Raw genomic sequence first — 120,132 nt, forward strand, 5'->3', positions numbered from 1 at the left:
GGAGAAAAAAGGAAAGAGAGGAAGAGGGAAGAAAAAAGAGGAAAAAAGAGAGAGAAGGGGAAAAAAGGGGGAAAAGGGGGGAAGAGAAGAAAAGGGGAAAGAAAGAGAAGAAAAGGGAGGGGGAGAGGGGGAAGAAAAAAGAGGAAGAGGGGAAAGAAAAGGAGAAAGGGGAAGAGGGAGGAAAGAAAAAAAGAGAGGGGAAAGAAAAGAAGAAAAAATGGAAAAAGAAGAGGGGAAAGAAAGAGGAAGAGGGGAAGGAAGAGAAGAAAAGGGAGGGGAGGGGGAGAAAAAAAGAGGAAGAGGGGGGGGGGGGGGGGGGAAGAGAGAGGAAGAGGGGAAAAGGAGAAAAATGAAGAAAGAGGAAGAGGGAAGAAAAGAGGGATGAAAAAAGAAAGAGAGAAAGGGGGGGAAGAAGAGAAGAAAAGGGGAGAGGAAGACGGGGAAAGAAAATGATGTTCGAACCAAAAGGGCACTGAAATAATGTTCGAAGAAATGTCAAAATGCTGTTCGAACTGGGGGCAGAATTGATGTTTGAACGGGGGGGGGGGGGGGGCGAATTGATGTTCGACGTAGGGGCGCCAAATTGATGTTGGAACTAGGGGCGCCAGATTGATACTCGAGCTAGGGGGGGGGTGGCGAAATGGTATTCGAACTAGGGGCGCCAAATTGATGTTGGACCTACATGTAGGGGCGCCGAATCGATATTCGAACTAGAAGGGCGTCAAAATGATGTTCGAATGGATGCCAAAATGATGTTCGAACTGGGGGCCAAATTGATGTTCGAACGGGGGGGGGCGAAGTGATGACCGACCTCTATTTAGGGGCGCCGAATCGATATTCGAACTAGGAGGGCGCCGAAATGATGTTCGAAGTGGGGACGCCAAATTGATACTCGAACTAGGAAGGGGGCGAATTGATGTTCGACGTAGGGGCGCCAAGTTGATGTAGGGGCGCCAAATTGATACTCGAGCTAGGGGGGGGGGGGTGGCGAAATGGTATTCCAACTAAGGGCGCCAAATTGATGTTGGACCTACATGTATAGGGGCGCCGAATTGATATTCGAACTAGGGGCGCCAAATTGATATTAGACCTACATGTAGGGGCGCCGACTTGATATTCGAACTAGGATGGCGCCGAAATAAAGTTCGAAGGGATGTTAAAATAATGTTCGAACTGGGGGCGCAAAATTAATACTCGAACTGGGGAGGGGGGCCGAATCGATGTTCGAGCTATACTCAAACTAGGGGGTCGCCAAATTGATGTTCGAACTAGGGGGGCGCAAAATTGATACTCCAGCTAGGGGGGGAATGATATTCGAACTAGGGAAGGCAAATTGAGTTCGAAGGGATGCCAAAATGATGTTCGAACTGGGGGCCTAATTTATGTTCGAACGGGGGGGGGGGCCGAATTGATGATCGACCTATATTTAGGGGCGCCGAATTGATATTCGAACTAGGAGGGCGCCGAAATGATGTTCGAAGTGGGGACGCCAAATTGATACTCGAACTAGGGAGGGGGCCGAATTGATGTTCGACGTAGGGGCACCAAGTTGATGTAGGGGGCGCCAAATTGATACTCGAGCTAGGGGGGGGGGGTGGCGAAATGGTATTCGAACTAAGGGCGCCAAATTGATGTTGGACCTACATGTAGGGGCGCCGAATCGATATTCGAACTAGGAGGGCGCCGAAATGATGTTCGAAGGGATGCGGCCAAAATGATGTTCGAACTGGGGGCCAAATTGATGTTCGAACGGGGGGGGGGGGGGGCGAAGTGATGATCGACCTACATGTAGGGGCGCCGAATTGATATTCGAACTAGGAGGAAGCCGAAATAAAGTTCGAAGGGATGTTAAAATAATGTTCGAACTGGGGGCGCAAAAATAATACTCGAACTGGGGAGGGGGGCCGAATCGATGTTCGAGCTAGGGGGGCGCCAATTGATACTCAAACTAGGGGGGCACCGAATTGATGTTCGAACTAGGGGGACGCCGAAATGATGTTCGAAGTGGGGGCGCCAAATTGATACTCAAACTAGGGGACGCCGAATTGATGTTCGAACTAGGGGGGGGGGGCGCAAAATTGATACTCGAGCTAGGGGGGCGAAATGATATTCGAACTAGGGAAGGTAAATTGAGTTCGAAGGGATGTCAAAATGATGTTCGAACTGGGCGCCGAATTAATGTTCGAACGGGGGGGGGGGGCACATTGATGATCGACCTACATGTAGGGGCGCCGCGCCGTACTGATATTTGAACTGCCGCCTTGTTGTTGGCTCATTGTTCCATATATTGAAAGTTTTTAAATGCCTTGGCCTTGAGGTTTTTAGGCCTTGGGGTTCCATGCCTTGGCCTTGGCCTTGGGGATTGAAGCCTTGGTCTTGGGTATTAAAGCCTTGGCCTTGGAGGTTTGAGCCTTGTCTACAACACTGATGGATATATTGATAGATATTATTTACAGAAATTTTGAAGTTTACTTGCACACACTAAGAAATAAAGGTTTAGAATTGAACCCCAAAAGGCTGATGCAAAATCAGCACCCTATGGGTTCAAAAATTGAACCCCTGATTTGGGGTTCAAAAATTGAACCCTGCGGTTGGGGTTCATTTTTGCACCCTGCGGGTTCAAAACTGCACCCCTAGGGTTTCAATTTGAAATTTAGGGGTGCAGTTTTGAACCCGCAGGGTGCAAAAATGAACCCCAACCGCAGGGTTCAATTTTTGAACCCCAAATCAGGGGTTCAAATTTTTAACCCATAGGGTGCTGATTTTGCATCAACCTTTCGGGGTTCAATTTTGAACCTTTATTTCTTGGTGTGCAATATGTAAAAGAATAAATGAAACATTCATTGTAAAGGTGAAAGTTTCGGATGCGTGTTTTATTTTTTGACGAATCGTCAAATACTCAAATAACTGAAATAACTGTATGGTTTATATCGTTCCTATATTGTTGTTTCATGTAGAAATGCGTAAAAGACAGCTATATACAGTTCATGATACGACACCTTTTCGTTTCCAACCTACAGTGGGAAATCACGTTTTATTATTTTTTAACGAATTCCACTGAAACTATACACAACAAAAAAGTAAGTCCCCCCTTAAACAAACATCAATAATTTCCGAACCAATGCGAGTTTTTAATATATTTTTACATGAGCGTGTAAGTAATTTTATAAGCTTTCCTCTGAGTAAATGTTATGGACGTATTTTACGTCATGCTTTAGTGAGCACCGTCAGAAGGCAAAAATGTCACTTTTCAAAAGTCACAAGCCAAATATCATTACTTTGATTCCATTTTATTGGAGCTAATTCCACATTCTCATCATGAAAAATGGTCAGAAGGCTTGTAAAAGGTACTTTCTAAAAGATGATACAACTTTTTGACTAAATTTTACGGTTGAATAAACACAAGTCCAAAATTACTATAATTGAATTTTGTACACATTTCTATCAATAAAATGATAGAATATGATGACAGTTATTTTGGGGAGAGCATCTTCAACAATAACCATCGTTTCACGGTTCAATGAATATTTATTGAAAACAAAAATACGATTTTATAAATATCATAGGCATGTATTGTTTCATTTTGGTAACTGAAAATTATCTTTTCTCAACTTTTTCGTTATGTTCATGACCAATTAACATGCTTCAATGATTCAAAGGCGTTTAATTACACATTCACGCTTGAATGAACATGTGGAATGTGATCAGCTCGTTTTTACGTTATTAGAAAAATGCAATTTGTAACTCTGTATATCTTTCACAAACCTCCTTGCATAGTTCATTTGATTTGACTCTTATGAAAATCCCGATGTTTAATGCATCAGTGAGCACACAATATTCGAAAATTATGCAAATGAGAAGAAAGTTCTAGGCCTTAGCCCCACTCTGTGCCGTATCGAATGATTCTTTTGGTGTGCGCGGCTTTTAGATAGTGTTACCTTGAAGCCATGTGCGAAGTTTCATGAAATATTTGTTGGCAGAAGTAACAAAAACCGTCCATGACACAAACCCTCATTTCATATTTGTTAAAATTTTGACTTCCTCTCTCATAGACTTGTGTACATTAAAGGTGCATATATTTAAGAATAAGTAAGCCCTTATTCAATATGGTGGAACTTTTTTCACGGCTGTCTTTAGCAATGTCACTTGGCAGTAATGTTTATCAACCTATGGGCAGTCTTTCTGTGCAAAAATGAAATCGATTTGTATATTCATGGATGAGCGAGCACGCATCAAAGTGGGAAAATTTGTATTTTCAATGTCAAAGACTCATTTTAAAGGGTAATAAAGTGAATATTGGGGCAAATTCGGTTTCAAATGTGACTTTAATTGCTGTTGTCTTATCATCCATCATTTCTATCACTACACACGTTCCGAACTTTAAATATTTTCATGGTTGAGCGAGCACATTCGAAAACTTAGGTATGAATACTCTTTATACTGCATAAATGCATACTTCCCTAACAATTTCTCATGATCAGTTTAATTTATGGACAAATCAGTCTGTCAGTGGTGGATCCAGAATTTCGAAATGGGGGAGGGGCCTATAATCGGGGAAGACATCAACATTTCCAAATTTTAACATGATCTAACAAGTTTTAGAGGATACTACCATAAACCCCTATGATGATACGTCACAATACAGGGGCCGCGGAACGGTTTTGAAAGTGGGAAGGGGGCTGACCATTCAGAAAATCACAATCGTATGATCATTTTTACATTTGTGTACATGCTTTTGGAAAAAAAGTGAGGCGGGGGCTGAAGCCCCCAGCAACCCCCCCCCGCGGCCCCTGCAATACACTGTGCTCACTCAACCATGAACATACAATATCAAAATTGTGTGTGGAGTGGCTAAATGGATAGTAAAACAGCATAACACCATGAAATTCACCTAAAAACAATTTTTGCCCAACTTTGCATATGCACAATCTGAAAATCGATTCTTGTGACTTTCAAAAATAGTCATTTTCAATTCAATCTTTAATCACTCATGCATGACACAACCGATCAATCTCATTTTTCACCAGGAGTTGTTTAATGAGTGTAGAAAACCACCTACGAAATATCATATCTCAAAATAATTCTGTTCAAAAGTTACAGCAATTTGATTTAGGGGGGACTTACTTTTTTTGTTGTGTATTTACTCAGGCCTAAACTGCATTGCTATCATTTACATTTATTGTTACATCTTGAACTAGTTGATGGGACCTTGGAATTCATGTTTCGCTAGTATCGTATGAAAGAGAGAGATTAGAACTTATCGTCCAAAATGATGCGAACTTAAGAGCATTGTTTTCATATTTATAAAGACACTGATAATAAAGAATATTTTTACAGTATATTTATCTTTAGTGTCTTATTTTCTATTTATATACACCGTTTACACGCATTCTGTTTCTTTTGAAAATCTATTTGGAGTATATAAAATTTGAGCAAGATTATAAGATACATAACCTTTTGATACTTTATATGATTTTTGCAAGAGCGGAAGAGCCAATGTTTGTTGATTAGGATTGACAAGACAACTCACTGTTTTGAATGGATTTCAAGCGAATAACAAACGATTATATAATAAATCCAAACACAGATCTAAGTAGGCAGTGCACTCCCAATTAGTAAATGCTGAGTGCTGACTACGGAGTCTACCTCAACTATATAATAAAAAGCATGTTAATTTATATCTTTGAAGAATATCTTACCCAAAATAAAATATTAATTTTCTTTCATGCAGAATATGCAATTTAGTTATTGCACAACCAGTTTTCATACGTGGCGATACAGGGGTGTCATCCCCCTAAGATTTTTCAACCCTGAAACAAAAAGTAGAAAAAAAAATGGGAGTACCCACAGGAACGAAGAATGCCTACAATGCAAGAGAGGTTTCTGTTAGAATTAACTGAACTAGACATTACCCATTCGGCAATGGGAGTCAATATTTCGGCACGATTATTACTTGACTTGAAATTAGGGCCCCCTAAGAAATCCTGGATCCGCGCCTGGCTCCCGCTCACATAATTCTAGCAGGGCCTACTCTGATGAGAAATTAAACGAAATTGAAAGCATCAAATGATTAAAATACAAATCGCTCGAGTTTCCCGCTCGCATTGATTATTTTTATAAGTGAGATTACATTTATTCATGAACACATCATTATAAATCCATTATTCATTTGCCTCTTCTTCATGCATAGGCGGATCCATTAACATTTTCAAATTGCGCTGTGCGTTCGCGAATTTGATTTATCAGGTACCTATTATTTTCATGTATTCCATAAAGTTTTCAAAATATCCCTTTTCAGGTCTGATTATCAAAACGCATCAGCTAGCGCCGCTATGCTTGCATTTTTGATTGGCGGGTTATGTATGTCTCAATATTGATTGTATAACAAACTACCTAAAATCCCCTTTTCATGACAGTTTATCAAAAATTTCGGCTCGCGATTTGCGCTCGCATTTATGGTTAAAAATATATCAACTAATTAATGATGCATCCTATTCATAATAAAAAGGTGCTTGAATGTACAGTGTTCAGGCCATAATATCATCAGATTCCGCGCCCTCATTATGCATGTATACTAAGATATCAATTTAATAATTAAATTGTCCCTTTTTTTAATCTCGCGCTTAGCAAGATGAATAGGAAGATATATAGTCATCATATTCATATGATAACATGTCCTAAGGATGGCAAGGTCCTATGTCTCAAAATTAAGGTAATAATGAAACATATCCGCTCTTTATCAAGTGCGATTTATATCCACCTTACAAGTTTCCTATAAAGTGTTTGAAATATCAGATCGGAATATCAAATATTTTAAGCTCGCTTCGCGCTCGCTTTTATTTTCATGATAAAAGATTATGTAGAATGCCTAGATTATAGGTCTAAATCTGAAACACGCGCGCGCATTTTCATTCACTTATCCAGTTTTAGATCACAATATAAAAAAATTCCGCTCGCCCTTTGTGCTCGAATTATTATAATGTAGGAAGATCCCCTTTCTCATCCCTTTCATGATTTAAACATGAATAGAGTATCCCGTTCAAGGTCGAAATCACGATTTTTTTTACGCTCGCACTTTGCGCTCGCATTATTAATATAGGAAGATTCCATTTTATTCATCTTTTTCATGATTTAGGAAACAAATCTAGAATTTTTCCGCTCGCACTTCGCGCTCGCATCAATTGATTTGATTTGATTTATTGTTTTCTTCTGCATCCATAACATTCGTGTAATACATTTTTCATAACATAATAAACATAATATTAGCATTTTTGGCATGAATCATAAATAAAGAGTACTAAAAAATAATTCCAGACAAAATTATTAACTATATGATATTCACAATTTGCAGGAGAAGGATTGTCATCATAAGCAGATTGCTTGAAAAAATGACAATCCCAAACTTATACTAATTGAATTAATACATTTATAAAGCAGAATGGGCATATATTTTCAAATACGAAACATGAATTCATGCAATATCATAGTGTGAAGATGAAGATGATAAAGCTGAGGGTGACGGTGATATGATGTTGTTGATGATGATGATGATAATGAAGGCCATGGAGATGATGGTGGTCATGATGAAGATATTGGTGATGACTAAATCGAAGGAGGAATAAATTCACGATAAAAAGGATACGACACAGAAATTTTACTTAAAATATTCTGATAATAACATAGATTTAACGTTAGCCTTAAATGAGTGAAGAGACGAAGATTGTTTTACAGACTCTGCTGGTAGAGAGTTCCACATATCTGGACCATGGTGTCTGGATCTCTGCGCAATAAGCAGTTTGGGGTTGATTAAATGGAAATTTGAAGTGTAACGGGTAGGGTATGAATGAATAGATGTATTAAGAGTATAAAAATTGTGAAATGAAGGTGGGAGCATGTTATTTACGTACTTAAACATAAGTAGTAAACTTTGAAGTGTATTATGTCAAATACTGTTAGAGTCTTTAGTTTATGGGATAATGGATTTGTGTGTGATAAATATTGGGAATCAGTACAGATTCGAATTGCTTTTTTCTGTAATAAGTATATTGTATTAAAGTTTTCCATTCTTTATGTAGAAATGTCAAAAATTTTCAGCTCGCGCTTCGCGCTCGCATTATTTGATTGTTGAAATATGTAATGTCTTCAGGGCTAAATGCAAGCAGTCCTTAAAAGGCACCTTTCGATCAGTTCAAAACGTATACAAACATTTTCTGCTCGCGCTTTGCGCTCGCATTCTAGAATTCGAGATCGCAAATCTAGAATTTTTCCGCCCGGACTTCGCTCTCGCATCAATTGTTAAGTAATACTGTATAGCTATCCTGTTCATGATTACAAAAAAATAATTAAAATTTTTTATGTAGAAATGTCAAAAATTTTCAGCTCGCGTTTCGCGCTCGCATTATTTGATTGTTGAAATATATCACGTTTTCGTGGCTAACTGTATGCAGTCTTTAACAGGACTGGTAGGCCTACCTTTCCGATCAGTTCAAAACGTTTATCACAAATTTCTACTCGCGCTTCGCGTTCGCAGTAATTATTGCAGGCACATCTTTTTTTCAAAAAGTTCAAATTTTAGGAAAAAATTCATGCAATTTAAAAAAAAATTGCTCGCGCTTCGCACAGGCATTATAAAATAAGGATTATGATATTATACATTTATGTTGATTTAAAGAATAAAGCTAAGATGTGACTTGTAAGACTACCCCCTTCAAAGAAACAAACCCAAAAAAAATCTTCGAGCGGCTGATCGGGGAAAATATGGCTGAAAAAAAAAATTTGGGCCCCTTTATTGGCGAAAGCTGGATCCGCCCCTGATTCATGTGCCTATGAAATAAGATAATTTAACATGCATTTAAGGCACTTATGATTGCCTGGGGAGGGAGGGGCCGCCATTTTTCCGAAAAGTACACAGGGGCGCCAAAATCAGGTCGAATTTGGGCCCCCCTCCCTACGAAATCCTGGATCCGCGCCTGCCCACAAATATAGTGATTTTTGATCGCTCATATGTAATATTGACTTTACCCACAAATACAATAAATTTGAAGGGATTTTGGGCGAATCCGTTGTAAACTAAAATCCTATAATTAATGCGTTCATATAGCGCAAAGTGCAAAGTCTTTCCAGACCCGGTTGTTTAAAAAAAATAAAGTATCAGGCCAGTCTTTTTTTCAGACCCGGTTGTTTAAAAAAGTAACCTTTTTCACAGCAAACTTTAAAAACATTTTTTCCACACATACTCACACAGACACCCCCAGCCCCAATGAAAGATCAATTTGCCCCCGGCCGGCCCCCCTAGCTCTCTCTCGTTTTAGATCGATCATCCGCTGTTCGGAGATCGGCATGTATCAAAGTTGAGTCAATGAGTCTGATGCCTGGTAAATGTCAAGTCCAGGGGGATTGAAAGACAGGCCGGCCGCAGGTTACAGCGGGTTGAGAGGTTAGGGACAAGTAAGGGCATGTAGCTTTACCTCAGAAAAATGTTGATTTGAATCAATAGAGAGAAAAATCAGACAAGCACAGTGCTGAAGATTTCATCAAAATCGGATGTAAAATAAGAAAGTTATGACATTTCAAAGTTTCGCTTATTTTTAACAAAATAGTTATATGAACGAGCCAGTTACATCCAAATGAGAGAGTTGATGTTGTCACTCACTCACTAATTCTTTTGTTTTTTATTGTTTGAATTATCCAATATTTCAATTTTTACGAATTTGACGATTGGGACCTCCTTGCCCGGCCTGAAGCACAAAATGTTAAAATAATGGAACTCCACGTGTTCAGGGAGGAATGAACTTCATTTCACATGACAATGACGAGAAAATCAAAATATTTCATATTTCAAACAATAAAAACAAAAGAAATAGTGGGTGAATGACATCATTGACTCTCTCAGTTGGATGTTGCTGGCTCGTTCATATTACTGTTTTTGTGAAATGAAGTGAAACTTTGAAATGTCATAACTTTCTTATTTTACATCGGATCCGATTTTGATGAAATTTTCAGTGTTATGCTTGTTGAATTTTTCTCTTTTTATTCAAATCAAGTATTTGTTGGGGTCACTGGACTTGTCCTTTAAGATGAAGTGCAGGGTAGCAGGATCCCCAGGATCAAGGCATTTAGCGGGTGAGGGATCGACGGGGAAGCATCATACTGGGTAGGATATGGCTGAGTGTGAGTTGGCAGGGATTGCTGGTATTGAAGGAGGTTGCATCCTTTAGGAGATTCCTTATCTTGTCCAAGAGAGCGTCGATTACGTATAGGTGAGGGCCAGTTGGTACGTAGGCATTTGGCAAGTACATGCTTTGCAGTGTCCTCTTCAAGTTGGGTCAGTTGTTTTAATTCTTCCCGATCTTGCAGAGCCTATAGCAGGACTGGCCTGCATTGATGTAATTAAGGAGTTATGCTCTCACAGTCAAGGCTTGTCCGATGATGGAAGAGGGAGGGTCCTTTGGGTAAAGCTCCAAAGGATCAGTGAAAGGACGGTGAAGGACCCGGCGGCCCCTCGGGCCCCGCGGTCAATTAAATTGGCGTCTCCGCTGGGCCCCCCTTTCTTTTTTCACTATTCCCCCTTGTCTCTCGCTCTCTACCTGAAAAGTTCAAGTTTAAGTTTTTTCAACCCCACCCCCTTTTCTCTCTTTTCCCCGGTCTTTTTCATCTTTTTCATTAATCCTCTTGCGTATACCGAGTACCTTTCTCATTCGAGGCAAAGTGAAAGGAAAATGTCCAAGTTTCCATTAAGGCTATCATACAAAGTACAGAGAAATTTGCTTGATAATTTCAGCTCATATACTCTACCTTCCCGATATGGCCTTTCACGAGAACATGTAGGCCTAGGCCTACATGTAAGTTAGGTAATGATTATAATCCAAAATTCATTATTTTTAACAAAATTAGAATCCAACGAAGATTGAATTTTTTCAGAAAGCGGCGAAATGCGATGCTGGGTTCAATTTGACCTTGAAATGGGATTGAGAGAGATTTTTTTATAACATTTGCAAAGTATTGGTGGTGGTGAAATTAAGCATGTTAAGTGTGATAAGTGTGACTGTGAATGTGTGATACGGTACGGCCAAGCTGTAGTCCGATAGTCGGCCGGTGCGAAACGTGCGAAACTGCATTAGCCAAGTCAGTGCCGACACCAATCAAGTGCGCTAGTCAGTGTAAACATTATTTACATATCGTTATGAGTGGGCTATATGGGTCAAAATTAATTCTTGTGTCATTTTAATATGGCAACAGTTTTTATCTACTCAAATGTATCTCGACATGAAATGACAATATTTTTTCAATTTTTGTCTCGGGAGTCGGGGTTTGACTTTGAGCAAAAAAAAAGTGTGGCCTCATTCCCACTCATGGTTTCAAATCGTCTCGTGTGTGAAGGATTCATATGCACCTGGTGCACGCGAATCTTTCACACCATCTTACTTACTTTACTAAAATAACTATGACTACATCATAGCTATGAAATATGATTTTTCTATAATACTTACCGAACCATATGGACCGTTTGTTGAATTCTTTTGTTGTTTGTTTTAATAAAATAAAAGCATTTTTCGTGATCTTCACGTAGATGCCTCCTGGTCAGCGTTGATATCAACTTTTGCCTAAAGAGGGCGCGCGATATTATTCACCAAGCCGGTAGGCACTTAAGAACCAAGTTTGAAAGGATACTCGTAAAATTATGTCACTCTGGCCGATGAATATTCATTAGATCGTGGTCGTGCGTGTTCAATACACACCGAGTGCATGCATGCAGAGAGTTTGTATTGAACACGCACAACCGGATCTAATGAATATTCATCGCGAGAGTGACATAATTTTACGAGTGTCCTTTCAAACTTGGTTCTTAAGTACCTACCGTACCTTTGTTTACGGTGTTGCAAGCTAGCTGCATTCTAGGCGATCAGCATTATTTTCTTGCTCGTTCAATCCACTTTCATCATCATCTTGCCAAAAGATGGCGTACTTTACCAATAAGTATATAGGCTACATGAGATGCAACCTGTTGATTTTTGGTACAATTTCCTATTACGCGCTGACGACTTGAATTGAGAATGTTCGATACGAAAAATTGCTTTTCGATTGTTGTTTGCGTACTTTCCACCGCAGTATTAAGGACGGATCGAACGGAGTATCCTGGTTGAGACTTGGAGGTAAGCGATAAAAACAGTTTTATAAATAATTTCCACTTCATTTTGTTTTTTTAAACTAAATTTATTAAAAAGAAATCATTAGTGGAGAAATACTGAAACGTTTGGCGTTTCTAATTCCCTCACATTCGTGTGATGAATGAAAACGTCAAAGTCCACTATGAAACCACATGCGTTGTGCGAGGTTAGTATTACTAACCTCGCATGTTGTGTGAGTGGGTCATTCCATGCCAATTCACCCAATGAATGTGCAATTTTGCACCCGACCGTCTCAGAATTTTAAAAGATTAAACCTTTATGCTCATGAATAGGTATCTGTTTAGGCATTTTATGATTCAGCAATGTATATATTTTGATGATGAAAGTGGAGACTTTACTACCATGAATATATATAGGCAGTGTATACAGCCACACGCGTGTGTCTTTACCATCCAGCCACACGCGTGTGGTTATATCCAGAACACCTATCTGTGGATACCGCCACACGCCGCCAGTTATAACAGTAAAACACGTATGTAGGTCTGACCGTCTATATCACGATCAAAATAACTTCATTTCTTCATTAAATTCTTACATTCTAAACCCCTTTGATTTCTTTAAATCGTTTCAATTCATTCTCACCGTCTTCTTTCCTTGCTTTTCTTGTCTTGTTACAAAAGGCCGCCTGTTAAATAGCAAATTTCCACACTTTTTCTACTTGTGTCGATTCTCTACTGACTCTAGGCTATGTGCGCGTACGTGCGTACGTACGAAACCCAAACTGTGTATGTCGCTGCGCTAACGCTGTATGGGTCTGCCACCGCGAAGGAAGCCAGAATTGACACAAGTAGAAAAAGAGAATTTGCTGTTAAACAGACGACCGTTTGTAAGACAAGAAAAGCAAGGAGAGAAGACGGTGAGAATGAAATTGAAACGATCTAAGGATATCAAAGGGGTTTAAAATGTAAGAATTTAATGAAGAAATGAGGTTATGTTTATCGTGATATAGACGGTCAGACCTACATACCGTACGTGTTTTACTGTTATTACTGGCGGCGTGTGGCGGTATCCACAGATAGGTGTTCTGGATATAACCACACGCGTGTGGCTGGATGGTAAAGACACACGCGTGTGGCTGTATACACTGCCATATATATATGATATATATTGCCGAACATCAAAATGAATATATATTGATGAACATCAAAATGCCTAAACAGATACCTATTCATGAGCATAAAGGTTTAATCGTTTATTTGTGAACTGATTCTAAATTCCCTAAAAGCTTAATTTCTTTTCATGTGCTTGCATACTGTAACTTAAGATTGGAAGAAATCATGTAACTGGTAAACACTTTACTAACATGAATATTAGTGTGTGGGACTAGAGTGAAATTTCATGGTATCTTTGGAAGAGTTTTTAAAGGTGAAGAAATAAAATATCATTGATTTTAACATATTTTGTCAATATCATACCAATAATTAACATACACGAAAATCAAGTTAAAAAATTATTTGTCCGGGGGTCAAACTCAAGGTCAAAGATAAGGTCAAAGGTCATGACCTTATAAATTGCTCCAATAGATTATTCGATGCATGTTTTGGATTCCTCTCTGAATTTCCTATTAAATGGTACCAGTTTCATGAAAATTGGTCAACACGTAACGACGCAGTGGCCATTGAAAGTTGAAGGTCATGCCCATTTTTGTCAAAACAAGGAGAAAATGGCGGGCCGTAGCGCGAGAACCGACGGACCAATTGGACTAATTATTTTGTGCTTGGGCCATGGTGAATTTTATGTATACCAAATTACAACGAATTCTGAGACGGTCGGGTGCAACCACTGGGTGAATCCAGATGGAATGACCCGTGTGCTGGGCCAAAAATTGGCAAAATCCAAAATAAAATGGCCGCCAATTTGGCCACAACTTGTTTTTTGATGGTCTTTTTCTCTGGTTTTGGTGTCTATGAAAATATTTTTTGGGGCAGGCAATCTGTTTTACCGTAAATTAGTACTTAAAAACCATTGTAGCAGAGATGCCAAGTTCAAAGACCAGCTATGCGTGAGATTTTCTGTGAATCTGAGTGAGACTGAGATCACAGACATTGTGTACAATGTATATGGGGATAGGCTGTGATAGTTGCGTGAGACAGAGATTTGAGGGGATGAACAAGAGTCCAAAATGCTCGAGTCTCACGCATAATGCGTGAGACTTGGTCGCTCTGTTATATAGTTAAATGGCGATTTTACTTAAATTTGCAAATTTTTCTAAGACCATGAAGACTAACTACTAAGTCTAAAGTTAACTGTCAAAATTGTTGTTAATAAAAGACCCATTTTGATTTTCACTGCGAAATTTCAGCCAAAAATTAGGTTTCTTCGTCTTGTGGTTCTTGGATATTGGACGATATGAGTTCCACAATAGCAAGTAGATCTGTTATTGTTGTTAGCTTGGGTTTTGAGGCGCGTGTCATTCAGATATGAATTTTATTTATTTATATCTAGTTTCATTAATCTTATTCTCTACTTTGGATTCAATCATCGTTGGTTACCTTGGCAAGTAGACGTGGTCTATCGTGAAGTTTGTTGGTGACTTATCTTTCTCGCTAGACTTTACTCAGCCGCCGAATTTAATTTATTCTCCGCGCACGTGCAACTTGTGCACTTATCATCACTGCTGGTGTTTGCCGCATTGAGGACAGATGAAACAATTCAGATAGAGTTTCGCGCGGTACAATGAGTGAAACAGCACGATTGTTTCATGATTGAATGAAACAGTGTGCCTGTTGAGATAAAATTCATCTGCCATGTTATTTTCTATCATGTTTTAGGCAACTGCAATTGATTTGTTATATTATTTTCTTTGATATTTTCCTGTATGTGTATGTATGAATTTTATATGAAGTGAATGAATTATGCTGGTGTCCTTGCCATTGAGGACAGATGAAGATGAAACAATACTGATAGAGTTGTGCGTGTACAAGGAGTGAAACAGCGGGATTGTTTTATGATCGAATGAACAGTGTGCCTGTCGAGATAAATTTATCTGTCATGTTATTTTCTATGATGTTTCATACAACTGCAATTATATTTTTTGTATTATTTTCTGTGATATTTTCCTGTTTATGTATGAATTTTATTTAAAGTGAATTATATAAAGATTAATCCAAAACAAAGCAAATAATTGTCGGCTTCATTGTATTCTTGATGTACAAGTTAAGGTATCAAAAATGATGCTTACCGTATTGTATTATGAGAAATAACTAAAAACAATCCTCAAAATGTTACGTTTCGGACATTCTATCTTTGGACAAGACCTAATTTGCATAATTAATTAGATGACACCACTTTTTCCCCCAAAAGTAATAAGATGTTAGGGGTTCCATGTCCCACCTATGACTAAATCTCAGAAGCTTTGATTTCATTTTCTATGAGTTTTTATAATTGTGAATGTCCCATACGTAATGCCCATTTTACCAATTATGCAAATTAGGTGACCCAAATTAGCATAAATATGCATATTATCAAATTGTTCCAAATGAAATTTTAAAATTCAACATTTGGGCTTTCTTACCCTACCAAAGATAACTTCTTAAATTAAAGATGAAATTTTACCTTCTAGGTTGACCTTTTCTTGGACTTGCCCAGTCAATGAACTTGGGGTATCTGTTGAATTACCATCATAACTTTGAAAGTTTATGGATCTGAGTCATGAAACTCGGACATAATAATAATCAAGTATCACTGAACATCCTGCTTTAGTTTCACATCACATGATTAAGGTCAAAGGTCATTTAGGGTCAATGAACTTTGGCCGAATTGTTAAATTACCATCATAACTTGAAGTAAAAGAATGGCTCGCATCTAGGGGGAGGTGTACCATTTTGAGCACTTGTATTTCTCAATCCACATTTACCTTTGTAATCCGTATTAGTATGCTTTTATTTTACCTCGGGGATCAAATTCTGTGAGTTGTTTAATCTTCTTTCAATAATTTGAAATTTTTCCTGTGAATATTTTTTTGTTATTTAACAGGCCAATTTTGAGTGGTGGTTGGGCACTGTTGAGCTGCATTTTGTACTGTAGTCCGGGGGGGGGACCACTTACATTGACGAGTGGATACCATGCGCGACCAAAAAAAACACGTAAAAAGGATGTCCTTTTCACGATAGGGCACGTAAGGGTGTCAAAACACAAATATAATGAAAAAAGGGTATCTATTTTGCTAGGAAAATTACGTGTTTAGGGTCGAATTTGCGGGGATGATAAAACAAAATTAAAATGTTTTATAAAGGATGTCCTTTTCGCCCCAACACTTCGTGTTTAGAGTCCGATTTGCGCGAGGTGTAGAAGGTGAGGTTGTACTAAACCAAATAAGGTAAAGCCGACGACCGAAGGACCCGTAACAATAAAACATCCCTGTACTCGTTTAGGGGTGCATTTCAGGGAATATTTGCCAAGAGTATCGTTTTTTTCCAATACTTGTTAAGGGCAGGGTTTCACACGCCAATACTTGTTAAGGGGTGCATTTTCAGAATATGGAAATTACGTGTTTAGGGTGCTTTTCGAGACCCCATGGTCGCGCATGGTATCCACTCGTGAATGGAAGTGGCCCCCCCCCCCCCCCCCCGGGACTGTAGTCCCAAGTATTGAATTTTGTGAGTAGATTGTCTAGCAAAATAGATACAGCTGATCTTGATCCAGAGCTTTTTGTTTTGGACTTTGTGTGATTGCTGTGTGTCTCTATTGTTTTTTTAATGCTATTCTTCCATAGTTCCTCACAGGCCCCCCTTGAGATCTCAGCCATTGGCTGCACGATCACGCCGAAAATTTGCGTGCAGGTTGTCTTGGACATAATCTACAATACTATACAGTAATTTATTTCATGCAAATTGGTATTAAGCGATTATGCTAATTTATGCATAATTTGTAAGCAAAATCATACTTTTCCCTCCTACTCCCTAATAGTAATAAAGCTCCAATTGTTCCAACTTTTGGTATAAAATCTCTTTATGATGTTCCTAGCAATGAATTTTACACACATTATTGAATTTTTAATGACATGTGTGTTGTTAACCATACATGGACCCGAAAATGTAACGTGAGTAACCGTAACGTGAGTAAATACATTATCTGCACCCCAAGTAAAAACCATGTATTCTTTATTTTTATACAAAGTTTGTCTCCCTAATATACTTCTTTGAAATGGATATACCCGGTAATCAACTTTCATAAAAGCCTTGTATGAGGAGACTTCACTTATGTTGACTTTTCATTTTATGCATATCCAAATCATGTAACGTGAGTAACCGACACATTCCAAAGATTTGCCAGGAGCATAATAAAATTTCCCAAGTTTTGTTTTTAATACAAAGAATAGTCAGACTGTGTACTTAGTTGTGATAAGGAGATGTTTAGTTCCTATCAATAATAATGGAGTTAAAGCTCCAAGTATGAGTCAAGGTGTCTCCAAATGTAACGTGAGTAACCGTGGAATAGCCCATATGAGGTTCATAATTCCGAAGGTTCGTTAGTCCAAAAACAAAGTGAGGTTCGTAATTCCGAAGGTTCGTTAATCCGAAAACGAAATGAGGTTCGTAATTCCGAAGGTTCGTTAGTCTGAAAACATAATGATTTCTCTTGAATTTCCACACCTCACCAGTTTTGTTAACACTCAAGGTAGACTTAGATCTAACAGTGGCTTGATCTACTAGTACTAGTACTTCTTTTTACTTAGCAATAAGTATAACATATTACATTTTACATATTACACTGTACATCTTGATCCAGAGCTAGTTACATTTTACACATTACATCTTTCATCCAGAGCTTTTTGTTATAATGGATTTTGAGTGATTGTCTTGTATGTCAATATGAGGTCTTCCAAGAATAAGCGTGACCAGTACGATCCATCTCCTCAATCCCAAGCTCAGGGTAGCTATTCTGCTGCACTAACTGGTGGTATTCTAGGGAAAAAAACCTGCTAAGCAAAACCAAAGGAAGGGGAATTCTTCCCCCGATATAAGTGGAGCTTCTAATTCCAAGGAGAAGGGTATGGAGTCAGGTCCTAGTATTAATGATGTGTCTGGTGTAGAAGCTTTAAATTCTTGTGGAATGTGCCTGTCTGTTGTTGAGTCTGGGCGAGGGATGATTCAATGCGATCGTTGCAATCTCTGGCTTCGTCTCTTTTGTGCTGATCTGTCCCCTGACTTGTATGGGACCTTGACCAATAATCCTGATTTAATTTGGTGTTGTGCTTCGTCATTTCGTGCAAGCCTAAAGCTGTACCGCCAAGAAAATTGACCATGATATTGAAAGTCGCTGCAATGTATATCTTGAAGAGGTAACTGGTCGCATTGAAACTCTCGAGAAAAGCTGAGAAAAGCATATCAGGTAAGGTCGACCGGTGTGACATAACTCCTTTGGTCAAGTTGTCAATGCAAAGTGTTCTGTCTGAGGAGAAAAGAAGGCGTAGTCTTGTGGTCTTTAATCCCAAGGAGCCACAATCTAGTCGAATCGTGAGGATGATAGGAGTGGTTTTCTTCAGGTTTGTAATTCTATTGTCATTGAATCCGAGTGTTAGTTTACTCCTACTGATGTTAAGTCTTTCACTCGTTTGGGTAAAAAGACTGATCGTCTACGTCCTCTTCTTTGCTGATGGTTCGTTGAAGGGCGCCCTCTTCAAAGGCCTCCCTAAACTGGCTAATCATCCTAATGAAGAATTCCGTATAATTCGGATGAACCATGACATGACTAAAGATGAGAGAGAGAAGGCTTAACAATTGAATGAGCAGGCTAAGGCTCAGGAGGCAGTGACCAGGGGAATATCAAGTACCTTGTCCGCGGTCTCCCCTGGGACATGAAGTTAGTCCGGATGACAGTCCCTCACTAGAGAGTAGCCCTAGCTACCCTCAATCCGTAAATGCGTTACATTATAATTAATCTCAAGCTGTAAATACGTTAAATTTTAATTCATCTATTTTTAGTGCTAACAATAATAAAAATACTTTGAATTCTAATAGTAGTTTTTAAACTTCCTTAACATGTTTGTACACGAATCCTGACTCGTTGGATAATAAGTTCAGCGAATTTCAGTCGCTTGTTAATGTTCATAAGCTGTTAATTATAGGTGTAGTTGAAGCCAAGCACAAACATGTCCGCAACCAGACATGTGTTGCTTCTTACTCTTTGCAAGGTTATAAAATTTTTCACTCAAATATCGAATCTAGAACTGGCAGGGGTGTCTTACTGTATTTTTCAAATTCGCTTGCCTTTAGTGAGGTCAGTATATTTGGTAGCACCGTAGCTACAAGGAAAGTATTTGGGCTGAAGTCCACCGTCTGAAAAATGACAAACTTCTGGTAGGAGTTGTTTATAGAAGTAATAGTGGTGGACTGGATAATATTAATAATCAGAAATTATTTAATATTTTTAGATCACTACCTACCTTGTCATATTCGCATACTTTATTGATGGGCGATTTCAATATGCCTGGTATTGACTGGAAACAATTTTCAGGACAAACCACCTTGAAGATTCCCTCTTGGATGCCATTGTGGAGAGCTATTTTCATCAACATATTTGCTTTATGACTAGAGGTAGGTTAGGTCAAAATCTTCATGTATTAGAACTTTTTACTAATGAGGAAAGCATGGTGTCATACATGTAAGTTTGGACTGGGTTAATTGAAGCCAAATCAACATGGGGCAAGTTGAGCCATGATAATTCTTATGGTGATGTATAGTAAAAAAATTAAAAAAACGTAAAAAGCCATTGATATGCAGGCAGAAAGGAGCAAATTCACATGACAGTTTTACTTTTAGAAGATGTTAGTATTTATAGAGAATTAGCAAGTGAAAAGACTTTAAATGAAAAATTGACATCCTGGTTCTTCCCGCATACATTTTGTACATAGTTTTTGGCTCAACTTACCCCAGACGGTGGCACAACTTACCCCACAGATGGGGCAAGTTGAGCCATTTGACATTGTTTTTTTCAAAGGTCACAATGACATTCAGAGTGGGGGTAGAAAGTTATATACATGTAGGTGAAAAATATTTCACAAGAATCAAATTTAAAGGTAAGGTACTTCTACAATATTACTAGTCATATCAATTCTAACGTGCAAAATGCAAAAAGTGTCATAACTTACACCGCCTTCCCCTACTTATTTATAGTCTGTGTTATTCTCAGCCTGCATTTTCATGCAAAATGAGGAAGAATTTTGCTAGGGCCGATATCAAGTCTAGGATGAAAAAATTAGATGTTGATTGGAATGCAGAGTTTTCCCATGATCAGGACAATGTTTGTGCTCAGTGGAGAAAGTTAAGAAATTTTAAATCTAGCAATTGATGAGTGTATCCCCACAAGTTCTGGGACTTGTGTGGCTAGTAGAAGAATTCCTTGTGAGAATCTTCATGCTTTTTCTAAACAAAAACGGAAAAAATCTAGATGTTGGCAGAGATTCATTGAATCAAGGTATTCTGATGATCGTGATATAAAATGGTGTGCATATTGTAAACAAAGGAATAAAGTTAGGGCTTTGGCAAGGTTTATCCAGAAACAAAAAATGAAAATCCATAATTTATTGTTCGAAATAGACATGAAATGAAATATTCAGAAAATTTGCTTTGCCCAATTGATCGTGGGCCCGGCAGCCACCGTGCAGCGCCAGATCGACGAGGCTCTATCCCTTTAATTGTTGAACGCCAAACAGGGTAGCAGCAACTCCCACCTTTTAACGTCTTTTGGCCGGGGTTTGAACCCCCAACCTCCCGGTTGTGAGACGGACGCTCTACCAACTGAGCCAACACACCGGTATGTGGCTTGTGAAGCTCGGGTTAATCCCAAGAAATTCTGGAATTATGTTGGTTCCAAGATGAAAGTTAAGCCCAGGATCCCCCAGCTTCTCAATGATTCTGAACATGGGCCAACTATCATGGTGAATGATCATGAGAAGGCTGAAGCATTGTTAAATCACTTCTCAGGTGTTTTCACGAATGAACCGGTGGGAGATGCTCCTATTCTGTCTGACCGTGTGGTCACTTCGATGCTTGATACTGGAGATAAGTGAGAATATGGTTCTAAAAAAGTTGCTTCGGTTAGATATTTCGAAGTCTCCTGGCCCAGATGATTTCCATGCATGTGTTCTTAAATCTCTAGCTTCTTCCTTAGCTAAACCTTTTAGCATTATTTACAACACATCAATTAGAACAGGTGTTCTCCCCCCAGTGTAAAAGAAGGCCCATATTTCAGCTGTTTTTAAGAGAGGTGACAAAGCTTTGCCTAATAACTACCGTCCTATTAGTCTAACTTGTATTCTTTGTAAAGTACTTGAGTCCTTACTCCGAGATGAAATTATTGACCACGTGAAGTGCAATGATTTATTTAGTCCTAAACAGTATGGCTTCGTTTCTGGGAGGTCCACTTCTCTTCAGTTGCTTACTATGTTGGACAAGATTACTGAGGTGTCTGACTCAAATGGTCAGGTAGATGTAATTTATAATTATATGGACTTTATGAAAGCTTTTGACCAGGTTCCACACATGGGGTTGATGAACAAGGTTAAGAGTCATGGCATCGGTGGTTGTGTCCTTAGCTGGGTCCAAAGTTTTTTGGCAGGACGTTCACAGCAGGTAATTGTTAACTAGTGTTTCATCTTGGGCACCAGGGGGGGGGCACTCAGTATATAATGCATAGTGGGTATGTGCCGCGGAGGGGACCCCAATTTTTACACCCAAATTTCCGTTCCAAGGCATTGCATTTTTGTCTTATCAAGAAAAAAGAAGAAAGAAATCCGCTCCAAAGCTTCGCATATTTTTCGTTACGCCGTTCCGGTCGCATTGATCTGCTGCCACTTTGGTGAAAAGCGGCCGCTGAGCGCTGTCCGCCATCGTCTCTGCCCGAGCTCACGCGGCGGAGGCCGCGCTAGCTGCATCATGCAGACATGCACGCATACGCACGTACTCACACGCTGGCGATCCGTTCCAAGGACCCCCGTTTTCACAAAATTGTAGTTCAGAAGCCCGTTCCGAGGACCCTCCTTTTTACAATATGCCCGCTCCAAGGCCCCCGTTTTTTTTTCTCTTCTCCTTTTTTTTCTTCTGCTTCTCCTTCATACTCACCTTTTTCTTCTGCTTTTTCTTCCTTTTTATCTCCTTCCTATTTTTTCTTCTCATATTCCTCATTAGTTTTCCCTCCATTTCTTCCTCATTCCCATCTGAATTACCAACTAACTATTTATTCTGAATGATCTTGTTTGACCATTTATTAAGAATTGCGGTTCAGGTTGTTTGCCCCCCCCCCCCTGTTTCATGTGAGTATTTTGTCAACTTCTTCATATTCTGTTTTCCTTCTTATACTAATTATTTCCTGTTTGTTTTGGTATTAATGTACAGTGTATATTGTTACAAATTTCTCACTAGTTTTTAAATATTTATATCATATGTAATTGTGTATTTAATTGTACTTCTTTGAATTGTCAATAATCCAACTGTCAGGTTGCAATGAATTAATAAATAAATAATTATATGTTAACGATTTACCTGACTGTTACGAGTGATGTGTACCTTTTTGCTGATGACACTAAGATTCTTAGTGAGATTACTTGCGATCATGATTCTTCTCAGTTACAAGACGACTTTCATGTATTAGTGTTGGTCTGGTAAGTGGCTCTTAAACTTCCATCCTGAGAAGTGCAAAGTTTTAACTTTCAGTCCTGTTAAGGTGTCAAATTGCCCTCCAAGGTCGTATCATCTAAAGAAGGGTAATGTTGTACATGTATATAATCTAGAGCGTGTTGACACGATGAAAGACCTTGGCATAGATCTAGATGGTGGACTTTCTTTTGATACTCATATACAAAAAGTTGTGTCAAAAGCAAACAGGCTAGCAGACATCACTGTTTATCACCAGGAGCTAGACATAGAGGAACAGAAGATCCTGCGTCCAGAACTGTACCTTATGTAACCTTCAGAGCTACCAAGTCTCACGCATTATGCGTGAGACTCAAGCATTTTGGACCCTTGTTCATCCCCTCAAATCTCTGTCTCACGCAACTTTCACAGCCTATCCCCATATACATTGTACACAATGTCTGTGATCTTACTCAGATTCACAGAAAATCTCACGCATAGCTGGTCTTTGAACTTGGCATCTCTGAACCTTATGTATGTAACTTTGAAATTCTGTTGGTCTAGGTCATAAAACTTGGACATAAAGAGTAATCAAGTATCACTGAACATCCTGTGCACATTTCAGGTCACATGACCAAGGTCAAAGGTCAATGAATTTCGGCCACAATGGGGTGTCTGTTGAATTACCATCATAAGATTTTGTGGACATAAGAGTAATCTTTGAATATCCCGTCCGAGTTTCAGGTCACATGACCAAGGTCAATGGACTTTGGCCATGTTGGGGGTATTTGTTGAATTACCATCATATCTCTATAATTGGTCTAGTTCATAAAACTTGGACATAAGAGTCATCAAGTATCACTGAATATCTCATGCGAGTTTCAGGTCACATGACCAAAGTCAAAGGTCAATAAGTTAATTGAACTTCCATTAATTGACTGGTGGTACTACATTTTTATACTGAAAATACATGTAATGCACTGCAACAACTTAGAAAACATGCAAAACTGGCAATCGGTTTAAATAGATTATCAGGAAATTTCTAAACTTCATCAGGGAAAAAAATCCGGGATTTTTTTTCTTGAAAAGCTGGGAACCCTGTTAACATAGCGTCCTAGCATGTTTTTCAGAATATTTTTTTTCTATTTCAGGGATTAGTGAACATTTAAAGAGATGGAGAATATCAATGCAACGCAACAAATGTTTGGGGCCAGCAGTTCTTCAGAGAAAAGCATTCCAGTGGAACTGTTGGAATATGACTACATTGCAAAGTGTACTGATGGAAAGGAATTGGAGAAGATCTACAAAATATTGAGGTCTGTTAATAATACTGTAACAAGTACATGTAGATTAAGAAGTATTCCCTCAGCGACATCAATTTTTACATGAGTATAACACCAAACAAAAAATATAAATGGTCCTGAAAAGTCACTCACTGGTTGCTGAGATGTCAATAATGTGATCTGGATCAGTTTTACAAATTCAGAATAGGTTTTGGAGCTAGGGGAAGCAATCAAAAGTCCAACACTAACACCAACGCCAACACCGGACTCGAAATCACCCATTGTTTATCCAGAATCAAGGACTAAACTGCTGTTAGATTCACCAATTTTTGACACACCATATTAAAGACTTCTTTGTTGTTCTTTGTCATGACAGGGATTTGACAACTCTCTTCCTGGATCCTCCATACAATGTTGAGTGAAAACTCCCTATTGGTGTACATGTACACGCCATGTTCTGGCTTACCCAATACCCAGTACTTTGTAGCTCCACTCTTCACATGATCAGAATTTGAATCACATGGTCATTTGATATATGCACTAACTTTTATGTCTGGATTATTTCTTTTGAACTGTGCTTTTCATTAGATCTGCCAAAACAACAATGTGTCCATTAGTGACTGACTTGTAATAGCTGTGCAAGTACTTTAAAAACATGCTGATGTATTCAAAGTAGAAATGCTACAAATAACTTCATAAAGAGCTCATTGACATGTTATTCTAGTCACATGGTCTATGCAATTTGTGCACCCTGCTATGCGAGACATTCTTACATATTCCTAAGAATATTCTATAATCTGATTGGTCCAAATCGGATCACATGATATTCCGCAAATACACTATGGCATTTAAAATGCACTATCCTGCACTCTGTCTAGTCATGTTGGCAGTCATGACGAAAATCTTGCTTTGAAGAGCAGTATACCCCAGTTTCCCTTATCAAATCTCTTCTCCCAGTACGCAAATCCTATTGCCCTCAAGCATGAAATTTAAGTATAGAAACACCCGTTTCTTGACCTCGGTCCGAAGATAATACACCCCAGCATCAACGGGTCACAGCAGGGGGCCACACACGATGGATTGCAATGTGTGTAGTTCTGGTGAGTGCATGGAGTTCCATGTATACACGCATTGATAGAAACTTTTTCTTCCTTTCTTTCTTTCTTTCTTTCTCTCTCTCTCTCTCTCCCTCTCTCTCTCTCTCTCCCTTCCTTCCTTCCTTTCTTTCATTAAGACTGTATCATTGCGTGAGTGAACGGCATGCATCCCATATTTTCTTGCTGGAGGGACAGAAACTATATGGGATGCATCGCGGTCCTTGCATGCTAAGCATACCGTAATTTTTATTCCACTTACTTTCCTTATTTCGAGGTCGATTTTCTTCGTTCGAAATTGAAAATGGACTAGTATCGGATGTCTGAATGTAATATGCCTTTGAAAACGTGATTAATATCGAATACAATAATTTCATTCCGAAGATCCTTCTACAGGCAGACAAGTCTTACGTAATAGCACAGCTGTTGTTTATCATTTCGTCCTTGGCTCAACGCTCGTTTAGCTTGCCCTGACTCTCAGGATGCGTAAAAACAATCCTTGGAGGAATCTTGCCTTCCAACTGTTTTTTACTCAGATGAAAAAAAAATGTTGCAGGCATCAGTCTATATTCCCCTAAAAAAGACTGGGCTATTTTCATGTTTAAGAAGACCCAGGGGGGGGGGGGTGATTCAGGATGCATTCTGGATGTGTTTTGCATGTTGCTCTGCATCTATTAAGTATAAGAGGCGAATCACAAGTGGCAACATTTAACCCTAAATAGACTGGGCTATTTCGACGCCTAACAAGACTGGGGGGAGGGCTGGATCTCGGCCGTCGATCGCGCGAACGCGATGAAAATTGGCAAGCGCATTACCCATGGCATTATCTACAAATCTGTATTATCAAATTCTGCAAAAAATCTCATTGCTCATTAATTATGCTAATTTATGCTTGAAATCACTTTGCATTGGATTTGTACACAAATTAACTTTTTTTTGTAATTTTGGGTCTGCATGCACTTACGAAATGTTGTGTAATTTCGGAACCACCTAGCCGGCGGTCACAATTTTGGTCTCAATAGTTGCGCGAGATATGTCGAGGGGGCGCTGCCCCCCCCCCAGTATTTTTAGGGTTGAGATAGGCCTATTGCCTTAATTTTTCTTCAGTGGACAACTTTACTCAAAATAAGAGCTCTGCGATGTTGTCAGAATTTTAAATGGTGCATTAATGAATGATACTGATAGTAATGTTATTTGTTTTGTTCCTGACCTTTGTTTAACCAAACAGGGCTGGTACAGAGGGTTACTACCCTGATCTTGTACAGTTCTGTGAGAGAAGACTAGCAGACATTGCTCCAAATAGGTGATTATTCAAATCTTTTAATGGTGATTTTTGTCTCACCTGCGAAGCAAAGTGAGACTATAGGCGCCGCTTTTCCGACGGCGGCGGCGGCGTCAACATCAAATCTTAACCTGAGGTTAAGTTTTTGAAATGACATCATAACTTAGAAAGTATATGGACCTAGTTAATAAAACTTGGCCATAAGGTTAATCAAGTATTACTAAACATCCTATTAGAGTTTCATGTCACATGACCAAGGTCAAAGGTCATTTAGGGTCAATGAACTTAGACCATGTTGGAGGAATCAACATCGAAATCTTAACCTGAGGTTAAGTTTTTGAAATGTCATCATAACTTAGAAAATATATGGACCTAGTTCATGAAACTTGGACATAAGGTTAATCAAGTATCAATGAACATCCTGCATGAGTTTCACGTCACATGACCAAGGTCAAAGGTCATTTAGGGTCAATGAACTTTGGACGAATTGGGGATATCTGTTGAATTCCCATCATAACTTTGAAAGTTTATGGATCTGATTCATGAAACTTGGACATAATAGTAATCAAGCATCACTGAACATTTTGTGCAAGTTTCAGGTCACATGATCAAGGTCAAAGGTCATTTAGGGTCAATGAACTTTGGCCGAATTGGGGATATCTGTTGAATTCCCATCATAACTTTGAAAGTTTATGGATCTGATTCATGAAACTTGGACATAATAGTAATCAAGCATCACTGAACATTTTGTGCAAGTTTCAGGTCTCATGATTAAGGTCAAAGGTCATTTAGGGTCAATGAACTTTGGCCGAATCGGGGGTATCTGTTGAATTACCATCATAACTTTGAAAGTTTATTGGTCTAGTTCGTTAAACTTGGACATTAGAGTAACCAAGTATCACTGAACATCCTGTGCGTGTTTCAGGTCACATGTCCAAGGTCAAAGGTCAATGAACTTTAGCCGAATTGGGTGTATCTGTTGAATTACCATCATAACTTTGAAAGTTTATGGATCTGATTCATGAAACTTGTACATAAGAGTAATCAAGTATCACTGAACATCCTGTTCCAGTTTCAGGTCACATGATCAAGGTCAAAGGTCATGTAAGGTCAATGAACTTTGGCCATGTTGGGTTTTTTGTTGAATAGCCATCATATCTCTGTAAGTTTATTGGTCTAGTTCATAAAAAGAGGACATAAGAGTAACCATGTATCACTGAACATCTTGTGCGAGTTAGAGTAGTATGCAAAGTCAGCACTGCTGCTATATTGAACCGCGTGATGCAGGTGAGACGGCCAGAGGCATTGCACTTGTTACTTCTTTCCATTTGTTGACATTACAAAATATGAAAGAAAATTTGTATTGCCTGTAAACTATAGATATATATATAGAAGGGGTAGGATTACTTAGCTCCTCAGACATTTTCATGATAAATGTATAATATAAATTCTAAATGCTTAATATAGATTCTAGCGCCACATGACTTTTTTGTGAACTTTTTTCCTTTAAATTCTTGCGTAACCATTTAGACAAAAATTTCTGTATGATATCATTTTACTGTGAATGACAATTGCTTGGAAATTTTGATACAGCCTCACCAATTCTTATATTTTATTCCTTATTGCAGCAAGTTACTAAGGAAGGAAGTTAGACCGGCTACAGAGTATGACCTAGGCAAAGAGGAGTGGTCAAAGGTCAACAATGATGTCAAGGTAATGCTATATGTTGGTTGCACACTGCTGAATCAACTCAATCAAGCCTGATCAAGTCTCGCTTGATAAAATTGTCTTAAACACAACATTTTTCTTAAATAAAAAAAAAATGATCTTAGTTGCACAAATGCTTCTTAACACAGTTTGTAGATTTGCCCAAATTTACATTGTAGCTTTAATCCTGTGTTGCCTGGGCTATTTGAAAATGAGCTCCTTCTTAAAGAGCATGTTCTAGTAGTTCGTAAAGTTGTGTGTAACTTTATGAACAGCTTTTGAAACACCCACTTCGTTCATTTATTCTGAAACCATTATGTTGTGTTTATTTTATTGTAGGACTGGGTCAATGATATTTCTAAGGATGGAAGCGAAGATGGGGATGTTGTTACAGAAGAAAAGCTACCTCCTGTTCGCAATAGAGGTGTGATAAATACAGATGGCAAGAAGGTATACGTCTTCCATTTGCAAATATATACATGTAGCTTCGTATTTTGTGAATTGCTAGTGGCACAATTAGTTCATTCATGCTCGTATGACCCAAATATTGCTGAAATACCCAAGCAAAATCATTTCTATTCTTAATTACATTAATCTGTTTTAGTAAGATGGCTATGTTGATATTGACCTCATAGTGAATAAAAATGGTTTCACTTAATTTTACTGTCTTTTGAAACCTTTTCTGACACATATTTTGTGAGAGCAAAATTTCTATCTATGCTAGACGGCAATCAGCAAAGCATTTTTGTCTCACCTGCATAGAGTGAGACTAGGCGCTGCTTTTCAGACTGCGGCGGTGGCGTCAACACCAAATCTTAACCGAAGGTTAAGTTTTTGAAATGACAGCATAACTTAGAAAATATATGGACATAGTTCATGAAACTTGGACATAAGGTTAACCAAGTATCACTGATCATCCTGCATGAGTTTCACATCACATGACCAAGGTCAAAGGTCATTTAGGGTCAATGAACTTTGGCCGGATTGGGGGTATCTGTTACCATCATAACTTTGAAAGTTTATGGATCTGATTCATGAAACCTGGACATACTAGTAATCAAGTATCACTGAACATCCTGTGCAAGTTTCAGGTCACATGATCAAGGTCAAAGGTCATTTAGGGCCAATGAACTTTGGCCTAATTGGGGGTATTTGTTGAATTACCATCATAACTTTGAAAGTATGTTGGTCTAGTTCGTAAAACTTGGACATAAGAGTAATCAAGTATCACTGAACATCCTGTGCGCATTTTAGGTCACATGACCAAGGTCAAAGGTCAATGAAATTTGGGGTATCTGTTGAATTACCATCATAACTTTGAATATTTATGGATCTCGGGCGGTATTCTGAAAGCTCAATTAGCGCTCAATGAGCATTTTTGTATTCTGAAAAGTCACCTAAGTGCCCCCTTTCCTTATTTGGCAGGGTTGCGTTGCGCGCACTTGCAATAGTACGCGTTATGACCGAGCGAAGACTTCATTGAGTAGTTACAAGACTTGGTATTCTGAAAAGTCTCATAGCGCTCAATTAGCGGACTTTCCAATGGGTAAAGATAATGGTGATAACAGGTCCTTTAAGTCTCATCATATCTTGCTATATGTGGCTTTCATTTCTTATAAATTATCAAATCGGTTTAATACTGCGACCAAAATTAGGAGGAAGGAAGAGAAAGGAGAAAGGTATAAAAAGGGAATGGAACAAAGGGAAAGAAGGTGGTATATATAGAAACAAGTAAAATAAGGAATAGGGAGTATATTAAGGTAAAAGAGATTAAGAGGGAAAATGGAAGCAGAAATTGTGTACTTTTAGGGGAAATATTATTATTTTTCTATATTTTCTTTTATTATTAGCAAAAAAAATTTTTTTTTCACATTATTTTGACAATAGTGAGATTGCGAAATCAGGGTAGGTGCAGCAATTTTCAGGGGTGAATCATACCTTGTTTCAGACAGTAAAAAAATAAGCATAGACCCCTTTAGTATTTAAGTGAATATTCTCTCATAGAATAAAATACAAAAGAAAAAAAATAGTGAGTGATGCCATCGTTTTCCCCACCTATGAAATCTTAAATATCATAACATTTGTACATCCAATTTTAATAACATTTCGGGCTTTTTTAAACTGTGCTTGTTTGATTTTTATAATTTAAAAAAAATTCAAATCAGCATTTTGTTGGAGAAGATATTTCATATTAATGAAAAGTACATTATCTTTAAAATAAGTAGGAATTAAGTTAAAGAAGAACCCCCCCCCCCCCCCCGATCAGGGCCCCAAGACAGAGGCAAATAAAATATTGTAAAAAAAAGAGAAGAAGAAAAAATACAAATGTATTGAAATAGGTGGATGTGAAAATCAAAACACTTTCGAAAAAAAAGAGAAAAACACAAAGATACAATAAATGAGAGAAAGGGACAAGACAACAGTTAACTTCAACATAACAAACCTCTTATCTCTGATGCCAATACTTCAAGCATTATTTTTCAGCAAAAATTTTTTGTATTAAAATCGTGGTGCAGTGCACCTGCAGCAGCTGGGCGCTGCGCTGTAAGCCAGCAAAGTGAAGAAACACTGCGCACTAGTAGAAAAATTTACGTTGTAAGAGTGCATTTGATTGGCTAATTCGGCTCAGTAGTGGAGTGGCCTATAAAAGGGAGTTAATTGAGTGCTAATAGTTTTCAGAATACGAATTTGGAGGTACATTAGCGCTCCATTAAATGGGTAACTTAAGTGGAAAGTTAAGTAGAAACTTACAAGACTTTTCAGAATACCCCCTGTTTCATGAAACTTGGAGAAAATAGTAATCAAGTATCACTGAACATACTGTACGAGTTTCAGGTCACATGATTAATGTCATGTGAGGTCAATGAACTTTGGCCACGTTGGGGGGTATTTTGTTGAATTACCATCATATCTGTAAGTGTATTGGTATATTTCATAAAACGTGGAAATAAGATTAACCAAGTATCACGGAACATCTTGTGCGAGTTACAGTAGTTTTCAAAGTCAGCACTGCTGCTACATGTATATTGAATCGCGTAATGCAGGTGAGACCACCAGAGGCATTCCACTTGTTTAACTCTAAATAGACGCCTAAGAAAACTGGGGGGGCTGATCCAGCCCCCCCCCCCTTATGATCTCGGCCATCGATCGCGCGATCGCGACGAAAATTGGCTTGCGCGTTAACAATGGCAATATCTACAAAACTATAATATCAATTTATGCCAAAAAATCTCATTGCTCATTAATTATGCTAATTTATGCGTAAAATCATACATGTAAGTTTGCTCTAATTAATAGAATAATGCCCCTAAAATGCTAATTTTTGTACCACATACTCTAGATAGGCATCTCATCAAATCTATTTTTCAAAAATTAAAAAAAACATTTTTTTTCTTATTTATTTTATTGTTTTCTAAATTTCTTATGTATTTCCTTGTTTTTTTTACTCTTTGTTTCTTATTGTTTTTTCAATGGAAATTTTCGGGGACTTTATTTTGACCATAAACAATATAAGATCAATTGATTTTAAGCAATGAAAGGAAAAATAATGATACATTTATGAATTTTGGCTAAAAACACTATTTGCATTGGATTTGTACACAAATTTACGTTTTTGAGTAATTTTGAGTCTGCATGCACTTACGAAATGTTGCGTAATTTCGGAACCGCGTACCCGGGGGTCCCAATTTTGGTCTCAAAAGTTGCGCGAGACTTGAAAGTAAAAATTCAGCAAGCGACACGGTCAAAAAATTTCGAGCCGCGGATTTATCGCAAAAAATTTCTTTTTAAGGTTTAGAGTCATTCTTTTCAACCATGTGTTACAGCCGGTTTGTGTAAAAACAGGGATACGCAAGCTTGCAAAGTCTAAGGCCTTTAGAGCATGATCGGTTAAGGGTTCGCATTGAGGTGAAAATTTTTTTTTAAGGTACTTTTATCAAGTTTGCTTTTAAAATAATCTTTGATATCTCAGGTTTCAAAAAACTAAGTTTCATGAAGATTGATGATTCCGAAAGCACCGGAATAGTCCATTTTATTCATGGGGGTGCTGCTACCTCTCATCACGGACGGACATTTTTACTCAAATTAAATTCACTCTAGTTTTATTGTTTTTAAAGTTACTCTAATTTGGTTTGGATGTTCTTACACTCTGAACATTTCTCTATTATCAGACATAATATAGTAGAAAAAAAATATTGAGAACTAATTTTTTTTGGTAGGTTTTAACATTTCCATTTTGAAATTTCCGTCCGTGATGGAAAAAAAGATGAAAAGTTTTTTTATTCTTTATCAGAGTAGAAATAAAAAATAAAAAGGTTTAGAGGTATCTCTCTAAACACTGTACATTATTTTATTTGAACATGGCTAAAATCCATACATTTTATCCATATCATAAAGTCAGTCAAAAATGATCACGGACGGACATTAATTTGATCACGGACGGACAAAGTTAATTCACTCAAATTCATTTCACTCTAGTTTTATTGTTTTCAAAGTTACTCCAATTTTTTTTAATGGTCTTGCACTCTGAACATTAATCTATCATCAAACATAAATTAGTAGGAAAAAAATATGGGAAGTAAACTTTCCTTGTAGATGTTAACATTTCCGTCCGTCCGTGATGAAATTAATGTCCGTCCGTGATCATTTTTATTAGGATAATGTCTATGGACTCAGCTTTTTATTCTTTATCAGAATAGAAACAGAAATAAAAGTGTGTAGAAGTATTTCACTGGACACTGTTCATCATTTTATTTGAACATAGCTAAAATCCATACATTTTATGCATTTAATAAATCAATGAAAAATGATCACGGACGGACATTAATTTCATCACGGACGGACGAGTGAAATACTTGTGGAAAGATTCATATATGCAAATGAGAAACTTTGCTGAGCAGATTATGAGTTTAATTTTAGCTTCTAATTGCAGTGAAAAATGGCTCTGAGAATTATTCAAAACTCAAATGGAATAAGCCTACAACTCTTCACAATTTTTTGTGATATATTTGTTTGGCCGTTATTGGGGCTATATTGTTGTAAGGAAAATTGTTAAGCATTATTGGAATGCAGATAGAGTTGAAAAGCTGCATGTACATGTATATGCCAAAAAAGCGGGAAACAAAGTATGGCAAGAACAAGTCCAAAGCTGTAGATTTCATCAATTCAAGCTTGCAGAAAGTGATGGAGAAGAAGTAGAATGCAATGCATAATCTGATAAGCAGAAAAATCAATTTTTCCATGTACAAACTTATGGATTCACAATGCTTCTAACAGAACATAGGTTTGTGAAAATTACATGAATACCTTTTTTCGAAGTCCATTTTGGAGCTAATTTTAAGCAAATCGCTTATCTGGTAAACTGTGAAAATGCATAAAGCTTGCAATGTAGTGTTTAGAAGTTAAGCTTTGGATTGGAATATCAATTTCAATTTTGGATTCGGTCAGGGCCTAAATACATGAGGGCTGTTGATGTTATGGGGTGTCTCCGCTTTGATATATGCAAAAGATGGATTTAAAGAGAGCCCCTGACAAGTGTTGATCCAACAAACAAGCATAAGGATCAGTGACCTGTTAATCTTTTAGATTTAGTTTTTGGACCTTAAAAAAAACATCTTTGCTCTTGGAAAATTAATGCCTAAAATCATCATGATCATAAAAATACTTGTATCAACATGATCAATAATCAACTAGCTGTTGATTTTGAACCTACTTGTATTCTACACTTTAAAAAGACAATAGGGGAAGGCGGGGTAAGTTGTGACACTTTTTGCATTTTGCACGTTAGAATTGATATGACTAGTAATATTGTAGAAATAAGTACCTTACCTTTAAATTTGATTCTTGGGAAATATTTTTCACCTATATATAACTTTCTACCCCCACGCTGAATGTCATTGTGACCTTTGAAAAAAAGGATGTCAAATTGCTCAACTTGCCCCATCTGTGGGGTAAGTTGTGCCATCGTCTGGGGTAAGTTGAGCCACAAAAACTATGTAAAAAATGTATGCGGGAAGAACCAGGATGTCAATTTTTCATTTAAAGTCTTTTCACTTGCTAATTCTCTATGAATACTAACATCTTCTGAAAGTAAAAGGACTGTCATGTGAATTTGCTCCTTTCTGCCTGCATATCAATGGCTTTTTACGTTTTTTATTTTTTTTTATTATACAGTTGTACATCACCTATTCTTTACGTTCGATTTTGACAAGAAATGTGTTAAGAGCAATCGTATGTCTAGATTATACTGTGCGTCTAGCATAGAAATCAAGTTGCTACATCTTAAATCAAGTTGCAGCAACTTGATTGTGCAACTAATACTGTTTAATATTATTAAAATATGTACAAATCATCAAAACAATTGCATTTGTTTACCAAAAAAGTACTAAGAACTTTTTACAGAGTACTTCCATTGTATTTTAATTGTGTCCGTCCGTGATGTCCGTCCATGATGTCCGTCCGTGATGGAAAATATTTGCAATTCTCTCGGAAGTTTGATATTGGTTAAGAATTCAATATGCTGAACATAGAAGCTAACATACCCGAGTGTTAGGTGCATTAACAATAATTGGTCCATGTAAAGCTGTTTAGATAGAAACAATAAAAATGTACAAAAATTCTAAAAACCACATTTCTATCTTGTCCGTCCGTGATATGGCACATTTAGTGGATACCTGTGTTTGTAGGTAACCATGGCAACAAACTTTTTTAATCATTCAGCACACTATGTCCTACCCTTCACTATAAAACACAAAGGAACCTTGTTCATCTTATTCCTAATTTGTTACAAGCCTTCAAAACTTTCAAAATCTATCAAATGTCCGTCCGTGATGAACCGATCATGCTCTTTACCGCTTTCTTGTTTTTCTTTCATTACACAGGAATTTTGACTGGCAAAAGAAAATTACACTTGGAAATTCCCCAAGGGTCATGGAAAACTAAGAAAAGAGCCTCTGAAATTTCTATATAGCCCGATGTAAATTGTAATACCATGAAGTAAATTTTGGTTGGTTCAAAAGTTACCCCCCCCAAAAAAAAAAAAAATTAATTTAGAAGTATATTTTTCCTTCTTAGAATGAATCTTCCAAGGAGTGGGGGAAGCCTTCGGCGGAGCGTATCAAGGGCTCTGATTTCAGGCAATGGGACAAGTACAATGCTGATGAAGAAGAAGCCAGAGTAGATGATAAGGATGGAGGCATGAAAGCTGCCTACGAGAAACTCTCTAACGCACGATCAGCTGCTGAAGCCCGAACTAACATTGATACAAGCGGTATGACACAACAAACTTTTAATTCACAGTATTAACCTATTCCTTACTAGGAGCAAATAATCCCTGCTCAGAGCTCAGGCCTGAAATGAAAATTGTCAGAAGCCCTATTAAATGGAAAGTTGGGTTGGTCTTTTTTTTTCTTTTTATACCTTTGCTGCTGCACTGCACAAAGGAAATCATGCATGGGATGTTATATCCCTTTTTGTCAAAACCCCCTTTTTTTCGACACAAATTTGAGCAAATCCTTTGCCCAAATAGACATTGCAGTCATATATTTTTGACTGGTGAAAAAAGCTTAGATTTCAGCAGACATCTAAATATTCCTTTTTAAAGGAGTTTCACAATGAATGCTTTAAAGCAGTATTGGGGCATATCAACTCAAACTATGTGGTGTAGATGACATGTGGTGGTTACTGAAATAGGTATTCATTATGAGATATGAAAGTAAAACAGTGAATAAGTCAATTTATCAATGTATGAATTAAATGATGAATCAGTGTATGAATATAGAATAGACAAGCAATAAATAAACTATAAAAGATGTGAATAAAGAAGTAACTTGAGTAAACAAGCTCAAAGAATTTACATTTATAGATGATGAAGCATTTTATTTTAGTAGGAGAGAAAGAGAGATAGAGAGAGAGAGAGAATAACATGAAGACAATCAGTTGTGGACAGGGCTAATGAACTGAAAATAGAGAATAGTTGATGCCATTATTCTTATCAGGTATGACAGACAGAGAAAGAGAATCAGTAGCAAACAGAGAGAAAGACAAAGGAAATGAGGTGAGTATAGGATTACAACTTTGTATAATTTTCATTTACCGCCATGCTATAGGTAGGGCTAAAGGTCAAGTTTTTCTGCGGTTTGACTTAGCCAAGTTTCTATTCTTACAAACATGCAAAGTTAAAGGGATGGTCCGGGCTGAAAATATGTATATCTTAATACATAGAGTAGAATTTACTGAGCAAAATGCTGAAAATTTCATCAAAATTGGATAACAAATAATAAAGTTATTGAAGTTTAAAGCTTAGTAATATTTTTTGAAAACAGTTGTCATGAATATTCATTAGGTGGCATGATGATGTCACATCTCCACTTTCCGTTTTCTTATGTTATTACATAAAATCATATTTTGTTCATTATTTCATACATGTATGAATAATATATTTCCTTTATAATGAAATAAGTTGCAGCAATAAATATCTACTGCACTAAATCAGTTGTCAATCCATTTTTTTCAAGTTCTTGGAGGAAAAATTTGAATAAACCTAATTTCATATAATAAAATACAAAAGAACAAGTGGAGATGTGACATTATCAGCCCACCTAATGAATATTCATGACGAATGTTTTTACAAAACATTGCTTACTTTAAAATTCAATAACTTTGTTATTTGTTATCCGATTTTGATGAAATTTTTGGCATTTTGCTCGGTGAATTCTACTCTATTCATTAACCCTATCTAGGCCGGGGTATTTTGGGACTTCAAATGGCCGGGGGGGGGGGGGCCTCCCAGGGCCCCCCCCTTGAGATCTCAGCCGTCGACCGTGCGATCGCGCCGAAAATTGGCACGCAAGATGGTTGGGATATAATCTACAAAACTGTTCAGTAATTTATTTCATGCGAATCGTTATTACGTAATTATGCTAATTTATGCGTAATTAGTATGCAAAATCCTATTTTTTCCTCTAACTCCATAAATAAAGCTCCAAATGTTCTAATTTTTGGCATAGAAACTCTTTGTGATGTTCTTAGCAAGTGTACATGAAAAAATTGTGATATCAGATCAATTTCTTATGTATTATATTGTTTTTGTCTCACCTGCGAAGCAGAGTGAGACTATAGGCGCCGCTTTTCCGACGGCGGCGGCGGCGTCAACATCAAATCTTAACCTGAGGTTAAGTTTTTGAAATGACGTCATAACTTAGAAAGTATATGGACCTAGTTAATAAAACTTGGCCATAAGGTTAATCAAGTATTACTGAACATCCTATTAGAGTTTCATGTCACATGACCAAGGTCAAAGGTCATTTAGGGTCAATGAACTTAGACCATGTTGGAGGGATCAACATAGAAATCTTAACCTGAGGTTAAGTTTTTGAAATGTCATCATAACTTAGAAAAATATATGGACCTAGTTCATGAAACTTGGACATAAGGTTAATCAAGTATCACTGAACATCCTGCACGAGTTTCACGTCACATGACCAAGGTCAAAGGTCATTTAGGGCCAATGAACTTTGGCCGAATTGCGGATATCTGTTGAATTCCCATCATAACTTTAAAAGTTTATGGATCTGATTCATGAAACTTGGACATAATAGTAATCAAGCATCACTGAAAATTTTGGGCAAGTTTCAGGTCTCATAATTAAGGTCAAAGGTCATTTAGGGTCAATGAACTTTGGCCGAATTGGGGGTATCTGTTGAATTACCATCATAACTTTGAAAGTTTATGGATCTGATTCATGAAACTTGGACATAATAGTAATCAAGTATCTCTGAACATCCTGTGCGCATTTCAGGTCACATGACCAAGGTCAAAGGTCAATGAACTTTGGCCGAACTGGGTGTATCTGTTGAATTACCATCATAACTTTGAAAGTTTATGGATCTGATTCATGAAACTTGTACATAAGAGTAATCAAGTATCACTGAACATCCTGTGCGAGTTTCAGGTCACATGATCAAGGTCACAGGTCATGTAAGGTCAATGAACTTTGGCCATGTTGGGGTTTTTTGTTGAATAACCATCATATCTCTGTAAGTTTATTGGTCTAGTTCATAAAAAGTGGACATAAGAGTAACCATATATCACTGAACATCTTGTGCGAGTTAGAGTAGTATTCAAAGTCAGCACTGCTGCTATATTGAACCTCGTGGTGCAGGTGAGACGGCCAGAGGCATTCCACTTGTTTGCAATTTCTGATGTATTTTTTTGTTTTTTGTACCTTTTGTTTTTCATTGTTTTTTCAATGAAATTCATTGGGGACTCTTCTAAGATCATAAACAGCATAAAATACATGTACATACATTTAGGCTAGCAAAACTAAAAATAATCATACATTTATGATTTTTGGTTGAAAACACAATTTACATTGAGTTTGTACACGAAACACGTTTTTGAGCAATTTTTGGTATGACATGCACTTACATAACGTTGCATATCTTCGGAACCGCACACCCGGGTGACGCAAAATTGGTCTTAAAAGTTGCGCAAGACTTGAAAGTAAAAAGTCAGCGAGCAGCACGGTAAAAAAAACTTTGAGCCCGGACCATCCCTTTAATCCCATCAAAAGTATATACTCAAGTGTTCCTTACATGTGGGTAGGCAGAAAACACATAGTATTAGGTAGAACTGGTAGAATAGAAAGAAAGTGCCATGAGAAAAGGGAATTAGTCTTTATAAACTAGGTCCAAGCTACTGTTATTTGATAAGTTTGGTTGTTAGTTGATAAATCATGCCTAAGTAGATACATTACATGTATGTGTAATCTCTATAAGAGATGTAAAGTAATATATGCAGTATGATAAATCGTGCCCAAGAAGTAATACAATATGAATTGTTTAATTTTTTTTATTATAGATGTGTAATAATGTCATGCTGAATATTTACACTTTGTAGATCAAGATTTACTTGGGCTTTACCAGTTCTCTGGAAATTACTTTATAGGAACTGAAATGTGTTTGCCCTCCAGTTCATTTTTTAGTGACCCCAAAAAATGACACTTTATCCCAATGCAGATTCTAGGAAAACCTTAGTGTTCACGTAACTTTTTAAAGATATCTATTATTTTTAGGCATTTTATATATTTCCATTGTTGGAGTACATGTGTAGTCTTAGTAAAAGATTAGATTTTAGATATCATTTTGTTATCGATATCTAATCTTGTTGTTTGCTGCTGTATCCTCAGGCATTCCGTGCCAGTGATTACCAAGAAGCTATTCTTTACTATACCAGGAGCTTATCTGTAGTACCTTCTGCTCCAGCCTACAACAACAGGTCCCTTGCAAGTAAGTATACAGGCATGATTGTGTTTTTCTACTGAGCTACAGATTTCTGCATACATGTATTTCACATGGAGGAAAAAATTTTATTGAATTTTCAATTTTTCCATAGATTTCGTTTTCGTGACCTCTTTTTTTTGGAGCATGGCTACTGCATTCCCAAGGATTTTGATGGCCTGATTTAGAAAACATTTTAAAATTTTGTTTTGTTTCATTCGACCATCTCAGTTGTGCCTGCACTGGTGAACTTCCTTCTGTGATGGGTTTTTTGTCTCACCTGCATAGCAGAGTGAGACTATAGCCATGGCGCTGCTTTTCCGACGGCGTCGGCGTCAACATCAAATCTTAACCTGAGGTTAAGTTTTTGAAATGACATCATAACTTAGAAAGTATATGGACCTAGTTCATGAAACTTGGCCATAAGGTTAATCAAGTATTATTGAACATCCTATCAGAGTTTCATGTCACATGACCAAGGTCAAAGGTCATTTAGGGTCAATGAACTTAGACCATGTTGGAGGAATCAACATCAAAATCTTAACCTGAGGTTAAGTTTTTGAAATGACGTCATAACTTAGAAAGTATATGGACCTAGTTCATGAAACTTGGACATAAGGTTAATCAAGTATTGCTGAACATCCTGCATGAGTTTTATGTCACATGACCAAGGTTAAAGGTCATTTAGGGTCAATGAACTTTGGCCGAATTGGGGGTATCAGTTGAATTCCCATCATAACGTTGAAAGTTTATGGATCTGATTCATGAAACTTGGACATGATAGTAATCATGCATCACTGAACATTTTGTGCAAGTTGCAGGTCTCATGATTAAGGTCAAATGTCATTTAGGGTCAATGAACTTTGGCCGAATTGGGGGTATCTGTTGAATTACCATCATAACTTTGAAAGTTTATGGATCTGATTCATGAAACTTGGACATTAGAGTAATCAAGTATCACTGAACATCCTGTGCGCATCTCAGGTCACATGACCAAGGTCAAAGGTCAATGAACTTTGGCCGAAGTGGATGTATCTGTTGCATTACCATCATAACTTTGAAAGTTAATGGATCTGATTCATGAAACTTGGACATAAGAGTAATCAAGTATCACTGAACATCCTGTGCGAGTTTCAGATCACATGATCAAGGTCAAAGGTCAATGAACTTTGAGCCATGTTGGTTTTTTTTTGTTAAATAACCATCATATCTCTGTAAGTTTATTGGTCTAGTTCATAAAAAGTGGACATAATAGTAACCATGTATCACTGAACATCTTGTGCGAGTTAGAGTAGTTTTCAAAGTCAGCACTGCTGCTATATTTAACTGCGTGATGCAGGTGAGACGGCCAGAGGCATTCCACTTGTTTAGACAAAATATCAAAATATAGATTAACCACCCCCCCCCAAAAAAAAAAAAATAATGATAATGAAATTTGAAAAATTAATGAAAAAAATAATAATTAAGGTTGTCAAATTGCTGGTCTGGAATGCACAAAAATTGGAGAATTTTCTGAAAAAGCCCATAATCACATACCCATTTTTGGAAGTTTCAGCACCTGTCACTTTACAAGCAGCAATTTTTCTCTCATTTTTGTCTCACCTGCATAGCAGAGCGAAACTATAGACATTGCCTTTCCGATGGCAGCGGCATCGTCAACATTGAAATCTTGACCAAGGTTAAGTTTTTAAAATGTTCTCATAACATCGAAAGTATATGGACCTAGTTCATGAATAAGGACATAAGGGTGATAGTGCATTACTGAAGATCCTGCCTGAGATCAAGGTCAAAGGTCATTTAGGGTCAATGAAGTTTGATAATGTTGAGGGTATTTGTGGAATTGTCATCATAACTTTAAAAGTTTACAGATCTTGTTCATGGAAACTTGGGACATAAGAGTAAACCATGTATCCCTTAATATATTGTGCATGTTTCAGGTAAATTAACCAAAATCAAAGGTCAGTGTAGGGGGTATTTTTTGAATTTGCATCATAACTTAGAAAGTTTATGGATCTACACATGTACCTGTAGTTCATGAAACATAGACATAAGGGTAATGATTGTTTTGCACTTTTCTTAGCCTCACTGAGGTCACATGATCATGTTCAAAGGTCATGTTGGGTAAATAGACAAAGTATTTTATTAATATGAGTGTTTTCTTTTGTGAATAATTATTCAATAGCTGTTTTTAAAGTCAGCACTGCTGGTGTATTAACTGGCGTAATGCAGAAAAGACAGCCAGAGGTGCTCCACCTGCTAATTGTATCCCCTGAACAGACTTCGGAGGAAACTATATATTTGGCCTTGTCGCGCCGCATTCGCCGCCGCTACCGCAGAGATTTCCTTGTGAGCGCTCTATCAGCTGCATTTCTTCTCCGATCATCTTCAAACTTGGCATGAAGGTCGAGTATGGTATAGCAAAGCCACCTATCTATTTTGGTGGGGGCGGAGACTTCGTTGCCATGGCAACAAGAGTTTTTGTTGAAACTGAGGGATCCAAATATCTTTCGTCCGTCCGTCACAAACCTTATGACACATAACTCCTCAACCGTAAGTCATTATTCAACCACACTTGGATGGTAGATGGACTTGAGGGACCTTCATGTTAGGCTGCGCTCAGAGGATACATGGTAAGGTCAAAGGTCATTTTCAGGTCAATATTAAAGTTTTTGTGCAGGACTCTTATGACAAGTGTTATTTTATCCCAATAATTTCACAATGAACTTTTGTCACAATTCTGTTGCGTGCCCTCGCAAATCATGATATTTCTGGTTATTTTCACAAGTGGGCGAGACACAAAATTGCTTATGCCTTGTTCCTATCCCGATTACATTGGAATACTCCTAGATATTCATGAGCCCTGACCCACGATCGCTGCGCATGCGCGATTTGCGCTTGCTATGTTTTCGTTCAGCAGGGAATAATATGTGCGAGGAAATAGCTACTGGCTGTAAATCATAAATTTTGAGACTGATAGAAGTGTGGAAAAGGAGTGAAACGTGAGATGAGTTAAAATGTAAGATCATTTTGTTGCATGAATTTTATATTTTTCTCACATAAAGTGACATCTTAGTTACTCAGAGTATCAGAGCGAGTTATGTACCCTGATGGTTCGGGCTGGTGTAGCGCAGTGTAGCGGTAATGAAGTGTAGTAGAGCCTATATGAACCATCACCCCCGAGGTATATCAAAGCATGATTTCTTATCCCAAGCCAGGCAAGTTTTGATATATGTCTACTTTTCCCCAATGACTTATCACTTACTGCCACTTTAACTCTGTTCATGACTATGGTATTTCCTATGTTCAAAGGAATCAAGGTTGGGGAGTTTGATGGAGCAATAGAGGACTGTACCAAGGTGCTTCAGCTGGAGCCTACCAACATCAAAGGTAACAAAGCCATTCTTCATAAGTTAGTTGTTACTTACAAGGTAGGTGATTCATAAAGTTATGCAAGACTTTACGCATGACTGAAACAATAAATCACGTAAGGATGCATCAGTTGTGTGTAAAGTAGGCCCGTTTTAGGTACACGTGTAGTACACGCACTGTCAAGTCAGTGCAGGTGTACTGAATTCCATGACCGGGTACACGAGGGTTCGACCACAACACCTGTGATATTACATACATGTAAGAGCAGCTCTGCCTGTAGTAGGCCTTTCACAATTAATCATAGTATTTGATATTTAATCAAGTTTTCAAAGGCATATTTCATTTTGAAATTCAATGTTAATTTGTTTTCAATTTCGAACGAAGAAAATTGGCCCCGAAAAAGGGAAACTGTTAAAAGAGAATAAAAATGATTGCATGTGCTGGTAGGCCCCAGAGTTTGATTGAATCATCACGCTGCTTATGCAAAGTGCTATTAACCCTGTATCGCCGATAATCCTTATCAGGCAAGCCGACAGTAGACCGTAAACAACAGCTGATATTACCTAAGAGTAGCTCTGCCTGTAGTAGGCCTTTTGAAATTAAGTTATTTTATTTGATATTAATCCATTTTTCAAAGGCATATTACAATTTTTTTACATTTTAACCCTATCTAGGCCGGGGGGGCCTCGGAGGCCCCCCCCTCAACGAATCGCGCGATATTTTCGCCGTGCGAAATTTTTTGACCGTGCCGCTCGCTGAGTTTTTACTTTCAAGTCTTGCGCAACTTTTGAGACCAATTTTGCGTCACCCGGGTATGTGGTTCCGAAATTACGCAACATTATGTAAGTGTATGTCAGACCGAAAATTGCTCAAAAACGTGATTCATGTACAAAGTCAATGCAAATTGTGTTTTCAACCAAATTTCATAAATGTATGATTATTTTTAGTTTTGCTAGTCTAAATGTATTCATTTTATGCTTTTTATGATCACAGAAGAGTCCCCAACAAATTTCATTGAAAAAAAACAATGAAAAACAAAAGGTCAAAAAACAATGAAATACATAAGAAATTGCAAAAAAACAATATAATACATAAGAAAATGATTTGATATCACATTTTTTTTCATGTACTCTTGCTTAGGACACCACAAAGAGTTTCTATACCAAAAATTAGTACATTTGGAGCTTTATTTAGGGAGTTAGAGGAAAAAGTATGATTTCTCATACTAATTACGCATAAATTAGCATAATCACTTAATAGCAATTCGCATGAAATAAATTACTATACAATCTTGTAGCTTATGTCCCAGGCAATCCGTGTGCCAATTTTCGGTGCGATCGCGCGGACGACGGCCGAGATCTTAGGGGGGGCCTGGGAGCCCCCCCCCCCCCCCCGGCCATAGGAACTCCCAAAATACCCCGGCCTAGATTGGGTTAAAATCCAATGTTATTCTGTTTTCGGTTTGGAACGAAGAAAATTGGCCCCGAAATAAGGGAACTATTAAAGAAAAACAAAAATAACTGCCTGCAATAGCGAGTGAGTTTGCTTGAATCAGCGCACTGTGTATGTAATTGTGGTTTAGTTTTTTCGGACCCATCGAGGTCAAGAAACACATGCTTAGATACTGGCCCGGGGTGAAGAGATTTTCCATGGTTCGTAATCAGGGTTTGTTTTCTACAATGACATTGAATTGCGTAATGCAGGCAAGACTGCAAGATGGGCTCTACTTGTTTTGGTCTTGGCCATCTTTTTTTTCAAATGCTCTTAACTAATTATATTCACCTCACCACTGCTACATGCATGCAGATTTTTGTTGCAAAGACATGGTCAATAGCTGAGATCTTTTGTGGTCTTTCAGTCTGTGCGGTTATTAAAGCATGCCACTTCTTTCACTTTTATTCCTTACAGATATATGGAACAATATTCTTTCTCAAATGAGCCTTCTGTTTGAATTCAAACTCTTAATACATTCCACCAAAATCAACCTTTCCTTTCCTTGGAATGATAGATTGAATGATACCAATGAAATTTATTGACAGCTTTTTGGAACTCCTAAGATTGTAAACTACTTTTGATTACTGGTAATAGTTGTCATCTTCATTGTTTGGGCATTCCACTCCCATACACACTCATACATACATGTACACGTACACACCTAGGTCTACGGTAAACTTATTCATGCTAAAAGACACATTCAGACTTGAATTGTAGTTGGAAAATATTCTCTTATTTTGTATTGTCTCATGGTATTGATTCATTGCCTCATAGAAATCATACACACTTCCCACATGAAAGGCATAATGTTTACATTTTATGTGTATTTTAATAAAGATGCATTGTTAAGCTGTTAAGTTTGAACACACAATTGTATTGCCCATTTTCACTTGGGAATTCCCCTTGTCATGGGGAATCCCAGGCATATTGATTGTGCAATTGCATTCAACAACACTAGTTGACAGACACAGATTACACAGTTTGTAAACGATGCATGTGAGGATTTTTGCAAACAGCCTTCTCTGGGGCTTCACTGATTTCCATAACAAATATTTTGTGGTATGATGGTCTGTTGATCGTGTTGCACATGCATGTATAAGTGTTGGTGAGTTTACCATGTTTTTAATTGTCAAATTCGATTTTTTTTTTGTTGGAATTGCCACAATTTGCACTAAAATTATTGATTGCATTGTCATTTTTCTTTCTTTGAAGTTTTCTTTTGTCACATCATTTTGTTGTTTATCATGCATGGTTGGTGATATTATCATTATTTTATAAATTTTGTTAGAGATATTATAATGATTCATTTCTGCCTCTTTCCCAAGCAACAGCATTAACACATTGGTCTGAACCAATAGTTACTTTTTAAAACATGCTGTACATTAGCATATAATCTAGGCGCAAGCTGCAGTTATTGTCTTTGTTGTTATGCTGAACGCCAGATCAGACGTATCTCTTGCGTTCAGCATAACAGCAAAGACATATGTAATCATATCTTTTGATGGAATGAGGTCCTGTTTCATGAAGCTAGGATGATCAAGTAAAACTGATCATTTGAACTGGATTTCAGACCCAGGGGGGCCACTTCCATTCATGAGTGGATACCATGCGCAACCACGGGGTCTCGAAAAGCACCCTAAACACGTAATTTCCATATTCTGAAAATACACCCCTTAAGTATTGGCGTGTGAAACCCTACCCTTAACAAGTATTGGAAACAAAACGATACTCTTGGCAAATATTCCCTGAAATGAACCCCTAAACAAGTACAGGAATGTTTTATTGTTACGGGTCCTTCGGTCGTCTGCTTTACCTTATTTGGTTTAGTACGACCCACCTTCTACACCTCGCGCAAATCGGACTCTAAACACGTAGTGTTAGGGCAAAAAGGACATGAAGGTCACATGATCAAGGTCAAAGGTCATGTAAGGTAAATGAACTTTGGCCATTTAGGGGTTTTTTGTTGAATAACCATCATATCTCTAAGTTTATTGGTCTAGTTCATAAAAAGTGGACATAATAGTAACCATGTATCACTGAACATCTTGTGGGAGTTAGAGTAGTATTCAAAGTCAGCACTGCTGCTATATTGAACTGCGTGATGCAGGTGAGAAGGCCAGAGGCATTCCACTTGTTATCAGAAGTTGGTTCTCTAGTTAATCAAATTCTACTGTATGCACATGCAATAATTTTTATATTATAAAGTATGTATTTGATTCCTGCATTTTTCCATTATTTTGCAGCTTTATTGCGGAGGGGAACAGCTAGGAAATCTCTGAAGAATTACAAACTTGCTCTTCAAGATCTTCAGGCTGTCCTTCAAGTAGAACCAAACAACAAACAGGCTCTGGTTAGTAGCCAATTATCTTATCATTGGGAGAGTAACAAGATCTGGGCTTGTTTCATATAACGTGTTATAAATGACAAATTTGAAATAATAGACAAATCTACTAAATTCCTTCAATCTGATTGGCTGATAAAAAAATTTGTTATGAAAATTTTGAATTTGTTATTGTGTCTTTATGAAATGGGACCTACATGTATGGTGGGGTGTCCAGTCTTCGCGGACTATTCAAAAAATATTCATCAGGCTTAAATTTGTTCACAAAATATTCCCAATTTATACAAAACCAATTCAAGAAATAGTTACCACATTGACGGCAAGATCGTAAACTATAAAACCATTGACGAAAATGTGAAGTAGGTCAAGTGGTTTTGCCGGTATTGCGATCTCAAAATTCTGTTCAGATCTACGAATGCGCGCTGTGCTGAAAAAGTGTGACCTAACTTTGCAGACCAGAGTTGTGTAGATTTAAACAAAAACCCAAGTTCAAAAGGAGAGATATTTATATCAGATTGATGACAAAATGCTATAGAATCATTCAGTACCACATTGAACTCACAGATTTGATGATATCTGCTTGCAAAATGATATTGTGATGCTTATTAAAAATATCAGATTTCTTCGGAATGGGCGCTAACGGTGACAAAATTGCTGATCTTTTATCAATATTTTCATGATTACTGAACTCATCCCAAAGAAATTTACGTCGTAGGGTAATTTTGGGTTGCTTTTCATGTTAATGATGTCACATTTTAAGGATATTGGCTAGTTTTTGTCTCACCCACCAGAGGTGAAGGCGAGACTTAGGGATCCAAATGCCGTCCGTCGTCCATCCGTCACAAACCTAATGGCACATGACTCCACAACCGTAAGTTGCTTTTCAACCAAACTTAGATGGTAGATGTACTTGGGGGACCTGCATCTAATGCTGCAGTCAGAGGTCACATGGTAAGGTCAAAGGTCATCTTCTGGTCAACGTTAAAGTTTACATGCAAGACTCTTTGATGACACCTTACTCCGCAACCATAAATCAATTTTCAACCAAACTGATGGTGGATGGACTTAGGGGACCTGCATGCCTTTTTGCAGTCAGCAGTCACATGGTAAGGTCAAAGGTCATTTTCTGGTCAACGTTAAAGTTTACATGGAAGACTCTCTTATGATACCTAACTCCGCAACCATATGTAACTTTTCAACCAAACTTGGATGGTAGATGGACTTGGAGGACCTGCATGTGATGCTGCAGTCGGAGGTCACACGGTTAGGTCAAAGGTCATTATCAGGTCATTGTTAAATTTTACACGCAAGACTCTCTTATGACACCCAACTCTGCAATTGTATGTCACTTTTCAACAAAACTTGGGTGGTAGATGTACTTCGGCGACCTGCACGTCATGCTGCTGTCGGAGGTCACATGGTAAGGTCGAACTTCATTTACAGGTCAACATTAAAGTTTACCTGCAAGGCTCTTACATGTATATGACAATTGTTATTCCATCCCAGTCATTTCACAATGAAGTTTCGATACAATTCTGTTGTGTGCCCTCGCAAATCACAGTATTTCCGGGTATTTTCATAAATGGGCGAGACACAAAATCGCTTTTGCCTTGTTTAGTATGGACCTACATGAAGTTTGGACTCACTGCCATACAACTATGGTAACTGTGTCATTATGGCACCTTGGAAGCGGGCTCATCCAATCGCAGTAAATTTTTCATGGTAGTTACAATAATGGCAAAGTTACTAAAGTTCCAACTCTTTAATTTAATTAGGCCCCTTGTCTCTCATTTTTTTACTTTCTTTTTAATATCTAGTTGATTTATCCATTGAAGATTTGTCACAAATTATGTTTCAAACACCACTACTCTTAGGCCTATTTATTTCAATATTACTAGTGTTGGATCACTTTTGTACATGGATACATTATTGTACTACAGTACATATGGGGTAAAATTAAAACGGGCCCAAAAGTTATCCAAGGCCAAGAAGAAGGGCATTGAGGCTTTCATTTATTTGGATGCAGCTTTATGTTAGTTATGTTTTTCAATCCTGAATTTCCCATTTTTTTAGGCATTGGGTTTTGTGGGAAAATGTGACTCAATGACCTGTGTACCTGCCTGAACAGAAAACATGTTACCATATTTAGCATAATCTTTGCCTCTTCAATGAGAGTTTTTAAAATGAAGAATAAAATTTGGTGACGATAAGAAGTTCCCGAACAGGAATAATGAAAATAATATGCTGCATGTTTTTCAATTGAAAATCTTTCTGTAGGATATGGTAAATGATGTGGTAGCCAAGATGGAGAAGGAGAAGACACAGATTGAGGACGAGCTGAAGAAAAAAGGATCTACGAGCAGTACATGTATATCCGGACAGCAGCAACTCTCATCTGGTGAAACCAAGGCCAAGTCTGGAGGCAGGAGACTAGTCATTCAGGAGGTAGAGGAAGAACAATGCAGTGAGGACGAGGATGCTGGAGAGAAAGAAGTGAACGTTTCCAAGAAGACTTTGGAGAAGAAGGATTCGAATAACAGCATGCAGAGTCCAGTGGAAAGTGGCAGCAGTGAGATAGATGGGGGCAGTTCAAGCAAGACCAAGCCACCGGTATCGTCTAGTTCTCCAGTGCTGAACAATACATCCCAAGTTCCAATTGCAGCGAATCAAAGTGAAAAACCTACGCCCACTCCACCCAAGCCTGCCCCGCCCCTTCCAAAGATGGTGGTTTCCCTCAAGGATGCTGGCAATGACTTCTTCAAGCAGGGGCAGTATACAGAAGCTAATGACCGCTACAGCAAAGCAATCAAGACACTCTGTAAAGGTTAGCATTAGATCAACAGGGTCATTCCATGCCAATTCACCCAATGAATGTGCAATTTTGCACCCAACCCTGTCAGAATTCGTTGTAAATTGGTACACATAAACTTCACCATGGCCCACACACAAAAAAAAAGTCCAATTGGTCCGTCGGTTCTCGCGCTACGGCCCGCCCTTTTCTCCTTGTTTTGAAAAAATGGGCGTGACCTTCAACTTTCAATGGCCACTGCGTCGTAACGTGTTGACCAATTTTCATGAAACTGGAACCATTTATTAGGAAATTTAGAGAGGAATCCAAAACATGCATCAAATAATGTATTGGAGCGATTTATAAGGTCGTGACCTTTGACATTTACTTTTACCTTGAGTTTGACCCCCGGACAAATAATTTTTTAACTTGATTTTCTTATATGTTAATTATTAGTATGATATTGACAAAATATGTTAAAATCAATGATGATATTTTATTTCTTCACCTTTTAAAACTTTCAAAAATACCATGAAATTTCACTCTAGTCCCACATACTGATATTCATTTTAGTAAAGTGTTTACCAGTTACATGATTTCTTACAATTTTAAGTTACAGTATGCATGCACATGAAAAGAAATTAAGCTCATCAGTTCACAAATGAAACATTAAACATTTATGTTCATGAATAGGTATCTGTTTAGGCATTTTGATGTTCAGCAATATATATCATATATATATATATTCTTGATAGTAAAGTGTTTACTTTTATGGGAGCCTTAGGCATATACTCAACAATCTGATGAGAAAAGTGTATGATATATATTGCTGAACATCAAAATGCCTCCACGACTCCATGTTTTTGATTTAGTGCTGCAGCCGAACCGCCAAACCGAACGGAAGTTCGCCGAACTTGGCATTTCCGGACCGAACCGAACGCAAAAGCCTGGTTCGGAAGTTCGGTAAAAAAAAAATGTTAATATGCAATGCGTAAGTGCGATGACTACATAGATTTAAGTATAAAATTAAACAAAAAAATATTGGTTAGTGATTGTGCACAAAGAGAATTCGACTCAATATATTTTTAAAATCCACTATGATAGCTCCCATCACGTCTTTGATTGAACTGTTATAAACTTAAGAATATGTTATTAACATAAATATATTTTTTTCTTGATAAAATGAGGGGACATTTTGAAACTAAACTCGGTATAAAATAGGCCCGTTTCGGGTACACGTGTACAAGCATGGTCAAGTTAGTGCATGTGTACTAAATTTCATCACCGTGTACACGGTATCATCTGCATCAAGCTCACAGCCTCACATTAATTCTTAGTTCTCAGACATTGCACATGTTTTAATCACTAATATGTCAATATATTTCAATTAACTAGAGTGAGTTTACTTCCAAAATGGCCGATTTAATCCACATTTATTCTTTGGAGACTCAAGTTTTTGTACCACACGAAATGGGTATGCTCTGGTCAGTGCAGGGCCCTAGTTAGCACCGACGTTCGTTGGATGCGCATTTTGCATACTGTACCGTACATGCATGCACAGATCGCTGCAGAATTGAGTGTAACTGAAGTTATCGATTGATTTTCATTATTTTATTGTCAATTTGAGGAGCGTGTGTTTGTAGGCTTGTAGCACATGTGTATGAGCATATAACACGTAAATGGAGACTCTCGAAAGCGTTCTTCAATCACTTCTAGAGCCAATTTTAGAATCACCAATTGCGACAACGATCTTTGCTCCAGTTATTAATAATTATTAATTCTGCAGCGATCTGTGCATGTACGGTACAGTATGCAAAATGCGCATCCAACGAACGTCGGCGCTAACTAGGGCCCTGCACTGATTTACTTTTGCATTCATTATTAATTTAATGCGCTGCTAAGCTGAGTAAACTTTTTAATTGCACCAATTTTTGTGGATTGATACTTCTAACTTCTCAGGTAAGCTTTATAACCGTGAAATAGGCTACATGTAGGAAACACTGAAAAAATACCGTAACTCACTCTCAGTGTTTACAACGTGTACACGACCGAAAAACACGCCGTGTACACGTGCATCAAAAATGGACTTTCAAACCGGGCCTAGTATAAAAGTGTGGTGTAATTACGTATTGCCATAATCGATCGTGATCGTAATCGGACCTAATCATTTTGTATTTAATAAAGAAAAAGAACCAGACATAAATTCATTCCTCATAAATGACAAAGTATGACAGTTTCGGTCTCATGTTTGATTAAATTTTTATCATTTTCATTTTTTTTTATAAACATGAATATATTTTTTTCCTTATAAAATGTGGGGACATTTTAAGCTTAACTCAGTTAAAAAGTGTAGTTGAATCAATTGCTGTAATCGGACGTACATTTAATTGTTTTGTATTTAAAAAAAAGAAAAAGACAAGACAAATCAATTCCTTGTGACTGACAAAGTAATGGTGAAGTATATTGATTCCACCTTCTGAAATGTCCATATTAATATAAAAGATAAATAAGAGATGAAGGAATGAGGGTGAAAAAACAGAAAATATAAAAATTCAAACCAAATCAACGCATGTTCCCTGATCGATGTTCCGGAAATGGTTGATAAGGAAAGTTGAAACAGGAAGTCCAAACAACCTGCTCTCGGTTGCTATCATACAGGTAAAATTCGTATTCCGAACTTGAAACGTTTTTCCATTGTCAATATTTTCTTAAAAGTGGTTTAATCTGGTCAATTACTGAAAATGAAATAATTATGATTATCAGTTCTGTCTTAGTTCTGACGATCAATGCCGAGTAATTTCACACTAAAATACAGTGTACAGTCCCATGTACTCATTTTCGTGTTGGAAATATGTTTGAAGTCACGTAGCACGTAGCGTCGATCTTTCTGGACCAAGAATGGACTGATATTTTATCTTTTTAAAGTAATTCATTGACCAGATTACACCACTTTTCAGAAAATAGGGACTCTCTTAAACACTCATATTCTTTGGAATGTGAATTTTACCGGTATAATAACAGTTGAGTGGAGGTTGTTTGTCTACTGTTTCGACATTCCCGATCAACACTTTCCAATTTGAGAAGCTGCGTTGGCAATGACATCGTAATTAGGCCTGGGACGATTGTCATTTTCACCATTCGATTATTTCCTGAAAAAATAATCGAATGATTCGATTGTTCGTTGGGAATCACGTCTTTTAAGTCACAATAGGTGACCTAATTTATGGAGACCCCCCCCCCATGAAGAAATCTCCATCAAAGTCACATGTTTAGCATAAATGAAAGTAGGCCCTTTTCCCCCTTTTCCATGATTTTTATATCAAAAGAAACTGCATGAAATGAGATTAAATCTTTCAGTATATTGTTCCAATGAAAATCTTTCCTAAATCAATGCTGTTACTCTGGTATCATGCATGCATCCCTCCAAGTGCCACACCCCTGCATATGAATGAATCAGCCCAGATCAGCTGAGTCCAAAGTCCAAAGCCCAAAGACATAAACAACTCATTCATGAAGTATTCTTTGAGATTGACCCCAGGTGGAGCATTTCACTTGAAAAATTTCATCCCTTGCCCACACCATGTCTCCGCCCCCACTTGTGGCACTGCCCACGATGCTACACATGTATTTCAAAAAAAATATTTTGCAAAATATTTCATTTGAAATACCTTTCAAAATTACGATTTTTTTTATCATTTGAGCCTACGTGTATAACTGGGCCTATTTTTGGAGACTAGTCGAGAAAATACTGGTGAAGACGGGCGCATGTTGGAGTGTCGTTTTCATTGTGTGAGGGGGATATAAAAAAGGTTGCATTGTTTTGAAACATGAAAGGAATTCTCCGGCTCCCACCCTATCTTTCTCTCTCTCTCTCCCTCACACACACACACACAGACGGGGGAAGGGTCAATTCATTTCTGAAGTCATGACCTTTCCTGATAAGGGAACCACGTGCCTTCTTCTTTGTTTCCCAAAGTTTCTTTGGCTATTCGAAGGTCCAATCAGCTCAAGTGAGCTGGTTGTGTGTTTACTTCTTGTTTTGTGCACGCAGACAATGACTTATTTTGTGTAGCGACAGCAAGGTCGGGTGGGATTAAAATTTTCGGAGCGCTTTCATGTTGGTGTGTAACTGTGAATGTGATACAATCATTGATAATTTTTGAAAAATTACCTCGGTAACAAAATTTTGAAACCTGTATGAAGTATTTAAAAAATGTCATCGTTGTTTTCTTGTTTTTGTTATTATTACTTGGGTATTCGAGTTATCCCAATTGATGTCATAATCAGGATCTAATCGATTGGTGATTGGCGGCATGCCAATCGAACCATTCGATCAATCGATGTTTACTCCCAGGCCTAATCGTAATCGATCATGATCATAGCTACATGAAATAATCATAAAAGAAATATTCTGATCTTTGTAATTCTGTTTCTGTCCTGATTCTCTCATTATCAATATTTTTTTTTTTTTTTTTTGATTTTCATTTAAAAAAAGAAAGTAGAAATGACTTATTTTTTGTTTAAAGATTAAAACAAAAGAAAGTTCAACAATTTTCATGACTATTCTTTTAAGAAACAAAATTTATTATAAATATATGACAGATTATCCTGGAGATCACTTGTTTGTGGGTCGGCGATCTTTATTTTTTATATGTTTAAATTTAATTTTGGCATTTACTGCCGAACCCCGAACCATAGTTCGGAAAAAAATTGCCGAACCCTGCCGAACCGAACCCGAACATGCCGCCTGACTTGCAGCACTATTTTGATTGTATCAAAAACATTCACAAGAGCAAGCTCAATAACGTAGAGGCCATAAGGCAGAACACGGCCGTGTGTTGCTGCGCTCTACGTACGAAGATATACAGCACAATATCAAACTAGCAGATAGGCGTAAGTTGTTGACTGCTCAAAACGTCCAAAAAGCACCATAATCCATCCAACCCTAAAATAATGCTAATATGAAAAGTTAGGATGTATTTATGCTAAATATGTTTGTTAAAATATGAAGTGTAATTTTTACATCCAAAGAACGCAGATTTTAAAGCGTTCTTCGTACAGTGGCAGATGCAAATTTTGACCAAAGTGAGTATTGTGACATCACTATAATGCATAAAAATGCATTATCTCCATTAGCCCCGACCCCTCCCCCACTGACACAATCAAAATAGCATTCCAATTTTAGATTCCTAATTTTAGATGTCGAATAATCTCCCAAAATAGACCCAGTTATAGGTTTAAATGATAAAAAATTGCAATTTTGAGAGGTACTTCAAATGAAAAATATTTTGCAAAATATTTTTTAACATCGTGGGCAGCGCCACAGTTGGGGGTTGGAGCATGGTGTGGGCAATGGATGAAATTTTTCAATTAGTAAAAGGCACCACATGCGTGTCCGTCTCAAAGAATACTTCGTGAAAGAGTTGTGTACAGAGACGTAAAATGGACCCAAGACAGGGTTGTTGCACTTGTAGGGATGCATAATACAAGCATTGATTTCGGAAAGGTTTTTCATTGGAACAACAAAGTGAAAGTTTTAATCTCATTTCATATAGTTTCTTTTGAAATAGAAATTAAAAGAAGGAAGAATAAAAGGCGTACTATCATTTATGAGGAACAGACAATACTTTTGGAGGTCATCATGAGTAGGTTAACTTTTAGCTTACAAGACCTGATTCATGACGATGACCAATCAAATGATTCAATTGTTTTTTCAGGAAATAATCGAATGGTAAAATTGACATTCGTTCCAGGCCTACTCTGCTTGTTATTTGTCATATGCTGTTTCTTAAGTGCCGTACCATATCAAGATTACCTATACGGTACATGAATAGAAAGCAGAATCCCAGAGAGTTTGCCTAGTGCTGTACTCTCAAGGACCCTTGATTCACTTTGCCCTGTAGTTTTTTTGTATAATATAATGTGTCATAATTTTAAAATGAGTGCGCTAAAAGTTTGAACGTTTAAAGCCCGCAGGCCCGACATTGGCAGCCTATGAGAACGATGCATATCTGGTTTCAGTACATTCTCACATAATACTCTAATTATTATACCATTTATACTTTATATTTGAATTGTTGAACAGATAAGCATGTTCACTCCATGGGATTGTCTACATTGTACAGCAACAGGGCATCATGTCATCATAGATCTGGCAATCCCAAAGCCTGTATTGAGGACTGCACTTCAGCTCTGGATCTTAACCCAAACAATGTGAAGGTATACTTGAAGAGGGCCCAGGCATATGAAACAATTGAAAAGTGAGTTGTAGGCTTTCATTACTTTCATTAGACTACATTGATGTAGGCTTTGTGTTTGGGCATTAGAGGTTATTATTTTAATTTTAAGTAAAATTGGCCTTGTATAGGACAGCACATAAATGTAGCTTGGAAAGCCACCTCATTGCTCGGTGTTCAATACTCTTCTCCAATGCTATACATAAACATCTACATATTGAAAGTTACAATGTAGTGAAAATAAACATTTAAACATAAATGCTCAAGGAATTCTTGTTTATTTACTTTTTGATTGTTTCCATTTTTCAGGATATATCTCTAAAATGCTGTTTATATAACTTGTCTTTATCATTGTCATTAAAGGGCTAATGGAATTGCAGAATATTAAAAGTATGGATTTAATGTAGATGTATGACATCTGCCTTCAAACTCAAATTAACTTGGTAATTAATTATTTTTCTGTAGTGTAATGTTATATTTAAAAAAATTACCTCGTTAAAATTTCAAGAATACAGAATACATGTACCAATATCCAAGTTACTTTCGTCCATGAACAGATATGACTATGCCTATGTGGATTTCAAGACTGCGATGAACTTTGACATGTATAATACCAATGCTCAAAATGGAGCTAGCAGGTATGAAATTTTTTCAGAGTTATAATTCTATTTAGATGTAGAAAACTATATTTTTCTTGGAGTTGAAATTCAATTTGGATGTAGAAAACTATATTTTTATGTCATGCTTACATAGCAGATGCAAGACATAGGTGCCACTTTTTCTACATCAGCGATATCGTCAACAGTGATATCTTTATAACCAAAGTTAACCTTATGAAACGATGTTTCATCTATGGATCTATTGCATGAATCTTTGACATTAGGCTAATCAAGTATCAGGTCTCATGACCAAATGCAAAGGTCATTTAGGGACAGTGAACCTCGACCACGATGTGGTATCAACATAAATGAAGTTATGACTGAATTTTCAAGGTAATATTGAAAGTATAAGTGTCTATTGCATGAAGTTTATATTATCATGATAACAGCAAAGAGATCATTAAATCTTAAGTCACTGATAAAGGTCAAAGGTCTATCATTATCATGAGGAGGGAGGAGTATCATGCTTTTAGCTAGTCAGTAATCAAAGACATCCAAATAATTCTCTGAAATTCCACCAAATGTTTTTACTTTTTAATGAATGGGTTTTGATTTAATATTGACAGGTTGAAAAATTGCTAAAATGTAAATGCTGGTATTCTTTCAGTCAATGTGTCATTGTCTTGACAAATCATTTTGCTTTGCTTTTTTGAAATGGACATATTGTACATTTCCTATACAAAGAATGATGGCATTGATGGATTCTATAGTTGAATTGACCATAGCTCTGTAAGGTGGGGCCCAAACCAATGCTCAACATTTTCCTTTTGTTATTTCCTCGCAATTATGTTAATTCCCCTCTAAATAATGTTTGACACACATTTTTATCATTCATTTCCCTTCATGCCACAACTTTATTCTGACTTGAATGAAGTTAAAGGACAAGTCCACCCCAACAAAAAGTTGATTTGAATTAAAAGAGAAAAAGCCAACAAGTATAACACATCAAAATTTGATGTAAAATAAGAAAGTTATGACATTTTGAAATTTCACAAAACAGTTATATGCAATGTCCCGGTTGGTATGCAAATGATGGAACTGATGACATCACTCACTCACTATTTCTTTTGTATTTTATCATATGAAATATTCTAATTTTCTCCTTGGTATTCTGTGAAACAAAGTTTTATTTCTTCCTGAACATGTGGAATGACCATTGATTAACATTTTATGTTTCAGTCAAGTTGGTCCTAATTGTCAAATCTGTAAAATATGAAATATTGTTTAATTCAAACAATTAAAAAAAAAGTAAGTAGTGAGTGAGGGACATCATAGATTCTCTCATTTGCATGTGACTAAATTGTGCACATATAACCTTTTTTTGAAAAATAAGCATAAGTTTAAAATGTAATAACTTTCTCATTTTACATCCAATTTTGATGAAATTTTCTGCATTATGCTTGTCTGTTCTTTCTCTGTTGATTCATATCAACATTTGTCTGAGGTGGACTTGACCTTTAACTTCCATATTTATTTTCAACTCACAGGATGTTACAAATTTTGAAGGATAAACATGGGAAGCAGTGGAGGGAAAAGTTACCTTCAGAGCCCAAGTCTCCCAGCTTTCCCTGGCCAGCCTATGTGCATTCCAGTCTTGGTTCTACCACTACATCCTCCACCTCTTCTGATACCACCATGTCAACCAATTCAAAGAATCAAACAGCCCCAGGTTCTACCCCAGTGCACACCACAGACCCAGGTTATCATTCAGTAAAGTTGCTCAGTTTTGGCATGGGAAAGATTGATAATTGAGACCCATTTTCATCTAACGAATGTGGATATTTACATGGGAAATTCCAAGGAAAATGTTCACTCTAGTGAAAAAATCAAGTTTCAGATTTCAGTTAGGCAGTCAAATTTTCTGAACTCGTTTTTTTTTTTTTACAAGAGTCATATACAGGGGGGGGGCTACCATCTTCACATCATTCACAATGCACACAGAGTGTATTGGTAAAGTATTGGTTATGTACACATACACAGTAGTGACCTATGTGTTGCATTGTACAGTATACTCACAAAGCTTCTTTACAATAAACCAATCAAAAGCTAGTGTGAACTGAATTAGCATAGTCTATACAAATCCCCTCTTAAGATTGCATCTTGAAATTAATGTGGCGCAGGAGTGATTCTGTCTGTGGCGGGCAAAGAGTTAAAAATTAATCTATAAAGTTTGATTTTCCAGTAGGTAAATCGCAATATTGATAAAATTTTGCATTTTTCCATCACTTAAAAAATACAAATAATGAATTGCAAAAAAGAAAAAATGTGGCTGTTTTTCTAACAGTTCATCATTCTTGTCTCTTCAAAAAGCAAATAAGGTCCCAGAGGTCTCTTAATTTTGAAATAGTTGATTAATGTTTACATTAATAAACCTGCCTATAAGATCTACATGTTTTTCTTAGTACTTTGCTTTTATATTCATCAATCATATTTCATTTTGAAACTAAGAAGTGCCGATTTTGTTCACTTCATAAGGGTGTCATGTCTGTTACGCTTGTGTGTCAAATACTAAGCTATGAATTAAAAAAAACCCTTAATTATCAACTTATTTTTGATTATTTAGATGTGGTGAATGGTATTAACCCGAAAATAATCATTAATTGTTACAATCTCGTGTAGAAGTTTTCTTAATATTTTTTTCCATTTTATAAATATTGTAAGAAAAGTCTCACTCTAAAATTAAAGTATGATATATTACAGAATATTTTTCTGATGTGTGTCTCTAACTTCTACCCTTAAAGGGGTGGTCCAGGCTGAAAGTATGTATAGCTTAACGAATAGAGTAGAATTCACTGAGCAAAATGCCAAAAATTTCATCAAAATCGGATAACAAATAACAAAATTATTGAATTTCAAAGTTTAGCAATATTTTGTGAAATCAGTTGTCATGAATATTCATTAGGTGGACTGATGATGTCACATCTCCACTTGTTCTTTTGTATTTTATTATATGAAATGAGGTTTATTCAAATTTTTTCCTCCAAGAACTAGAAAAATGGATTGACAACTGCATAGTGCATTAGATATTTATTGCTGCAACTTATCTCATTATAAGGGAGACATATTCACACAAGTATAAAATAATGAAAAAAAATTGATTTTATGTCATAACATAAGAAAACAGAAAGTGGAGATGTGACATCATCAGCCCACCTAATGAATATTCATGACGACTGCTTTTACAAAATATTGCTAAACTTTAAACTTCAATAACTTTATTATTTGTAATCTGATTTTGATGAAATTTTCGGCATATTGCTAAGTGAATTCTACTCTATGTATTAAGATGTACATATTTTCAGCCTGGACCACCCCTTTAATATGTAAACAATTAGACTTTTACCATATCTTGTAATGAATTAATTATATTAACTTACAAAAGTGGATGTAACTGTCATGTCCGTTATGCTACTACGTGTGACATGTCTGTTACGATACATTTTAAGCTATGAATACAGAATACACTGAACAACTGTTGTTGAAGATCATTTTGGATGGAGCTTGATCTTAAGGTGTAATGCTCTAATTTAAATTATTTGAATCCAAAACTTAGCTGCTGAAACAAATGCTGCACAGACAATATCACCTGTGGCAGAAGTTGCTTCAGCATCGCCGTCCTCATCTACCACTCCTGCTGCAAAGGCTCCATTCAGTGCTTCAACAGGGGGCGCTGCACCACCCGAAGGAGCCATGCCGTCGTCTACGAAGACTGCTCATAAACCCAAGACGTCCCCGTCGCAACCTCCACTAAGAGAAGCAGGGAAGAAGAAGACCGCTCTTGATAAACCGAAAACCAAAGAGGAAAGGTTCCAGGAATTCAAGGCTCAGGGCAATGACCTTGTGAAGAAGGTATCTTCAAGTTTTTTTTCCTCCTGTCATATACTTGAAGGAAAAGATTAATTTAACTTTCTCATATAAGTGGTTTTTAGATCAAGTTCATGCTTACATGTCTGGATGAGGGCATTTTCTCTTTTTTTTACATGACTCAGATTGGGAATGGTTGAATGGCATAATTTTTTTTTACTGGAAAGAGAACAACAAAATGAGATAGCATTGTTCACTGAAAAATCCAAATACTGCATTATACAGAGATCAAGTTCTAACAAAATCCAGCCTCTTGTTATCCATCTGTTTTGTTCAATGAAATATGATAATAGTAATGTAAAGATATAATTATAGTCCTTCATCTACTCACCTTGTCACTATATCAGAAACATACCATCTCTTACATGTATGTCATAGTATCTTTTTTTAATGTATTGACAGGGTGCATACAGTCAAGCTATCGGCTGCTATACAAGAAGTATTGAAGTAGACTCAAGCCAAGCTGTCAGCTATTCCAACAGAGCACTCTGCTATCTCAAACTGAACCTGGTAAACAAACAATCTACTATTAGTATACGCTATTACAGAAGAAAATTAGGGGGAAAACGTGTGAATATGAAGACAGCACTCAAACATTCATGACTTCGAGAAATTCATCGTAATTAGATGTAAAATAAAGGGGAAAACATTTCCGCAAATACGGGAACTGATGAGATCAATTAAAATCTACTTTGTATCATATTCTAAATGAAATATGAATATAATAACTTTTCTTCCTTGAATATGTAGAATTGCCATTAATAATAATAATTATAGTCAGTTTCTTTGCATTTCAGAAAATAAAGGAAAGGAAAGTATTTGTTACTGATTTCACTTTGTTGAAATGTTGAGTCATCCTCATTCTATACTGCCTTGTCCAACTCAGTCTACTCTGTACATAATTTGTTGTCATACATGCATACCTTTTGTTTAATCTTCATCTTTCTGGCCCAATCCTCTCTCTGTACTTTCTATCTATATCTCCTTTTAATTACCCTTTCCCCTTACTCACTTTTCTGTCTGTCTCCCTATGCCGTCTTTATCCTTCCCCATCTTCTCTTTTCTGATACTTTTCATTCTTGCATGTACAATGTGCCTCATTATAGTGGTTATAATTTGCATACTTAATATTTATTATGTTCAATACAATATATGATTTTATTTAATTTCAACAAGTTATTTCCTTGTATTATATTAAGAAGTACTAGTAATTTTATATCATTTCATGTTTGTATTTGAGTATTTTTCTATCATTGTATATGTAAATTGTACACATGTTTTTTATTCAGCCTTTGGCTGTGAGGCATGTTTTTAATAAACCATTATTGAATTGAATTGAACATTTTGAATTAGTAATAGCTGTTTTAAATTGTCAGCTGTAACTATATCAAATGTTATCAGGAAATTTGGAGGGTTGATTTTACTAAACCAGAGCAGCATGAGCAAGAGAATGCCAAACATCTGTTTTTGTTAATATTGGGTGAACGATTGATAAATTCTTGTGTTAATGAAGGTGACCCGTTATCTGTGCATTTTCCTTCCACTCAGCCTGAAGATGCAATCGAGGATTGTAATGAAGCCCTCAAGAGAGATCCTAAAGGAGTCAAAGCTCTCTATCGTAGAGCACTGGCTAGGAAGGTAAGATCAAGTTGGTGCAGTGGTTTCCAAGTATGAATAGAAATCGTGAGCGCATTGTTGTGTGTTCTATACTGGTAATCCTCCACAAGATTTACAACAATTGCCACCAGGTTATCCTTACACTTACCAAAGTCTTGACATAACATTTAAGACTCAACATAGTTATTCTGGACAGTCTAGACAATCACTTTAAATAACTATACCTTATTCATAAGTCTGAACCTCTATTCTCATTTTAACTTCACTTTCTAAACAACTCAAGACATGAATTATTTGATGATATGGTTGCATTTTTTTAATGAAGTTCAAAGTGGATGCGCACCACTTAATAGGGTCACTTTTCATGGAATTGCCCTTCTCTTATTTATAAAAAGTATAAAGTAAAGTCTGAATTTGTCCACAAAAGCTATATTCTTTAGGCCAGTTTAACCCTAAAAAGACTGGGGGGGGGGCTGATTCAGCCCCCCCCCGACATTTTTCGCGATAAATCTGCCGTGCGAAATTTTTTTATCGCGTCGCTCGCTGACTTTTTACTTTTAAGTCTCGCGCAACTTTTGAGACCAAAAGTGTGACCCCCGGGTACGCGGTTACGAAATTATGTAACATTTTGTTAGTGCATGCAGACCCAAAATTACTCAAATACGTGAATTTGTGTACAAATCCTATGCAAATAGTGTTTTTAGCCAAAATTCGTAAATGTATCATTATTTTTCCTTTTACTGCTTAAAATGGATTAATTTTATCTTTTTTATGGTCAAAATAAAGTCTTTGACAATTTCCATTGAAAAAACAATAAAAAACAAAAAGTCGAAAAACAAAAAATACATAAGAAATTTAGAAAACAATAGAATGCATAAGAAAATAAGTGTGATGTTGAAATTTTTGTTAAATAAATTTGATCAGATGCCTATCTAGAGTATGTGAAACAAAAATTAGCATTTCAGGGGAATTATTTTATTAATTAGAGCACACTTATGATTTTACGCATAAATTAGCATAATTAATGAGGCATGAGATTTTTTTGCAGAATTTGATGTCATAGTTTTGTAGATAATGCCGTGGGTAACGCGTGTGCCAATTTTCGTCGCAATCGCGCGATCGACGGCCGAGATCATAAGGGGGGGCTGAATCAGCCCCCCCCCCCCCAGTCTTCTTAGGCATCAAAATAGCCCAGTCTATTTAGGGTTAACTTAGACCATTTAGGCCAAGAGCACTAGGCCAAAATAGGCTTAAGAAAGGAAATTTCTGGTAACAAGCTGATTTTTTCATGATAGGTCCAGAAAAATGTCTAGAATAACATACTAAAAGTCCCCATAAATCCTCCATGGGGGTTTTCCGTAATCCAAGATGGCGTCCAAAATGGCCGTCATTCACAGAAAATGGACATAACTAAATTATTATTTACACTGAACACCACATTTCGGTGCATATTTAATGGTTTATAGAGGTAAAAGATCTAGTAAAAACAGGCTAGAGTGAAAATAAGCAGACTAGGGTACCTAAAAATCCAAGATGGCATCCAAAATGGCTGCCAAAGCCTAAAAATCCACTATTCATCTATTACTCCCTTTAATATCTATTTTGTTTCTATTTAATGGTTTCAATGGTCAAGTAATACATTGGGACAAGTTACAAGGACATTCAGTGGTCAGGTTTGTCCAAAAATCAAAGATGACTTCCAAAAATAGAGTCTAAAATTGCTGTTTTTAGTTACGAATGGACATAGCTTATCAATATCTGCCTATGATATATGATTTTGGTGTCTAAACAATGGTTTTAAAGGTCAAATAATACATTTGTACAAGTTCAGAGAAGCTTCAGTGGTCAGGTATGTCCAAAAATCCAAGATCGCTTCCAAAAACGAGTCTTAAAAAAAAGTCTGAAAAATTGACATACTTCGTTAAAAAATCCACCTGGGAGATATGATTTTGGTGTCTAAACCATGGTTTGAAAGGTCAAATAATGCATTTGAACAAGTTAAAATGATATTCATTGGTCAGATATGTCCAAAAATCCAAGGTGGCTTCCTAAAAATGTAGAATGAATTGACCGCTGTTACTGAAAAATTGACATACTTCATTAAAAAATCCACATGAGAGATATAATTGTGGTGTCTAAACAATTGTTTTAACCCTATATAGCCCCTCAACATTTTTCGCAATAACTTCTAAATGCAAAAAAATAATACGCTGAAATTTCATGACTTTTTTCTTTCACATCTCTGCATATTTTGAGACCCTGTTCGCGAAAATTGGTGATACACCAGGCCTCGAAATAGGATTTTTTGGGGACAAGGCCACTTTTTTGAGGGGCACTTTTTCACTGAGGCCAGGCAGCAGAGGGCACCAAGGCCATACAGAGGGGCACCAAGGCCACTTTTTATGGGGCATGTAATAAATTATTTGTAGGTGTTACAGTTTCGCGGCGTGGGGGGGGGGGCTTTCCATAGTCGATGTTATACATCAGATTCATTACCAAACCACATTATTTACTTAAGAAAAAATGAACTTTACGCACGACTGGTGATACCTTCTTGAGCTACATGTAATTAAATGTGAATCTGATTAGCACCCAAGAAAGTATCACCGGTCGTTCGTAAGTTGTTCATAACTGACGAACAGCTTTATGAAACACTCCCATTCAAAGTACTGTACTTACGCATCGCGCGCGCTCGCCAGGACAGTACAGCGCGCGCGACATTTGTGTAGTACACATACGGAGCTCGCGCTCGTCCATTCTTATGCTGCAGCTTACATAGCATATGTAAAGCGCGCTAGCAGCCGGCCGGCCGGCCAGCTGTGTATAGCTAGCTCATTGTTCGGCACGTCTTCGGACTAGACTGCATACACGCACTGGACGTCGCTGGTAAAGCTAAGGTATTGAATACTTTTTGAGATCGGAGAAAAGTTTTCCTCGCTCAGAAAAAAAGGTGCAGACTTTCAAAAGGGGTACATTATATATCAGAAAAAGGGCACATTTATGAGAAAAAAAGGGCACCACGGCCATATAAAAAGGGCACATTTTTAGTGGCCGTAACTTTTAGCTAAAAGAAGAAGGGCATGACGGCCAGTAATGGGGGCATCGACGGCCGTCGGGGGCATCGGCGGCCATGGCCGTCAATTATTTCGAGGCCTGATACACTTGTGGAGATATAGCACATATTCGTGACCAATGTCACCGAAAATGGCAATTTCCATCAACTTTTGTGTGTACAATGTATGGGTTTTACAAGAAGTGTTGTCAGATGAATGTTTTTTTTTCTGTTTTTCTTCACATAACTTTCTTTTGGGCTATCACCAACTATTTTAGATTAAAAAAAAAAAAATACAAAATAGAGATTTTGAAATAAAGAAATACATAATAAATTAAAAACAAAGAAATACATAAGAATTTGGAAGCACGGAAGGAAGCAAGAATATTATCCAACATCTAATAAATTACTTTGAAACATTCAACTTTCTGGCTGCTAATGAATATTTATTTATCTCTAATTTGCATAAGTATTTTCACTATTTGATGATATAATGTCAAAATATAAAGTAAATATCACCTTTCTTCAGTACACAATTAGAAAAAAAAAATTATGCCCAGACGTGGTAATCAATATGTTTGTGAAATTCAGAATTTCGAGAAAAATTAGCATATGCGCATATATTTAATTACTATTATAATCTAATAATTATACAATTTCAATACAGTTGAGTGAGCTGTCTTTTAGATTACATGACTGGTTACTAACATGCTTGATTCCATTGCATTTTCTCATAAAATGGGGGGAAACTACAAAAAAATGAAAATTCCTTGAAAAAATTTGAATATATTTGCATAATTAATTAGATAAATCAAAAATGATAATAAATATCACAAATTTGACAACGCATTTTTGTAAAATACATAATGAGACACCCACACACCAAATTTGGTCGCAATCGGTCTATAAACGGCCGAGATCTGCGGGGGGGGGGGCCTTATAGGCCCCCCCCCAGGCTATGCAATTTCAAAATAGCTAGGGCTATATAGGGTTAAGTGTTGAATGATAATAAGCACAAGTAAAAAGGACAGTCAGAGAGGTTCAGTATGTCTAAAAAATCGAAGACAGCTTCTAAAAATTGAGTCTAAAATGGCTGCTGTTAACGTACAAATTGACAAAGTTCATTTAATATCTGCATACCCGTGGTCTCATTCAAAGGACAGACAGTGGTCAATTGTGCTCAACACTGCAAGATGGCTTGCAAAAATTGGGTATAAATGATTGGTTACTGTTATTCGACAGTTTGTTTAATATTCACCTAGGAGATATGTTTTTGGTGTCTAGACCGTAGGCCAGTGGTCCATTATGTTCAGAAATCCAAGATAACTTCCAAAAATGGAGTATAAATCAGTTATATCTCGAGGAGAGACTTGTGGATCACAGTGATTCAGTTTGCTTTTCACCTCCCAGGCAAAGGTGATGCCAAAAGAAATAAAAATGATAAAAAATGACTTTTGAGAATTTAATATTTGCCTGATATATATGATTTTGGTGTCTAATCCCTGGTTTGAAGGGTCAAATAATATTTTGGGATTGCAAACAATGATATGGGTGCGTTGTGGTCTAGTGGTTCTGACGCTCACCTTTCAAAAAGAGGGTCGTTGGTTCGAATCCTACCCATGGCGTGTTTTCCTTCAGCAAGAAATTTATCCACACTGTGCTGCACACAACCCAGGTGACGTAAATGGGTACCGGCAGGAAGTAATTCCTCAAAAAGCAGTGTGCACCATAAATGGTAGACTAGCTTTGCCGGGGTGATAAAGGAGCGCCTTGAGCACCTAGCAAGGTGGATACGTGCGCTATACAAATCCTATATTTATTATAATGCAGTTGTCCTGTTTTCCTAAAAATCCAAAATGGCTTACAAAATGGCATGTAAATGACTTTAAAAATTATCATAACTCATAAAATATCCTCATGTGAGGAATAACTGTGGTGGCTACGCTTAAATACATTTGGGAAGAGTAATCTTAACAATTTAGGAGTGGGTAATAGCAGGCATTATTGCTCAATTTAGGAACCAAATAGCACATGTAGTGGAAAACTGAACATTCTTGCGATCGACTTGTACTTAATATATATTTGACATTTCAAACCATAGTGCAGAAACAAAATTTATTTCTCACATGTGAATATTGCGTATGACTATTTTTAAGCGATGGGAGTTAAATGCCATACTGGAAGCCATATTAGAATATGAAGCAAATTGATAATTGCATATCATCATAAGCTGTCCCAAAGTATTATTTGACACTTGAAACTATAGTATAGAGACCCAAATATTATCTCTCAGGCGGAAATCAAATTAACTATGTTATTTTAGAAGAAATATCAGCCATTTTAGACTCCATTTTTTGGAAGCCATCTTGTAAGTTGTCCCAATGTTTTTATTTGACCCTTCAAACCATGGTTTAGACACCAAAATCTTATCTCCCATGCAGATATTAAATGACCTATGTCAATTTGTATGAAACAGCAGCCATTTAAGACTCCATTTTAGAAGCCGTCTTCGCTTTTTAGACATATTGGACGTCAGATTGTCCTTTCTGCATGTGCTTATTTATTATTTCAACACTTAAAGTCATAGTAAAGACACCACAATTATATATCTCTGGTGGATTCTTAATGAGGTGTGACAATTGTTCAGTAACAGCAGTGTCAATTTAGACTCCTATTTTGGAAGCCATCTTGGATTTTTGCCCGTACTTGACCATTGAATGTCCTTTTAACGTGTCCAAAATTTAGAATTTGACCCTTAAAACCATTGTTTAGACACCAAAAATCATATCTCAGTCAGATATCAAAGGAACTATGTCCATTCGTAAGTAAAAACAGCCATTTTAGCCTCCATTTTTGGAAGCCATCTTGGATTTTTGGACATACTTGACCATTTAATGTCCTTGTCACTTGTCCCAATCTATTACTTGACCATTAAATCCATTAAATAGAATTAAATAGAAACAAAATTAAAGACATTAAAGGAAGTAACAGATGAATGGTGGATTTTTAGGCTTTGGCAGCCATTTTGGACACCATCTTGGATTTTTAGGTACCCTAGTCTGCTTATTTTTTACTCTTCCCTGTATCACTAGATCTTTTACCTCGTTAAACCAATAAATATGCACCGAAGTGTGGTGTTTAGTGTGAATAAAGAGTGAGTTATGTCCATTATCTGTGAATGGCGGCCATTTTGGACGCCATCTTGGATTACGGAAAACCCCCATGGAGGATTTATGGGGACTTTTGGTATGTTATTCTAGACATTTTTCTGGACCTATCCTGAGAAAATCAGCTTGTTACCAGAAATTTCCATTTCAAACCTAATGGTCTAACTCTTATTGGATGCCAAAAATGTGTTTAAAAAAAATTATGTTTCTTGTGCTATTTCATCATGCTACAGTGGCAAAAAGTTAATATTCCAATACAGTTATGAATTACCTGACTAGAAGTAGGAGTGGACTAGAAGTAGGAGTGGGCTATAAATGGGTGATTTTTGGTTTTACTGTGGGAACAGTTTTTTGTGTTCCTTTTACCTTATCTCAATATGAAATGACAATATTTTTTGTCTCGGGTCCGAGAAAAAAATCACAGTTTTGGCCACAACTTCTTTATTTGGTGGTCTTTTTCTCTGGTTTTGGTGTTTATTAATATGTTTTAGGGGGCAGGCAATTTGTTTTCCCTATAATTAGCCCTTTTAAACCATTATTTGTAGAGTTAAAAGGTAATTATACCTAAAGTTCCAATTTTTATAGCTTTTTTTTCAGCCAAATGTAGGTTTTATCATCCTGGAGTTCTTGGATATTAGATGGTACGAGGTCAACAATAGCAAGCAGCTTCATAGTGCTATATTGCTTTTATTCCTCTACTATGGGTTTTACGGGTATTTCTGAAATATATTTTATTAAATAAAAAAATGTTAATTATCCATAGGGGCAATACAGTATACAATGTACTGTTACTGTACATACTACATTGCCATTGACCACCATGACATATGACAAGGCCTGTATATAAACTATAGTGTCATAGAAATACATTGTTTTACAAGCTCTTAAGGTTTAAAATTAGATTGGGAATTGTGAATTTGATTGCTTGTCAGCTGATGTACATGATGAAACCAGCAACGTAAATTGCACATAAAATATCACATACATGTATTATATACACGTGTACATCACATATCTACATGTAGCCATATCTTCTTCATTTGGAGGCTTTTTTTACCTGGTCGTGGTGTCTAACTGGCCTATGTTTATGGGGTCAGGTAACTATATAATCATGGTAACGTTGATCAACAGCCAATCAGAACCAAGGATTCCATGTAAGTTACCATTAAGTTAACATAATGGTAAATTTTTATGCACGGGGCCCAGAATATCTACAGTGTAAATGCCATGATGTGGGGTTAATTACCTTTCTCCGCCCCCTGAATTAGCATATTTGACAAAACATGTCCTCAGTTTCTGAGACAAAATATATCTTCAATTTCTGAGGCATCTAATTCTAAACCTAAGAGCTCATTTCTACATGTATAACACTATATACATGCCTTGTCATGGTGGCCAATGCATTTATGCAGTGCAGTATGTACAGTACATTGTATACTGTATAGCCCCTATGGATAATTAACATTTTTTTTATTTAAGATATATTTCACAAATATCCGTAAAACCCATAGTAGAGGAATAAAAGCGATATAGCTCTATGAAGCTGCTTGCTATTGTTGACCTCGTACCATCTAATATCCAAGAACCCCAGAACGATAAAATCTACTTATTGGCTGAAAAAAGGCTATAAAAATTGAAAAATTTAGGTATAATTACCTTTTAACTCTACAAATAATGGTTTAAAAGTACTAATTATAGGAAAACAAATTGCCTGCCCCCAAATACATATGAATAGACACCAAAACCAAAGAAAAAGACCACCAAATAAAGAAGTTGTGGCCAAAACTGTGATTTTGGGTGGTTTTGGCGGCCATTTTGGATTTTGGCCCGGCACACTTTTTTCTCGGACCCGAGACAAAAAATATTGTCATTTCATGTTGAGATACATTACAAGGAATAAAAAAAAAACTGTTCCAATATTGAAATTACAAAAAAGTATTTTTGACCCATGTATAGCCCACTCCTACTAGAAGATAAGCTGATAAAAAAATGAAACCTGTGCTATTAAAAATTTGTGTCACAATTGGTTATCCATTCTTAAACCACATGATTAGATCAAGAGATTAAATTAAACTTTGTATAAATTGAGAATGCAGTCTCTAATCTACTTTTAATACATGTTTATTTGTAGACGTTGGGTAGTTTCCAGGAGAGTGTAAAAGACTTGATGGACTTGCTCAAAATAGAACCCGCTAATCCGTCTGCCAAGAAGGAACTGGAATTGGTGAAAGATGCCTGGAGGAAGGTGAGTAAGGGATAATTGATTTAAAGTCAAACCTATACCCAAGAGACCTTCTAGAGAAGGGCGACAAAGTCAAGCTGTGGAAATAATACTACGGAGCAGATTGTCTATTAGCCATTAAGATGATAATCACTGTACATGGGCATAGCCACTTTGTTCTGTTTGCAACTTAGTTACTTTGAAGCAAAATTGCATTGGAGTATCAGTCGAAATCAAACAAAACTACATGAAAGGGAAAGAAACAGAACTGTTTGTTAGCCTATCTCTAACCAAATATATCTCCTTGAATCCTCAGAAAAGTATAATATTGCATATTTTCTTCTGTTTACCTTGAATTCCCATAGGATTTGAGAGATAAACAGAACAAGGCTGCTCAGGAGAGCAAAGAGAATGATGGAAGGACTGGTGTAGAAAATGGAGTTGATATGAAAAAGAAATCTGGCAAGAGGATGCAGATTGAGGAAGTGACCGAGAGCAGTGATGAAGAGCAGGTAAGTCAGGCTTTTCTCACCATGTCAGTCATCCAGGTTGAATCCTATCTTTGCCGATCTGCGCAATATTTTTGCCAGGTAAAATTTTGTGACTGCTTTAGCTCACTTTTTACTTGGGCATCTTTTGATACCAAATTTGCGACTCCCGGGTATGCATTTTTTAGATTATGCAACAACAAAAACAACCAAATATTGCTCAAAACGTGATTTTTTTGTACAAAATCAATGCAAATTGTGTTTTCAACCAAAAATCATAAGTGTATGATTATTTTTAGTTTTCCTCATCTAAATGTATTTATCAGAAACTCAAATTTGTAGGTATGATAATCCCCAGCTGGTATCAGAATTTATTAACTGTGAAGAAACCACCAGGATTCTCTCAGCTATTTCTTATCTTTCCTCCCACCATTGTAAATGGGTCAGATGAAATTGCTTTAAGCACAAGCAATAGCTAGCCAAGCAATGGAGCATGCTTCAGCAATTGCTATATTGTCTCGCCCACCAGAGGTGAAGGCGAGACTTAGGGATCCAAATGTCGTCCGTCCGTCACAAACCTTATGACACATAACTCGGCAACCGTAAGTCGCTTTTCACCCAAACTTGGGTGGTAGATGTGCTTAGGGGACCTGCATGTTAGGATGCAGTTGGAGGTCACATGGTAAGGTCAAAGGTCATTTTAATGTCATCGTTAAAATTTACATGCAAGGCTCTCTTATGACACAACTCTGAAACCGTGAGTCACTTTCAACCAAACTGGGATGGTAGATGTATTTACGCGACCTACATGTCATGCTGCAATCGCAGGTCACATGGTAAGGTCAAAGGTCATTTTCAAGTCAACATTAATGTTTTTGTAAAGACTCTTATGGCACAGAATTCTGCAACCGTAAATCACTTTTCAACCATGGTAGATGTACTAAGGGGAACTTCATGTTATTGCTTTGGGAGGTCACATTATTTATTTAGTGCTGCAAGTCAGGCCGCATGTTCGGGTTTGGTTGGGTTTTAATATAAATGCTGCAATAATTTACTAACATTTAAAATAAAGGATGGCTGACCCTTAGACAAGCACTTTAAAGATATGTCGCTTATTTATAATAGATTTTGTTTCTAAAAGGAATGGTTACAAAAATTGTTGCATAACTTTATTTTATTTATTTCAATCTTTAAACATAAATAAGAGTCATTTCTACTTTCATTTTTAAATTGAATAAAAAAAAACAAAGAATAAAGTATTGATAGCGAGAGAATGAGGACAGAAACAGAATTACAAAGAACAGAATATTTTTTTTCATGATTATTTCTTGTAGACATGATCATAATCGATTACAATGTCACTGCAAAACGCAGCTTCTCTGATTGGAAAGTGTTGATCGGGAATATCGAAACAGTAGACAAACAACCTCCACTCAACTGTTATGATACTGGTAAAATTCACATTCCATAGAATATGAAATGTTTTAGATTAGAAAGTCCATATTTTCTGAAAAATGGTTATATCTGGTCAATCAATTAGTTTAAAAAGAAAATTTCAGTCCATTCTTGGTCCTGAAAGATCACCGCTACGTGACTTCAAACATATTTCCAACAAGAAAATGAGTACATGGGACTGTACTGTGTATTTTAGTGTTGTGAAATCACTAGGCGTTGATCTTCAGAACCAAGATTGAAGACGGAACTGATCATTTATCACTTCATTTTCAGTAAGATTAAACCCCTTTTTGAAAATATTGACAAGGGAAAAACATTTCAAATTCGGAATATGAATTTTACCAGTATTATAGCAACTGACATCAGGGGTGGTATTCTGAAAACGTTCTTATCTTTGTTCTTATCTTTTATCTTATCTCACTGAGATAAGAAGACGCTAAAATCATTGCAAATTGGTATTCTGAAAATCTTCTCAACGCGTTCTTATCTCTGTAAGGACTGCCCCCTTCTTATCTCCAACACGCCCATTTTTAAGATTTTACCAATCAAAATGCGCTTTATATTGGCAGTTTCACCAACATGAAGCGTTTCTTATGTGAAGAGAATATCCAGGCGCTACGCGTACACTGTTTCTGGCGCATTGCGCGAAATTTTATACGACATTTTATACGCAATGACTGATTTTATTATTTCGAGACGTCCACATGCACAAAATAAAGAAAAAAAGTAAATAAAGAAGGTACGAATAAAGAATAATATATGAAGAAAGAAAGTAAGTATGTATTAAAGTAAGAAGACAGAAAACGGTCAGAATGAAGCAGAAAAAAAGATGAAAGGAACAAAGCAGAAAATAATGAAAAAAATACAGAGTAAACGAAAGAAAGCAAGCAAAAAGAACTTGAAAATTAAAAAAAGAAAGAAAAATAGAATGAATAAAAGAAAGAAAGGGAAGAAAGAAATAGAACAATTATCAATGATAAAGTGAAGGAACAAAAATGAAGAAACAAAGAAAGAAAAGAAAGAAACTAAAAGGAACACACACACACACAAATAAGAAAAAGGTCAAACTAAAAAGATGAAATAAAGTAACAAGGAACCGAAAAAGGAAAAAGCCTGAAAAAATGAATGAAAGAAAGTTAGAAAGAAAAAAAGGAATAAAATTGTAATAAGTGAAGGAAGAGAAAAAAGGAAAATTAAACAAAGAAATAAAGATGAAAGAGAAAAAAATGAAAGGAAAATTAACGCAGACATGAAGACTACAAAAAGATAAAAGAAAGAAAGGTAAACTCAAAGAAAGAAAGAAAGAAAGAAAGAGAGAAAAAAAACAAAAAGGGAAAATTAAAAGTTGAGAAAAGAAAACGAAAAAAAATCATTGGAAAGAACAAAAAAGTTTATAAAAGAAAGACAGAGTGAAGAAAAAGGAAAGTAAAGAAAAAGAGTAAATAAAGAATGAACGAAAAAAGAATGGGCGAAATAAAGAAAAAAAGTAAGAAAGACACAAAAGTGTCAGAAAGCAGAAATAAAAAAGAAATAAGAAAGGAAAATTAAGAACTATTAAAGAGAAGGAAGAGAAAAGGGGGAAAAGCAGAAATAAAGACTCAGTAAAGAAAAAAAAAGATAAAACAAAAAGAGAAAATAAAAAAGGAAGAAAGATGAAGTAAAAATGAAACAAAGCAAAATGAAAATAAAAAAAGATTCGAACAGAACAAAAGAAAATATGTAAATGAAGAATGAAAGAAAAGAAGAAAGACAGATAGAAAGGAAGAAAGACAGACAGAAAGGCCAGAAAAAAAGAAAAACAAAGAAGGGATAGAAAAAAGAGACGGCCAAATAAAGGGTGAACGAAAGAAATGGTGGGAGGAATACATGTGGGTACTTGTTACTACTTGTGGCCATCGATTTTGAGCAAGAAAAAACGTGGACATCGTGAGATGTGATAACCCTCTAGCTATCTATAATATCGTGAAAGATAAGAAAGAAAAAAGATAAGAACGTTTTCAGAATACCACTTATCTGGATTTTGTTCTTATCTTTTTAGTGGTAAATTTACGCGCTCAGCATAGGATGGAAAGCAAGATAAGAAAAAGATAAGAACAAAAGATAAGAAAAAGATAAGAACGTTTTCAGAATACCAATATGAGATCATGACGTAGATAAGAACAAAATTAAGATAAGAACGTTTTCAGAATACCGCCCCAGGTTGTTTGGACTTCCTGTTTCAACTTTCCTTATCAACCAGTTGCAGAACACGATCAGGGAACATGCGTTGATTTGGTTTGAATTTTTATCTTTTCTGTTTTTTCTCCTCATTCCTTCATCTCTTATTTATTTATCTTTTATATTAATATGGAAATTACAGAAGGTGAAATATATTCCAATCACGATCGATTACAGCAATACGTAATTCAACTACACTTTTTCACAGAGTTTAGCTTAAAATGTCCGCACAGTTTATGAAGAAAAAAATAAATTCATGTTTATAAAAAATTGGGAATGATTAAAAATAAATCAAAGACGAGGCCGAAGCTGTCATACTTTGTCATTTACGAGGAATGAATTTGTGTCTTGTCCTTTTTCTTTATTAAGTACAAAACAAATAGGTCCGATTGCGATCACGATCGATTACGGCAATAGGTAATTCAACCACACTTTTATACCGAGATTAGCTTCAAATGTCCCCTCGTTTTATGAAGAAAAAATATATTCATGTTAATAAAATATTCTTAAGTTGATAACAGTTCAATTGAAGATGAGATGGTAGCTTAAATTGTGGATTGTAAAAATATTTTGTTTGGAATTCTTATTGTGCACAATCGCTAACCAATAATTTTTATTTTTAATTTTACATTAAAATCTATGCTTTTCAAAATATATGTTAATATTGATATGCAAATTTTTTTTTACTGAACCACCAAACCAGGCCTTTGTGTTCGGTTTGGTCCGGTTCGGAAGTGCCAAGTTCGGAGAACTGCCGTTCGGTCCGGCAGTTCAGCTGCAGCACTAGGTCACATGGTATGGTCAAAGTTCATTCCAAGGATAACATTTAAATGACAAAGGTTATTCCATCCCAATCATTTCACCATGAAGATTCAATAAAATTCTGTTCCGTGCCTTCGCAAAACACAATATTTCTGGTTATTTTCATAAGTGGATGAGTCACAAAATTGCTTATGCCTTGTTTCATATGTATAAACCTTTGCTAGTGCTTGAGCCCTTTTCTTGCCTTCAGAAAGCAATTGCTAGTGGTTTGAACAAGTGCGATATCATGCTGGTGCGAACATGACTCACAGAAAAGGCAGACTTGAACGCTAAGTTGTGGCAGTGCAAATTTCTGCTTTTTTCCCGACATGGTATCAAATAACTTGTTTCTTTTTGATAAATTTGAAAAAGTACATGTAGGCTATGGTACAGCTTGGGGTTCTCTCAGATGCCTAAATATGATTAAAATACGGGAAGGCCCTGATCTAGCAAACGCTCAAGCTGCTCTGACAAAGCGTTAAAAAACCCAAGCAAGTGCTTAAACGCACAAACGAAATGATCACTTTATGCATACGCTTATTTAGCAATAGCTTAGTTGTCAGCGAAACGCTAGCAGTCAGTTAGCAATTGCTTGAGCTTTCTATCAAAAATGTATGCTTGCTCATTTTTTGTCTCAACTGCAGAGCAGTGTGAGCCTAATAGGCGCTGCTTTTCTGACGGCGGTGACAACATCAAATCTTAACCAAAGGTTAAGTTTTTGAAATTTCATATGAACTTTGACCAAGTTGTGGGTATTTGTTGAATTACCATCATAACTTCAAAAATTTATGGATCTGATTAATAAAACTCAAACGTAAGAGTAATCAAGTATCACTGAACATCCTGTGTGACTTTTAGGTTACATGACGAAGGTCAAAGGTCATTTAAGGTCAATGAACTTTGACCATGTTGGGGATATTTGTTGAATTACCATCATAACTCTGAAATTGTATTGTTCTTGTTCATCAAATTTGGACACAAGAGTAATCAAGTATCACTGAAAATCTCGTGTGAGTTTCAGGTCACATGACCAAAGTCAAAGGTCATTTAAGGTCAATGAACTTTGGCCATGTTGGAGGAAATTGTATGGATTTGGCCGCGTCCGCCGCCGCCGCAGAGATTTCCTTGTGAGCGCTCTATCAGCTGCATTTCTTGTCCGATCAACTTCAAATTTGGTATGAAGGTCAAGTACGGTATAGCAAAGCCGCCTATTGATTTTGGTGTGGGCGGAGGTCACATGTCAAGGTCAAAGGTCATTTTCAGGTCAATGTTAAAGTTTACTTGCAGGACTCTTTTATGACACCTAACTCTGCAACCGTAAATCACTTTTCAACCAAATTTGTATGGTAGATGGAATTGGGTTACTTGCATGTCATGCTGCAGTCAGAGGTGACATGGTAAGGTCAAAGTTCATTTTCAAGTCAACGTTAAAGGTTACATGCAAAACTCTCTTATGACACCTAACTCTGCAACCGTAAGTCACTTTTCAACCAAACTTGGATAGTAGATGGATTTGGGGTACCTCCATGTTATGCTGCAGTTGGAGGTCACATGGTAAGTTCAAAGGTTTTTAGGTCAACGTGAAAGTTTTCATGCAAGACTCTTATGACACCTAACTCCGCAACTGTAAGTCACTTTTCAACCAAACTTGGATAGTAGATGGACTTGGGGGACCTGCATGTTATGCTGCAGTCATAGGTCACACTGTTAGGTCAAAGGTCATTTTCAGGTTAACGTTGAAGTTCACATGCAAGACTCTCTTTCTCCGCAACCATAAGTCACTTTTCAACCACACTTGGATGGTAGATGGGCTTGGGGGACCTGCATGCTAGGGTCATTGTCGCCATAATAGTTGTATTTATTTGTCAAATTTCTGTGTGACCTCTATATATCGCATAACGTAAAACCCCCCTTTGGACAAAGACCGCAGTTCAGTTTGCAAACTGCGGTGTTATACCCCATTTTCCATTTGGATCTCTTAAAAATCATTTTTAAGCCCTTATCAACCGCGCTTGGCCAAGTAATCCACGGGTAATCGGCGCTGTGTCAATTTTACCCCCACAGGCCACTATATGAGCATTGAGCAAAGGACGAAAAGATAAACAACAGCTGTGCTATTACGTAAGACTTTTCTGCCTGTAGTAGGACCTTCGGAATGAAATTATTGTATTCCATATTTAATCATGTTTTCAAAGGCATATTGTATTCAGTTTAGTCCATTTTCAATTTCGAACGAAGAAAATCGACCTCGAAATAAGGAAAGTAAGCGAATAAGAATGACGGCATGCTTACAGGGACCGCACTCAGCACTGCGCATGCATCCCATCGTGTGTGGCCCCCGCTGTGACTGTATATGCCGGGCTGTTGTGTTATCTTCGGACCAACGTCAAGAAACAGGTGTTTTGATACTTAAATTGCTTGCTTGAGGCAGTTACGGTTTGTCGTACTTGGAGAAGAAAATTGATGAGAAGGGGGACTGGGGTATAGTGTTGTCAAATGGGAGTGTTTCGTCATGGCAAGGATGGATGACGCGGTGGGATACATGTGCTCGGCTGCGCTCTAGTTATAAAATTGCTGTCATATTTTTTTCAAAGTTTATGGATAGAGTTTATGAAATGTGGCATAGGGGTAAACATGTATCACTGACAAGTCTTTGGTCACATGATCAAGGTCAAATATCATTTAGGGTCAGTAAACGTATTGTATCATTATATGAATGGTGTTTTTGTGAATAATTCCTTTATAGTAGTTTTCAAAGTTAGCATTGCTGCTATTTTGAATCGCGTGATACAAGTAAGACTACCAGAGGCGCTCCACTTGTTGTGCATACAAATCAAGCAAAAGCCTAGCAAAAGCAATTGCTACTTTTTATGCATCTGACCCAATGTTAAACAGCTTCACCTTTCATAAGAGTAGGGACTTATCCTGATGAAGGAGGTAAAATCAAGTTACTGTTCATTTCATGTCATTGAATAATATTTGTAAACAATATCATGATAACTAACAGAAAATTTGTAATGTATAGTGTAAATTCTTTTAGAACAAGTGAGACATTTGTTTTACGAAAATAACATCAATCCTTTATCTATGCAGGATCCAGTTTCTAGGAAAAGTAATGTACCCTCTTCACCTAAAGAAACCTCTTTGCCAGCAGCTGAGAAGGGAGTTATAGATACAGGGAAAATGGAAAAAAGGAAGAAACTGCAGTCTGCTACCACAGAAGGTAGTGGAACAAAGTCTTCAAATGTTGCAAATGGTTTACCAGCTCAAAAAAAGGTAAATAAAGAAGCTAAATGCAGTTTTAGGTCCTAAATAGGTTCCATGATAATTGCTCTGCTGTGAAATCCACACAATTTCAGCCCTGGACTTAACATTATACCTTAACTTAAACCTAACATAAAACCCTTTTGCAACCTTAACCCTTTATTTGAGACCAAATTGAACCTGGAGCAATTGTCACAGGAGCAAGTGTTGTGTGAGCAAATGTAGTGTCACCAAAAGAAGTATGATTGACCTATGAACTTTTGATTGTCACATACTGCTCTATAATATCCTGTACAAATGTGAAATCCTCCTTATTTCTTGCAGATGACTGCCTATGAGTTCATGCAAGAGTGGATATCATTGAAGAGGAGAAAGAATCTTGAGGCACATGCTAAGCTCTTGAAACAGGTGCAGCCCAATGATATTCCGAAAGGTAGGAAATCAATAAGAAAAAAAAGATGCAACTCCCTTTCATCTTTGAGCCCTTGTCGCATAAATGCTGTCAATTAATACTGCTTATGAGTTTGTTCCTTTATTTAGATTTTCTGCTTCAGAGCTAATATTGACAGATGCTGAAAGCAGTTTTCAAACTTGGATATGTTCAATTTCTTGAAATCTAACACCATATTCAAGTATCGTAAGCTGGCAATATGTTACGGTCTGTTTGGATGTTATCAGAAACAACGACAAAAGGGCCACATGTTCCCATCAATCATTCAACGCTTAGCTCAGGAATCCCTTGTAGAAACCCAAATATGATGGGGGGGAGGGCTGTTTCATGAATCTGTACATATGTTACGCATGACTAAACCCACAACTGGAGGGTGTTTCATTAAGCTGTTCGTAAAGTTACGCAAAACTGGAGTGTGATGCCAAGTGCTAAGTGAGCTACATAGGGAAAGTATGGCACAAGATAGGTCATCAGTCATGCATGAAATCTTGCATAACTTTACAAACAGCTTTATGAAACACCCACCAGGGGCCCGTAACACAAAACTTAGCAATGATCGAAGAACATTTTTCTACGATTGATTCCATTGACTACCTCGCACAATCAGTCGTGAAAATCAAGCGTATGATCAATCGCTAACCTTTGTGTTACGGGTCCCAGGTGACCCTTTCTTGTGCTTAATGATACAGTTGTGCTCAAAAGTGAGTGAAACTCTCCACCAAATGAACTCCTTGATGAGTCTTGAATGTAGACAACAACACTACAATGTTCGGCAACCCCAGAGAAACAAACTATATTGAATGTAGTATTTTGTCACCTGACTTCACAATTAAGTATCTAAAACATGGCAGAGCTTTATAACTTAAAGTATGTTCAATTTCTGGTGGGGTTCACGAATTTTTGAACACCACTCTATATCCGATGCAGATTTAGCACTTAAGCGAAAGTGGGTGTTACATACAGCTGTTCGAAAGTTCTGAGCAAATTTGAGAACGACTGGTGATCCCTTCTTAGAAATGATGTACAACAAATTTTTGTTGCTAATTTAGCACCAATGAAACGGTCACTTGTAAAAGTCGCTTTAACCACTTGACTGCATAGCACGTAATATTTCGTGCTGGGCGAGTGTACGATCTGTGCAGGGCATGTAATATTACGTGCTTGATCAATCTTCTGTTTGATAGACGTCTGTTTGAGGCGTCAGCACTGCGCTGTTAATACCCCGACGATGAAAACAGCTCATGTATATCAAATTTCAGACTATGGTCACCAGATGGTGCTATTCCACAAAAGTTATCAAAACTTTTGCAGTGATTTATAAATGTTTTTTATTAAATTTTCCATAATGATAGTGTATGGTGCCCAGTTCAAAATGGCGACTCGCAGTGGAGAAGTGAATCGGAAGGATTTTGATTAAATTTTAGACGATAGGAGTAATGAATTTAGTGAAAGATCTGTGTCAGAAGGGGAGAATGATTTGTTTGTATGGATATTGGAAATAGTGATGAGGAAAGTGATGTGATTATTTACAATTTTTCCTCCAAGTTGCTGTCGGTTGTAGTCCCAAATAGATCTAAGGTGTTAGTCCTATTCAGTAGCACCAGGGGGGTCAGTGTGCATTGCACCCTATAGAAGTCAAGTGGTTAACTTTAAGAACAGCTTTTTGGAACACCACCCTGGTTTTATAATATCAATAGGTGTTGTGATTTCAGTTAATCATGATTCATCAATTTCAGCTGTGGTTACGATCTTAAACTGAGTCTAACCCAATTCCAACAAAATGGCCACCCAAATATGCGTATTTATATTGTATGTAGGACTTTAATTTCTGTGATTAATGACTTAAGTAGCAAATGAGTATTTGTCTAGTAATTTACACATTTTTAAAGACCATTCCTCAATAGCACTGTGCTTCCCTCTCGATGTATTTTAGTTATGAGCAACAAACTTGATGGGGACATGTTGGCTAAGATCTTAAGTGCATCAGCCAATCACCTAGTTGAAGAAGATCCTGCCTTCACCTACCAACTTCTCAACAAGCTACGATGTGTAGATCGCTTCAAGACCATCGCCATGTTCCTGACCAAAATGGACAAAGACAGTAAGACACATCCCCTATCTCTCTCTCTCTCTCTCCCTTTCACTCAGTCACTATACAGTTTGTTATGATACTGCAACAAAAGACGATGAAAATTTTATTTTAAATTTGATCTCCTTTTTTTTATTACAGGAATCGATCAATCATACACTAAAACAAAACAAACAATAATGATCTCACATCTCTTGAAGAGTTAGATGTGCAATCCAAAGTTATGAATAATTAATAAAACTTAATAGATTCAAGTTCACAATGATGATTGAAGCAAGATGAATAACAAGAGTCACTGTAATGAGTTGAAATGTCTGTGAAGATGGTGTTGATGATAATTAACAATCAATCAATTGCAGTAATCCATGGATTGAAAAGCAGATGGATGAACTCGAGATTAACTGCAAACAGTACATTGATGGCATGCAATTAATTCCACAGAAGTTAAATGTTGTATTCCAGTTGGAAATAAACTATGCTCTGACATAAAGTCTGGTGTGAAACTCAGTTCTGATCTGATGTGATGAAGAAACTGCCAGCTTATATACAGATAAATTTCCACTATTCTGGGAGCTTTTAGTATTGTCTTTAAAACGAACATTCTCCCAATTTCTAGAGCAGTTCAATTTTAGAAGACTCTTGAATGACCTCCGTGAAATTGACAATGTACACAACAGAGCTAATCCTATTGTCCATTTCCATTTCCACTAGGAGTATATTGTGTAGCAGTCTCTATTGTGGATCTTTGTACATTTCAGAAATAGCAAAAATTACTCATTAAATAGGCATGCCTAAGAAAACTTTACTGAGACATTGTGGAATATTCTTAATCATTATATGCTATGAATATCCTTAAAGAGGTAATAACTAAATAAATGAATATAATTCCCCTAACAAGTTCATTGCTTAAAAAATGCAATTTTTCATCATGATGGATTATTGATAATTTTTTTTTCATTTTTATGATAAATCCCTCTTAATTTGATAACAATAATTGACAAGAACAACATTTTCCATTTACAATGTTCCATGAGGAAATGTTTTATGTTGTAGAGCAATGTGATTTCTATTATTAGAGCAAAATTTTAGATTTTGAATATTTTCATATGGTAAAATACCTAAGGAATTGTTTGTTTTTCATCATTTATTTAACTATGCCGTTATGTATATATTTTATGTAATGCTTCTATCAAGCTTTTACATCTGTTTTTTTAGCTTGTTAATTCCATGAAGGCTTAGCCTTCAGGGAATCAGATGATAATGCAATGATTTTCTTGTGCAAATGAAAGATTCATCTATACAGGGATGTTTTAAATAAGGGTGTGTTCAATATTGATTTTCAAATTTAAATAGCAACATGAATCATGATTAAAAACGCAATTGCAGAACACAAAAACAATTAGGAATGCACTGTTCAAGGTAGCAAAATATAAAGCTGATTATACCTCAACTGTCTTTAAATTTCCTGCTCTTGTAGTTGACCCTTCCCACAAAAAAAAATCAATTCTGGTACCTGTTTGTGTAGGCTTTCACTGTGAAAGCAAATTTAAAGATGTTTCAAAACTTAATCATGTTAAGTGTTGCATTTTGTTGCATGAGCCATGTTAAAGGTTGTAAAATCTGAATGCATTTCCAACGCAACTTTTTCAGGGTTTAGATCTTTCACGATTGGAAAAGGGGGACAGTGATCACACCCTTTGTTTTTCAATATATACATTTTTATAATTGGGTTTTCAATCATGATGAATGTTGCTGTTCAAATTTGAAATATGAAAGCTCAACAGCACATTTATTCCTGTAAAATGTGCAGTTGAGCTCTTGTAAGAAGGAAATATTGTCACATCCAGATATTTCCATGCCCTCATGGTTTACTTTTCAACAAAAAGCTCTCTGTATTCTAGTTAATAAAAAAGTTGCAATTTACTTTCATTCCTGGGCTGGAGGGAAAAAAAATGTTGATAATTTTATAAAATTGCCAAGTTACAAGCATTGGAGACGTACCAGGTTCACCCGCTAAATCTTCTCTTTTTTGTTTCTTTTTTTTTATTCTTGAATCATTCCAGATATGCAGAGATGCATCAACATGATATCAAAGTCAGAGATATGCAAGGAAGATGACCTTAAGAAGCTCAAGAAAGCCTATCAGATATAAGACAAAATGTAATATGCCCCTAGAGTGGAATTACTAGATGTTTTCTTTCATTTTTTTTTACCTTCTGTTTCTTTTTCCCAGTGTAGATCATGTTTCTTGCAAAGTTCAACCTGTAGTTTCTAACACTGTAAAGATTTGTTACCCTTTATGTTTAGTCGTACTCTATTATTGAAGTTTATGTTTTGACTAAAAAGTCATAAGGGATATATTATATGGTTAGAGGTACTGGTCCACCAAATATTTCTTTGCAATCTTGATTGGAGAGAGGAGATAAGGTATCGGGACAAAGCAAAGGCTTTCAATCACAAAATTACAATGACCATTCAGGATCAAAAGATCGTATGTTTTTATCACTAAAAGGTACTAGCATCATCATTTTTCATTTGACAGAATTATTAGGACTGCCAAAAAATTTGCCCTTGATATATGAGAAGTTGCCTTTCGATGCTATTGCTGTTCTAATATTGATCAGTTTGCTTCGAACGCATAACTTCATTTGAAAAATAATTAAGATTCAAATGCAACTTTGTAGTGGAGATCAATACATTTATTACTGTAACTAAGTCAACTGTCTGACAACCGTATTCTCACATAACTAGCATAGATCACGCTATAACATCAGATCAACTGGCAATCGTTTTTGGGGGGGGCCTGTTGCCAAATACCGATTAGGCCTACCTTTTGAAAGATGTGATGACAAGCGAGTCTTAAGGGTATAACTGAGTAATCATGAAATTAGATATGTTAATTGCATTGAATTAAAAATACCGGTATATCATGCCGCTTAGGCTCAGATGACCCTGTTTCGCTCATCAGCAGATTGAACATACTAATTGGACCAGTTCACCACCTCTTCCAGTAAGAATAAGCCAATTCGGAGTTCTATTCTGCGCATGATCTGAAGAAGGTTATTTGTACTAAAGTGACATGGTCGTTTAACCCTAAAAAGACTGGGGGGGGGGCTGATTCAGCCCCCCCCTCGACATTTTTCGCGATAAATCCGCAGCGCAAATTTTTTTGACCACGTGGCTCACTGACTTTTTACCTTCAAGTCTTGCGCAACTTTTGAGACCAAAATTGTGACCCCCGGGTACACGGTTCCAAAATTATGCAACATTTCGTAAGTGCATGCAGACCCAAAATTACTCAAAAACGTGAATTTGTGTACAAATCCAATGCAAATAGTGTTCTTAGCCAAAATTCATAAATGTATCATTATTTTTCCTTTTACTGCTTAAAATCAATTATTTTTATATTTTTTATGGTCAAAATAAAGTCCCCGACAATTTCCATTGAAAAAACAATAAAAAACAAAAAGTCGAAAAACAAAGAAATACATAAGAAATTTAGAAAACAATAGAATACATAAGAAAATAAATGTGATTTTGATTTTTTTTTTAAATCAATTTGATCAGATGCCTATCTAGAGTATGTGAAACAAAAATTAGCATTTCAGGGGCATTATTTTATTAATTAGAGCAAACTTATGATTTTACGCATAAATTAGCATAATTAATGAGACATGAGATTTTTTGCAGAATTTGATGTTATAGTTTTGTAGATAATGCCATGGGTAACGCGTGTGCCAATTTTCGTCGCGATCGCGCAATCGACAGCCGAGATCATAAGGGGGGGCTGAATCAGCCCCCCCCAGTCTTCTTAGGCGTCGAAATAGCCCAGTCTATTTAGGGACATGGTCGTTTAACATCTAATGAGATAAGCACCAACTTTGATGTCTTGATTATTCATATATTCTTTTGAATTGAGTTTTTCATTAGATCCACACAAAAAAAAACAATACATGTACGTCCATTAGCGACTGGTATTTCACAGTTTGCCAAGTACATTGATCTAACACCATGCTAATGCATTCATAGCAGAAATGCAACAAATACCTTCCTAGAATATTCATTGTGTGCTATTGTCACCTGGTCTATGCAATTACCTATATAATATCTTGCTTTAAAATCTGCCTATCATAATGAAAGAAAAGAAGGGTCATTTGACCAAAATTGCCCATGAGGTAACTCTGAACTGTCTATTTTCCCTCTTGTATGTATTACATGTATGTGTTATTTCATTAGTTTTTTTGCAGTTTTTATTTGTCACAAAAACAATCAAAATATACAAAACATATTGTTGCACTTAAAACAGAACATTGATACAAACTGTGTAAGTACATCAAAAATATCCTTAATAAATTGTTCTGTACTCAGAATAATTCAAACTTGTACCCCAGTCCTGCTGACAGGACGACCCATTATCTGAAACGAAAAGGGGGAAGGTATTACCCGTCGGTCCACGGTTGTCCTGGCAGCATCGCCGAGGTATAGCGTAACCCCCAGATATGACATATTCATGTATTTATATGACAGAACTTATGACATTAAAAAACACCACTACAACATGAACAGAAGATAAAACAAACTCACAAAAAGATGATTTTAAAAAAATACTAATTTACAGTGGTTATTATTTATGCAATGGAAAAATATTTGTTTTGCGTTTTACATTGTTTGTTGAGTTTGTTTTTCTTTTTTTGCAATTATTTCCTCAGTGTCTTTAAAAGATAAAAGATAATAGTTAAATTGTTTCAAACTAGGGAGAGCCTCTTGGTATTTGCATCGCAAAATTAATTGTTTACCAAGTTAAGTTAGAAAATTAAATGCTAAGGGGGATTTACTTAATTGCTCTAATAATCCAAATGAAATAGTTTCACATGAATTGAAATAATTAGGATTAAAATCAGTCACTCTCATTCCAAAAGGATGCTATTTTAGGGCATGCAAAAAACAAATGATCCAATGTCTCGGGTGTTGCATTGTAGTCAGGTCCAGATTTGAAAAAAGTAGACTGCCTTAGGCAAATCGTGTTAATGCTGAATTGAGAAGTGTTTTACCATAATTTGAGGGAGCTGAGTCCAAATTTGCTGTTTGCCAACCTTGATTTTGATGTTAAAATCCTCAAATTGGCAAAAACAAAATGGCCGCCATTCTACCCCATTTTTACTCTATTCTGACCCCCAAAACTTGTAACAAAAATGTTTGTGAACGGTTTTTGGTACTATTTGATCTCAAAAATAACATACTAAAAATCCGTATCTGGGAAAGTGGTTATTTTCAAGATGGCGTCTAAGATGGCCGCCATGAACTGAAAATTAAAATAACTGGCACTTTATCTACCCTAGACACCTTTTTCGGTGCATACATGTGTTCAATGGTGGAGGGCGAAAAAGGAAAGAGTGAACATAAGCACTCCAGGGTACCTGAAAATCCAAGATTGCGTAAAAATGGCTGCCATGGCCTAAAAATTCATAATTCGTCTTTTACATATTTTATTGTCTTTTATTTGGGTTGTTGTATTCATTGGTGATTTCAAGGGTCAAGAAGTAAACCGGGACAAGTTACAAGGACAGTCAACAGTCCACTATGTCCAAAAATCCAAGATGGCTTTTAAAAAATGGAGTCTAAAATAGCTGTTGTTATCTAAAAACCCCCAAACCCGACATAGTTTGTTTAATACCTGCCTTGGGCATATGATAGTGGTGTCTAACCCATGGTTTAATGGGTCAAGAAATACGTTAGGACAAGTAAAAAAGACAGTGAGTGGTCCTCCATGTCCAAAAATCCAGGATGGTTTGCAAAAATGGAGTATAAAATGTCTCTCGTTAATTACAAACCGACAAAGTTTGTTTAATGACCGCCTGGAGAATGTGATTTTTAGTATAACGCATGGTTTAAAGGGTCAAGTATTAGATTGGGAAAAGTTACAAGGACAGTTAGTGGTTCCATTATGTCCAAAAATCCATAATGGCTTCCAAAAATGGAGTCTATATAGGCCGTTCTCACCGAAAAACTGACATAGTTTGTTTAGTATCAGCCCGGGGTAATGATTTTGGTGTTTAACCCATGGTTTAAAGGGTCAAATAATAAATAAGGACAAGTGACAAGGACAGTCAGAGGTCCAGCATGTCCAAGAATCCAAAAAGGCTTCCAAAATTGGAGTCTAAAATGGCTATTGTTAACTAAAAACTGTCATAGTTTGTTTAATATCCGCCTGGGTATATGACTATGTTGTGTAACCCTTTGTTTAAATGGTCAAGTAATACATTAGGATAAGTTACAAGGGCAATCAATGGTCCTGTATGTCTAAAAATCCAAGATGGCTTCCAATTAAGGAGTCTAAAATGGATACTGATACTCAAAAATTGACATCTATTTAAAATCCACTAGGGAAATATGATATTGGTGTCTACACTATAGTTTAAAGGGTTGAATAATACTTTTGGATTAGTTACAATGGTATGAAGCAGTCAGTTTTGCCTATTATTTAAAGTTGGCTTTCAAAGTGAGTCTTAAATTACTTCCATCAGCTAAACATAGTCATAATTAGGTGAACAAAATTTTCACTACATGTATTGTGGTTTGAAGGCTGAAATAATAATTGGAACAAATAAAAAAGATGGTCAGTTTTCTTTTCGTCGTAAAAAGTCCAAAGCGACTTCTAAAATTGCGTGAAAATGACTGCTGTCCCCTAATCATTAAACCATAGGATAGTCCTGAGCACAAAAATGACGTGTCTTGAAATACTTATCAGTGAATTATGGAAATTTTGAGGTGAAAGTCTACCTCATTTTTTAAAGTTTGTTTTTGGATGTTTATTCATTGTTGCACCACTACCTAATTATGTCACTAATTCTTGAAAAACATATTTTCATGAGTCTTAGAAACAGAGACACCAAAATAGTGGCACTAGATGAGATATGAAGTATTGTCATTTTTGTAACAATGGTAGCCAATTTGAATGTAATTTTTGGAGCGTTCTTCAATTTTTTGATAAAATGGACAAAAGTGGTTCCCTGTAATCTGTCTTCACCTACATGTATATCATATGACCCACTTGAGAAAGGCACAAAAATGTTCTTACATTGTAGGTAGATAGTATATGAACTATGCAGCCAGATTTTAAAGAAATAGCCTATTTTTTAAGCCATCATTATTTTTTTTTTGGGGGGGGGGCAAAACTGCACCACTGATAAATCTTGAAATTTTTCCAATGTAATTTTTCCCTTTGGAATCATGATTTTTTTATATGTTTTATTTTGTTATCGGTAGACCCCAAAGTTATTTCTACCAGGAGGATATTATATGAATTTGGACCATTTCAAAGTTACAACGTCCATTATAGACGCCATTTCGGAAGGTAATCTTTAATTCTCTGACATATTCACTATCTTGTAAACATGTCCTGATTCATTATTTGCCTTGAAAGCTTTTTTGATGATTTTGAGGATTTACTTTATTTTTGGAGTTGATAGTACAACGACTGCCGTTGTGGACGCTATGTTGGATTTCCCGGTAACATTGACGTTTTGTAACTATAACCTGTGTCAATAGACGTTGTTTAATCCTAACATGCCTAAGTTTCATGAAATAAGACATCTAAACCCTAAAGTTATAAAATTTCAAAAACTTAACCTCGGTTAAGATTTGATGTTGACTTCGCCGCCGCCGTCGGAAAAGCGACGTCCATATCTTGATTCTGCTATGCAGGCGAGGAAAAAATGGCGGACATTATCGACTGACTCACCTAGATATCCAATGTGAATATGCCAGCATTGCACCCAAATTATCAAATATTTCGCCATATTATTTATCAAATCAGCAGCTGTGAATCATGGCAGCCATCTTGGAATTAAAGATGGCTGACGAATCAATCGGACACATTATGTTTGCAACCCTGGGTATCAAAAATAACGCATAGATCCCAATTTTTTAAATACTATCACCCATAAAAATTGTTTAATAAGGGAAACTGCATTAAAAATGCCGCCATTTTGTTTTTTGCCGATTTGAGGATGAAAACGTCGGAATCAAGTTTGGCAAACAGCATTTTTGGGTTCAGCACCCCTGAATTACCTTAAAACAATTGATAAATCAGCATTAACACAAAATGCCTAAAGCACTTTTTCTGAGCACGTTTTTTTAACACAAAAATCTGGACCTGACTATTGCAAAAAGAACATAGTGTATTGTTTTTCTTTCTGTTTTTGTGAGCCATTCATTTGTAGGTATTAAGTTATTTAAAATTTTATAGTGTGTGATTCGAAGTCTGGTGTCAATGGTGATTCGTAATGGAAGAGTGAACAATTTGGAAGTCAGTTGTTTATCAATGTCGTAAAGTTGATTTAAACAAGTAAACATCTTGGAGGTTTGGGGGTTATTTGATTATTGCAATTGATATTGCAGCATTTCTAGTTCAGCAAAAGACACTGATTATTCTGTTGTTTTCCTATTCATTTTCAACAAATTGTCAAGTTTGAGTTTTTATTTTCTTAGTGTGTTCAAAGAGTATATGACTAATAAAGCACTACATTTGGAAAATGTTAAAAGTAAGTAATAGTACATGTAGCTAAATCTTTCTGAGTGTAATGCAAGTACTTGACTTATTGTCAAGTGCTATGAAAATTACATGGTTTGGTCAGAAGAAAAATAATGAAAAGAATACTGTGGTAAATGGTGAATATGAGTTAAGTTTTCATTGGATTAAAGGTTTGATATTGATTTCCCTTTTGATTTTTGTCTCACCTGCGAAGCAGAGTGAGACTATAGGCGCCGCTTTTCCGGCGACGGCGGCGGCGTCAACATCAAAATCTTAACCTGAGGTTAAGTTTTTGAAATGACGTCATAACTTAGAAAGTATATGGACCTAGTTCATGAAACTTGGCCATAAGGTTAATCAAGTATTACTGAACATCCTATTAGAGTTTCATGTCACATGACCAAGGTCAAAGGTCATTTAGGGTCAATGAACTTAGACCATGTTGGAGGAATCAACATCGAAATCTTAACCTGAGGTTAAGTTTTTGAAATGTCATCATAACTTAGAAAATATGTGGACCTAGTTCATGAAACTTGGACATAAGGTTAACCAAGTATCACTGAACATCCTGCATGAGTTTCACGTCACATGACCAAGGTCAAAGGTCATTTAGGGTCAATGAACTTTGGCCGAATTGGGGATATCTGTTGAATTCCCATCATAACTTTGAAAGTTAATGGATCTGATTCATGAAACTTAGACATAATAGTAATCAAGCATCACTGAACATTTTGTGCAAGTTTCAGGTCTCATGATTAAGGTCAAAGGTCATTTAGGGTCAATGAACTTTGGCCGAATCGGGGGTATCTGTTGAATTACCATCATAACTTTGAAAGTTTATTGGTCTAGTTCATTAAACTTGGACATTAGAGTAATCAAGTATCACTGAACATCCTGTGCGCGTTTCAGGTCACATGACCAAGGTCAAAGGTCAATGAACTTTGGCCGAATTGGGTGTATCTGTTGAATTACCATCATAACTGAAAGTTTATGGATCTGATTCATGAAACTTGTACATAAGAGTAATCAAGTATCACTGAACATCCTGTTCGAGTTTCAGGTCACATGATCAAGGTTAAAGGTCATGTAAGGTCAATGAACTTTGGCCATGTTGGGTTTTTTTTTGGAATAACCATCATATCTCTGTAAGTTTATTGGTCTAGTTCATAAAAAGTGGACATAAGAGTAACCATGTATCACTGAACATCTTGTGCGAGTTAGAGTAGTATTCAAAGTCAGCACTGCTGCTATATTTAACTGCGTGATGCAGGTGAGACGGCCAGAGGCATTCCACTTGTTTAAGATTAATTTCCCCTTAGTGTACTTGTATACTTAATGATAATAATGATAATAGGCATTTATATATCTATCTAGAAATATTCTATTAATATTATTATTATTACAGTGGCAGCTTGAGCTGCATTCCAGTGATCATGCATTCAAGGAATTAATCCTGCTGGGTACCCATTCACCTGGGTTGAGTGCAGCACAATGTAGGTAAATTTCTTGCTGAATGAAAACATGCCATGGCTGGGATTTGAACCCATGTCCCCCTGATTGAAAGATGAGAGTCAAAACCACTAGACCACAATGCCCAGAAACAAGTGCAAACAAGTACAGGTTCAAATAATATTTACATCTTTTAAAAGCATACTGGATTTATGTATGAATAAGCATTATAGAACAAAATGATTTTATAAAAATCAACCATTTGATCATGTACTTACTAAAAACATTAAAAAGTTGCACAAAATGCCAATTTGGATATGATCATTATGATAGTGGTCATGTACCTTGTAGGTGGAAGTCTTACTAACTCCACCTTCCTCCACACACATAAAAAAAATTTAACCGGATTAAGGGCAATTCTGTTTGAGATGGGAAATAGAATTGTTTACTTTCACTTTCTTTTGTCGTTCATGGAGAGAGTTGTAAAGAAAAATATCCACCATAAAGGAATTTTTGATGTATGACTAAGCCCTACACCTTGGCAACATGACCCCCTAAAAATATCTGAAATATTTTGACTGAGCAATCCCTCCCCAGTTTACTTTGTGTAGTCACATTTTCTCTTTTAAATGCAGTAAACTTACTTTCTTTTTAAAGTTAAGTAAATTTGTTAGCAATTTGATTTACCCCAATGAAGAAATCCATTCGTCTGTAGTTACTGTGTAACCATGCACATAGTTAATATCTATAATCTTCTTTAATAGTACACACTGTATTGGACAATTTTAATTTCAAATAAAATATTCTTGAATTGTATGTTGAAAAAATACATTCTCTTTCTTTCTCTCTCACTTCTTTCATATGTTGTTTAACAGAGGTCATATGATAGGATAGCATTGATGTAATCAACAAGATTTTTGTTACTTTTTGAGGAAATAATGAAACCTTCTTCCACTTCTTAATGTTACATGAGGTTGTTTGTGCATTATACAATAATTCAAGGAGTTGCCTTTTTGCAAATACATGTATTTGAACGATAATGACTTAAAATGATGATGTGATTACAAGTGTATCCCAGTTTGGGATCTTAATCCAATAAAGAGCTATTCATCAGAATTTAATTTGCCTTTTCTGAGTTTCTTGTAGTTTGAATTCAAGTGTACCCTCATAGGTTTTGAAATTTTCAGGTTACATGATATATAACTTATGTTGGAATGCCCTGAATATTAGAAGAAAGTATATATTTGATTATATAACATAGCAGTAAGCTAATGATTATTTTACTTACTTGTTTCCATATAGCCAATATCGTGCCTGTTACGATTGAATTAAAAATGCAATGAGTTGATATATGCATTTTGATATCTTTTACTACTAAAAACAAAAGGTTGGAAAAGCATCAAAATATATATGAAACTGATAAAACAAGTACATATGAATTGATTTGTATATCGTAACCTTTTCACAATCGATTGTTGAGGTCATCACAAAGTGGCTCAATTTGTGATTTTACGTTACCAATGGACCGAGTTTATGAAACTTAGACATCATGACCAAGTTTAAAGATAATTTAGGCTCAATGAACTATGGCCATGATGAGGGATATTTGTTGAATTGCCATCATAACTTTGAGAGTCTAAGGATCTAGTCATGAAACTTGGAAAAGAGTTATCGACTATCACTGAACATCACGTATGAATTTCAGGTCACATGACCAAGATGAAAGTTCATTTAGAGTCAATGAACTTTGATTATAATGCTGGAAACTTAACGAAACTTAGCAAAATCTTAACCAAGATTAAACTTTTTGAAATGTAAACAGTTTGAAAGTATATAATAATAATAATATAGGGTATTTATATTGCGCACATATCCACCTTGTTAGGTGCTCAAGGTGCTCCTATATTACCCGGCTAAGCTAGGCGTTCATAGCGCACACAGCTTTTTAAGGAATTCCGACCGGTACCCATTTAACTCACCTGGGTTGAGTGCAGCACATTGTGGATCAGTTTCTTGCTGAAGGAATTACGCCATGGCTTGGATTTGAACCCACGACCGAAGACTAATCCACTGGGCCACAACGCTCCATTGGATATGGATCTAGTGCATGAAACTTGGACATAAGAGCAATCATTAAGTATCAGAGAATATCCTGCATGATTTTCAGGTTACATGACCAAAGTCAAAAGTCATTTAACCCTAAAAAGACTGGGGGGGGCTGATTCAGCCCCCCCCTCGACATTTTTCGCGATAAATCCGCTGCGCGAAATTTTTTGACCGCGTCGCTCACTGACTTTTTACTTTCAAGTCTCGCGCAACTTTTGAGACCAAAATTGTGACCCCCGGGTACGCGGTTCCAAAATTACGCAACATTTCATAAGTGCATGCAGACCCAAAATTACTCAAAAACGTGAATTTGTGTACAAATCCAATGCAAATAGTGTTCTTAGCCAAAATTCATAAATGTATCATTATTTTTCCTTTTACTGCTTAAAATCAATCAATTTTATCTTTTTTATGGTCAAAATGAATTCCCCGACAATTTCCATTGAAAAAACAATAAAAAACAAAAAGTAAAAAACAAAGAAATACATAAGAAATTTAGAAAACAATAGAATACATAAGAAAATAAATATGATTTCGAAATTTTTTAAAAATCAATTTGATCAGATGCCTATCTAGAGTATGTGAAACAAAAATTAGCATTTCAGGGGCATTATTTTATTAATTAGGGCAAACTTATGATTTTACGCATAAATTAGCATAATTAATGAGACATGAGATTTTTTGCAGAATTTGATGTAATAGTTTTGTAGATAATGCCATGGGTAACGTGTGTGCCAATTTTCGTCGCGATCGCGCGATCGACGGCCGAGATCATAAGGGGGGGCTGAATCAGCCCCCCCCCCCCCAGTCTTTTTAGGCGTCGAAATAGCCCAGTCTATTTAGAGTTAAGGTCAATGACCGTTGGCCATATTGGGGATATTTTGTTGAATTGCCAAAACTAATAGTTCATGAAATGTGGACATACATGTCAGTGATACAAGTATCACTGATCTTCTTGAACAAGTCTTCGGTCACATGATCAGAGTCAATGAACACAGTGTTTTATGATCATGTGAATGTAGTTTTTATTGTGAATAATTATGTTATGGATAGCACTGCTGCTATATTGAAACGCGTAGTGCAGGCGAGACTGCCAGAGGCGTTCCACTTGTTTTAACCTAATTCATTCAATTCATATCAATTCAATGCAAATATAAAGTTATATATATATTTTTTTTAAGCCGCGTTCCTGTCATTTGTCAAAAATATGAAAACACTTTCTCCTTGGAAAGACTGTATTGAGCTCCATGTGACTCTAGTTATTATACTCTATGTATGGCATAGACAACCAAGGTAATTTTGTTTGGCCGATTTAAATGGAAGCTTAAAAGGTTTCTATACTCAAAAACCCATTAGCCCACTTTGATGTTAACACACGATCTTCAGGTGCCTGCCCAATCTTATGTTTGTTACCAATCCGCTCACGTTTAAGTTTCCATCCGCGTTTACGTCCTTATTCTCCCCATTCTTTTACCTCACTTTATTTTCGTATCCCCTCCCCTACCACCACCGTTTCTTTACCATAACATAATTTCTTTACTGCCAGATGTATTTCTTCCCAACTTAACTTCTCCATCCTTTTCCAACATCACTGTCTTGACTTTCCCCTCACTTTCTTATTGTCGCCTTCTTTTTCATCGCCGACCATTAGTCTACCAAAATGTGCGAGTCACTAAAGTCATGTTTTGGGTGAAATCTTCCATTAGTTTCTATCGTGATCCTTGTGGCTAATTTACGCTGTAACTTCCCTAAATGGACATATATATCGATTTTTTTTCTTCCTGCCAGGGAGATAGTTGCCAGCTTTGACTAAACTAAGTAACTGTATTTCTTGACAATGTGACAGTCCTATATGTGATTGCTGACTTGGGTAGGCCTAATTTTGAACACTATCTGACAAGAGCAAGCTCCATTGTACTAATTCCTTTCTACTTATTTCCCCAGAAGGAGGAGAGTGAGTGAGTACTTGATTTTTGATGAGAGCTCTTAGGGAAAAAATAAAAGGTGGTATGTCGCCATTTATGAGATCTCGGCAACATTTCTTATCGGCAGGTACACTTGTACATAGCTGGATATCTAAGGTCTCTTCTTTAGAAGTGGTTGGTAGTCTTGACAATTCAATGCCATCTTTATATTCTCAAGCATAAAACAAAAGATAAATCATTGTTTCGTAAATTAATACTTGTGCATGTACAAAAATTATAAAAAGCACAATGTCGACCACCACAGCTTTTAGCGACGGTAATGATACAAACCAAGAAGGAACATGGAACCTGGAACTTAATGAATCGGTTATTGTGTTGTACATCAGTCTGCTTTCTCTCTGTCTTGAATACAACTGTTCTGATGGTCATCAGAAAGCAACGAGATTTACAAGAATACATGCGTCTTCTTTATCAGATTGTAGCAGTATCTAACATGGTTCTGGGCTGCGATTGGAGCATGTGGATTATATTTTGGTTCGAGCATTAAGAGTCATGTACTACCATAAGCTTGGTTTTTGCTTATGCATTTTATGTCTCCTTCATGTCCGTCATGTGTTGTCTTTGTGGAATCAGTCTCAATCTTTATCTTCTTGTCACCAGCCAACTTCGATATTACACCATAGTAGCCCGAACACGTTTCTATACCAGTCTTGGTGTCATTTTCCTCTTGATTATGATACTGTGCGCACCGTATCTACCGATCCCAGCGTCACCAATCATCAAAGTCTTGGAAAACCGTTGCTTGGCCACCAACCTCAGTGTACAGAATCAGTGAGCCTCCATAGCGCATACGATGTTCTCGGTCTTGCCCCTCTTTGCGACGGCAATTTTCACGACGATTATGTATATGAAATTGCTCATCATTGCAAGACGCATGAGAGCTACTGCACCATTTCCAGCGAACACGACTTGCCAAACTGTTGAAAGAGATCGACGTACTCTTGATGTGCACGCTGATGATCAGCCGACGTCAGATTTTAACACTAGTGTGAGTGGTGTCTTAAGGGATCAGAATCTTTCTCAAAATCATAAGAGTCGTTTCAAGGGTTTGCTCACGATAGTCCTTACAGGCTCCTTTTGCGCAGTATGGATACCTTACGTTATGATGTTCATAATACCTATGCATCCATCCACCTTAGTTGTTCTGGACAAGATGTCTCTAAGCACCACTTGGGTACAGCCCATCATTTACCTGGTGACGAATTCAGAAGCGAGGAAATTGTCTCTTGAGGTGTGGCGCCATTGTTTAAGTGGCAACCTCTGTGGTCTTGGGACTAATAGACCTCGTTGACGATCGGGTGAGCAGTTTCAGGAAAGGACTCGTCGGTTGTTTTATCCTACAAAGTATGTGTTATCAGATAGACAGTTATTACTGTAGGAACTGTCCTTAGCCAATCAAGATCAAGAAAGGTCAGAACTCGGGCCTTATTTCAGAAAGAGCTGCGTTTGATCTTGAACGCTCGTCAAGAGCGAGTACCGATTGTATACGCGCGTTTGATTGGTTAACAATTTTTTTTCCTTTTGATTTTGATTGTTACTCTTTCTGAAACAGACCCTTTGGCCCCGTAACATAACGGTTAGCGATCAATCACTTATTTGAAAGGACAATTCTGAGATTGGTTCATGGATCTGGGAGGCGGGGGTGCTATAGGGTGCTGAAGCACCTCCAAGATTTTTCCAGGGGGTGCTGCGTGTATTATTTTCCATAGACAGCACCCCTGGGATTCTTGTAGGTGTGTCACATAGGAGAAATGTATGAAAAAATACCAATATCTTGTGTTCGGCAGTCAGATGGTAAAACGGTCTCGAAAATCGCTGTTCTGAGAATGACTTTAAAGTTTAGAAGTTTGAGCTTTTGTATGAGACGGGTATAATGCATTATTAACAATAGGACAAGAAGAAACATAATAACACTAATAAATGAAGAATTTTGTGCTTATTGGGGGTTTAATTATGAAATATATGAGATTTTTGTGCAGACGGTTTAACCACCGCACATGTATACACTCATACACATCAAAAGAAGTTAAAATGGTCTATCGTTCACATAGATCATGAACACAGTATTGCCATACTATGGTAAAATGGTCTATCGTCTAGATAGATCATGAACACAGTATTGTCATACTATGGTAAAATGGTCTATCGTCTAGATAGATCATGAACACAGTATTGTCATACTATGGTAAAATGGTCTATCGTCTAGATAGATCATGAACACAGTATTGCCATACTATGGTAAAATGGTCTGTCTTCTATTTAGACCATTTCACCGTCTTATCTTGTATGGTTTAAATACATAGTGGGCGGAGGCATACCCATCGACTGCGCGTAGTCGAACTTCTAGTTTGATAATGATATTGTATAAAAAGTGTTAAAGTAATAGGCTAACTACGGAGCCTTTAAAGTTCTATTGACTTGTCGACATGGCGAGATACATTATCTCGCCAAGTCGACTTATTAAACGTTATATGTAAACGTGGCGAGATATTTCATCTTGACAAGTATATAAAACATTATATGTCGACATGGCAAGATATAAAGTGTCCAAGGCCAGGCGAGAGTCCAAATATCTCGTCAAGTCAACATATAACTTTTTCATAAATCAACTTGGTAAGATAAAATATATCTCGCCATGTTAACATTATAAATTTTTACAAGTCGACTTGGTGAGATAACGTATCTCGCCATGTCGAAGGTAAAGATCACAAAAGATTCTGACCTGGAACGATTAGATTGAACTTGAACTGTGTACATTTCGTAATAATTTGTATGCGACTAAAGTATCCATGCATAACATGTAATACTAGTACCATTTAAAATGTTCTCCTGTAAGCATCATTTTTTTGTCTCACCTGCATAGCAGAGTGAGACTATAGGCGCCGCTTTTCCGACGGTGGCGGCGGCGGCGTCAACATCAAATCTATAAGGTTGATCAAGTATTACTGAACATCCTATTAGAGTTTCATGTCACATGACTAAGGTCAAATAAGGAGATAAAATGTGCCAGATTATCGCGTTTTGAGAAAAGATAGATATAGATCTGGAGGCGGAGTAATTATACATTCTAATTCTCTTGAAATCTGTATTCAAATTAATATATCACGTCAAAAGCCTTTTATACTTATTCCATGGTATACATGTAGACCTCCCGATTCAAGTATTCATGTTTTTTATTTCCGTGAAGCTGTCTTAGAAAATGTGGAAGCTACATCACTTAATTGTATATTAATTGGTGATATTAATTGTTACTTGTCAAAATGTATTCCCAGTTGTCATACTAAGCGTTTGTTACAGAGAGCACGTGAATATAATCTTCATCAACACGTTCTAAAGCCAACACGTGTTACCCAGTTAACGAGAACTTTTATTGACTGTGCATTTTCCTCTAACACTGACAAAATCAAGAAGTGTGATGTTTTTCAATGTTGCGTTAAGTGACCATTATATGGCATCATGCCATATAATGGTCACTTAACGCAATGTCTTTCTTGGGGCAATATTAAACAACCTTCTAGCGATTATCATTGTTATACTTGTTCTCGTAACACAAAGAAAATCAACTTCGATCAATTTGATCAAGAATTACAAGATATTGCATGGGATGACGTTTTAGATATTGATGTTCAAAAGGCCTACAGTTAGTACCTGGGAATGCAAAATTCAATGCTATTCTAGATCGTTGCGCATCTGTTTGAAAGAAAAGAGTGCGTCAAATTATATCCCTATGGATGAATAAACTGATTCTTGATGTTATGTGCGGGGGTATCTAAGGTCAAATTCTACTAAGGATTGGCAATGGGCAAACATAAAACCATGCGCAATTTTGTAACCTCGTTCATTAGGAAGGAGAAAAGGAAATATATCTCTGCAAGTAATATTAAGTATAGGGGTAACTCTGGAGAAATGTGGAAGTTACTTAAATTTTTAATTCCTAACAAAAAGTCTAACCATGTTAATGAATTAATTGTTGATGATATGCAAGTTACTGGAAATAAAGCTGTTGCAACAGCTTTCAACAGTTATTTTTAGTTAAATAGCTGAAAACCGAAAGCAAAGTGTCACGTTTTAAAAAATCCATACCAGTTCATGGAAAATATTAATGTTTATGATTCATTTTTGTCTTTTCTAAGGTATCTTGTGAAGCCGTTAAAACTTGCCTCAAAGAGATTCCTAGCAACAACGCTACTAGTCCAGGATAGGCCCCATAGAAACTTGACCGAACCTTGTTTTTTATGTATACAATATTTTTTATGGTTTCTTGTCAATTCGAGGGTGCTGATTACGAATCTGGATGATGCCACTCGTGTAACCTTGAGCATTTTCCGCAAATTGGCAAAATCCATTATGGCTGCCCAAATATGCAAATTACCCATGAAAATCATAAAGTTGTCCGCACATTGGCTGTAGAATGCATGAAATTATGTGACAGGAGTGTAATACTTGGTGAAAAAATAATATTTGACAAAATATTTATTTTCCTGATATTCAAAATGGCCGCCATGGGCCATTGTATGCTCTATTATGTACAATATGAATAGGAAAAACTAATTTTGACAAAAATGAGTACTAAACTGCAAAAAATCGTGATGTTTGAACGAAGAAATATATGCAAACCACCATCATTGCTAACGAATTATATCATTTATTATGTCATATATAGGAACATTGCTGTATTTTGATATCTCATAGCCCACTGGCCCAAACAGCATTATGTACAATGGCAATGGCCGGGGCCAAACCAAAATGACAAGAGTAAGCACTAAAATGCATATTATTAAGATAGACAAGTGGAATATTGACTAAAAACATAATTGTTAATATGCAATTTTTATGATAAATGCTGCATTTTGAAATTCAAAATGGCCACCATAGGCCCTATATTTATCATGTACAATGCGAATGGAGAAACTAATTTTCATACGAGTAAGAAACATAAAATGCATGTAGTTGTGATGTACGAGTAAAATATTGTCTGACAACATGTTTTGTACCAAGACATATCATTTCTTATGATATGTATGAGATAAATGCTGTATTATGAAATTCAAAATGGCCCCTATAGGCCCTAACAGTATATTATCTACAATGTGATTGGGGATATATAATTTTGTAAGAATTTGGATTTGCTTGACTATGACATCCATATAATCATATTGTATGAGTAAAAAATATTTAAAAACATATTTTCTTAATAAATAGCATTTCTTCTGCCATTTAGGTGATAAATACTGTATTTTAAACCTCTGCAAGCCCTCACTAAATTATGTAACATGCGAAAAGGGAAACTAATTTTCACAAGGGGGAGAGTCATGAAATGCATATAACTATGATGTACGAGTAAAAATATTGTTTTAAACACGATTTTTAACTAAATATATCACATATTGTGCGTGGAGGTAATAAAATGTACTTTGAAATCCGAAATGTCTGCCATAGGTCCTAAAATTATGTGTACATTGTAACATGGGACATATGATTTTGACAGAATTTGGCTTTGCTTGACTCTAAATATTGGATATAATTGTGAATTGTGATGTAAGGGTGAAATGTTGTCTAAAACCATGGTTTATAACGAGATATATCATAATGTTGTGTAATTAAGGTGATAAATGCTGCATTTTTAAATTGAAAATGGCCACCATAGGCCCTTATCATATAATATACAATTTGAGTAGAGACAAATAATGTTCACAAAAAAGGGCATATGGCAGCCATTTTGAATGTTGAAATACAGTATTTATCACCTTAATTACATAAGATATGATATATTTTGTTATAAATCATGTTTTCAGACAATATTTCACTCATACATCACCATTTGGCCAAGCAAAGCCAAATTCTGTTGAAATGATTTGATCCCATTCACATTGTGCATAATACCTTAAGGGTCTGTAGCGGCCATTTTGACTTTTCAATAACAGTATTTATCACCTAACTGGCAGAATAAATGATATATCTTTATAGAAATTATGCTTTCAGACAATATTTTACTCATAGATCACTATACGTGCATTTATGGTGCTTACTCCTGTGAATATTGGTTTCCCACTTTGCATTGTACATAATACATTTAATGTCTATGGCGGCCATTTTGAAAGTGAAAATACAGTATTTAACACAAACTTGAAACCTGAATGATATATTTTGTTAGAAAATACGTTTTCGACAGTATACCATTAATTTATCACATATATATGCATTTTAGTGCTCACTCTTGTGATTTTGTCAAAAATTATTTTTTCAGAGAGCATTTCACTCCTGCCACACAATTTCATGCATTTCATAGCCAATGTGCGGACAATTAATGATTTTCATGGGTAATTTGCATATTTTGGCGGCCATATTGGATTTTGCCAATTTGCGGAAAATGCTCAAGGTTACACGATTGGCATCATTCAGATTCGTAATCAGCACCCTCGAATTGACAAGAAACCATCAAAAAATATTGTATATATAAAAAAATAAGGTTATGCCTCTTCTATCCTGGACTATACTGGTCTTGACAATATATGTCCCATGTTGTGTAGTTAAGAACTCATTGTGTAATATCACTCAACGCACATCACTGACGCACATAATAACCACGTCTTTGAAAGAAGGTCATGTCCCTGATGAATGGAAAAGAGCTAGACTTACACCCTTGTTCAACATGTTCAAATGTGGTGATACTATGTAACCTGTCAACTATAGACCAATATCTGTCTTACCATTTTTATCTTAAGTTCTTGAAAAAAAAAATCGTTTTTTAAGCAAATACATTAATATTTGCACAGAAATCATATTTTGGTCGGTAATCAGTTGGGTTTTCGCCCAAAGTACTCAACTTCTTTTGCCTTATTAGATTTAATTGGAAATGTTAGGTCTGCCATTGATTCAGGTCATCTCGAAAAGGCTTTCGATATGCTATCTCATGATATTTTAATTCATAAACTGAAGTATTATGGTTTTCATGAAAATGCGATTCAATCGTTCAAGGATTATTTTCACTTACGAAGTCGGATAACTGTTGTCAATGGTAATAAATCAAATTTTTCATATATTAACTACGATGTGGCTCGGGGTAGTACAATTGGTCCCCTCTTCTTTATCTTATACCTAAACGATTTGCCCAAAGTTATTCAAAATTGTTCCATATCTATTTATGCTGACGACACTTATGTATATTTTGTCTTCAAGGAACCAATACAGTTACAACAAATGTTGAATGAAGATCTTGAAGCTGTGACAAATTTGTTTTCTCATAACGAAATGATACTTAACGAAAAAAAATGTAAATTTATTCTGTTTGGCATTTGGCAAAAGGAAAAATCTTGAGAAATTTCAAAATATCAAAATATGTATTAATAATCATTCGCTTGAACTCACTGGAACTGAAATGTTTAAGTGTCATTTTAAACAAGTCTTTGACATGGATCCTTCAAAGTGGAAATATTAAATAAAAAATACTCCGAAATTTGTATGTGCTGCGACGAGCTAGGCCCTATAGTTTCCTTATCAACTATAAGGAAACTGCTGTTGTTTTGTATCACACAATGATACAGTAGTATTTTTATTATTGTCATGTTATTAGGTGGTCTGTCTACGACAGATCACCTATTGATTTCGTCAGAATTTTCTTTATTTCTTCCTTTCTTTATTCATTGTACCTATTTTTTGTCGCCAACTTTTCTCGAAATTGGCTGAATCAATTTTGCTGATTTTTTCGTCATATATAGAATCTATCATAGAGACGGCAAAATAAGCTTTTCAAGGTCATATGGTCATGATGACGTCATCTACGCGCCATTTTGTAAAATTCTTCATTTGATCATATCTTCATTATCAATTGTCAAAAATTAACAATATTTACATGACATTAACTTCATGTCAATGGTCAAATGTCAATGTCATCAAATGTCATGTAGAGGTCATGACGCGCGCGTACGCGCGCGTCAAAGGTAAAAAAATCGTCCAAATGACCTATAATTTTTTTTGGGTACGTTTCAGGGCATTTTAAGCATTTCAAAAATTTGCGCGCGCGCACATATGCGCGCGCGTTTCCGCGCGTTACACCTTAACGCAACGCAGAAAAACCGTTTCTTTAATATTATTGCATTGCTAATAAAATTCTGAGCAATTTGATACCTTGATCAACCTTCTACAACCATTAATAACGAAATTAACACCCGTTAAACTTTGCAGCACGTGTGCGCGCGAGCTCTCACTATAGGCCATATATGGGCAAAAACATGCCTATTGTAAATTCACTGTAGCTCTTTAAATAGTCCGTTGACCCCCAACTTTTTTTTCATATATCGATAGATTATGAGTTGTAGATTTGATTTCATGTAACCATCGTCCCTAAATTATCTCGTGACGTCATCAAAATGGCGCCTAAACTAAAAATTTCATTTATTCAAAAATGACGTCATCAAATTTATGCAAATTTGGTTGTAACTTCTCGAATATACATTGGTTTTCGCCCAGATTTTGATATGTTGTAGTTTAGAATGTACTCTTTCTCCTTAGTTAACATAACTTTTCGTTTTAAGAAACGCATCATTGCGTAAAACAGCGATGAAAAGAGGCATGTCATTTGTCCTCATTTTGCGTGTAATCTCTATGGGACATGACTTTTTCTCAAAACTAGATTCGACATTCCTCTATTTCGTGAGCCATATCTCCATTTTTTCTTGTCGGGTTTCCCTGAGCCTGTAGTATGTTGTAGCTGAGATTCTAAGCTTTCGGAAGTGTGCCCTCCATTTTTTGATCAGATGCCGGGATCATGCCCGTATTTCGCTTGCAAAATTGGAATTGTAATTCTCAAATTTGCTTACGTGTAAAGTCTATGGGAAATATGCTAGCTCAATCGGTTAGGCGTCAGACTTGCATCTCATTCAATTATGCAGGCAGGGGTTCGAGTCCTGGGGTAGACAAGATGATTTTTTTTCCATTTTTTTTTTTTACCACCTCGTACATGATCCTTTATGATGATTTTATGGTATAAAAGTTAAAATTTAGCAAGATAAAACAGATTATAATCTCTTTTTTCATATCACATGCATATATAGTCATACATCAAAGAGACCATTTTCCGGACCCTTTTCACAGTGCTTTATCATCTACCGTCTTTCACAAGTATTCCATCCATAATGAGCATTCCGTTGTCATCATGAAGGTCGTATTGATATGCATGAACATGGTAATAGTGATCATAGTGCCGAGAACAAAGACAGACCACCTAATTCGTCCGCATGACGAATTAAATTCTAGTTTTGCTTAATCCTTCATCCCATCACTTACTGAAATGGCAAATTTTACAGAATAGAGCGTTGAGAATAGTCTTAAATGTAAATTGCAGATATAGTAGAAAAGATAGTTTGTAATAATGTTAAAATAGAGTGCCTTACAAATAAAGTTAAAAGGACTTTTTAATTTCGATTTCTAAACTCCTTCATGATTTAGCACCAAGTTCTCTTTGTTCAAAACTGACTGTTAAAGAAAGTGCTTATTCACTACGTAGCCATCTATACATTATATTCTTCAATTACCCACGCCTGCAACAAACATTCTTCGTAATAGTACACTTTATATTGGCCGTATATTGTTTAAGGGATGGTCACACCGCCCCACAGTGGGCCAGAATGAACCCAAAGTGCGGCAAAACTCTTTATTCACATATTTGTAAGATTAAATTTGGTAGATAGGGGTAATTTCACCCGTAGAATTCAATGAAAGTATTTTCAAATATTGATGACGTCGTTAAAATACTGCTTTCTGGTTGGCTGTTAACATTTGAGAAGAAATTTCAGGTTTCTAATTCTACAATAATTTTCAAATTTTCAGAAACTAGTTTTAGAGAAATTTCAGCAATAAGGAAGCATATTAGCAAACAGCAAACACATTAACAGGCAAACAAAAAAAAGTCTGTGCTCGAGGTACAAACAATTCCATTTGTGACTTGAGTATCGCTTAAAGAGGGCGCCCTACCATGAATCCGGAATTGTAAAATTTAAAGTGACATTGTAAAAAAAATGTAAAGGAGTATTTTCATTCACTGGGTACAATGATTAACCACACCTACATGAATTAAAATGGATTGATACCAGAAGTGGACAGTGAAATCTTTAAAATAATTATTCCAATGATAAATGATAGAGGCCGGGTCCTCTGCAGGTTAATCGGTACAAGGCCCTACAAGGCCTTCCTATTTCACCAAGAACGGCGTATACAAAGTTATTCCGAAACAGAGTCTCTCTCTGCTATCTCACCAATCATTATGTCTTTGGTCAGAGGATCTTTTAGCATAATTTGAACATCAGGGGGAAGAGGCAGTGCTTGTTGTAGTCTTAAAAATGTGCTACTAATCATAATGTCACTTGTTACCATTAGTCTGTGGAATAAGAGTCATAAACCAAACAATCCTTGAAATGATAATATGCACTTCCTTCTTGATTGATTTTACCAATAAAAATAGCAAATTTAGAATGAGCCAAGAGATAAACGAATTCTGTGTATGTGAAGTTACAAACCCTTCATTTGTTTTTTTTTGGGGGGGGGATAAATACTAATAATGATAATGCAACGTATACATGTATAGATCCCACGTATCTGTCCTTTTCATATTTTGGCAGAAAACTGAATGAGACCAATCACATCCCTAGTCATGTGTGTTATAGCCGTAGCCCTAAGTTGGTTAATGAACAACAAAATAAATTAATAATCTTACCCGGGAATCTTACCTTAAGAATTAATCTTCTCAGAATGACAGCATATCAGATATGCAACACGGGATGGAACAGTTTGACATAAAATAAAGTTGTTTTACATGCATTATTATAATTATGATTAGTGGAAGTGGAAATGAAAGCTTGTTTTACGTATGTTTAACGAAAATATTTTAGGAAGATACCAGTCAAAAGAACCAGACACTTGAGTCAGACATCCCCCCCCCCCCTCCCCCTCTCACTCTCTCCCACCACGCGACGGTGAGTTTCACAGAGGAGATACGGTCTTATACGGTCCCGAAGGGAGCGGGGAGTTTGTTTAAGGTCACCCGCAACGTTCGGCACGCGCATAATGGGACACTAACATGGAACGATTTTTGTGATAAATACGGCGAACATGTGGTTGGAAAATTGGTTATATCTCCAGAAAATGCACGTATATGCAGCTAAATTTGGTATCATTGTAAAGCATGAACTATAAGAAAGACCGTCATGGTATTTACAGCGCAGCAATCGGCAGCAATTTGTAAAAGAAATGCTCATGAAAAAAAATTGCTAAAACCCCCCATTGTCAAATGGTTTCGTCCAAAATTACCTCTGAAGGGATTATCATTTTATCTTGAAAATTTTTGATCACTTAAAACAATCATTCATCAAAGAGTACCGTGAATTAGAAATAAATTAAGCAATCCGTTTTGTTATAACAGTGAAATATCTAAAACGTGTCATTTTCACATGCGGTAGCCGTAAAGGGTCATTTTCCGGTAATATTGAATAAAATGGGCAACTAATAATCAATTTCATGGAGAAATATTGTATGGAGACATCCTACAGGTTCTTATCTTTGCTTAGAACATGAAAAAAACAAAAAAAAATTCATGACCATAAACCAGTTTTGGCGCACTTTTGCTCTCTCCTGGCCCACTGTCCGCCCGAGCGTTGTTGGAGCGGTCGTGGAGCGGAGAGAAAAAAATCATCACCGCTCGCTTCCGTTCACCATTTTCGATTTTGTTTGTTGTTTGTTTTCGATTTTTTCCCCAATTTTGTGAGCGATAAATTCGACCCTGTCTCCCTACCGCTCCACGACCGCTCCAACAACGCTCGGGCGGTGTGACCAGGCCTTCAATGAGCTCCCAGAGTCCGTACGATTAGAATCAAATTAGGTTCCCACTGCCGATCCGAGCAACTCGATCAAGCCCGACCAAGCCTAAACACCAATTTTACCCCGACCAGGTGTATAAACACGATCACTTTCAGATCCACTGGTCGATCTTTTACGACCTCCATACGATGATTCCCCGGGATGATTCACGATCCGTCGAGTACTACTCCTCGACGAACACATCAATTACCGGTACTCGACAAACTCGATCTCTACACGATACTACACGACTACTGCTCGACAGTTCTCGATACAGCAGACCTCTACACGATTTCTACAAGTCTCTGACAAGAACGGTTTGCATGGTTTGAGATGTTTAAACGGTACCCGTATTCATTAATTTAAATGTAGGGGACATGCGGCAGGCGCACTTCTTTCTTTTTTTCGAGGCTTGAGAAATATTCGACGTTGGTCTATTCAATACAATAAAAATCACCTATTGTGGGTAGCCTTATACTGACCAAGCAACTTGTCTCTCCCACCCACGATAAAAAAATGATATATTTCTAATATCATACGAAGGAGCGTAGCGACCGAGCGAAAAAAAATCACATTTTCAAAACGCTTGATAATTTTTCATCTATAATAAGCAAAGCATCAGGGCCTGATGGGTGTTATAAATGTAGAAAAAGGCATTAAACGATAAGAGCGGGAGAGGAGGAAGTTTGGGTATATAGGACTGGTTATCAGGGTTTGTGTTGTTACTCTCTCCATTTTTTTATAAGAGCTATTTAGAAATTTTAGATACTTTGAAGATGTATAATTATCGTACATTTTCAAAGTATCTAAAATTTCTAAATAGCTCTTAAAGAACATGAAAGGAGATGGGGCTTTAATGTCAATGACATCCTTTAATATTTCGAGGAAATGTGGTGACCAAGGAGACAATCTTTGAAGTGAAACCTTGCATTTAGAGCACTTTATGAACTTATAAAAAGAGGAAAATCTGCAACATCATTGAATTACTGAACGGAATACTCACCACGCACATTGGCTGCAATAGAATACTACCCAATGATCACTGTGTTTGAAAAAACATGTGAAAGCATTATAAAACCATCAAACTTGACATAACAATACGTTATAAACTTATAAAATTGTAATTTTGGGGGTGTGCTTCACTTGCAAAAATCTGCATTATGATTTAGCGCGAAGAGCGCGCCGAAAATTGTGGACATAATTGCCTTCACCCCCTCTCGCCATCCAGAACATAGACGGCACTCCTGACTCTAAACTAATTGTTTTACATAAGTTTAGCCTCAAGGAGTATGATTATAGCGAAAGAGCCGTTTTCTAAGAAAAATGTCATACAGAATGACACAAAGTCGGAGCGCTTTTGACAAAACACGGATAAGATTAGAGTTAAAACTTCAAATTTAGGGCATTAGTGTTGGTATACTCGTGGGTGAAATCCGAGTGAAAGTATATAGGGAGGTTCTCTTGAAAAACAAAAGTTGCAAGGCAGTATATTGCATAAGATCATTGATTTCCTACACTCACACTTTAAGAGAGCATTAATGTATTCTGCATTTAGATGTTATTTTGCGAGAGAGCGTTTAACGACCAAGCGAGAAAATTTTCGAATTTGAATAGTAAATCCTTTGATTTTAGAGCACTTGACGACATGAATAAAATAATGCATTGATCTCTTGTATATACTATGTTATGTTAATTAGTATTGGAACTAAGTTCAGGGACTTGCCCTTTTTTACAAGCTCTGCTTTTCTTGGCAAGTCAGTTAATTTATCTTCATTATTTGTTATGAATTGTCATAGAACTATATTTTAAACATGTATTTCCACTGTTACTTCGATTTTTTAGCGGAAATAAATAAATCAAAATCTTAGTCCCTATTAAAAGCCCCCCCCCTGCGGCGTACCTGGGATTTTTCAAAGGGATAAGGGCACATTTCTTGAGGATATTTCGTCCTCGAAAAATTTTTTTGACAAGACAAATGGATCAGTTGTGACTCGTCAGAGGGGGGGGGGGGGGGCAGGGGTACGTCACTTGCATGAGTTGTGACTCGTCAGGGGGGCAGTCTGCCCCTTCCCCTTAGGTATACGCTAGTGCCCCCCCCCCCTAAAACTGCGCTTGCTGGAGAGTCTCCCATCTTTGCTTTACCCTTTCTTTATTGTCGTGGAAACATAGCTTCAAAATGGCACAGGTTTGCACGTATACTTGAATAATGAATTCGTATTGGTATTGGTGAGAAAAACAAGTTCAAACAAATCAGTGACATGTACGTTCTACAATTGTCGAGTGCGGTCGAGAAGTGATCGGGATGTGATTGAGTGTGGTCGGGTAGCGCGTTTCCGTTTTACACCCTGGCGAAGGCATTCTCCGCAAAAATAGCTAACAAGTGGAATGCCTCTGGCCGTCTCACCTGCATCACGCGGTTCAATATAGCAGCAGTGCTGACTTTGAATACTACTCTAACTCGCACAGATGTTCAGTGATACATGGTTACTCTTATGTCCACTTTTTATGAACGAGACCAATAAACTTAGAGATATGATGGTTATTCAACAAAAAACCCCAACATGGCCAAAGTTCATTGACCATGCATGACCTTTGACCTTGATCATGTGACCTGAAACTCGCACAGGATGTTCAGTGATACTTGATTACTCTTATGTACAAGTTTCATGAATCAAATCCATAAACTTTCATAGTTTTGATGGTAATTCAACAGATAAACCCAATTCGGCCAAAGTTCATTGACCTTTGACCTTGGTCATGTGACCTGAAACGCGCACAGGATGTTCAGTGATATTTGATTACTCATATGTCCAAGTTTAATGAACTAGACTAATAAACTTTCAAAGTTATGATGGTAATTCAACAGATACCCCCGATTCGGCCAAAGTTCATTGACCCTAAATGACCTTTGACCTTAATCATGAGACCTGAAACTTGCACAAAATATTCAGTGATGCTTGATTACTATTATGTCCAAGTTTCATGAATCATATCCATAAAATTTCAAAGTTATGATGGGAATTCAACAGATATCCCCAATTCGGCCAAAGTTCATTGACCCTAAATGACCTTTGACCTTGGTCATGTGACGTGAAACACATGCAGGATATTCAGTGATACTTGATTAACCTTATGTCCAAGTTTCATGAACTAGGTCCATATATTTTCCAAGTTATGATGACATTTCAAAAACTTAACCTCAGGTTAAGATTTCGATGTTGATTCCTCCAACATGGTCTAAGTTCATTGACCCTAAATGACCTTTGACCTTGGTCATGTGACATGAAACTTTAATAGGATGTTCAGTAATACTTGATTAACCTTATGGCCAAGTTTCATGAACTAGGTCCATATACTTTCTAAGTTATGATGTCATTTCAAAAACTTAACCTCAGGTTAAGATTTGATGTTGACGCCGCCGCCGTCGGAAAAGCGGCGCCTATAGTCTCACTCTGCTTCGCAGGTGAGACAAAAAGCGACTAGTGAAGAGTCTACGTTTGTTTACATTATCAGCTGGGCGCTCGATGCAAAAGTCCGCACCGAAGGTATAAACAGAACATGTTCAAATCATAGAGCTCTACGTTCAAATGCAGCTGTACAGTCACTCGGCAAGCCCCTGTGTTAATGAGCAAATGGGCCAGATTTATCCAAGTCCTCTCGTGGCTGAATTCATGTCCCTGCAAAATCTCGTGAATTGTGAGACTTTCTTTCTCGAAGAATTTAACCACTTTCTCTTGGAGTAAAATTGATAATTTTTGTACCATTGGGAAGAGTAAATGTTACTCTTTCATATTGGTTATTTCTTTTGAATAAAATATTTTGATAAATAAGTGATTTTTTTACCAGAAAAGATGCATCAAACAGAAATTTCTTCCTCTGTTTTCACTTGCAAATTGTGCAACATTTTGTGTTTTAGGTACCAACATTATTTATATCATCAGAAAGCTCAAACTCTATACTTTCTTACAATGTCACTCTTGATATGTGGCATCTTTTAGATGGGTCAGCAGCCAGCTTTTTCCATCAAGATGCAAGACGAGATTTCTAAAATTTCTGAGTAACATAAAATCCAGAGTTCTGATTGGCTGAATAATGTTTTCACAACAACAGGCGCGGGTTATTTGAAGAGATTACCACATGGTGAGTGTGACCTTGCAGAGGCCCAGTGTGGGGAACATTGGAATTTGCGTGGGTGTGTGGTCTCTGTGACCAATCAGAGTGCAGTATCCTTGTTTTTGAGCTGCTAAATGTACTTGGCCTATGAAAAGCTGGCTGCTGACCCATCTAAGATACATCTTCTTATACAAATTATATCATATTAAAGCGTAGATCTTCAGCTTTATTATGATCTGAAAATCATTTGTGCTCAAACAGAAATCAAGTGTGAAAACAACAACATTTGTTGCATGAAAAAATCAATTTGTTTCATGTTTTATATCAAAAGTTTTCCCTATATTAAAACATTTTTTAAAAAATTCCAAACACATGACCTAAAAGAATGATTCTTCTTCTTTACAAAGATACCAAAAACATGAAATTTGGTTAATATTTAGAGCAGCAATGGCAGAATAAAAAGAGGTGTTTTGGTTCGCACCAAGCTCATTAACTATGCAAAAACCCTATAGTCATGAATATCACTTGGATAAAAGAAGCTACTTTTTCAGGGCTTGCCGACTGTGTATTCAGGTTCAACACGAATGTTTGCCTTGATCATTTGCCTTTGCCGAATCGCAGATAATTTGCACCCGATGGACCTATTACAAACGTAGTGGTATAGTTCAGTGGTAATTTGCCCCTCACTATCATGGAAGAAGATGATATTCCCGGATGATATTTACCGTTGTATGACACTGCATTCTATGAGTAGGATGCAAAATAGACCTATTAAAGTTTATTTTTTGAAAAACAATCATTGTAGCCTATATAGGGTATACATAAGACAACGTTTGTTGATCACTGTATTATTAATGGAAGATTAAGATTCATACAAGCTTGATGAATACAATATGTTCAAACAATTTATTCATATATTATCTATTCACTTGTTGGCAAGAAATTTTTATGTTATTTGTTTTTTTTTAATTTGTTTGATGTGAAGTACTGTATACTTTGTACCTTAATTTGACGATGGTATTTGGGGCCGTGTATTAATGATAAAAGACAAATTCGCAGAGCAATTAAATGCTGGAAAATTGATCAAAATCGGATAACAAATAACGAAGTTATTGAATTCTAACGATTTGCATAATAAATTCTAGGCATGTCTTCATGAATATTCATTAGATGGGCTGATGATGTCATATTTGTATTTATTTCATGAAATTAGGTTTATTCAATTGTTTTATCTACCAAGAACTAAAACAATTGGATTGACAACTAAGTGCATTATTTATTTATTGCCGCAACTTATTTCATCATAATGCATGGAGACAAATCATTTACAGATTTATGAAAAAATGAAAAAAAAATAATTTCAGGTATAATAAGTAAAAGGAAAGTGGGGATGTGACATCATCAGCCCACCTTGATGATGTGCATGTAACTGTTAATAATAATAATAATAATAATATTAATAAACTTTTAAAACTTGTCCGATTCTGATAAAATTATCAGCATTTTGCTCTGTAAATTTTACTCTATTAAGATTTTCAGCCTGGACGATTCCTTTAAGGGGAAACTAACTGGACAAATAATACTTTGTTGATTATAAATTGCTACAAGTAGTTTTTTTACTTTGTTTTCCAAATCATGACTATAATTAGTTGTAGTAATATTAGTAGTCGCATCGTCGTCGTAGTAGTAATAATAGTGGTACATTTAGTAGTTAATGTAGTTATACATTTATTATAGCTATATGATAAATTATTATTATTATCATATTTTTATCATGGTTAGTAGTAGTAGTACAAGTATAGCATACTTTATTTTCATTAGCATCATTTTGAAACTGTCATTATAAATTGCATAGTTTGTTGTTAATATTATCATCATTATTAGGCCTATCACTATTATTATCATTATTATTATATTGTTAGCGTCATTGTTATGAAGAGTATTAGTAGTTATAGGCGGCGGAAGCGGGGGGGGGGACGTGCCCCCCCCCCTAAATTTTAGGTGGGGGGACGGTCCCCCCCCCCTAAAATTTGTTTTGCTAACCTTTTTTTTTTTTTTTTTTGCTTGTCAAAAATTTTTGGAGCACTTGTGCAATTTTTCACATGGGTCCATCCCAAAATTTCAGGTAGACACCCCAATTTTTTTTTCCTTCCGCCGCCAATGAGTATATAGTCATACTGTTATTAATTATTTAATTATTACCGTTCGTCTTGTTCTTGTTTCTTACCCTCCGGCCTTCTTCTCAGTCTTTTTTTCCTTCTTTTTCCTCTTCTTCTTCTCAGTCTTCTTCTTGTTTTCTTCTGCTTTTTTCTTATCATCATCATCACTATTATTAGGCCTATGTATTATTATTTTATTATTATTATGTATTATTATTATTATTATTATCATAATTAGTAGTAGTAGTATGTAGTAGTAGTAGTAGTAGTAGTAGTAGTAGTAGTAGTAGTAGTAGTAGTAATAGCAGCAGCAGCAGCAGCAGTAGTAGTAGCAACAGTAGTACTCAATAGTAGTAGTATCGGTGGTAGTATTTTAATTCATCGTAAGTTAGAATCATTTTGAAACAATTATAGTTCGAAACAACTGGACTTCTTTCTACATGCTGTAGATTCTCTTTCGTTTGGTACTATTGATTGTTGCTATTCTTGTCTTATCATTATGGAGCGTTGTGGCCCAGTGGATTAGTCTTCGGACTTTGAAACAGAGGGTCGTGGGTTCGAATCCCAGCCATGGCGTAATTCCCTTCAGCAAGAAACTGATCCACGATGTGCTGCACTCGACCCAGGTGAGGTAAATGGGTACCGGTAGGAAGTAATTCCTTAAGAAGCTGTGTGCGCTATGAACGCCTAGCTTTTAGCCGGGTAATATAGGAGCGCCTTGAGCACCTAACAAGGTGGGAATGTGCGCAATATAAATATCCTATATTATTATTATTATTATTCTGCTTACTAAATTAATTTTGGCTATCGTCCGAATTCTAAGTTTCTCACCTCCCTGAGTACACAAACGGCACTGCAAGACATGTTCAGATTTAATCCATATTAAAGCTCTGTCCCGGGGGGGCCACTTACATTGGCGAGTGGATACCATGCGCGACCCAAAAAACACGTAAAAAGGATGTCTTTTTCACGATAGGGCACGTTACGTACGTAACGTGATAAGGGTGTCTAAAACACGAAAATAATGAAAAAAGGGTATCTATTTCGCTAGGAAAATTACGTGTTTAGGGTCGAATTTGCGGGGATGATAAAACAAAATTAAAATGTTTTAAAAAGGATGTCCTTTTTGCCCCAAAACTTCGTGTTTAGAGTCCGATTTGCGCGAGGTGTAGAAGGTGGGGTCGTATACTAAACCAAATAAGGTTAAGCCGACGACCGAAGGACCCGTAACAATAAAACATTCCTGTACTTGTTTAGGGGTTCATTTCGGGTAATATTTGCCAACTGGAGTATTGTTTTGTTTCCAATACTTGTTAAGGGTAGGGTTTCACACGCCAATACTTGTTAAGGGGTGCATTTTCAGAATATGGAAATTACGTGTTTAGGGTGCTTTTCGAGACCCCATGGTCGCGCATGGTATCCACTCGTGAATGGAAGTGCCCCCCCCCCGGGAGCTCTGTGTACATAGAAGTTATGTGGCCGTGTAGCCACTGAGATTGCATGCGGTTTTGTGTGGGGAAACTCGGTTTTGTGTGGGGAAACTCGCCAGTGTCGGACTCTCAATAACCAGCGACGGGTGTAGACCACTGATCTCTCCCTAGGGGAGAGATCAGTGGTGTAGACCCTTCACTAGTCGCTTTTTAGCTATATTTGCGGAAAATGCCTTCGCCAGGGTGTAAAACGGAAACGCGCTGTCGGCGCTAGGTCGAGCCGTGATCGAGTTCACTCAGAGTGATCAATAGCTGCCCTGAACCTTAGATCGAGTTGCGATGAAACCTAAATCGAGATGATAATAATAATAATAGGCATTTATATAGCGCCATCTATCTAGAAATATTCTATTCCGAGGCGCGTTGTTATTATTATTAGGCTTTAGCTCGAGCTGCCTTTCAGCGCTCATGCATTCAAGGAATTAATCCTGCCGGGTACCCATTCACCTCACCTGGGATGAGTGCAGCACAATGTAGATAAATTTCTTGCTGAAGGGAATTACGCCATGGCTGGGATTCGAACCCACGACACTATGTTTCAAAGTCAGAAGACTAATCCACTGGGCCACAACGCTCCACATGATCGGAAATCCATCGTGTAGTATCGAGTATGAATCGACTTGATAGGGAACTGCAGCTCGGGGGACAATCATCCCGATCAAACTAGATTCATTATGTTCCCGATCGACTCGACCTCTTCTCGCGATCACTACCCAACATGCTGGAGCTCGGGCTTCCTACTCGATGTTTTTTGACATGTCAAAAAATATCGGGTAGGGAGGCGGAGTGAGGTCGATCAAGGTAGATCAAGGTAGATTGACCTCGACCCAATTCCCGACCATTGCCGACCACGCCAAAATAGGCCCAATTTAGGGTGATCGAGTTTGATCGAGTTGCTCAGATCGGCAGTGGGAACCTAGCATAACAGAATGATCTCTAACTTATAGGCCCACCCTTTGCCATTTTAGCTACATGTTTCTATTTTAATGTATTTATGATTAATTTGTTTTATATTATATTCTCGTACTTTGTAAATGTATCTATTTTTATGGTTTGTTGATTTTTATGATACTTTGACTTGTATTATACACTACCAGTCGCCGTCTTTGGCTCACTGCTGCACTGTGGAAGCGGGGAACGTTCAACTCGGTCCACTAGATCTGTTGTTCTCTGCTTTTATGGTGCAGCGGTGGTTTGTGGAGGGCTGACTGGTGGTGTCCTCGTTTGTTTATTTATAAGTATGGACATGCTGAAAAGCAGCTTGTTAGCTGATCGCATGTCTTTTTTTATCTCTACCGTATTTGAATAAATAAATGAATAAATGATAAATGAGACATAATAATGTTATTATGTCGACATGGCAAAGTATCTCGCCAAGTCGTCAAGTCGATGGGACTTTAAAGGCTCAGTATAGTGATCCGACTTTGATCAAATTTTTCAGCATTTTGCTTCTTGAACTTGTACTTAATTCATTGAGATATAAATATATTCAGCCCGGAGGTTCCCTTTAACCCTATCTAGGCCGGGGCATTTTGGGAGTTCATATGGCCGGGGGGGGGACAGGCCCCCCCCCCTAAGATCTCGGCCGTCGACCGCACGATTGCGCCAAAAATTGGCACGCGGGATGCCTGGGACATAATCTACGAGATTGTATAGTAATTTATTTCATGCGAATCGCTATTAAGTGATTATGCTAATTTTTAGTATGCGAAATCATACTTTTTCTTCTAACTTCCTAAATAAAGCTCCAAATATACTAATTTTCGGTATACAAACTCTTCGTGGTGTTCTTAGCAAGTGTACAAAAAAAATTGCGATATCAAGTCATTTTCTTATGTATTTTATTGTTTTTTGCAATTTCTTATGTATTTCTTTGTTTTTCATTGTTTTTTCAATGAAATTTGTTGGGGACTCTTCTGTGATCATAAAGAGCATAAAATAAATACATTTAGACCAGCAAAACTATAAATAATCATACATTAATGAATTTTGGTTGAAAACACAATTTCCATTGACTTTGTACACAAAATCACGTTTTTGAGCAATTTTCGGTCTGACATGCACTTACATACTGTTGCGTAATTTCGGAACCACGTACCCGGGTGACGCAAAGTTGGTCTCAAAAGTTGCGCAAGACTTGAAAGTAAAATTTCAGCGAGCGGCGCGGTCAAAAAATTTCACGCGGCGAAAATATTGCGCGATTTGTTGAGGGGGGGGGCCCGAGGCCCCCCCCCCCGGCCTAGATAGGGTTAAACCAAATGCTAAATCACAACAGGCTTACATTATCACCGCCCACTATTTATGATCAAACTTTGAATGTGTAATGTGCACTTGAAATTTTCATTGGTATATCATTTCACATACAAATATTGGCAAGCAACACAGTCTGAAGGGGTCAATTTACAAATTTGTGAATTACAATATTATAACAAAGGAAATAATGCTTAACATAATTACAGTATTTTACGGAGCCTTTAAAGTGCCATCGACTATAATAACCTTATTATGTCGATATGGCGAGATACGTTATCTTGCCAAGTTGACTTATAAAAAGTTATATGTTAACTTGGTGAGATATTTGGACTCTCGCCGGGCCTTGGACACTTTATTTCTTGCCATGTCGACATATGTTTTATATACTTGTCAAGATGGAATATCTCGCCACGTTGACATATAACGATTTATAAGTCAACTTGGCAAGATAACGTATCTCGCCATGTCGACATATAACTTTTTATAAGTCGACTTGGCGACAAAAAATATCTCGCCAAGTTAAAATTAAGTCGATTGCACTTTAAAGGCTTCGTAGATAACAAAGTTTAAGATTTGCATTATTCCGGTGAAACAGTTCTTGGCATGTCTTGATGAATATTTATTAGGTGTGCTGATGATGTCATATCCACACTTGTGCTTTTGTATTTTATTATATGAAATTAGGTTTTTAAAAAGTTACATGTCAACTTGGCGAGATATTTTATCATGCCAAGTCGACTTATAAAAATTTATATGTCAACTTTGCGAGACATTTGGACTCTCTTTGGCATGTCAAGGAATATTCATTAGGTGTACTGATGATGTCATATCCACACTAGTCTTGTGCTTTTGTATTTTATTATATGAAATTAGGGTTATTCAAAAATTTTCTACCAAGAACTAAATCAATTGATTTGACAACTGATTAAGTGCATTAGTTATTTCTTGCTGCAACTTCGGATAAATAATAATTTCTTGTTGCAATTGCAGCAATTTCTTGATGCAACATCATAATGGAGACACATTTATGAAAAATGAAACAATTAGTATAACATGTAATAACATAAGCACAAAAAGTGCGAATGTGACATCATCAGCCTACCTAATGAATATTCATGTTGACATACCTAGAATTGTTTCACCAGAATTATGCAAATCTTTAAAATTCAATAACTTCGTTATTAGTTATCCGATTTTGATGAAATTTTCAGGATTTTGCTCATTTAGATATATCTTCAGCCCGGAATATCCCTTTAAAGAACTACACGGAAACATGGAAAGTCAACTGGAGGGATCGGGGCGCTATAGGTGGATATGTTTCAAAACGCTGATTCTATCTTCGCAATTTTATGGAAGAAACGTATAAACAAAACCTTAGAGAACCAAAAATGGCGCTTGAAAATAAATATCTCATGGCATTTCAGTTTGGAATGCGATGCCAGCTGGTCGTAGAATGAAGATGCGTTGGGTACATAATATATGTTGGACAGCTGGGACTGTTTTTAATATGTCATACGAAATATCGTCATTGTTGAAGGTTTGCCAGAAATCCATCCAAGAATAAATCAGAATTTTAATTTTAAGACGTCAAATACTGATGTCCCCGTAATTATTTTATTTTAATTTGATTTATTGTTTTCTTCTGCATCCATAACATTGATATAATACATTTTTCATAACATAATAAACATAATATGTTAGCATTTTTGGCATGAATCATAAATAAAGAGTACTAAAGAGACAATTCCAGACAAAAATGATTAATTATATGATATTCACAATTTGCAGGAGGATTGTCATCATAAGCAGATTGCTTGAAAAAAATGACAATCCCAAACTTATACAAATTGAATTAATCAATACATTTATAAAGCAGAATGGGTATGTATATTCAAATACGAAACATGAATTCATGCAATATTATAGTATGAAGATGAAGATGATAAAGCTGAGGGTGACGGTGATATGAGGATGATATTGATGATGATGAAGGCCATGGAGATGATGGTGGTCATAATGAAGATATTGGTAATGACTAAATCGAAGGAGGATAAAAAGGATACGACACAGAAGTTTTACTTCAAATATTCTGATAATAACATAGATTTAACGTTTGCCTTAAATGAGTGAAGAGACGAAGATTGTTTTACAGGCTCTGGTAGAGTTCCACAAATCTGGACCATGGTGTCTTATGGATCTCTGCGCAATAAGAAATTTGGGGTTGATTAAATGGAAATTTGAAGAGTTAAGGGTAGGGTATGAATGAATAGATGTATTCAAGGTATAAAAATTGTGGAATGAAGGTGGGAGCATGTTATTTACGTACTTAAACATAAGTAGTAAACTTTGAAGAGTATTTATGTCAAATACTGTTAGAGTCTTTAGTTTATGGAATAATGGATTTGTCTGTGATGAATATTGGGGTTCAGTACGGATTCGAATTTCTTTTTTCTGCAATAAGTATATTGTATTAATTTTAGTTTTTGCACATGTTGCCCAAACTATGTTGCAATACGATATATAAGGCAATATTAATGAATTGTATAGTATGACAACAGTTGTATGTGGAATTATGTTTTTCATTTTGTAAAGTATACCAACGTTTCTAGAAATACTAGTAGTTATACAACGTACAGGTTCATTCCAATTTAAATTTAAATCTATTGTGACACATAAAAACTGTGTTTTTCTTTTCCTTTTGAGAGGAATATTGTCTATGTTTATATTGTAAGGAAATTCGTTACCATATGAGAGTGCATGCTTGAAATATATAAAGTTTGTTTTATCTATATTGAGTGAAAGCTTATTACACTTAAACCACAAAAATAGTTTTTGTAATTCACGGTTAATTACATGTATATCTACTAACGTTTCTAAGCTATTATGTGAACAAAAATGTTGGTGTCATCAGCAAATAATACATATGATAATAAAGGTGTTACAGAAGTCAATAATTGATATATATTTAAAAAAAAGCAAGGGGCCTAGGATTGATCCCTGTGGAACTCTGCATTGTATTAACTGAAAATCAGAAGGAATATTATTGTGAATTACATATTGTTTTCTATTGGACAAATAACTCTTAAACCAAGATAGTGTGATTCCGCGAATTCCATAATGTTCAAGTTTTTTAAGTAATATCTGGTGCATGGTCAAGAGTGCCAAAGGCTTTGCTTAAGTCAATGAATACGCCTATTATATGTTTTTTTTTGCCATT

The 120,132-nt window shown here is 36.5% G+C and overlaps 1 protein-coding gene across 5 annotated transcripts; it reads left to right on the top strand.

Annotated features, from left to right (window-relative positions):
• The first annotated feature begins 10,750 nt into the window (after positions 1-10,750).
• On the top strand, positions 10,751-83,717 carry LOC121415536 (sperm-associated antigen 1-like). Of its 5 annotated transcripts, none has more exons than XM_041608780.1 (23): positions 10,751-10,826; positions 23,911-24,078; positions 26,368-26,442; positions 28,050-28,134; positions 28,468-28,578; positions 35,200-35,395; positions 36,123-36,181; positions 39,314-39,413; positions 42,714-42,791; positions 46,511-46,617; positions 48,886-49,432; positions 55,482-55,656; positions 56,190-56,270; positions 57,779-57,990; positions 59,845-60,140; positions 60,558-60,665; positions 61,704-61,793; positions 70,123-70,236; positions 70,578-70,724; positions 78,267-78,449; positions 78,762-78,870; positions 80,822-80,989; positions 83,041-83,717. In XM_041608780.1, the coding sequence occupies exons 2-23, from the start codon at positions 23,936-23,938 to the stop codon at positions 83,127-83,129; spliced, it is 3,273 nt and encodes a 1,090-aa protein (XP_041464714.1). In that variant the 5' UTR covers positions 10,751-10,826; positions 23,911-23,935; the 3' UTR covers positions 83,130-83,717. The 5 variants fall into 5 exon arrangements, with proteins under 5 accessions (XP_041464714.1, XP_041464705.1, XP_041464740.1 ...); XM_041608771.1 differs by having other exon boundaries at positions 10,788-10,823; positions 23,914-24,078; XM_041608789.1 differs by lacking the exon at positions 10,751-10,826 and adding an exon at positions 10,836-10,850 and having other exon boundaries at positions 23,914-24,078.
• The last annotated feature ends 36,415 nt before the right edge of the window (positions 83,718-120,132 follow it).

The sequence above is a fragment of the Lytechinus variegatus genome, chromosome 1, assembly GCF_018143015.1.
Source record: "Lytechinus variegatus isolate NC3 chromosome 1, Lvar_3.0, whole genome shotgun sequence".
Classification (NCBI taxonomy): domain Eukaryota; kingdom Metazoa; phylum Echinodermata; class Echinoidea; order Temnopleuroida; family Toxopneustidae; genus Lytechinus; species Lytechinus variegatus.

What these genes read in the sequence shown, in the direction of transcription:
- LOC121415536 (XM_041608780.1), top strand. Translation starts at nt 23,936, where the DNA reads ATGGAGAATATCAATGCAACGCAACAAATGTTTGGGGCCAGCAGTTCT. An exon ending in AGGTCAACAATGATGTCAAG is followed by an intron (nt 28,135 to 28,467) that starts GTAATGCTATAT and finishes ATTTTATTGTAG; the next exon opens with GACTGGGTCAATGATATTTC. An exon ending in AATCAAGACACTCTGTAAAG is followed by an intron (nt 49,433 to 55,481) that starts GTTAGCATTAGA and finishes ATTGTTGAACAG; the next exon opens with ATAAGCATGTTCACTCCATG.